Below are 144,179 nucleotides of genomic sequence, written 5' to 3'. Positions count from 1 at the left end.
ATTTTTCTGGAGAGCCTATATTCCACCATCCAGAGCGCTTTATCTTAAACTAGTGCCCGCGGGGCTTTGTGGGAAATGCCATGTTGCCGAGAGTACTCTACTTCATATGTTTTGGGGATGTACTCAGGTGTGGAACTTTTGGACACGTATAATTCACTATCTAGCAAGACTCTTGGGGGTGGCTCTTTCCTGCACCCTTGCTATGGTATTGTTTGGACAAATAGCGCATCCCCCCCCCCCCCCCCTGGTTTGGTTCGGGGGCAGGGCCCAAGGTTACTGCTGAGGAAAGCCTTTGCAGTGGGGGAAAAACGTATCCTCTTGGGCTGGCAATCCTCAGATTCACCATCATACTGGCAATGGAGGAACCACTTTCACCGACTGAGGATGGATAAGCAGTGGGCGCGTACATCTTTTCAGCGTGATTGCTGCTTTCTACGTATATGGGATTCACATATTCAATCTCTTTCTCATCGACTCCGCAGTCATATTTTGAATGCTTGAGGCGTACTGAAGCCATGTGGGACTTGTGGATGAATGGGACTTACCTGGACTGTTGGCAAAGTCCAGAGAGCTGAGGGGGTTGGGGTTCTTTAGGGGGGGGGGGGGGGGGAGGACTGATGCATTAGATGTTTATGAGGGGTTACACTGGCCAATTACTGGTATTATGTTTGCTGGCGTCTTTCTCAGTCTGTAACACCTTTATTGTTATATTACGTGTTGCTGTAATGATGTTTGCCTTTTTCTAAAATTAATAAAAACATTTTGAATTAAAAGACAGGAAACAGAGAGTAGGATTAAATGGTCAATTTTCTCAGTGGAAGGGAGTGGGCAGTGGAGTGCCTCAGGGATCTGTATTGGGACCCTTACTTTTCAATATATTTATAAATGATCTGGAAAGAAATACGACGAGTGAGATAATCAAATTTGCAGATGACACAAAATTGTGCAGAGTAGTTAAATCACAAGCAGATTGTGATAAATTGCAGGAAGACCTTGTGAGACTGGAAAATTGGGCATCCAAATGGCAGATGAAATTTAATGTGGATAAGTGCAAGGTGATGCATATAGGGAAAAATAACCCATGCTATAGTTACACAATGTTGGGTTCCATATTAGGTGCTACAACCCAAGAAAGAGATCTAGGTGTCATAGTGGATAACTCATTGAAATCGTCGGCTCAGTGTGCTGCAGCAGTCAAAAAAGCAAACAGAATGTTGGGAATTATTAGGAAGGAAATGGTGAATAAAACAGAAAATGTCATAATGCCTCTGTATCGCTCCATGGTGAGACCGCACCTTGAATACTGTGTACAACTCTGGTCACCACATCTCAAAAAGGATATAGTTGTGATGGAGAAGGTACAGAGAAGGGCAACCAAAATGATAAGGGGAATGGAACAGCTCCCCTATGAGGAAAGGCTGAAGAGGTTAGGGCTGTTGTTCGGAGACGAGACGACTGAGGAGGGATATGATAAAGTCTACAAAATCATGAAAGGACTTGAACAAGTTAATTGAAATTGGTTACTTACTCTCTCAGATAATAGAAGGACCAGGGGGCTCTCCATGAAGTTAGCAAGTAGCTCATTTAAAACAAATTGAAGAAAATTCTTTTACACTTAGCACATAATTAAACTCTGGAATTCATTGCCAGGGGATGTGGTTTCAGCAATTAGTGTTACTGGGGTTTAAAAGGTTTTGGATAAGTTTCTAGAGGTTAAATCCATAAACTGCTGTTACAGTAATTAATAAGCAATAGTAACTTGTGATCTATCTAATGTTTGGCTATTTGCCAGGTTCTTATGGCCTGGATTGGCCTCTGTTGGAAACAGGGTGCTGGGCTTCCTGGACCCTTGGTCTGACCCAGTATGGAATTTTCTTATGTTCTTATGACATGCTCTTACCCACTTAGCACAACAGGTTCACTACAAGTGGGCTATAAATGTTTTAAAATTTATTAATTAAAAAGTCATGGGATAGAAGGCAGTGTCCTATTATGGATTGCCAATTGGATAAGAGAGAGAAAACAGAGAAGGGCTACATGGTAAATTTTCCCAATGGAGAAAGTTGCATAGAGGAGTGTTCCAGGGATCTGTTCTGGGACCACTGCTTTTTAATATATTTATAAATGACCTGGAAATGGGAACGAGGGAGGCGATCAAATTTGCTGATGACACAAAACTAAGCTAAGTTGTTAAATCACATGAGGATTGTGAGAAATTGCAAGAAGGCCTTGCAAAACAGACTGTGATGCAAATGGCAAATTAAAAATTTTTTTAAATTTTATTTTTATTGAATTTTAAACATATATGAAGTACAATATATTCAGAAGAGAAATATACATTCTCGCAAATTGCAATAAAGAAAACATAGTTCTGTATAAAGATTATTCATTACATTCAAGGAAATTTGGGGAGACAAGATGTGAAGGAAGCAGACCAGAAATGTGTGCGAGTGCTGTGTAGTTCACTCCGCTTTACTTAGTCATTCCAATCCACAGTGGAGGTTTTTAGGAGTGAGAATCTAAATAAGAGCGCAGTTGATCAGGCTCGCTAAACATATTCTTGGAACCTTGATATACAATCATGCATCTACAAGGAAATCTTAGTACAAACTTAGCACCTCCCCCCTCATTGCTATAAACTTTCTCCTTCTTAGTTGGGTATTTCTTGCAATGTCCAGAAAAATTCTAATCTGGTGACCATAGAAATTCAATTTTTGATAGCGAAAAAATGATCTAAGGACAGAGTCTCTCTCCACTGCGAAGGTAAAGTGAACTAGCAAAGTAGCTCTTGTATTTATGGTCTTCTCATAAGACTTCTCCAAAAGTTCTGAAACATCCACATTCAAATCTAATTGATTCTCTTGCTGTCTATCTGTTGCTTCAGATGATTGAGGCAGATAGTAGATTTTTGATATTGCAGGCAATGCCTGTTCTTTGTACTTTACTATATTCAATAGGTAACTCTTAAATAGATCATTCGCTGTAATCAACTTCATTTTAGGAAAATTTAAAATCCTGAGGTTAGCCCTTCTCATTTGATTTTCAATTATTTCCAATTTGTCCATTTGGATTTTTTTCAGATTTTATAAGGTTGCTTTGAATTTTCTCCACCTCATCCATTCTCCCATCTATTACTTGTGGTGAAGTTTCCATATTCTGCATTTTAATTTCCAGATTTTGAGTTTTATTTATAGCCTCTTGTACCGTCCTAATTATTTATTGACTTTTGCATGGTTAACAGCAGAGTAATCTTTTGCGGTTATGAGCGGGGTATTGCACAAAACTCGTATTTTATAATTCTACAATCCTACCTCCTCTGGGCTCTCACCAAACTCATCTCGGCCTTGTTGTTCTGTTTCTTCCTCTTGGCTCCTGGAACCCTGCACTTCCGGGTTCCCCGAAGGAGCGGGTATTCCCTCCGCCCTTCTCTGGACGCCAATGTCTGTCGAGTTAGTTTTTTCCATCAAGTTTACAGGTAAAATTTCCATCTTTCTCAGGCCGGACGGTGGTTTGGGCATCGTTGGAGCCCCAGGGCTCAAAGATGTACCATAGGTCAAGGGGCTCGGCCACTGCTCCTTGCCGACTTCCCCAGTGACCTCTCTTCCTGGCTGTACTGGTGAGGTCCTCACGAATAGAGCTTCAATCTGTGGCTGGTTTGTATCAGAAACTGGTGTCGAAGTCAAATCACGAACTCTGGCTTTCCTCTTTGTATGAGGCATTTTCCAGAGTAAGTTTTTCAGGAAATAGAGAATTATCCAGAGAGATAAAGGCAATAGCCCGGAGCAGCTGCATTCGCATGCACACTACACAGCGGCCATCTTGTCCCTCACAAATTAAATTTTAATGTGGACAAGTGCAAAGTGATGGACTTAGGGAAGCATAACCCAAACTATATCTACATAAAGCAAGGTTCCAGTTAAGAGTCACCACTCAGGAAAAGGATCTAGGTGTCATTGATAATACATTGAAATCCTCTGCTCAGTGTGCAGCAGCAGCCAAGAAAGCAAATAGAATGCTGGGGATTATTAGGAAGGGAATGGAGAATAAAGCAGAGAATATCATAATGTCTCTGTATCACTCCATGGTGCATCCTCATCTTGTGTTCATATATCATACACAAACAGAATGCTGAGGATTATTAGGAAAGGAATGGAGAATAAAACAGAGAATATCCTAATGTCTCTGTATCACTCCATGGTGCATCCTCATCTTGTGTTCATATATCATACACAAACAGAATGCTGGGGATTATTAGGAAGGAATGGAGAATAAAGCAGAGAATATCCTAATGTCTCTGTATCACTCCATGGTACATCCTCATCTTGTGTTCATATATCATACACAAACAGAATGCTGGGGATTATTAGGAAAGGAATGGAGAATAAAACAGAGAATATCCTAATGTCTCTGTATCACTCCATGGTGCATCCTCATCTTGTGTTCATATATCATACACAAACAGAATGCTGGGGATTATTAGGAAGGGAATGGAGAATAAAGCAGAGAATATCATAATGTCTCTGTATCACTCCATGGTGCATCCTCATCTTGTGTTCATATATCATACACAAACAGAATGCTGGGGATTATTAGGAAAGGAATGGAGAATAAAACAGAGAATATCATAATGTCTCTGTATCACTCCATGGTGCATCCTCATCTTCTGTTCATATATCATACACAAACAGAATGCTGGGGATTATTAGGAAGGGAATGGAGAATAAAGCAGAGAATATCATAATGTCTCTGTATCACTCCATGGTGCATCCTCATCTTGTGTTCATACATCATACACAAACAGAATGCTGGGGATTATTAGGAAGGGAATGGAGAATAAAACAGAGAATATCATAATGTCTCTGTATCACTCCATGGTGCATCCTCATCTTGTGTTCATATATCATACACAAACAGAATGCTGGGGATTATTAGGAAAGGAATGGAGAATAAAACAGAGAATATCATAATGTCTCTGTATCACTCCATGGTGCATCCTCATCTTGTGTTCATACATCATACACAAACAGAATGCTGGGGATTATTAGGAAGGGAATGGAGAATAAAACAGAGAATATCATAATGCCTCTGTATCACTCCATGGTGCATCCTCATCTTGTGTTCATATATCATACACAAACAGAATGCTGGGGATTATTAGGAAAGGAATGGAGAATAAAACAGAGAATATCATAATGTCTCTGTATCACTCCATGGTGCATCCTCATCTTGTGTTCATATATCATACACAAACAGAATGCTGGGGATTATTAGGAAAGGAATGGAGAATAAAACAGAGAATATCATAATGTCTCTGTATCACTCCATGGTGCATCCTCATCTTGTGTTCATATATCATACACAAACAGAATGCTGGGGATTATTAGGAAAGGAATGGAGAATAAAACAGAGAATATCATAATGTCTCTGTATCACTCCATGGTGAATCCTCATCTTGTGTTCATATATCGTACACAAACAGAATGCTGGGGATTATTAGGAAAGGAATGGAGAATAAAACAGAGAACATCATAATGTCTCTGTATCACTCCATGGTGCATCCTCATCTTGTGTTCATATATCATACACAAACAGAATGCTGGGGATTATTAGGAAAGGAATGGAGAATAAAACAGAGAATATCATAATGTCTCTGTATCACTCCATGGTGCATCCTCATCTTGTGTTCATATATCGTACACAAACAGAATGCTGGGGATTATTAGGAAAGGAATGGAGAATAAAACAGAGAACATCATAATGTCTCTGTATCACTCCATGGTGCATCCTCATCTTGTGTTCATATATCATACACAAACAGAATGCTGGGGATTATTAGGAAAGGAATGGAGAATAAAACAGAGAATATCATAATGTCTCTGTATCACTCCATGGTGCATCCTCATCTTGTGTTCATACATCATACACAAACAGAATGCTGGGGATTATTAGGAAGGGAATGGAGAATAAAACAGAGAATATCATAATGCCTCTGTATCACTCCATGGTGCATCCTCATCTTGTGTTCATATATCATACACAAACAGAATGCTGGGGATTATTAGGAAAGGAATGGAGAATAAAACAGAGAATATCATAATGCCTCTGTATCACTCCATGGTGCATCCTCATCTTGTGTTCATATATCATACACAAACAGAATGCTGGGGATTATTAGGAAAGGAATGGAGAATAAAACAGAGAATATCATAATGTCTCTGTATCACTCCATGGTGCATCCTCATCTTGTGTTCATATATCATACACAAACAGAATGCTGGGGATTATTAGGAAAGGAATGGAGAATAAAACAGAGAATATCATAATGTCTCTGTATCACTCCATGGTGCATCCTCATCTTGTGTTCATATATCATACACAAACAGAATGCTGGGGATTATTAGGAAAGGAATGGAGAATAAAACAGAGAATATCATAATGTCTCTGTATCACTCCATGGTGCATCCTCATCTTGTGTTCATATATCATACACAAACAGAACGCTGGGGATTATTAGGAAAGGAATGGAGAATAAAACAGAGAATATCATAATGTCTCTGTATCACTCCATGGTGCATCCTCATCTTGTGTTCATATATCATACACAAACAGAATGCTGGGGATTATTAGGAAAGGAATGGAGAATAAAACAGAGAATATCCTAATGCCTCTGTATCACTCCATGGTGCATCCTCATCTTGTGTTCATATATCATACACAAACAGAATGCTGGGGATTATTAGGAAAGGAATGGAGAATAAAACAGAGAATATCATAATGTCTCTGTATCACTCCATGGTGCATCCTCATCTTGTGTTCATATATCATACACAAACAGAATGCTGGGGATTATTAGGAAAGGAAAGGAGAATAAAACAGAGAATATCCTAATGTCTCTGTATCACTCCATGGTGCATCCTCATCTTGTGTTCATATATCATACACAAACAGAATGCTGGGGATTATTAGGAAAGGAATGGAGAATAAAACAGAGAATATCCTAATGCCTCTGTATCACTCCATGGTGCATCCTCATCTTGTGTTCATATATCATACACAAACAGAATGCTGGGGATTATTAGGAAAGGACTGGAGAATAAAACAGAGAATATCCTAATGCCTCTGTATCACTCCATGGTGCATCCTCATCTTGTGTTCATATATCATACACAAACAGAATGCTGGGGATTATTAGGAAAGGAATGGAGAATAAAACAGAGAATATCATAATGTCTCTGTATCACTCCATGGTGCATCCTCATCTTGTGTTCATACATCATACACAAACAGAATGCTGGGGATTATTAGGAAAGGAATGGAGAATAAAACAGAGAATATCCTAATGCCTCTGTATCACTCCATGGTGCATCCTCATCTTGTGTTCATATATCATACACAAACAGAACGCTGGGGATTATTAGGAAAGGAATGGAGAATAAAACAGAGAATATCATAATGTCTCTGTATCACTCCATGGTGCATCCTCATCTTGTGTTCATATATCATACACAAACAGAACGCTGGGGATTATGAGGAAAGGAATGGAGAATAAAACAGAGAATATCATAATGTCTCTGTATCACTCCATGGTGCATCCTCATCTTGTGTTCATATATCATACACAAACAGAACGCTGGGGATTATTAGGAAAGGAATGGAGAATAAAACAGAGAATATCATAATGTCTCTGTATCACTCCATGGTGCATCCTCATCTTGTGTTCATATATCATACACAAACAGAATGCTGGGGATTATGAGGAAAGGAATGGAGAATAAAACAGAGAATATCATAATGTCTCTGTATCACTCCATGGTGCATCCTCATCTTGTGTTCATATATCATACACAAACAGAATGCTGGGGATTATTAGGAAAGGAATGGAGAATAAAACAGAGAATATCATAATGTCTCTGTATCACTCCATGGTGCGACCTCATCTTGTGTTCATATATCATACACAAACAGAATGCTGGGGATTATTAGGAAAGGAATGGAGAATAAAGCAGAGAATATCATAATGTCCTCTGTATCACTCCATGGTGCGATCCTCATCTTGTGTTCATATATCATACACAAACAGAATGCTGGTGATTATTAGGAAAGGAATGGAGAATAAAACAGAGAATATCATAATGTCTCTGTATCACTCCATGGTGCATCCTCATCTTGTGTTCATATATCATACACAAACAGAATGCTGGGGATTATTAGGAAAGGAATGGAGAATAAAACAGAGAATATCATAATGCCTCTGTATCACTCCATGGTGCAATCCTCATCTTGTGTTCATATATCATACACAAACAGAATGCTGGGGATTATTAGGAAAGGAATGGAGAATAAAACAGAGAATATCATAATGCCTCTGTATCACTCCATGGTGCATCCTCATCTTGTGTTCATATATCATACACAAACAGAATGCTGGGGATTATTAGGAAAGGAATGGAGAATAAAACAGAGAATATCATAATGTCTCTGTATCACTCCATGGTGCGACCTCATCTTGTGTTCATATATCATACACAAACAGAATGCTGGGGATTATTAGGAAAGGAATGGAGAATAAAACAGAGTATATCATAATGTCTCTGTATCACTCCATGGTGCATCCTCATCTTGTGTTCATATATCATACACAAACAGAATGCTGGGGATTATTAGGAAAGGAATGGAGAATAAAACAGAGAATATCATAATGCCTCTGTATCACTCCATGGTGCAACCTCATGTTGAGTATTCGGTACAATTCTGGTCACCACATCTCAAAAGAGAGGGTAATTTTAAAAAGCATTTACATGCTTACAATTGGGTTTTACGTGTAGAAATGCACTTTACCCATGTAAGTGGGCTTTTAAAAATTGCTACAATGTGCACCACAGAATTGTCCATAGGATATGCACATATAAGTGCAATTTACATGTGTAAATGGGTTAAGATTGCTACAAAAATGTTACATTTACACATGCAACTCCTATTAAAATTACCTCCATGTTGCAGAATAAGAAAAGGGTCAGAGAACAAACACCAAAATGATAAAGGGGATGGAACAATTTCCCTATGAGGAGAGGCTAAAGAGATTCAGGCTTTTCAGCTTGGAGAAAACACAGCTGAGGGGAGATATGATAGAGGTCTATAAAATAATGAGCAGAATAGAATGGGTGAACACAAATTGGTTTATTCTTTCAAACAGTACCAAGACTAGGAGACATGCAAATAGGAGAAAATATTTATTTTTACTCAGCACATAATTCTGGTATTCATTGTCAGAGGACGTGATGAAAGCTATTGTGTGGCTGGGTTTAAAAAGGTTTGGCCAAATTCCTAGAGGATTAGTCCATTAAAGATTATTAAGGTGGAGTTGTAGAAATCCATTGCTTATCCCTGGGATAAGCAGCTTGATGCTAAGCTTGATGGACCTTTGGTCTGACCCACAATGGCAAACCTTATCTTCTTGCCTGGCTCCTCTGCATTCTTATATATTGCTTGAACCCATTTTTTGATACACTATATCAACTGGCTCACCTTTATCCACATGCTTATTCATGCCTTCAAAAAAATGTAGCAAACTGATGAGGCAAGGCTCCCCTTGGCTAAATCCGTGCTGGCTTTATTCAGTTAAACTACATCTATCTACAGTGGCTTGCAAAAGTATTTGACCCCCTAAAAAAGTCAGCAGATTTATCTGGATTACAAACACACAGATTGTTCCAGACAGTATGTTTATTAAGAACATAAGAAATTGCCATGCTGGGTCAGACCAAGGGTCCATCAAGCCCAGCATCCTATTTCCAACAGAGGCCAAAACCAGGCCATAAGAACCTGGCAATTATCCAAACACTAAGAAGATCCCATGCTACTGATGCAATTAATAGCAGTGGCTATTCCCTAAGTAAAATTGATTAATAGCCATTAATGGACTTCTCCCTCCAAGAACTTATCCAAACCTTTTTTGAACCCAGCTACACTAACTGCACCAACCACATCCTCTGGCAACAAATTCCAGAGCTTTATTGTGCGTTGAGTGAAAAAGAACTTTCTCCGATTAGTCTTAAATGTGCTGCTTACTAACTTCATGGAATGCCCCCTAGTCCTTCTATTATTCAAAAGTGTAAATAACCGAGTCACATCTACTCGTTCAAGACCTCTCATGATCTTAAAGACCTCTATCATATCCCCCCCTCAGCCGTCTCTTCTCCAAGCTGAACAGCCCTAACCTCTTCAGCCTTTCCTCATAGGGGAGCTGTTCCATCCCCTTTATCATTTTGGTTGCCCTTCTCTGTACCTTCTGATATCAGTCCCTGGAAAAATGGTTGAAACAATTGTGAACCAGTGTGCTCTTAAAGTAAATTTCAAAGTCACAATTCATTATTTGTCTACATTTTTTGTAAATTAAAAACTGAAAAATGCTGCTTGCATAAGTATTCAAACCCGGTGCTATGGAAGCTCCAAATTTATACAGATAAAAAATATTGCCCTAACAACCCTATTGATCGGCCTTCCAAAATCTTCCTTGAGACCCTTGCAGCTCCTTCAGAATGCTGCAGCCAGAGTTCTAACAGGTACAAGAAAAGCTGATCACATTACACCTGTTCTCAACCAATTACAGTGGCTCCCTATTGAAAAAAGAGCAGAATTCAAAGTCCTCACCATACTCCACAAAGCAATATACAATGCCGACTATTCCGCCTTTGATGACATCATTCACATCCATTGCTCCCAACGTACTACACGAACCGCCAGCAAAATTAATCTAGTGATTCCCTCACTACCACAGGCTAAATTATCCTCCACCAGAAACAGAGCCTTTTCCATCATCGGCCCTAAGCTCTGGAACTCGCTTCCTCATTGCCTCACCAATCAAGATAACTTAAAATCCTTCAAAAAAGACTTAAAACCCTGGCTTCTCAGCCAATCCTTTAAAGATAGCACTCAATGACTCTAAAATTCTTTTATATATTCTGCCATTTTTTCATTCTCCCTGTTACAATGACACAGATGCCCTTCAATGCTTCATGAGATATATGTACATCTATTCAGGGTTCTATCCTATGTTATCTTGTTATACATTCTCCTGTTGTATTTATCATCGTTAATTTTAAATTGTAATCTTCATACATCGTTCTATGTAACATGTTGTTTCTGTATGTAAACCGGAGTGAAGGCAACTCTGCTATACCTCGGTATATAAAAAATGCTAAATAAAAATAAATAAATAAAAAATTTGCCTATGCCTGTGAATCATTAAAAAGGTCAGCTGTTCTGGATAAAAGACCCCCCTAATTCCAGTACCATTGGTCAGACTACAAATCTTAAGGAAAGCTGTGAAAATGAAGACCAAAGAGCATTCTAAGGAAATTAAATTTAAAGTTATAGACATGCACAAGATAGGAAAAGGCTACAAAATAATATCCAAGCACTTGGCTATCCCAGTGAGCACTGTTGGTTCAATTGTGAATGGAAGCTGAATTATACCATCCAGACACTGCCTAGACAAGGCTGTCCCTCAAACTTCAGCATCAGAGTAAGGAGGAAGCCACTGAGATGCCAACAATCACTTTGAAGGAGCTACAAAGTTCAGTGGATGAGGCTGGAGCGTTAGTAATCTGTAAACTATCATTAAAATCAGCTCTGGTACCTGAAGATTGAAGGGTGGCCAATGCTGGTTTTTAAAAAGGGTTCTGGGGCGGAACCGGGAAACTACAGATTGATGAGCCTGATGTCAGTCCCGGGAAAAATGGTTGAAACAATTGTAAAGAACAAAATTACATATACAGTAGCTTGCAAAAGTATTCAACCCTCTAAAAAGTCAGCAGATTTCTCTGGATTACAAATGTTGCTTATACAGATTGTTCAAGACAGTGTTTATTGCAAACCAGAATGTTCTTAAAGTACATTTTCAAAGTTACAATTAATTATTTCTCTGCATTTTTTTGTAAAATAAAAATTGAAAAATGCTGCTTGCATAAGCATTCAACCCCTTCAGATAGTACTTGGTAGAACCTCCTTTTGCAGCTATCACAGTGTCCCAGTGGTTATCCTCCTACCACCAGGTCTCTGAGATGCCAGTTATATCCACCTCTTCATTCAGTGCTCTCCCAGCTTATTTTGGGTTTTTTTTTTTAGACTTCTAGCGTTTGTATACAGACATTTCAAAGTAAGTATTTTGTTTGGACACCCTGCTTACCAGTTGATGGGGTAATTTGGAATCTTTCTGCTCTTTACCTAAAGGCACCTGGGCTACTTTAGCATTTATTGCAGCCTCTCTCTCAGGATGCCCCAACTTCCCTGCTTTGTTAGTTGGAGATACATGCATTTCTAAGTGACTGTCAGCTTTCCCCTTTGCTCTAGTTTAAAAGGTTAGTGCCAGCAGCCTGGTCCCACTCGGGTGAAGGAGGAGACCGTCCTGCCAGAATAAGCTTCCCTTCCCCATCCACACATCCAGACTTTGGACCTCAGCCTGCCTCCAGGATCCTGTGTGTGGCATTACAGGCAGCCCTGGCAACTGAGTCTTTTCTACCGAGGCTGGACGGTTTGTAGGCTGGCTAGCCATCTGAATTCAATCATGAGCTTGCCAACAGGATTAAGGCCAAGTTATCCCCTAAACACAGCCCAACAACGGCGTCCCCTCGGCCCTTCCATTGCTTGACTGATAAGACATTAAGACTCAATAAGGGCTGAAGGTGAAATAAGAGATTAAAAGTTCAGTTTTCTTCCAGGCCAGACCCCACAAAAATAATAGCAGTTAGAAATATAAGCAAATTATTTCCTTATAACTGTGAAATTTTCAACCCTCTGTGGTGCCCCCCTTTCCGCTCAATGGTTAATCCAGGGCTGGGCTGAGTAAGAATACAGTGGAGTCCCGGGGAACAGGTTCCTTAGTGAACCAGTGCCAGGAAGCACACGAGCGTCAATAGTCGCCCGCTTAACATTACAGCAAAAGCTGCGTTACAGAAGGCAAAAGAACGCTGAAGACAAAACTGGTGATCCAAGGAGCAGAGCTGACAAATGGAGCAAGCCTTGCTGTGCTGGAGAAACTGATCAGCAACTTGCTATTGAACTCATTATAAGAATGCAAAGAACAGTCCTAGCAGCGTGACAGTCCCAATAATTAGCAGGTTTTTACTGGTATTGCAATGCAATCTACGCAGAGAAGGGGCAGCCACCTTATGCTGGACAATCTCATCTTACCTGAACCCCTAATGAAGAGTTGAGGTGCCAGCCCTTCCACATTTTACTGTCTGCTATTTTATGTCCAGACTTTGAAGAAATTGGGTAAGATTACAAGATTCAGCCATGCGCAGGGACCCCCGCAGCTTCTGAATTTTCTCTTTCCTGTGACTTTCATTTCCCAAGAGTTGCTGCCTTATTTTTAGCCATCAGTTCTTGACGTGCAGTGTACAAAGAATCTGCCAGTGTCTGCCACATAAGGGGGTGACTCCAAACATCCCATAGGAGAGAGACAAATCCTTACTCCCAGCAGTTTATCCACATGTCATGCTCCATCGAAAACTCCCATGCAGATGGCATGGCCGGACTGCTTCAGTAAGACACCTGGGCAGCCGTCAGCTGGCTCCAGCTCCGTCATTCATAAAGCTTATGACCATTTTTACTCTGTCTGGGTTTCTCTTTTCTTTAGTTTATTTAGATAAAAACTGCCTGTTTTTCTGTTAAAATGCAAAAGTGTGGGTCTTGATGCCAGAGCTGGATGCAAAACACAAGGGAATGACCTGAACACCCTCCCAACAAGAGAAGTAAAGTAAGCATTAAGCACTCAAAGCACAATGTTTCGGCACTGAAAACATTTATTTTACAAGTGGTTCAGATAAGTTAACAATCTTTGAAGTTTTCACCTACAATGCATCAGTCTCCATGCTGAGACACAAAACTCTCCTGCTCTGTAGACAGGAGCTCCGCCATGTCTATGCACATACAGCTCAAAGCACTGTCCTTCAGTAACAGAACATCACAACAGACAGAAGGGATGGACAGCTTCTCACATGCATTTAGACCATTGTTCTCTGAATTCAGTGCAAACGTGAAATGCTGGCTTCCCAAAACTGGGGAGTCCTCAGCCCAGGGATCTCATTCCTTCAGATGGAGTGAAAGTGGTTATAAGGGGGTGCAGTCTGCCAAGCAGTGGGGGGAAGGCAGCCTTCTTTCATACTGCAAGAGAAGCAGGGGTCATTCCCTGTTAGCAGCTGAGCAAAAGGCTTAAAATGGCAGGACACCATTTCTCAGCTGCTTCATTATTACTAGAAATATTTACTCTCTCAAAACAAAGACAGCATTCAAACAAATAGGTCTAAGAAAGGCAAACTTTCTTCACCAACAGTATCCTTGCTATTCTTAGTGACAACATTTTTTTTGAAGAAACAGGAAGAGTTTTATTTTCATTTTGTGCGCATTCTGGTCCTCTTATCTATTTCTGCTCCGGTGCTGACAGAAATAAACAGATTCACCAGTTTAGGAACAGGTTCAATGATTAGCACAATATGACAAGGTTGCTCCCAGCTCCTAAGACCACACACCACAAACCCCTGACTCTTCCCAGCAGCTCCAGGGATGTCCAAAGACACAAGACCTAAGAAAGGCGGTGACGCAGGAGTTAGCAACACTTCCAGAAGTGGATCAAGTTCCTACAGGCAGACCAGTCCAGCCTTGATGTTATGAAAGGTGGAAAGCACTGCCTTTTAAGCTGCAATGCTGCAGGTAGGCTGGGGGAGTTAAGAAGAGCATATTAGGATCATCTGACCTGGCTGAGCTTGGACAGGGAGTCCGTCAATGCTCTTTGTGCTACAGGCCTTGTGCAAATCTGTACTTTCCTTCTACGAATATGCAGATGACTTTCTAACGTGTCTTGAAGGGGTAAAGAGACAGACTTAATAAAGAAATATCAAACATCTGCAGAGCTGGCAGCTCCAACATCCTCCCGCTCACCCCACTAGCACTAAGCAATGGCAGATTCTGTCTTCCCACGTTCCACCCCCAGCACTGGGCAATGGCAGCTCCTTCTCTCAGCTTAGTGGCAACTCCCATCTTCCCTTCTCAAGGAGTGTAGAATGCCAAGACCAGAACCCTTCCCTTCCTTCATCCAATAGCTTAGAGTGGCAGCTCCCATTTGCATGTTTAAGCTCTGGAATCAATAATAATGCATAATTAAACTAATTCATTGCCAGAGGATGTGTTGAAAGCTATTAGTGGAGTTGTGTTTAAAAAAGGTTTAGACAAGTTCCTGGAGGAAAAGTCCATTAACCATTAAGGTGGCCTTGGGGAAATCCATTGCTTATCCCTGGATAAGGAGCTTGGAATTTATCTACCCCTTGGAATCCTGCCAGGAACTTGTGACTTGGATTGGCCACTGTTGGAAACAGGATGCTGGGCTTGATGGATCCTTGGTCTGACCCAGTATGACAAGTCTTATGTTCTTATTTTTAAACCACTACTGGACATACACAGCACTGTACAATGGTGGTAAGTATTCAGGTCCAATAAGGTCTGTGCCATAAAGAGCTTATAATCTAAGTAGGAACCTAAAGCAATGAAAGATAAAGCCACTTGACCAAGGTCACAAGGAGTGTCAGTGGGAGAGCAGAGAATGACAGCTCCCACCTTCCCCACCCCCGCACTGTGCAGTGGCAGCACCAGTCTCCTTCCCCCTCCCCCAGAGCTGAGAATGACAGCTCTCACCTTCCCCACTCCCGCACTGTGCAGAGGCAGAGATGAGCAATAGCAACTCGTATTCTTCTTATGTAGGGGCTGAGTAGAATGGTATCTAAATTACGGGATTTTGGCTAATGGCAATATCTGGTCCAGCAATGTTTGTCTTTTTTTGAACTATTTAATTTATTTGTAAAGTTTTGTTCTTAGTTTGGCTTTTTGCAAATATAGGAAAATTGGTTCTTACCTACTAATTTTTGTTCCTGTAGTACCACGGATCAGTCCAGACCGTGGGTTGAGCCTCCTGTCCAGCAGATGGAGACAGAGAAAAACTGAAAGGGTATCCTATATATCAGGACAGTGCTCACCCTGCATCCCTTCAGTATAAACGTTACCAAAGCAGAAGAATGTAACATTGAACTAGAGAAAGATCAAGCAAGTAGCAAAAAAGCTGTAACTGCAAACTTAAAATTTGAAATGCAGAACAGTGTTAAGAAAACCGCTCTTACATAAATATCTATCTGGCAGATACTTCCGGTGCCTTATAGTTCTGATATGACAAATGTGCAGAAAGACAAATCTGTGAAAGAAAAACTTCCAGCGGACGTATCAAAAACAGATGCAGCCTGGATGGGAGTCTGGACTGATCCGTGGTACTTCAAGAACGAAAATTAGCAAGTAAGAACCAATTTTCCTTTCCCTGTACGTACCCGGATCAGTCCAGACAGTGGGATGTACCAAAGCTTCCCTAAGTAGGGTGAGACAGAGATAGACCCTCTCGAAGCACCTGCCTTCCGAAGGAGCCAAAGACTGGCGCCACCACATCGAGACGATAATGCCAAGCAAAGGTATGCAGAGATTTCCAAGTAGCTGCTCTGCATATCTCTTACAGAAACCAACTGGATCTCCACCCACGAGGTCGCCTAAAGGCAAAGAATGTGCTTTTAAACCCTCCGGGACCGTCCGACCCCAACAGATATATGCCGAAGCAATCGCCTCCTTCAACCATCGAGCGATAATAGCCTTAGAAGCTTTGTTCCCCTTACTTGGTCCGCTCCAAAGAACAAACAGATGATCAGAGACTCGAAACTCATTAGTAACCTGTAAATATTGCAGTTGGACTCTTGACATCAAGTCGCCACAGTTCTTTGCCAGGCGTACTGGCAATGTCTTCTGGAGAAAAAGCCGGAAGCTCTACCGACTGATTTAGGTAAAAAGGAAGACACCACCTTAGGTAAAAAGGAGGGAACCGTTTTAAGAGAAACCCCTGAAACAGAAATGCGAAGGAAGGGCTCCATACATGACAATGCTTGGAGCTCGGACACTCTCCTGGCACAGCAAATAGCGACAAGAAAGACCGTCTTCAGATTCAAATCCTTAAGTGTAGCCCACTGGAGAGGTTCGAAGGGCGCCTCCCAGAGAACTCTAAGAACCAAATTTAGAGTCCATGATGGACAAGTAGCCCAGATAGGGGGATTCAAATGCTTGGCACCTTTGAGGAACCGTACCACATCCGGATGAGCTGCAACCGCATAACCATCAACACGCCCTAAAAGGGAACCGAGAGCCAAAACCTATACCCATAAGGAATTGAAGGACAAACTTTTGGAGAGGCCATTCTGTAGGAAAGAGAGAACCTGGGACACCAGGGCCTTGCGCGCTGGTACTCCGGAGTTGGCACACATATTCTCAAACACTCTCCAAATATGAATGTAAGCAAGAGAGGTGGAAGTTTTGTGTGCCCGCAGTAGCGTGGATATCACTTCCTCCTTATAACCCCTCTTCCTCAGTCACCGCCGCTCAAAAGCCAGGCCGCTAGACAAAAGCGATCCGCTTGATCGAAAAATACGGGACCTTGACATAGTAGGTGAGAGAGATGACCAAGACAAAGAGAACCATCTGATGCGAGGTTCACCAGGTCCGCGAACCAAAGCCTCAGAGGCCATTTTGGTGCTAAAAGAATGACCAGCCCTCTGTAGAGTTCTATTCTTCAGAGTACCTTGCTGACCAGGGGCCAGGGCGTAAACACGTAAAGGAGGATGTTGTGAGGCCAAGGAAGAACCAGGGCATCCACCCCCTCCGAGCAGTGCTTCCTTCTGAGACTGAAGAATTTGGGAGCTTTCGTATTCCTCAGAGTGGCCATTAGGTCTAAGTGGGGAGGTCCCCACCTGCGCACGATCAGCTCCATTGCCACTTCGGACAACTCCCACTCCCCTGGGTCTAGGTGCTGGCAACTGAGAAAGTCGGCCTGAATATTCTCTTTCCCCGCAATGTGTGAGGCCGCTAGTTGATCCAGATGGCGCTCTGCCCAGGAGAGCAGCTTGCTGGCTTCCAAAGCCACCAGGCGACTCCTGGTACCTCCCTGGCGATTGATGTAAGCGACTGTGGTGGCATTGTCGGAGAGAACTCGCACAGCTCTGCGTTGAATCAAGGGCAGGAAGATCTTGAGTGCCAGATGGTCCAATCGGGTCTCCAGCCAATTGATGTGACTTCGAGATTGGACTGGAGACCATTGTCCCTGGGTAGACTGAGTCTGACACACCGCTCCACAGCCGGAGAGACAAGCGTCCATCGTAACAATGACCCACTGGGGTTTTTCCAGGCGCATCCCCTTCAACAGGTGAGCGAGAGAAAGCACCACTGCAAGCTGGCGATGGTAGAGTTGGAGAGCGGTAGGTGTCCGGAACTCCTCCGAAACCGGCTTCCAGCAGGAGAGCAAAGCTTTCTGAAAAGGACGCATATGCGCAAAAGCCCAAGGAATCAAGTCTATAGTGGAAGCCATAGAGCCCAGGACTTGAAGGTAGTTCCAGGCTGTGGGCACCGAGAGGGATAACAGATGTTGCACTTGATCCATAAGCTTAAGCGCCTGGGCCTCGGGCAGCAAAACTTTGCCCACGCGGGTGTTGAAGCGTGCCCCTAGAAATTCCAGCACTTGAGAGGGTTTGAGGTTGCTCTTGGAAAAATTGACTATCCACTCGAGGGAAGTGAGGAGGGACAAGACCTTGTTGACGGCTATCGCACAGAGTTTCTCTGTCTTCGCCCGAATGAGCCAGTCATCCAGGTAAGGATGGACTAGGATGACCTCTCAGCGGAGGCAGGCTGCTACAACCACCATGACCTTGGTGAAAGTTCGAGGAGCGGTGGTGAGACCGAATGGGAGTGCCAACCCAGGATGTTGAAATGAACACTTCTGGTGTTCTTGGCGGATCGGGATGTGTAAGTAGACTTCCATTAAGTCGAGAGAAGCAAGGAACTCCCCTGAGCAAACCGCTATTACCGCCCTCAGGGTCTCCATCCAGAAATGGGGGACCTTCAGGGCCTTGTTGACCCACTTGAGATCCAGGATAGGCCGTAAGGAGCTGTCCATTTTGGGGATGACAAAGTAGATGGAATACTGGCTGGACCCCTGTTCCTCCAGGGGAATAGGAACTATAGCCCCGAGCTCTTGTAGCCTATCTAGAGTCTTGCATAGCGCCAGGTGCTTTCGACTGCCGCAGGGAGATATGAAGTAGCGGTCCGGGAGATCCCGAGCAAATTCTAACTTGTAGCCTTTTTCGATGACTTCGAGGACCCACTGATCAGAGGTAATTTTGACCCATTCCTCGTAAAAGAGGGACAGACATCCACCTAAGCTGGGAACAGAGGAATGGGCCAGCCGCATCTCATTGTGATGACTTTGTGGTGGTACCTTGTGGTTACCATCTCGGAAGGGGCGTCGCCCACGAAAGGAATGAGACCACGATTGAGATCTTGAGGAAGTATTTCTTTGAAAAGTCCCACGCGGTTTGTTGTATCTGCGCTGACCCCTGAACCAAGAGCGCAAAGGAAAGAATGACTTGGACTGTTTAGGGCGGTTCTCAGGTAGCTTATGAATCTTGTTGTCGCCCAAAGATTTAATAAGCTGGTCCAGGTCCTCTCCAAAAAGCAACTTACTCTTGAAAGGTAGAGTGCCCAGCTGGGATTTAGAAGAGGAGTCCGCTGCCCAATTTCTCAGCCAGAAGAGTCACCTGGCCGAAACCATAGCTCTGGCCTGCACCCTGAGATCATAAAGAGCACCAGCGTCATAGGCCACCACAGCTTCGAACCGTCCCGCCTCTGCAGACGGGAGGTCCTGGGTGCTGAGTAATTGTTGAACCCACTTAAAACTTGCCCGCTGCATGAGACTGCTACAGACTGTCGTCCGGACCCCTAAAGCCAGGACTTCAAAAATCCTCTTAAGATAGAGTTCCAACTTACAGTCTTAAAGATCTTTTAACGCAGTCACCCCCACAACCGGTATGGTGGTCCGTTTAGTAACAGCGGACACCGATGCGTCAACTTTAGGGATCTTGAGGTATTGGTCTGGTAGAGGATAGAGCTTGTCCATCGCCCTACCCACCCGGAGACCGGATTCGGGGACTCCCGAAGCAGTAGTTGCATTAGCATGGGATGGAATGGAAAAATACTTGGAGGAGCCCTAAGCCCCGCCAGGACCAGGTCCACTGTCTGAGAAGTGGAGGCACCCGTGGATTCCTCAGGAGGGACCTCTATACCCAGCTCGTCCAGAACAAAGGGAATGAGCGGGTCAAGCTCTTCCCAGGGGAATAATCGCAAGACCCGCAGGTCGTCCCCCTCAATGAGCGGGTTTGGGAGCAGCAAGTCAGCATCCTGATCTGGGTCTGGCAGCAGAGAGGTTTCAGACGGGTCAGGGGGATCTGGTACACCCAGGTACAGTCCTGACCCTGACTCCCTGCGAATCCGGAGCTTGAGGGGCCTGCCTGGTGGACACCCGAGGGATCTTTGCCGGGGGTGGGGGGGGGGGCAGAGGGAGGATTGTCCTGCTCTTCTAGACTAGCTAGAAAATATTTGTGCAGCAAGAGAACAAACTCTGGGGAAAAACGGTGATGGGACTTCCGGGGGGGGGGGGGGGGGGGGGGGGGACGGGGACGGGGACGGACGGACTTGGTGGGAAGGGTCAGGGTTTGGCCGTGGGGAGTCCATGGGGCTTAGATCTGGTGGCGAATCATCAAAATCAGGCTCCCTTTCCCCCTCCGGCCCCAAATCTGCTGCAAGACCTGAAACTAAAATGGCCGCCATTCCCATGGTTTTTCGTGAGGGGGCCGGCCTGGGAGCACGTTTAGTGGTCCGGCCATGGACTGCTGACTTCTCTGCCACAGCTGAGTTACCTCTCCACACCGGGCAAACAGAGGGAACACAGCCCATCGCGGGAGAGCCGCGAAGCAGGCTCCCCGCAGGCTAGGCAGGCAGCTGAGCATGGCATGAGTAAAAAACTGCCATGGAGAAAAAAATGAAATCAGCTGAGCTGGTCTAAAAGTGCGAGCGAGAGGAGGTGAATCAGCCCTGCTACGCTCCTCTTTCCACTGCCCTTCAAATCAATCGCGGGTGCCCGCAAAAGTACTTTTTTTTTTTAATTTACTCCTTAATTCCAACAGAGCAGAGACATGGAGTCAGCTCTGCAGTGGGACCCAAGGCATGAGACTTCTCCGGGGTCACCCAAGCACAAAGGGGAGTGACTGGACCACCTGTATCATACCCCAGACAGGCAGAAGGCACCGGGAATAAGGGCTCCTAGGCTGAACAATCAAGGGGGAAAACCCCCCTAGGACCCTGTAAGTGCTATGAGACAGAACTGTCTCACTCAAGGATAAAACCTGGTTTTTTTTGTTTGGTTTTTTTTTAATTGTAATTTAAGGAACTAATACTTGCTTGATCCTGAAGAAAAAAGAACCCACAGGTAGGAAGAAATTCTCAAAGAAGCTGAAATTCTGGATAGCATAAATACTATGAAGGTGGGGAAGTCCCCAGGACCGGATGGCCTGATGGCCCAATTTTATAAGCAGTACGGCCCATATATTGTAGCCCATCTCCAAAAGGTATATAATTCCCTTAGACATGGTGCCACGCTGGGTCCCCAGGCGAATCTGGCGGGAATAACAGTGTTACCTAAGCCAGGGCGTGACCCCACAAGTTGTGGATCATATCGTCCCATTTCACTGATAAACCTGGATCTCAAGATTTTTGCGAAAATTTTAGCTGGCCGCCTGACCAACTATATCACCTCTCTTATCCATCAGGATCAGGCTGGCTTTATTCCAGGAAGAATGGCTGGGGACAATGTCCGCAAATTGGTCGATTTGTTATGGATTGCCCATGAACGCAAGGACGATGCGCTTTTTCTATCCATGGACGCAGAAAAAGCGTTCGATATGGTGCATTGGCCATTCTTGTTTGGGGTTTTGCGACAAATGGGATTTGGTCCGTACTTTTGTAAATGGTTGCATAAATTATATGATAAGCCACAAGCCTGCCTTAAAATCAACGGGGGGTATTCTGATAGTTTTGAAGTGGGCAGGGGTACGTGACAGGGGTGCCCTTTATCGCCCATTCTTTTTGCCATTTTTTTTTAGAGCCCCTTGCTATTAAAATTCGTAGTAATCCCTCCATTCGTGGCTTGCTGGCGGGCGGTGCTCCCCGCAAACTTTGTTTATTTGCTGATGACATCATATTCACAATTAGGGATCCCCATGTCTCGTTGTCAGCAATTGAACAAGAAATACGGCATTTTAGCGAGGCCTCGGGCTATAAAGTCAACTGGGAGAAATCCGAAATATTGAATGTCACCTGTGCCCCAGCTGTGGTGCACTTTTTAAAACCGCTCCACCCCTTTCGTTGGACCAATCACAAACTCAAGTATCTGGGTATATATCTTACTAGTCACCCGAAGGACCTTTTTAGTTGTAATTATCCTCCTTTAATTAAGAAAATATTCTTTGATCTAGACACCTGGCACAGGTTACCCATTTCGTGGCTGGGACGAATAGCTACAGTAAAAATGAACGTGCTTCCCAAATTGTTATATTTATTTCAGTCCTTACCTGTTGCTGTTTCTACTGCAGCATTGAAATTATGGCAGAGACGAATTTTTAGTTTTATTTGGAGACGGCGCCCGCCACGGGTTAGTCGACATGTGCTCCATCAATCCCAACTGGAAGGAGGACTCAGTGTCCCAAATTTTCAGTGGTACTATGTTGCTGGTCAAATTAGACCTATTATAGAGTGGCATGCAGAACGGGATCAGAAACACTGGGTAGTGATTGAACAACATAGGGCGCCGGGGATGAAGTTGGCAGCTATGCCCTGGCAGCCATGTCACACCTGGAAGGAGCATCAGGATTTATTGCCCACTACGAGACATACCTTGTCCTTGTGGTCTACCTGGAAAGCTAAACTAGTGGGCACTAAAACTTATTACCACTTGACCAGTTTATATCATAATATTGATTTTCAGCCGGGTGTTCCGACCTCAGCATTCCAGGCATGGAAAGACAGATCTATCACTAGATTGGTGCATTTATGGGGTGGAGATAAACTCATTTCTTATGCTTCATTTCAAGAGTCACTAGGCATGCCGGGTACGGAATTCTTGGCATATAAGCAATTGGTCCATTTTTGTACTACTAGCGGTATTCCGGCGGACCTGTTGAGAGGGAAGACCTTATTCGAAGGCTTTTGCTCTACTCCACTCAGGACGCGGGGCTTGTTATCTAGAATTTATAAACTAATGAATACTAGACTGTTGCCCAGTCCTAGCTATGCCAAGGCGTGGAGTGCTGATCTTAAACGGGACATCCCCATATCTGATTGGGATCGCATATATCTTCAGATTAGTAAAGCCTCAGTATCCGCATCCCTAGTAGAAAATGGTTATAAGCTTATGTACCGATGGTATGTAACGCCAGCTCGGTTGCGGAAAATGTCATCCAAGCATGATGGTTTTTGTTGGAGAGGGTGCGCTGTTGAGGGGACGTTTCTACATATGTGGTGGGAGGGGGGTTGTATTAAACCCCTCTGGCAGAAAGTGGAAGGTTGGATTTCTGATGTGCTTACTAATCCCATTTGCCTTTCAGTGGAAGGAGCGTTGTTGAATGACTTTGGTGAGGGGGAAGTTACGGCGCCGTTGGCTTTCAGTGTACAAGTGTGCATAGCTGCCAGGCTGGAAATTGCGCGCCTGTGGAAGAGTACAACAGGACCCAATCTGGCAGCAGTTCAGAGCAGAACCGATCATGTTTGTACATTGAATAAGCTCACGGCGGAAAAGCATAAAAGAGTAAAATCTTTTCAACGCATTTGGACTCCCTACTTACAGTGGAGGGCTTCACAGTCCTCTCATTCCTCGAACTAGTGGTTTTCTTACACTCTCATTGCACGTTATTTCTATGCACTGATATCGAAGGCTGTCACCTTTACCTGGACTGGCTAGTCTTCTCATCATGGGCCGAGCCGTGCTTTTATGTTCTTTTAGTCATCTTAGCTCGCAGTCTATCTAAATTTATCTGAGCTGATGATTCGGCATTCCATAGCTCTAGTTGGTGGTTGTATGGGGTCTTTCAATTCTGACTTATTGTAGAAATCTATGTATGATGTTTTTTTGGGGGGGAGGGGTTGTATACTTTGAAAACACAGGGATGCATTGTATTCTTTGCTATATGTTTTTTCTTGCCAACATTGTATTTTGTCTTTCTATGCATCAATAAAACTGTTCAATATAAAAAAAGAAATTCCCAAAGAGAGAGAAAGAAAATCATCTAGAGAGAGGGAACTGCAGGTTCAACTGCCTTCATCTGCTGGAGACAGAGAAATACTGAAGGGATGCAGGGTGAGCACTGTCCTGATATAGGATACCCTTTCAGTTTTTCTCTGTCTCCATCTGCTGGACAGGAGGCTCAACCCACTGTCTGGACTGATCCAGGTACATACAGGGAACGTGTATGTTTTGTATATCGCCTAGGTGTAGGCAATCCAATACATTTTTAATAAATACATCATCAATGGGATACAGGAGCTTGTGCCTAGTGCATGCAGGTCAAAATAGAGGAAAGTCAGGGACAGCAGCAGAGGATGGGAGCAAAGTCTTCCAGTACAAACAGGACAGGAAAGGAAAAAATGCTGCTGATGGGGCATTAAAGAAAACCTGACAGAGCATGTCACTTATTTGTTTAGGAATGCTGTCTTTGTGGAAGATGGAAGTGGTTAAAAGTTGCAAAGCCAGAGGCTGATCTCTGCAGTAAGATAGGAAGGGATACTATACAATGTCCATCAGATTATGCTTTTTAATTCACTAAGCAAAGCTGCTGGGAGGGGCCCAGCCAGAGCCCTGGCACCAACAGCAAGGCCTCAAGACAGTGCAGAAGACTTTGCCTGAAAGCGCAGGCCGTCACTGGCTATTTACATCCTTTTGCTTGCACTTTTGGAGACGTCACTGAACATCCTCCTTGTTTCGGGAGGACACAATTTGTCCACGAGCTACCATAGGAAATCTTTAAGGCACCCTCCAAGTTTCAGGATTCAGATTTTGGCAGCTGCTCCATCCATGACTCTGTGAGCCTGAAATGTCACCGATCTCTCACCATGGAAATCCCACAGTACACAGCTTCCTATCACACACTGTGCAATGACATTCACTAGACTCACTTTTATGCAATAAATATTTGCCAACACTGATATTAAAGCTTCATAATTCCTACATCACATCATGTATCTAAGTACTAACACAGGCAAATGGGTTTTCTCATTCTGTATTTATGGAGAAAATGCCTAGTATATATGGCACTAAATACCTGTTATTTTAACAGTGTCCTATGCTAGTTTCTCAATTTATTGTGGAATGAAATGGGACGAAGAGGCTTAAAGGAGTTAACGGGGAACCTTGCAAAGGACATATGGCAGGACAGCTGCGTTAAGGGCTGCCTAGGATGAGTCATGGTTGCTAACTGGAAGCACCTACACATTAGCAGCCCCTAGGGAGAACATGCACGCCGTGCCTCAGAATAAGCGGCTCTCCATGCGCTCTCCAGGATAACACAAGCAGCCTTGCTTCACCCGGCATCTCTCCTGAGCAGGACACACATTCTCCGTACAGTCAGCAACTTACCAGAGGAATCCCTCAGGCAGACAGCGAGTCAAGAGGGCACATTAAAGGCGAGAACAGAAAGGAAGGCAAGAAGCATAAGGACAGAAACATTTAATGCAGATCCACATTAAATACTTTACATTTAAATGTAAGGAAACATTTCCACAGGAAAAAAAGAATGGGAACTAGCCACGATAAAAGGAAAAGTTGTGTTCAAAGCTACGAGGAATTATCTTCATTCCCCAGTACCTTCTGCTTAAATTTCAAAAGGAATTTCCTTGACAGTGATTTCTATACTAAATTCAGGGCTTGTCTGCTGCCCAGCGTAAGTGCTCAGTGTGAGAAACGTGGCCAGGCTCCACCTTAAATAATCAAACCATCATTGTTACCAAGAAAGCCACAGCTACTGAACACTGCTTAAAAATGATTTGGTTTCAAAAGTTAGAGACGGGGAAACTTCCAGCTCTTGCCTCCCAGACAGAACGCATTCTGCACGGAGCTGGGATCATGTGCAAGGCTAAACACCTTCCAGGCTGCAGAGGCAGGAGAGGTCGGGCTCATGCTCTTCCCTGGTCATAGCTCACTCTCTGGCTGAAAATCTCCCTGTAGCTCTCAGGTCACCTGCCTACATCCTGTTTCTTTAGGAGATCATATGCCGAGCCCCGGAAGAAGCAGGAAAAGACAGCAGAACCAATACCAATCCTAGATCTGAGGCATTTCAGCTTTTGAAAAAAGATTTTCCAGCCCATGAGGACAGACGTACACCAGGGTGCTCTGCAGAGAGGGACTGCATTCTTATAAGATGTGGCAAAGACACTGAAACCTAAATTTAAAATACAAATAAGCAACATAAAAACATGATTGTGCAGGGGAGCGAGTGTAAGGAATGGACTCTTCCCAATGAGAGCGAGGGCTTGAATTTTCCAAGGTGGTCTGCATTTAATGTTCGAGGGTTTTTTTGCCCCTTTGGCAAACCTAAAAAGGCTAGGGTAGGTGCTGGAGGGACGGCGGTTCTGCACCCGTACACAGGAATGAAAGCTCACGGCACTGCAGGAGAGCCAGACCTTGCTGGAATCCACCCTGTTCTTTACATGCAAATCACTGAAACCTGATTAAAAAACGCTTCTCAAGCATTTCATATCAATGCGACCATCTAAAGAGGAGCACTTAACCACAGCAGCGGTTTACATTACTAAAACGTTTCTCATATTAGATTTTGAATTTGACTCTTCCCCATGCACTTTGCTGGCAACGCAATCAGAAGCAGAAAACTCTAAACAGGGAGTCGGAAGGCAAATTAAACTGTTCTCAGGCCTGAGAACGAGAATGGCTCAGTTCTGCCGGAGACTCATGGCAGGCATTTTGAGGTCTGGCGCTTCAGAGAAGTAATTTATTGTATTAATAGGAAAGAATTGCATGAGAAATACTCTCTGAATGGGTTTCTAATATTTGCAGTGCAATTAGGAGCTTTGGCTGAGATTGGGTGGTTCCAGCATCTGCCGTGTAGCTAAATGAATGGAAGCGTTTTAGGCTGCAGATGGGTAAAGATATGGCATCTGAAGTCTGGTGCCGCCGTATGTCGGATCAGAACCACTCAGCTGAGAAGCACCACAGCTTTTCTAGAGCCTGTGTGGGTTTCTTTTCGCACGGGGAAGGTTCTCCGTACAATGACTTGCGTCACAGGTCAGGCTGTGCCGGTCCTGATTTTAACCCCCTAACTTACAGAGGTTGGAAGTAGCAGGGTGAAGCCAGGACTGGCCCAACCTGTACCTTACGGCACGGAGCTCCCTGAAAAAGAAGAAGCAGGCCAGCGCACTGCCCTGCGCACTACCCTGGGCTGGGGACACTGTGCAAGAAGGAGACCAAGTCATGGTAACCACAGGAAGAATCCCTGGATTTAGGGACGGTGATGGCAGGGAAATGCCCTGGTATCTGTGGAAGAAGAGTCCTGGTGCCAGAGCCCAGAAGGAATTACAAGCAGTTTCTATCAGCTCATGCTGAGTGCGGGGCTGCTAGAGGCCCTCTTTAAATAGAGAAATCTCTCTCCTCATTACTACACACACAACACTAAGACAGGAAAGAGAAGGGCATACATGCTATACACAAACATCTGTTCCATTTCCCAAAATAAAAAAGGGACTGAAAAACCAAGACATGGGTTGAATACTGCATGCTACGGCACGCGGGAGAGACTGCAAACCGCTCTGAAATGGAAATGTACCTCCTCCACACAATTCTAATCTTAATGCTCATGATCCCAGGGTTGAGGTGGCTGTAACTATCTTATTCCTCCTAAGCGACAGTGTCTACCGGGGAGAATCAGTTGAAACCGTCAGTATGGTAGCTGGTGTGGTGGGAGTCGGTCGTCAGCTGCGTGGTCTCTGTGGCTGATGATGGCTGTACCACAATGGGCGTATCTGTGGATTCTGAAAATAGGAAAGGAAAGGAGGAGTCAGACAGCAAAGCTACAGGGCTTCCCAGAGCACATAGACAGGTAAAGCACCCCCCACTGCCTGCTTATAGATACACAGCTACACCACTCCCCCCTACCTGCTTATAGATACACAGCTACACCACTCCCCCCTACCTGCTTATAGATATACAGCTACACCACTCCCCCCTACCTGCTTATAGATACACAGCTACACCACTCCCCCCTACCTGCTTATAGATATACAGCTACAGCACTCCCCCCTGCCTGCTTATAGATATACAGCTACACCACTCCCCCCTACCTGCTTATAGATACACAGCTACACCGCTCCCCCCTGCCTGCTTATAGATACACAGCTACACCGCTCCCCACTGCCTGCTTATAGATACACAGCTACACCACTCCCCCCTACCTGCTTATAGATATACAGCTATAGCACTCCCCACTGCCTGCTTATAGATACACAGCTACACCGCTCCCCACTGCCTGCTTATAGATACACAGCTACACCGCTCCCCACTGCCTGCTTATAGATACACAGCTACACCGCTCCCCACTGCCTGCTTATAGATACACAGCTACACCACTCCCCCCTGCCTGCTTATAGATACACAGCTACACCGCTCCCCCTGCCCTGCTTATAGATACACAGCTACACCGCTCCCCCCTGCCTGCTTATAGATACACAGCTACCACCGCTTCCCCACTGCCTCTGCTTATAGATATACAGCTACACCGCTCCCCCCTGCCTGCTTATAGATATACAGCTACACCGCTCCCCCCTGCCTGCTTATAGATATACAGCTACACCGCTCCCCCCTGCCTGCTTATAGATATACAGCTACACCACTCCCCACTGCCTGCTTATAGATATACAGCTACACCACTCCCCCCCTGCCCTGCTTATAGATATACAGCTACACCACTCCCCACTGCCTGCTTATAGATATACAGCTACACCACTCCCCACTGCCTGCTTATAGATATACAGCTACACCACTCCCCCCTGCCTGCTTATAGATATACAGCTACACCACTCCCCACTGCCTGCTTATAGATATACAGCTACACCACTCCCCACTGCCTGCTTATAGATATACAGCTACACCACTCCCCCCTGCCTGCTTATAGATATACAGCTACACCGCTCCCCACTGCCTGCTTATATACAGCTACACCGCCTCCCCCCTGCCTGCTTATAGATACACAGCTACACCACTCCCCCCTGCCTGCTTATAGATATACAGCTACACCGCTCCCCACTGCCTGCTTATAGATATACAGCTACACCGCTCCCCACTGCCTGCTTATAGATACACAGCTACACCACTCCCCACTGCCTGCTTATAGATATACAGCTACACCGCTCCCCCCCTGCCTGCTTATAGATACACAGCTATAGCACTCCCCAGGATCCACGCTCACAGTGACAGGCACAGCGCTCCCCAGGATCCATTTTCACAGTGACAGGCACAGCGCTCCCCAGGATCCACGCTCACAGTGACAGGCACAGCGCTCCCCCAGGATCCACTTTCACAGTGACAGGCACAGCGCTCCCCAGGATCCACTTTCACAGTGACAGGCACAGCGCTCCCCCAGGATCCACTTTCACAGTGACAGGCACAGCGCTCCCCAGGATCCACGCTCACAGTGACAGGCACAGCGCTCCCCCAGGATCCACTTTCACAGTGACAGGCACAGCGCTCCCCAGGATCCACTTTCACAGTGACAGGCACAGCGCTCCCCAGGATCCACTTTCACAGTGACAGGCACAGCGCTCCCCAGGATCCACTTTCACAGTGACAGGCACAGCGCTCCCCAGGATCCACTTTCACAGTGACAGGCACAGCGCTCCCCAGGATCCATTTTCACAGTGACAGGCACAGCGCTCCCCAGGATCCACGCTCACAGTGACAGGCACAGCGCTCCCCAGGATCCACGCTCACAGTGACAGGCACAGCGCTCCCCAGGATCCACTTTCACAGTGACAGGCACAGCACTCCCCAGGATCCACTTTCACAGTGACAGGCACAGCGCTCCCCAGGATCCACTTTCACAGTGACAGGCACAGCGCCTCCTAGGATCCACGCTCATAGCGACAGACACGCTGCTCCCTGGACCTCATGCTTACACAAACAGTAACACTGCTTCCCAGTCCACACTTTTACAGAGACAGGAAAGCTGCTCCTTGGTGCACATATGACATACCCTTATACTGTCCTTATGCATTTACACATACAGACTGGGACAATTGTTTGGTATTTTCTAATATTTCTTCCAATTTACCAAGAGGTGTTAGATGCCTGGGATAGCCACCAACAGAGGTGGTAGTTGCTAAAAACCGTGACAGATTTTACACACGTGTGATAAAGACAGAGGACTGGGGTAGGATCAGGCTTGGGAAGTCTCAGAATTGCAAAAACTCACCCTCCACTCCATGAAGAGCAGAGGTAAAGGGGACAGATTTTAAGAAGAAAATAAGGAATGAAAAAGAAAGCACAAACTAGCATCGAGGTTGCCAGGTTGGTAGCAGTAGATTGCACCTTCCTATAAATCAAGCAAGCTGGAGCTCCAACAAGAGCCCAGGGATGCAGAGCTTGCCAAGTTCTGCTAGCTGTACTGCTTATTTCAAAACCAACACAATATCCTCCTGAATGCTCTAAGACCATACAAGTAACACTATTCTAACCAGAAGCTTGAATTTAAAACCAAGAGGTATCAGAAAGAAGGCATCTGAACATTCACGTTGCTTTTATGGACACCATCATGTTGTTTTCCCCTTCTTTTTTTGATCTGAGCTTTATTACAAGTTTGATAGTAAGACATAAGGTGAGCCTGGGTGGATTGAATATGGGACCTTGTATGATCATAAACCCAGGGTAGTGGAAAATCAGGAAAGCAAAATTGCTTACCTTGTAATAGGTGTAAATCCCAGGACAGCAGGATGTAGTCCTCACATATGGGTGACATCAGTAATGGAGCCCTATGTACGGAAAACTTCTTTAAAAGTTTCTATGAAACTTTTGAATGGCACCGGAGTGCCTACTGAGCATGCCCAGCATGCCATGATATTCCCTGCCACAGGGGTCTCCCTTCAGTCTTGTTTTGTAGCAATAAGCGTTAGCCAAAAATAAAATAATAAAACGTAACGGACCCAACTCCGCGGGGTGGTGGGTGGGTTTCGTGAGGACTACATCCTGCTGTCCTGGGATAACACCTATTACAAGGTAAGCAATTTTGCTTTATCCCAGGACAAGCAGGATGCTAGTCCTCACATATGGGTGATTAGCAAGCTAGAGGCTGAGTTATTTTGTGCTGAAGCAACAGTGAGGTATTGACGATGAAATGAATCAGCCGAAATCACAGCAGGTTGGATGTAGTAGGAGTTGGGATTAAACTGGAAACAAGTTCTTTAAGACGGATTGTCCATAGGCTGAATCTCGTCTTCCCTGCTTGTCCAAACAGTAATGAGCTGCAAAGGTGTGAAGAGAACTCCATGTTGCTGCTTTGCAAATGTCCAGAATAGGTACAGAGCGAAGGTGTGCTACTGAGGTCGACATCGCTCTGACTGAATGTGCTTTTACTCGCCCTTGAAGAGTAAGGCCTGCTTTGTCATAACAAAATTGTATGCAATCTGCTAGCCAGTTTGACAGAGTATGCTTACCCACTGCTTTACCCGGTTTGTTTGGATCATAAGATTCAAACAGCTGATTGGATTTCCTGTGGGCTGTAGTGCGGTTTAAATAGAAGGATAACGCACGCTTACAGTCCAAAGTGTGTAAGGCTCTTTCTCCCTGGTGAGAGTGAGGCCTAGGAAAGAATGTAGGTAAAACTATGGATTGGTTCAAGTGGAATTCCGTGACAACTTTTGGAAGGAATTTTGGGTGTGTTCAGAGGACTACTCTGTCATGTAGGAACTTTGTAAAGGGTTCATATGTGACTAGTGCTTGTAGTTCGCTGACCCGTCTAGCTGATGTAATGGCTATGAGAAATACCGTTTTCCAAGTTAGGTATTTAAGGTCGCAAGTATTTATGGGTTCAAAAGGAGACCGCATAAGTCTGGTTAATACTACGTTCAGGTCCCATAGTATGCTTGGGGAATGAACTGGAGGTTTAATGTGAGTTAGGCCTCTCATGAATTTACTGACGAGAGGCTGTGTGGAGATAGGAGCATCGTCCAGCTTATTATGGTAAGCTGAGATTGCACTCAAGTGTACCCTTACAGATGATGTCTTAAGACCAGAGTCTGAAAGATGGTAAAGGTAATCTAGTAGCGAGGTAGTGGGGCAAGTGAAAGGATCTAAATCCTGCTGAGTGCACCACAGAGTAAACAGTCTCCACTTATAGGAATAATTCTTTCTAGTGGAAGGTTTACGTGCAGCTATAAGAACTTGAGATATAGCGGATGGAAGGTTGAGAGGTTGTAAGATCAAGCTTTCAACATCCATGCGGTCAGGGACAGGGATTGGAGGTTGGGATGGCGCAACTGACCCTGTTCCTGAGTTATGAGATTGGGAGTCACTCCCAGGCGAATCGGATCCCTGACTGAGAGATCTAGCAGTGTGGGGAACCATACTTGTCGAGGCCAATATGGGGCTATGAGTATCATAGTCCCCTTGTCCTGTTGTAGCTTCACTAATGTTTTGGTTATGAGTGGTATCGGAGGATACGCGTATAACAGGCCTGAGGTCCAATGGCGAGCAAATGCGTCCTTTGGTAGGCTGTTCTGCTGACGGAGTAGAGAGCAGTAATTGTTCACTTTGTAGTTGAGCTGGGATGCAAAGAGATCTATCGTCGGTTGTCCCCAGCGTTGGAAGATCTTGGATGCTATTGCTGGATCCAAGGACCATTCGTGTGGTTGGAACTGACGACTGAGGCGATCCGCCACTGTGTTGTGGATACCCGCTAGGTAGGTGGCCCGTAAAAGAATGGAATGTGTCAGGGCCCAGTCCCAAATCTGTGCTGCTTCTTGACAAAGAAGGTAAGAACCTGTCCCCCCTTGTTTGTTGATGTACCACATGGCTACTGTGTTGTCCGTTTGGATTAAAACAGTCTTGTGTGATAGGCAGTCTTTGAATGCATGCAGCGCATAACGTATAGCTCGAAGCTCTAGGAAATTTATTTGAAAAGAGGCTTCGAGTCGTGTCCACTTGCCCTGTGTCTTTAGATGACCAATATGCGCTCCCCACCCTAAGGTGGATGCATCTGTAGTCAACGTCACCTGTGGAAGTGGTTGCTGAAAAGGTAGGCCTTTGAGCAGGTTGGGCATTGACGTCCACCAGAGAAGTGCAGCTTTGAGCTCTGGTGTGATGTAAATAGGAGTGGACATTGGTTGAGTGGCTTGTATCCACTGTGTTTTGAGAGTCCATTGTAGAAGTCGCATGGTCAATCTGGCCATGGGAGTTACATGAACCGTGGAAGCCATGTGCCCCAGAAGAATGAGGCACTGGTGAGCTGTCACCTTGAATCGGTTGCGAAGATTGTGAGTTAAGAGGACAAGTGTCTGAGCACGGTCTCTTGGTAGAAAAGCAGTTGCTAGTGTAGTGTTTAGCTCTGCACCTATGAACTGTAGTAGATGAGTTGGTGACAGATGGGATTTCTGGTAGTTGATGAGAAAACCCAAGGAATGAAGCACTTGGATGGTGAGCTTGAGAGAAGTGACAGCTCCTTCTTTTGATTGACTTTTGATGAGCCAATCGTCCAGGTAAGGGAACACGTGCACTTTTTGTTTGTGTAGGTGTGCCACTGCTGCAGCCAAGCATTTCGTGAATACTCTTGGTGCTGATGCTAGACCGAATGGTAGCACTCTGTATTGAAAGTGTTGATCCATTACCCGAAATCGCAGGTATTGTCGATGAGGAGGATAGATGGGGATGTGAGCGTAGGCATCTTGAAGATCCAGAGAGCAGAGCCAATCTCCCATTTGAAGAAGAGGTAGAATGGAGCCTAGGGATACCATTCTGAATTTTTCTTTTTTGAGAAATTTGTTGAGATTCCTGAGGTCTAGGATAGGACGAAGACCTCCTGTTTTCTTTGGAATGAGGAAATATCGAGAGTAGAATCCTCTGCCCTTTTGAGGTCCAGGAACTGGTTCTATGGCCCTGGCTCTCAGAAGGGTGGATAATTCTGTTTGAAGAATTATGGAGTGTTGATTTATTGAGGAAGAGTGAAGTGGTGGATTCTCTATAGGAGTAGTTAAGAAATCCAGCCTGTAACCGTGAGTTGTGATGGATAACACCCACTGGTCGGTGGTGATGGAGGTCCAATTGTTGTGGAAGTATTGAATGCGACCTCCTACAGGTGTTTCTGGGAACGGATTGATGTGGCTGCTGCTCTCTGGGGATGTTCAGAAACCAGAAGTGGCTGTCGTTTGTGGAGGTGGTTGAGCCCTCGGTTGCCTTTGTCTAGGCTGCTGGCGTTGTGCCGGGCGGCTAGGTCTTTGTCTACCTGCTGGGGGGTAGTATCTACGTTGGCGATAGTAAGGCCGTCGAGTGTCTCTTCTTGGAAACTTTCTAGAAGAGGCCTGAGATTCCTGAGGCTGAGAGGACAATTGTTTTAACGTCTCCGAGTGGTCCTTAAGGGTCGCTACAGCTTCTTTTATCTTTTCTCCGAAGAGATTATCCCCTAAGCACGGTAGATCGGACAATTGCTCTTGGACTTCTGGGCGAAGATCCGAGGCCTTCAGCCATGCCCATCGCTTTGCAGCTATAGCCGAAGCTGATAATCTTGCTGCTGTTTCAAAACAATCATAAGTTGCTCTGACTTCATGTTTGCCAGAGTCAAGGCCTTTATGTATAAGTGTTTGAAAAGACTCTTGATATTGTTCCGGCAGAGCAAGAGAAAGTTCCTGAACCTGTTTCCAAAGGTTCCTTTGGTACTGGTTCATGTACAGCTGGTAAGATGCAATTTTTGATACCAGCATGGAACCCTGGAAAACTTTTCTGCCTAGGTTGTCTAACAACCTACTTTCCTTCCCAGGTGGCACAGAAGCATGGGACTTTTGTCTCTTTACCTTCTTTTGGGCAGATTCAACCACCACTGATTGGTGGGGCAGTTGTGTTCTCTGGAATCCTGGAGTTGGTTGTACCAGATAAGTGGCTTCAGCCCTTTTGTTGACCGGTAAGACAGAACTTGGATGCTCCCAGATTCTGTGTTGAAGTTCTTGTAAGACTTCATGAACCGGGATTGCCAACATCTCCTTTGGAGGGTCTACAAACTGTAAGACTTCCAAAGTCTTTTGTCGCTCATCTACCTCTGTTTGTATAGGAAATGGAATGGTGTCAGCCATTTCCCTAACGAAATTAGTAAAGGAGAGGTCTTCAGGTGGAGACTTTCTGTGATCCTCAGTTGGAGAAGGCTCAGAGAATAAATCTTCATCCGAAGAATATTCAGAATGAGAGTCATCCGGTTTATCCTGTGGCATTGGATAAGGAACTGAAGTCTTTACAGGTGAATGGGGCCTAGGGGGCCTTGGCACCCCAGAAGGGCCTGGAAGTGGATCCTGTGGTAATTGTTTTGTTAGGATTCCCAGTAGTGTGTCCAATTTATTGAAAACTGGATGAAGAATGGGAACATCCTTCTGAGGAATCGGTGCTGGCATCGGCATTCTTGGTGAGGGCACCGGTATGGGCATCGGTGGCACCGAGGAAGGAATCGGTGGAGGCGTACACGGTATCGGTGAATGTGCCGGGGTTGGAATCTGTACCGGTTCCCGCGGCATCGTCGATGACCCCGGAATCGTTGGTGCGGGAATGGGCATCGATGGTTGCGGAATCGGCATCGATGGTGGAATCGCCTCTCGGAGAGCCTGTTGCACCGCTTGACGTATGAGGGAGTCAAGTTCCACTCTCATAGCTGGTGAAAACAGAGCAGCTGTGGAGGGAGGCGGTGTTGGCGATACCGATTCTTCCTCAGGGCCCTGAGGAGGTTCGGAACCCGGCACCGATATCGGTGGGGATCGCCCGTCAGTAGGCCTTGGAGCCTCTGTCTCCGTCCGGGTTTTCTTTGCCGGAGAGGCCGTACCTATGGTAGTGTCTCCGGTCACCGGTTCCCGCCGTCGTCGATGTCGATGGCGATGCTTCTCGGGCTGTTTGTCGCTTCCTGAAGTCGATGCCTTCGATGAAATCGACGGGGATGGAGTGGAAGAGTCTCCCGCACCTGGAAGTTTTTTCTTCAACAGCAGTTGCCGAACCGAGGCCGATGGAGAATACTGTGTTGAAGTGGACGGTCTTGGAAGCAGCTGAACTGAAAAAAGCTGTTCCATTTTCTCGGCCCTAAGTCGCCGACCCTTACTGGTCATTTCAGCACAAGATGGACATGTCTGAATGTTGTGATCTTTGCCTAAGCAAAGAACACATTCAAAATGAGGGTCGGTAATCGACATTGTTCTAGTGCAATTCGGGCACTTTTTAACCCGGAGGCCATGGCGCCGGATGGCCGTCGACGGCAAAAAACCCGAATTGTATCGTTCCCAGCCGGGAATCGAAAAAAGAAAAGTTACCGCCGGTAACAGATGGGAAAACCCCTGCGGTAAAGTTAATATTTTCTGAAATTTTCCGAATTTTTTTGGAGATGAAAATTCACCTCAGACTCCAATTAAGCCGCGAGGCTAACAGCTTCGCGGAAAAAAGAAGACTGAAGGGAGACCCCTGTGGCAGGGAATATCATGGCATGCTGGGCATGCTCAGTAGGCACTCTGGTGCCATTCAAAAGTTTCATAGAAACTTTTAAAGAAGTTTTCCGTACATAGGGCTCCATTACTGATGTCACCCATATGTGAGGACTAGCATCCTGCTTGTCCTGGGATAATGAAAAGAACAAACACTGGCTTGGATAAAGAGTGAAACGATGCTTATTACTGCTACTCTCACAAATTTCTGTATTGTGTACACGACTTAAGCTCCCTTGCTTGAATCTTTACCCACTTTACATGGCTGGTGATTTCAATTCACATTTAAACTAACCCTACAGCCTCACATTCACTAGAGGCCTTAGCAGGTCTAAGATGGTCTCAACTGATTAATGAGCCCACACACAGGCTCGGGCAAACTCTTGATTTGCTATTTTACCACCCGAAAAATGCAAATCTCACAACACAACCTGTGCCCTGATCTGACCACTTTGTAATCCAAGTTTCTGGAACAATTAAACTTTCTCATCTCATTTTGAAGCTAAAAAAAAAATTCTTAAAAGAAAAAAAAGCTGACCCAGAAACCTTTGCCAATACTCTCCTTGCTCATATTTCCTCTTTTTCCCGTCGATAGCAGGGCTGAATTAGCCATGCTGTCTGGGAGCGTCGACGCAACCTGAGCAGGCAGAGCTTCCCTCAGATAGTGTCAGAGTTTTCAACTCTGTGCGTCTGCGCAGTCGTCTTCCCGCGCGAATCCGTTTCTCTCCTCAGTCTTTTTTTCTGCGAGCTGATAGCACACGGAGTTCCCTCTCTCTCTCTCCTCGTCGGACTTTTTGCGATATTTCACCGTTTTTTCAAGAAAACTTTTCAGGCAGTATGGCGCCTAAACCCTCCGGGTGTAAGTACTGTCAATGTGGCAAAATTATGTTCATCAAAAATAGCAATAATTATGTCCATCTGTGTTTAGGGACTGCGGTCGGATATCTCCCAGGGCCAGAAGACAACGTGCGGACCGAATAGTCTTCTCCGGGACTGGAGAAAACTAAAAAGTATAGAGAAAAAAGGCCTGCGTTGTCGGAACCAGGGGATTCATCATCGGCAAGGTCAACCAAGCATCCAGCGCCATTTAAAGGGGTCGAGGTTTTTCCTCCTAAATCCCCTCAAAAAACTACCGGGAGTCAGGGCTCTGTTCCCGCTACCCCCCTTGCGTCTCAAAAACATTGACGCACTTTAGTTTGAAGCGAAGCACGACGCATCGAGGCATCATGAAGCGAAGCACCATGGCGCATGGCGAAACATCGGCGCATGACGACACAATACGGCGCATTGCCTACACAACACTAGGCACCGAAGCATCATGGCGCATCAAAGCAACATTGCGTAATGAACATTAAGGCACATCTGCTCACCATGAACGCATTAGCAAACATGGAACACCAACTACGCTTCAGCCTAGGAAAAGTACACAGAAAACAAAACGTTCTTCAGAAGTCGTTTCTTTCCATTGTGCCACAGCCAGATTCGGATGTGGAAGTGGAACACTCTTTCGACTCTGATTCATCTCGGGCTCCATCGTTCAGTGGTATTTCACTTTCTAGTGGGGCATCTACAAAGCATCTCACTCCAAAGACCACCCTGGAGCACCTGGTGTTTCACAAACACCACTTCCTTTCAGGTCACAAACTCATCTTGCCTCTACAGCAATGCTACAGATATCTCAAGCATTGAATACCTTTTTTGAAGATTTACAATCTACTTATCCAAGGCCAGTGACTCCATCCTCACTGCCTGCTTCTCCTGGGCCTTCACAACCTATTCCTCCAGTGTTGTTTCCAACTCAAGCAAGACCAGATAGCCCACTTTCTCACGCTTCCACGTCTTCACCCAGTTCATCCACGGCATGTCTTCGGACCCACTAGAAGGCCTTCCAGAGCCCTATTCCCCCACCAGAAGACTTAACCTACGCAAAATTCATTGAGAAGGTGGGAAATCTCTTAAAAATACAAACAGCAACAATTCCAGATCCTAGGTCAGAGGTTCTTGGTATTTTAAAATTTTTCAATACGCCACCAGAACCCACAGCTTTACCCCCACATGATGTTTTAAACTCTGTTTTATACAAGATGTGGGAAAAATCACACTCAACAGGACCTGTGTCCAGAAAGATTGATTTGAAGTATAGAATGCGGAATTCCACCATATATGACTCTGTACAATTACCTTATAACTCTATTGTAGTAGAGTCCGCTCTATCTAAATCTAAACGCTCTAAACTACATGCTGACTCCCCTCCAGGGAAGGAACATAAATCCATGGATGATTTTGGTCGTAAGGTCTACCATTTGTCCATGCTTTCTACAAGAATTCAGCACCATCAGTTCTATATGATCCAGTATTTGTTTGAAACTCTGCAAAACTTACGCCCCCTTTGCTTAGCTCCTGACGACTCTTTACCTCAACCATTTACTGATATGGAGAAGGGGCTATGACACTTACTGCGCTCAGTATATGAATCTTTTGAATGCTCCTCACGTTCATCTGCAACAGCCATCGCAGCCCGCAGAATGGCCTGGTTAAGAGCCAGCTCCATAAGGGAAGACCTGCATGATAGATTGACTGATATTCCCTGCATGGGGGACAACTTATTTGGTGAGAAGTTCACAGAAACTGTTGCACAACTTAAAGAGCAGAAAACTGCAGTGTTGGCACTCAACACCCACGGATTCTCAATCCTCCTACAGAAATTTTTCCCTACATTCTGAAGAAGGCCATTCCCGAGACCTGCCTTCAGGCCCTACCAGTCTTATCGCCCTCAAACTTATTCGCAACAGCGATATCAGGCTCCAGCTCAACAGTCACGTGGACATCCTCGTCAACAACGTCCACAAAAGCAACCAACTCTGGCACCCCAAAAGCAGACACCGGCTTTTTGAGCAACCCCGAGCCACCGCCACCACCTTTCATCGGAGGTCGCCTGCTGAACTTCTATACCAATTGGACAACCATCACCACAGATCGTTGGATGTTGGATATCATAAAAGAAGGTTATCGCCTAAATTTCATTATTCCTCCAAGCATTCCATATGTTCCTTCTCCTCGGGGAACATCATCCCAATCCACGTATCTTCAAGCAGAGCTACACACTCTCTGCAACCAGAACTTCATTCACAAACTTCTTCCATCCCAAAAGAATCAAGGGTTCTAGTCCCACTATTTTCTCATTCCAAAAAAATCAGGAGGACTTCATCCAATCCTAGATCTCCGAAACCTCAACAAATACCTTCAAAAGGAAAAATTCAAAATGACCTCCCTAAAAAACAAATTGCTCGACTCCACCATTGGTGGATGACTCCCATCCTTCCACCTACCTCCTCCTCAACTAACCCTTACGACAGATGCGTCCCGGAAAGGTTGGGGTGCTCATCTTCTACACTTAAAAACTCAAAGCCGCTGGTCAACTCAAGAAAGCACACTCCAAATCAACCTCCTGGAACGTCGAGCAATTTGGAAAGCTCTACAAACCTTCTCTCCGCACCTCACGGGAAAAAGTCTGATGATCTACACAGACAACCAGGTTCCAATGTTCTATATAAGGAGGAGGGTGTTCTATATAAGAAGGAGGGTCAGGTTCCTGGATACTTTGTCAGGAAGCACTTCGCATCCTACATTGGGCAACCGAGAAGGGAATTACACTTCAAGCGACTTACCTGCTGGGCTTAGACAATGTTACAGCGGATCGCTTAAGCAGAGTAATCCATCCACACGAATGGACCCTAAATTGGGAAGTAGCCCTGTCAATTTTCCAACAATGGGGTTTCCCTGACCATCGACCTCTTTGCCACGCAAACAAATAGTCAAACAGAAAGCTTTTGCTCAATCTACCCCAACAGTCTCCGATACGCTCCAGATGCCTTCCTAATTCCGTGGACAGGGAGCCTTCTGTACGCCCTCCCATTCCGCTCATCTCCAGGACAGTCCAGAAATGCATTCAAGATGTAGCGGACTTGATACTCATAGCCACGGCATGGCCAAGGCAACCTTGGTATGCATATCTCATGTGTCTCTCCATAAGCCCTCCGATTCCACTGGGGGATCACCCACGCCTCTTGACTCAGGAAGGGTACACCCTACTCCACCCGATGCACCACTCCCTCCATCTGACAGCATGGAGATTGAAAGGACTGTATTAAACCACTTCGGTCTCCCTTCGTATCTAGAAGATGTGTTAATTGCCTCTAGGAAACAGTCTACTAGATGAAATTATGCAGGAAAATGGCGCCGCTATGCAGATTGGTGTGCGCCTCGTCAACTAGATCCTTTCTCGTCCACAGCAGCCCAGCTGCTAGAATACCTCCATACGCTTTACCTTTCTGGTTTAGCATATACTTCAGTTCGAGTACACATCAGTGCCATTGCAGCGTTTCATCATTATCATAACGGTCTCCCAATTTCTAATCATCCCCTCATCTCCAGATTCATGTGGGGCTTACTATATTTAAAACCACCAACGACAAAACCCCCAGTACCATGGGATCTCAATGTGGTGCTAGAACAACTCATGGTTCCACCCTTTGAACCTTTAGATTCCTGTCACATCAAATACCTCACCTGGAAAACAGTTTTTCTTGTCGCCATTACATCTGCACGGCGAGTTAGCGAACTACAAGCTCTGGTTCATTATTCTCCTTATTTGGAATTTTACCAAGACAAGGTCACTCTGTGACCCCTCCCTTCATTCCTACGTAAGGTAGTTACTCCATTTCATCTCAATCAAACAATTACCTTACCTATTTTCAAACCAAAGCCTCATCTCAATGACCAGGACAAACTCCTTCACTCATTGGACTGCAAAAGAGCTTTGGCTTATTATAAGCGAAGAACTCACTCTCCATCCAGCCCATCTCAATTGTTCCTCTCTTTCAACCCGAACAACCCAGGTCAACTGGTTTCCAAACGAACCATAAAGAACTGGTTATGCTATTGCATTGAATTTTATTACAGCAAACGTTCGACCAAACTCATAAGCAAACCAAAAGCACACCAAATGCGTGCGACAGCAACCTCACTGCTCATCTTAAACGAGTACCATTCATGGACGTTTGCAAAGCAGCAACTTGGTCTTCATACCTTCACATCACAATATTGTATTGACAAACAGGCTGCTACAGATGCTGCACTTGTCAACCATTATCAATCCTTAGGACTGTCTACCTTATATTGGTTGTGGTCCTAAATCTTTAACTATAACCTGTACAGCCACAATCCTGGAGCTTGGGACTCCCAGACAGCATGGCTAATTCAGCCCTGCTATCGACGGGAAAAAGCAAGTTTGCTTACCGTAAAGGGTGTTTCCGTAGTTAGCAGGATGAATTAGCCATGCGATCCCTCCCACCTCCCTAGACTGTCCCTGTGTTCTACTCAACACTTTTTTGGTTATACACCTCGCTTGGTGACAAAGAGACTGAGGAGAGAAACGGATTCACGTGGGAAGATGACCGCGCAGATGCACAGAGTTGAAAACTCTGACACTATCTGAGGGAAGCTCCGCCTACTCCGGTCACGTCGACGCTCCCAGACAGCATGGCTAATTCATCCTGCTATCTACGGAAACACCGTTTACGGTAAGCAAACTTGCTTTTACGGATACCGATATTGACAATCTAGTCCATAACTGGAACCCCTCTATAAAAAGTGTCTTGATTCAATAGCCCCTAAAACACCCTGCACCGTTCCCAACAGACCGAATGCTTCTTGGTTTACTTCTTCCCTGCGAAACATGAAACAAAAACTAAGATATTTAGAACACTGGCACAAAAGCCCATTTATAGAACGAAAAAATACTTACTTCTCTGACTTACACAAATAGAAAAAAGAAATTGACCATTCTATTCTCATAAGATACAAACTGCTAATGGCAATCCTAACACGCTGTTTAACATTGTGAAATCTCTTACTACCACATACCTTGAACCATCTGATCATATTACTGATGATTTCTACAATAATGCTGCACAACACTAAGGACAAAATAATCAAAATTTCCTCTGAATTCACTCATCTACCAAATCCCCACATTAATCTTCCCCCAGCTACCTGCTCCTGGTCTGATTTCTCCACTACTGACTCTCCCACTATAACTCGTGACCTGTCAAAATCAAAAGCATCTAATAGTCCCTTCAATCCCTGCCATGGTCAACTGTTAAAAGACATAAGAACACACATCACCTCTGCTTTAGAACAATTAGTCAACAATTCTCTTAACACTGGAGTGTTTTCAACTGACCTAAAACCAACGTCCATCTTACCTTTTCCCAAAAAGAAAATAACGGATCTTCTTGACATTACTAACCATTGCCCAATAGCCTCTCTTCCCACCTTAGCAAAGACAATTGAATCTGCAGACTTCATCAATTAACTGAATACATAGAAGATAAAGCAAAATTGCTTACCTTGTAATAGGTGTGATCCCAGGACAGCAGGATGTAGTCCTCACATATGGGTGACGTCACTGACGTAGCCCTATCACAGAAAACTCTGTCAAAATTTCTAGAAAATTTTGACTGGCAGACTGAGCATGCCATGATCCCTCGAGCCACAGGGGTCTCCCCCTTCAGTCTCGTATGTAGCAATAAGCGTTAGCAAAAATAAAATAATAAAAAACATATCGGACCCAACTCCGCGGGGTGGCGGGTGGGTTTCATGAGAACTACATCCTGCTGTCCTGGGATAAACACCTAGTACAAGGTAAGCAATTTTGCTTTATCCCAGGACAAGCAGGATGCTAGTCCTCACATGTGGGTGATTAGCAAGCTAGAGGCCGAGTCATTTTGTAGTGGACCAACACTGAAGTACTGTTGGAAAAAATTGAGGCAGCCTAAATCACAGCAGGTTGGATGTAGAAGGAGTTGGGATTATGGTGAAAACAAGTTCTTTAAGACAGATTGTCCGTAGGCAGAATCCTGTCATCCTTCTTTGTCCAAACAGTAATGAGCTGCAAATGTGTGAAGAGAAGTCCATGTTGCTGCTTTACATATGTCAAGAATAGGCACTGAACGATAGTGTGCTACTGAGGTTGACATTGCTCTTACTGAGTGCGCCTTTACTCGCCCTTGGAGAAGAAGGCCTGCTTTTTCATGGCAGAACTCTATACAATCTGCAAGCCAGTTGGAGAGTTTGCTTGCCCACTGCTTTACCAAGTTTGTTTGGGTCAAAAGAAACAGAGTTGAGTGGATTTCCTATGGATTGTAGTACGGTCTAGGTAATAGGCAAGTGCACGTTTACAGTCCAAGGTGTGCAAAGCCCTCTCACCTTGGTGAGAGTGAGATCTTGGGATGAATGTGGGCAAGACTATGGACTGATTCAAGTGGAATTCCGTAACTACCTTGGGCAGGAACCTTGGGCGTGTATGGAGTACCACTCTGTCATGTAGGAATCTTGTATAGCGTGAGAATGTAACAAGTGCCTGTAACTCACTAACCCTTCTAGCAGATGTAATGGCTACTAGGAAGAGAGACTTCCATGTAAGGAATTTAATATCGCAGAAAACCATGGGTTCAAAAGAAGAATGCATGAGCCTCGTTAGTACTACATTAAGGTCCCATTCTGTGACTGCTGGCCGTAATGGGGGTTTCAGGTGAATTAAACCTTTCATAAATCTACTGACAAGGGATTGCACCGATATTTGTGCATCCCCTATTGTATGATGGTAAGCCGAGATAGCACTTAGATGTACCCGTATGGACGAGGTCTGGAGACCAGAGTCTGAAAGGTGCCCGAGATAGTCTAACTAAGATGTTATGGGCAAGAAAAGGGGTCAATACCTTTCTGTGCACACAACATGGTAAATCTTTTCTACTTCAAACTATTTTTTTTTCTTGTGGAAGGCTTCCGTGAAGCTTCAAGCACTTGAGAGACATTAGTTGAAAGATTGAGTGGTTGTAAGATTAAGCTTTCAACATCCAAGCTGATAGAGATAGGGATTGGAGGTTGGGATGACGCAACCTGCCCTGATCCTGAGTTATGAGAGTGGGAGCTGTACCCAGGCAAATCGGGTTCCTGATCAATATGGGGCTATGAGTATCATGGACCCCTTTGTCCTGTTGTAGCTTCACTAGAGTTTTGGTTATTAGCGGTATCGGGGGATACGCGTATAGAAGACCTGAATTCCAGGGGCGAGCAAAGGCGCCCCTGGCTAATTGATGGCTCTGCCTGAGCAGAGAACAAAAGTTGTCCACTTTGTGATTCAGCTCGGATGCAAAGAGGTCTATCACTGGTTGTCCCCAATGTTGGAATATCCTGGTCGCTACTAAAGGATCCAGGGACCACTTGTGAGGCTGGAACTGACTACTGAGGCGGTCTGCAACTACGTTGTGAATTCCTGAAGATAAGTGACCCGGTGAAACATGGAATGTTACAGGGCCCAGTCCCAAATCTGTGCAGCTTCTTGACAAAGGAGATACAAGCCCTTACCTCCCTGTTTGTTTAGGTACCACATGGCAACTGTGCTGTCTGTTTGTAACAGAACAGTCTTGTGTGAAAGGCAGTCCTTGAATGCATGTAGAGCAAAACGTATAGCTCGAAGCTCCAGGAAATTGATTTGAAAGGTTGCTGCGAGTTTTGTCCAAATACCTTGAGTTTGGAGATTGTCTATGTGAGCTCCCCAGCCCAAGGTGGATGCATCTGTAGTTAAAGTTACTTGCGGAACTGGTTGTTGGAAAGGTAGGCCTGTGCGCAAGTTGTTCTTGTTCACCCACCAAAGGAGAGAAGAACGTAGTTGGTGGGTTATTTGAACTGGTGACGACAGTGGTTGAATGGCTTGTATCCACTGTGATCTTAATGTCCATTGGGTTATTCTCATGGCTAATCTAGCCATAGGCGTGACAAACTGTGGAGGCCATGTGGCCGAGCAGAGTTAGAAACTGCTGTGCTGTCGCCTGTTTCTGTAAGCGGAAAGAGTTCGCTAATGAGGAGAGTGTCTCCGCCCGGTCCTCCGGGAGGAAGGCTCTTGGTATTATGGTGTTCAACTCTGCTCTGATGATCTGTAGTAGATGAGATGGGAGGAGATGGGACTTTTGGTAATTGATTAGAAATCCCAGCGAGTGGAGCAGATTGATTGTGCGCTTGAGAGAAGTGAGAGCTCCTTGCTGTGATTGGCTTCTGATGAGCCAGTCATCTAGGTAAGGAAAAACGTGTACGCTTTCCTTGTGCAAGTGAGCCGCTGCCACTGCTAGGCACTTTGTGAATCCTCGGGGTGCTGAGGCCAGTCCAAATGGCAGAACCCTGTATTGTTAATGTTGATGACCCACCATGAAACGCAGAAACTTGCGATGCGGAGAGAATATTGGAATGTGAGCGTAAGCGTCTTGCAGATCCAGAGAACAGAGCCAGTCTCCTGCTTGAAGAAGTGGAAGCATGGTGCCTAAGGAAACCATTCTGAACTTCTCTTTTCTTAGAAATTGTTGAGATTTCGGAGATCTAGAATGGGACGTAGGCCTCCTGTTTTCTTTGGAATGAGAAAATATTGGGAGTAGAATCCTCTGCCCTGCTGAGGTCAGGGAACTGGTTCCACGGCTCTGGCTCTCAGAAGAGTGGATAATTCTGCTTGCAGAAGAGTAATATGATCCTTGTGCATCCAAAGAGACTGATGGGGAGTCTTTTGGTACTGTGAGAAAATTTAATTGGTAACCTTGTGTTATAATTGAGAGGACCCATTGATCTGTTGTGATTTTTGACCAATGGTTGTGAAAGAGACAGACACGACCTCCCACTGGTATGGCTGGCTTGTGGTTGGTGGAGTGGCTGCTGTTCTCTGGCTGTTTTTCAAAAGCCTGATGCCGGGCCTGTTTGAGGGGGAGGTTGAGGCCTAGAAGCCCTCGGTTGTCTAGGCTGGGATCTTTGCAGTGGTCTTGATGCTCTGCCACAGGGAGCTGGCGGATAGTACCTACGTGGTCTATAGTAGGGTTTCCTGGAATCCTTTTGTGCCGTGCGGCGTGAGGTAGATGAAGTATCCTGTGGGATTGCAGATAATTGATGCAGAGTCTCAGAGTGCTCTTTAAGTTGGGCTACTGCGTCTTGAACTCGTGTTCCAAAAAGGTTATCGCCCACACAATGTAAATCTACCAGCTTTTCTTGAACTTCAGGCCTAAGGTCTGAAGCCTTGAGCCAGGCCCAACGACGTGCACTGATGCCATTTGCCACTACTCGTGAAGAGGTTTCAAAACTGTCGTTAAGCAGCACAGACCTCGTGTTTGCCTGCTTCCAAACCCTTATGTATAATGTCATTAGTAGAGTCCTGATATTGTTGAGGCAGAGTCTCAGCTAATTGTTGCATCTGTTTCCAGAGGTTACGCCTATATTGCGTCATATAAAGTTGATATAACGCTATTCTGGAAGTAAGCATCGATCCTTGAAAGACTTTTCTGCCCAGAGTGTCTAAGAACTTTTGTTCCTTTTCTGGTGGAGTGGATGAATGAGGCCGTACTCTCCGATTTTTTCTGAGCAGATTCCACCACTACAGATTGATGTGGAAGCTGGGCCCTTTGGTAGCCAGGGATGTGTTGCACCAGATAGGTTGTATCCATCCTTTTATTTACCGGTGGAACTGAGCATGGGTGTTCCCATAATCTGTGCTGTAGTTCTACAAGGACCTCATGTATTGGTATCGCCAATACCTCTTTAGGAGGGTCTACAAATTGAAGAACCTCTAAAGTTTGTTGTCTGGAATTTTCTTCAGACACTAATTTAAAGGGAATAGTGTCAGCCATTTCTTTCACAAAAGTGGTAGAAGACAGGTCCTCCAGGGGTGACTTTCCTGCCTTCAGGAGGGGAGGGTTCAGACATGAAGTCCTCTGAAGATGTATCGGTGTCTCTATCTTCCCAAAAGTCCAATGGAGTATGCTTTGGAGGAGAAACACAAGGAGGCCTCTACGGCTTTTGTGATGAAAAGAATGGTATCGATGGAGAAGTTGGAATTCTCGGTCGGGAAAGACCGGAGGGTCCCGGCTGAGGTTCAGACAGTAGAAAAGTACCAGAAGCATCATTGTCACCGACTGGAACTAGAGTGATGGGCTGCACTGGAAGAGCTCCGATGGGGTATCCAGCTTTGACATCAGTGGCTGGAATATTGACAAATCCGGCATCGGAGCGGGCATCGGCAGTGGAGGTACCGGCATCGGCGATGGCACCGGCTCAAGAAGTATCGATGGGCGAAGGTCTCAGAGCATCTCTCACTGCCTGGCAGATAAATCTGTCCAGTTCCTCCCTTATAGCTGGTGAAGTCAGAGCAGCTATAGGTGGTGGCAGAGAAGGCATCATAGGCTCTTCCACAGGGTCCTGTGGTGGCTCGATGCCTGGCACCTTCAGAGGTGGGGAACGCCTCTGAGTAGTAGGTCTCGAAATTCCCTGTAGACGAGACTGTTTTGGTGATGGTTCACTCAATGGTTCTCTCGACAATAGTAAGGTCTCTGGTGTCGAAGTACACTGATGTCGATGACGATGTTTTTGCTGATATTCGGTGGCTTTTTCAAATCCGGATGTCGATTTCAGCGATGCCACAGATGGAGTCGGGGATAGCCGGTCTCCTGAGCCATCTGTGTGACGTTTACGAATTACTAACCGTTTTGACGCTCCAGCCAGAGACGACTGGGTCGACGTCGAAGGCATAAGTTGTATGTGGACAAGATGTTCCATTTTTTCCTGTCAGGCCTTTCTGCCCTTGGCGGTCATCTCCGCACATTGTGGGCAGGAAAAAACATCATGCGATTGCCCGAGGCACAAAACACATTCGATGTGCGGGGCGGAAATCGACATTGTACGATTACAGTTTGGGCATTTTTTGAAGCCTGTGGCCATAGTGAAGGCCGGACAGCTGTCGATGGCCTTCTGAGAAAAATTAAGGTGCTCGAATCGAGCCGGAGAAAAAAATGTTTAACTCATCGGCCGGTGGTCTGAGGGAGACCCCTATGTAGGGGATGAAATTGAGAAAGATTTTAACTTATTTTTATCACAAGTTGTGTGAAGAGATTCACACAGGGCTCCTTCACCGCGATGCTAATTGCAGCGTGGAAAAACGAAGACTGAAGGGAGACCCCCGTGGCTCGAGGGATCATGGCATGCTGGGCATGCTCAGTGGGCTCAGTCTGCCAGTCAAAAGTTTCTAGAAACTTTGACCGAAAGTTTTCCGTGATAGGGCTCCATCAGTGACATCACCCATATGTGAGGACTAGCATCCTGCTTGTCCTGGGATAACTGCTTTCTTCATGCAAACCAGCAAGGCTTCCGTAAAGCACATAGCACAGAATCCTTGCTTTTCATTCTTAGACTTTACTATCCATGGTTTTGATTCTAACATACATTATGTTCTAGTTTTTCTAGACATTTCTACTGCTTTCTATTCCCTAAATCACAATATTCTTTTTTCCAACCTCGAACACACAGGTATCACAGATACTGTTCTACAATGCTTTAAGACTTTCCTGTCAAATTGTCCTCAATAAGTCAATGTTGGAGAACACTGTTCCAACTGGTACTGTACTAATTCGGGTGTCCCCCAGGTTCTTCTCTATCTGCTATTCTATTTAACATTTATCTACTTCCTCTTTGTCACTTGCTAGCTGGTTTGGGAATAAATTTCAAAATTTATACAGACGACATGCAGTTCACCATACCTTACACATCATGGTCAAACACTTTTTCATTAATAAACCTATACCTCAAAACCATAAAACACATGGCTCTTTCACAACCGCCTGAAATTAAATACCTCAAAAATTGAAATGGTCTACTCATCCACCATTCCTCACTCTTCCTGTTGCCCCCTGCTGAACTTACATTTGAAAACTGCACCATTCCCACTGCTAACTTCGCCCACAATCTAGGAGTCATCTTGGATTCCAATCTATGTCCAATAATATTTCTGCAGTAGAGAAAAAAGATCTTTCTATAAAATTCAATTATTAAAAAGATTAAAACCTCTCTTATATGCCTCTGACTTCCGTACAGTGCTACAAGCTCTGATCTTGACAGGACTAGATTATTGAAATTCACTTTATCTAGGTCTTCCCGATGTTGCACTTCCTCCTCTTCAAATGGTCCAAAACACTTCTACTCATCGCATTACTAATTCAAACTGTAGAGATCACATTACTCCAATACTTCAAACTCTTCACTGACTCCCAATTCGACAACACATTCAATTCAAAGTCTTGACAATAATTCACAACCTAATTTACAATCCATCTACAGTATGGCGCTGTTCCTCACTAAGACTATATCAACCGTCACGTCACTTACGTTCAATCGAAAAATGCCTTCTACAAGTTTTGACCGTTAAGATGGCTAGGCTGGATTTAACAAGAAAACGTGCCTTTTCAGTGGTGGGTCCTATTCTATGGGATTCACTTCCCGATTTCCTCAGACTATTATCAAATACAAAAGAGTTAAAAAATAAAAAAAACCCGCTCAAAACATACTTATGTTCTGCCACCTTTAACAAACTCAGAATATAAATCTTGCCTTTCCTCTTTTTTATTTTTTAAAATACCTTTCTTTTAATTCTTTTATTTTTTTTTTTTACCTTGTATGCCTTTGTAATTTGCTCCCTTCAAACTCCCTCCTCTGTTTCTTAATTTTTGCCTTTGAATTATGTATTTTCTTCTTACTGAAAACCACTTAGATCTTACAAAATATTTGTATAAGCAGTATACCAAAGATTTTAAATAAATATCCTACAAGCAGTCAAACTTCTGCAGATGGGAGATATCTTTGGCGGCATGGACAGGAATAATAGGGCAGACTGGATCCATATTAGGAGCTACCACCCAGGAAAAAGATCTAGGCCTCATGGTGGATAATACTTTAAAATCGTCGGCTCAGTGTGCTGCGGCAGTCAAAAAAGCAAACAGAATGTTGGGAATTATTAGGAAGGGAATGGTTAATAAAATGAAAATGTCATAATGCCTCTGCATCGCTCCATGGTGAGACCGCACCTTGAATACTGTGTACAATTCTGGTCGCCGCATCTCAAAAAAGATATAATTGCGATGGAGAAGGTACAGAGAAGGGCAACCAAAATGATAAAGGGGATGGAACAGCTCCCCTATGAGGAAAGACTAAAGAGGTTAGGACTTTTCAGCTTGGAGAAGAGACGACTGAGGGGGGATATGATAGAGGTCTTTAAGATCATGGGAGGTCTAGAACGGGTAGATGTGAATCGGTTATTTACTCTTTCGGATAGTAGAAAGACTCTGGGGCACTCCATGAAGTTAGCATGGGGCACATTTAAAACTAATCGGAGAAAGTTCTTTTTTACTCAACGCACAATTAAACTCTGGAATTTGTTGCCAAAGGATGTGGTTAGTGCAGTTAGTGTAGCTGGGTTCAAAAAAGGTTTGGAAAGTTCCTGGAAGAGAAATCCATTACCTGCTATTAATGAAGCTGATTTAGGGAACAGCCATGGGATCTACTTAATGTTTGGATACTTGCCAGGTACCTGTGACTTGGATTGGCTACTGTTGGAAACAGGATGCTGGGCTCGAGGGACCCTTCTTATGTTCTTGTCTTTTTCTGCTGTCATCTACCTTGTTTCTTTGTACATCGTACAGAATCACAGAATGTCAGGGGACTATTTTTCATTCTTGTTGCAGTGCCACAGATCCTGCTTTATCTCAAGTTTTACCTGCACTTCTACCCCCATTAAATCTTCTGTGCTTGCTCCATACAGATGTTTCTCTGACAAATACACACACAGGCATGGAAAGGCAGGGGGGTCATTTTCACCTTTTCCTTTCTCTCTTCCACACCCCAAAGTCTCATGGGAGAATCTGGAGTCAGCAGATAGCGGTTTCTGGAAATTTACTAAAAGCTCCACAGAAGCATCAGTGTGTGGCCTGGCACTTACCCCTCTCATCGGACTGTAGCTGCGCCTCCAGGTCCTCCGGGGAGACATAGTATTCCTGGCTGTCGCCCTCCGCAGGCTTGGGTTTACACTTCCCACAGCAGCAGTTACAGCAGCAGCACAGGCAGCAGCAGAAATAGCAGCCAGTGATCAGCCCACAGAAAACAAACAGAGCCTGAGGGGCAAGGGCAGGAGAGAAGAGTCATCATCCCCACAGACTCATACAAATCCATAGACAGAGGAACATCCTGAAGAGAGTAAAAGTTCACTTATAACAGGAACACAGCCCGGATGGTGCCGCCCCACAGAAAGAGAAGGACCTGTGGCGAGCAGAAACTCAACGCACAGCCACCACTTCTCTTTAATTCCCAATGCAAACGTGCACACAAACTGCATTTGCAAAGAACGGATTTTCTGTGGGCACAAATCCTATTTTATGTGCAGAAAACATGCTCTCTGTGCACAAAGCACGTGGTCCCAACCTGGAACTCTTGCTTCTACCCATACACCAGGGGCTGGCCCGCGGCACGGTGTGATCCTCCCCCGAGAACCAGCAGGGGGGATTGCTGCCTGCCTTCACATCTGCAGTCCCTGCTGCACTGGGAGTAAAGTGCACAGAGCCGCAGTTTAAACTGTGCTCTACTGAGCACCCTTATTACTCTGACAGGGTCGCAGCTTTTATTTGGGCAAACACCAAGGGGACCCGTGAAGAAAAGAGATAATTCTGCTGGTAATCCTCGTTATTAAGGGGCAGAGGGAGAAACCTCGATGCCTCTCCTGGCTTCTACCTTCCTCTCTGCAGGAAAGGAGGGAGTCCCAGTCCATGTGCAATGGTGTCCCCTGGTGGCTGGGTTTAGGGCCCACGATGACAGGGCTCTGAAAGGAGACCTGCTACTTGTCTCCTGGCCGAGCTCTGTCACTGCAACGATTTGGTAAATGAGCTGGAGGTCCAAGCAAACAGGAGGAAGCTGCCCTCCCTTTTTTAAATCTTAAAACAAACTTTTTAATTAAAATACAAGGAGATGTTAAATAAATAAAGAACCACCACCTGGTTTGACATTTAGACTGTGCAGGATTCAGAAAACCTGATGAGAGCGCTCTTGGCAAGCTAGTTTAAAAGGCTCTTAGATGTTCATTTATACAAAGAAAACCTGAAGCAGCCCTGGCCCACTGAGTGCAGTCTCAGCACAGAAGAGCTGCGCTGGGGCCCCTTACCTTCGCCCACCAGCTGGAGAGCACGAAGTACGTGTTCACGTTCTCCTCCCCAAACTGCTCAGCCACGTACAGGCCCAAGGAGCCGTACTTGTCATAGATGTTTCGCTTGGTGCCATCTGTCAGGATCCCATGTGCATTGTTGATCTCTTTAAACTTCTCTGCTGCTTCTGGGTTATCTGGATTCTTGTCAGGATGGTACTTCAGTGCCAGTTTCCTGCCGGAAAAGTAGAAACACAGAGAGCTCCTAAGCAAATGAGAAAAGCGAGAACGTATGTTCTGCCACTTCTGCTGCTCTCCAACCGTGGGTCGATACAGGGGAGCAGAAGCCCAAACCATTGTTGTGACAATGGAGGCTTTCTGCCCCTTCACTCCAGGCAAATGTCTGTCAGTGACACACACGCACAATCAAAACCACTTTCACATGCTCCGGCGTACAAAGAAATAATTCTGCATTCACACACACTTGCTCATTCTCGTGCTGACACTTTTACAGAAGCTGTCTACAGTCAGACACTTAAAGACAAATGCGCTCAAAGACACTAATTTCAAATATACATACATACTCTTGCACACACATATACCGACACGCACGCAGGCGCAACACACAGAAGGCCCCTGTGCAGAGTGACAGGCCACGCATGCAGACGCAACACACAGAAGGCCCCTGTGCAGAGTGACAGGCCACGCACGCAGGCGCAACACACAGAAGATCCCTGTGCAGAGTGACAGGCCACGCACGCAGACGCAACACACAGAAGGCCCCTGTGCAGAGTGACAGGCCACGCACGCAGGCGCAACACACAGAAGATCCCTGTGCAGAGTGACAGGCCACGCACGCAGGCGCAACACACAGAAGATCCCTGTGCAGAGTGACAGGCCACGCACGCAGACGCAACACACAGAAGGCCCCTGTGCAGAGTGACAGGCCACGCACGCAGACGCAACACACAGAAGGCCCCTGTGCAGAGTGACAGGCCACGCACGCAGGCGCAACACACAGAAGGCCCCTGTGCAGAGTGACAGGCCACGCACGCAGACGCAACACACAGAAGAGCCCTGTGCAGAGTGACAGGCCACGCACGCAGGCGCAACACACAGAAGGCCCCTGTGCAGAGTGACAGGCCTCGCACGCAGGCGCAACACACAGAAGATCCCTGTGCAGAGTGACAGGCCTCGCACGCAGGCGCAACACACAGAAGATCCCTGTGCAGAGTGACAGGCCTCGCACGCAGGCGCAACACACAGAAGAGCCCTGTGCAGAGTGACAGGCCATGCACGCAGGCGCAACACACAGAAGGCCCCTGTGCAGAGTGACAGGCCACGCACGCAGGTGCAACACACAGAAGGCCCCTGTGCAGAGTGACAGGCCACACACGCAGACGCAACACACAGAAGACGCCTGTGCAGAGTGACAGGCCACGCACGCAGACGCAACACACAGAAGACGCCTGTGCAGAGTGACAGGCCTCGCATGCAGGCGCAACACACAGGAGATCCCTGTGCAGAGTGACAGGCCTCGCACGCAGGCGCAACACACAGAAGATCCCTGTGCAGAGTGACAGGCCTCGCACGCAGGCGCAACATACAGAAGATCCCTGTGCAGAGCGACAGGCCACGCATGCAGACGCAACACACAGAAGAGCCCTGTGCAGAGTGACAGGCCTCGCACGCAGGCGCAACACACAGAAGATCCCTGTGCAGAGTGACAGGCCTCGCACGCAGGCGCAACACACAGAAGGCCCCTGTGCAGAGTGACAGGCCTCGCACGCAGGCGCAACACACAGAAGGCCCCTGTGCAGAGTGACAGGCCTCGCACGCAGGCGCAACACACAGAAGGCCCCTGTGCAGAGTGACAGGCCACGCACGCAGACGCAACACACAGAAGATCCCTGTGCAGAGAGACAGGCCACACACGCAGGCGCAACACACAGAAGATCCCTGTGCAGAGTGACAGGCCACGCACGCAGACGCAACACACAGAAGAGCCCTGTGCAGAGAGACAGGCCTCGCACGCAGGCGCAACACACAGAAGAGCCCTGTGCAGAGAGACAGGCCTCGCACGCAGGCGCAACACACAGAAGATCCCTGTGCAGAGTGACAGGCCACGCACGCAGGCGCAACACACAGAAGAGCCCTGTGCAGAGTGACAGGCCACGCACGCAGGCGCAACACACAGAAGATCCCTGTGCAGAGTGACAGGCCACGCACGCAGACGCAACACACAGAAGAGCCCTGTGCAGAGTGACAGGCCACGCACGCAGGCGCAACACACAGAAGGCCCCTGTGCAGAGAGACAGGCCACGCACGCAGGCGCAACACACAGAAGGCCCCTGTGCAGAGTGACAGGCCACGCACGCAGGCGCAACACACAGAAGGCCCCTGTGCAGAGACAGGCCTCGCACGCAGGCGCAACACACAGAAGGCCCCTGTGCAGAGTGACAGGCCACGCATGCAGACGCAACACACAGAAGAGCCCTGTGCAGAGTGACAGGCCACGCACGCAGGCGCAACACACAGAAGGCCCCTGTGCAGAGAGACAGGCCTTGCATGCAGGCGCAACACACAGAAGGCCCCTGTGCAGAGAGACAGGCCTCGCATGCAGGCGCAACACACAGAAGGCCCCTGTGCAGAGAGACAGGCCTCGCATGCAGGCGCAACACACAGAAGGCCCCTGTGCAGAGAGACAGGCCACGCATGCAGACACTCCTGCATGTGTATAGAGATGTGCAGAGTGACAGGCCTCACATGCAGACACTCCTGCATGTGTATAGAGATGTGCAGAGTGACAGGCCTCACATGCAGACACTCCTGCATGTGTATAGAGATGTGCAGAGTGACAGGCCTCACATGCAGACACTCCTGCATGTGTATAGAGATGTGCAGAGTGGCAGGCTACACATGCACTCACATATACTCATGCAGACACATGGGCAGGGACACCTCTCCATAATGCAAGTCATGTACTCATGGACTCAGCACACCTTTCCTTGCCCTTTGCTATGGAAGAAGGTAGTTCGCTTGACAGGGTTACTCTGAATAAAGTTAGTTTCTGGTAACTAGAGACACAGAAAGTGTTGTAACACTTACCCCTCTCACAGAGCTGAAGTCCTGTGTGTCCCCTCCATGCACAGGACTCCCAGTTCAACAGGATAAGCTTGACCTGACCAGCCATGAACTGCAGACTATAGCTAGGAGCTTTTAAATAAAACCCCGGCTCCGGCCCACATAAAAGCTTCAGAAAAATGTACTAGTGCCCTCTGCTGGACAGCCCAGCCACTAGCATCTCACACAGGCAGACTCACCAGAGCAGCTGTTCTCTCCCTGTGGCCCATCTCGTAATGCCCACAACATTAGGTACAATGCAGGGCTTAGCCGACAGGAAATAATGGGGAAACAAGCCAGGGGTGGGAGGATCATGCTTTAAACCCCTCACCTGTAAGACTTTTTGATATCATCTGAGGTGGCATTCTTGTCCAGTCCTAAAACATGGTATAGAGAGTCCCCAGAGGTGGATAGGGAGCGCTGCCGCTGCTCTGCCATTGTCAACTAATCAGAAAGAAAGCAGATAAGAATGTGTTTGCTCGGCTAGTGCTCTTTGCCCTCATGGCTACAAACAGAAGCTTGCACTTACCCACACAGCCTCTAGTCACAAAGGTGAAAGCAGTGCACTTTCACTGCCGTCAGACCACAGCCCCCACCACCAATTCACAGCATGCTCGGAAGAAAATGAGAATGGAGGTGTGCATCTCACCCCAGGACCTCCTCCACACTGCTACATGGAGGGCTCTGCACTTGCAACAGCATGCTAAACCACTCCCAGAAGATGCTAGCCTGCGCGCATACGTAAATGAAGGAATAGCAGATGCACATTAGGCTTTAGCATGCTAAACCACTCCCAGAAGATGCTAGCCTGCACACATATGTAAATGAAGGAATAGCAGATGCACATTAGGCTTAGCATGCTAAACCACTCCCAGAAGATGCTAGCCTGCGTGCATACGTAAATGAAGGAATAGCAGATGCACATTAGGCTTTAGCATGCTAAACCACTCCCAGAAGATGCTAGCCTGCGTGCATACGTAAATGAAGGAATAGCAGATGCACATTAGGCTTTAGCATGCTAAACCACTCCCAGAAGATGCTAGCCTGTGCGCAGACGTAAATGAAGGAATAGCAGATGCAGATTAGGCTTTAGCATGCTAAACCACTCCCAGAAGATGCTAGCCTGCGTGCATATGTAAATGAAGGAATAGCAGATGCACATTAGGCTTTAGCATGCTAAACCACTCCCAGAAGATGCTAGCCTGCGCGCATATGTAAATGAAGGAATAGCAGATGCACATTAGGCTTTAGCATGCTAAACCACTCCCAGAAGATGCTAGCCTGCGCGCATACGTAAATGAAGGAATAGCAGATGCACATTAGGCTTTAGCATGCTAAACCACTCCCAGAAGATGCTAGCCTGCGCGCATACGTAAATGAAGGAATAGCAGATGCACATTAGGCTTTAGCATGCTAAACCACTCCCAGAAGATGCTAGCCTGCGTGCATATGTAAATGAAGGAATAGCAGATGCAGATTAGGCTTCAGCATGCTAAACCACTCCCAAAAGATGCTACCCTGCACGCATATGTAAATGAAGGAATAGCAGATAAACATTAGGCTTTAGCATGCTAAACCACTCCCAGAAGATGCTAGCCTGCACACATATGTAAATGAAGGAATAGCAGATGCACATTAGGCTTTAGCATGCTAAACCACTCCCAGAAGATGCTACCCTGCGCGCATATGTAAATGAAGGAATAGCAGATGCACATTAGGCTTTAGCATGCTAAACCACTCCCAGAAGATGCTACCCTGCACGCATATGTAAATTTATTTATTTAAGTTCTTTTAATATACCGATGCTCAAGACTAGGTCTTATCGTACCGGTTTACAATAAACAAGGGAGAAACCAGTTAACATAGGAAGCGAAAAAGTTACATTAAAACAGGGAGATCGAACATGGCTGTTAGAAGAAAGGATAGATTAACAATTTCTATTCTAAACGTATAGAAGGTCTATCAGTAAGGAGCGGTTGCTTCGCTGTTAAACTTAAATACATATTTACATAATGGAGATTCTATTGCAATGTTAATATACAAGAGCGGTTCTAGAATAGCGGATACTTAATGCAGCTGTGAGAGGACATCTACCAGGGGGTGGAGGTCCTTGCGGGTACCATGGGTTTCTTCAGCGATAAGCTTGGGCGAAGAGCCAAGTTTTCAGTTTTTTTCTGAATGCGAGATGACAATGTTCCTGGCGTATGTCTGGTGGGAGAGAGTTCCAGTGATGTGGTCCCGCGGTGGAAAGTGCTCGTTTTTCGATGGAGTTATGTTTAGTGGAGCTGCTGGGAGGAACTTGTAGGGAGCTTCTGTATGCAGATCTGGTAGGTCTTGAAGAAGAGTGTAATTTGAGGGGTATGGTTAGTTGTAGAGAGGATTGTTGATATATGGCTTTGTGAATGATAGAATAAATGAAGGAATAGCAGATAAATGAAGGAATAGCAGATGCACATTAGGCTTAGCATGCTAAACCACTCCCAGAAGATGCTAGCCTGCACGCATACGTAAATGAAGGAATAGCAGATGCAAATTAGGCTTAGCATGCTAAACCACTCCCAGAAGATGCTAGCCTGCGCGCATATGTAAATGAAGGAATGGTAGATGCAGATTAGGCTTTAGCGGGCACCTGCATACTCTCCTCCACATGATGTCTAGCAGGTGCTCGCTAAGGTCTAAAATAGAACGCCCGATTTCAACCAGGCGTTCATTTTTAGCTTGCGCACTCTTTCAAGGACTTGGCTGCATTGTGTGATGTGGCTGGTAGGGCAAGAGAAGTGGAGAGCTGTGGACTAGAGGACAGGAGAGACATAAGTGACAGGAGGGCAGAGGAAAAAGCAACCAATATACACTTGCGAGTTTAAAAAAATTCCACGGGCAAAGAAAATCTATTTTCAAACCAAAAGCAGGTAACAGAGCTGTTTTTCAAACCCTGCTCTGCACAGCAACATATTAAATCAGTGGTTCCCAACCCTGTCCTGGGGCCCCCTAGCCAGTCAGGTTTTCAGGATATCCACAAGGAATATGCATGAGAGAAAATGTTAAGGAGGCAGTGCATGCAAATTCTCTCTCATGCATATTCATTGTGGATATCCTGAAAACCTGACTGGCTGGGGGGTCCCCAGGACAGGGCTGGGAACCACTGGTCTAAAAGTATGTTATTAATGCAAACAAAAGCCCATCTTACAAATGCAAATTCAACACCAAGATTGGGATGAACTGTTGCTTCTTTGCTGCCAGGGATTTCCTCATGGACCCTCTTCCAAAGAGCCTAGTGACCAGCTCCAGAACGTGGTTTTCTGCTACATCCATTGGTGTTGTGGTGCCCCAGCCTCTGGCTTCTCCTTGTGCTTTGGGGAGTCCATGCCGCCTCGATATCCTTTCCCTTCTCCCATCCCTGTGCTGTCCTGCACTCAGTTTCCGATGGGCCTGACTGCTCTGCCAAACCACTACCTGCACCGTGTAGGCCACCTTCCTCCTGATACTCCTACCCTTCTTCCTCTCCTCTCACGAGTGCCAGTCTTTCACTTCTCATGCATCCTCCAATCCCATGCAGTCAATTGCCAACCTTGTCCTCTCTCTTTGCTCTTAAAGATCCTTACGATCAAAGAAGACAAAACACACGCTTCACTTACTCACTCTTTCACCCACAGATCTGGAAGACTTTTAAAGTGTACTGTACTTAAAATTATTACAAATGAATTAAATTCATATTGCTGTAGTGTTGAAAATTGCCCCAAGCTATTATGGAAGGTATGAAACATAAATACAAATGAATGATAGACGGTGGAAGGTTATAACACACAAAAGGAGTGTAAGACAACGCAAGCCACACAGATGTCTCGTTTTTCCTCTCCCCATCATCTCTGCTCTTCCATTTAGTCTCCTCTAAAACCTGAAAACCAGCCCACAATCCAGGCTTCCTTTTTAGATAATTTTCAGGGAAGGAGGCGCAGCCATGAGGGGAAAAAAAGAGCACTGAGGATAGTAGACAGAAAGAAGCTGCACTTTTACAGTTAGCAAGTACATTAAATAAAATGCCTCTTAGTGTGAGCTGCATGCTAACACGCATGCTAAACTGTTTAAGCTGTACCTGTTAAAACATTCTTACTTAGCATATGAGCCTTCGTGCACAGCATCTTTAATCCCCAAGCTATCTGCACGCTGTGCATCTTTTCTTCCAATACCTCTGAATACGGAAGAGGTTTCTACCTGCTTTCACATGCCAGACTGCTGTAGTAGCAAACCTCACTGTCTGCTTGCTCTATGAATGAAGCAGTCTGACTGCTCTGTTAGTCTACTTGAATGCACAGAATTAAAAGGTTAACAAATAAAAATAATGTAATGTACCACGCTGCAACCTATGCCAGCTCGTATCACCCACACTGGAAAAAACATTGAAGGGAAGGGGCACCTACTCCTGCCGGGTACATCATTCAATGCAGAATACGAGAAGCTGCAAGCTACACTGGTAGAACAGGCCAGGCAAGAGTCAGTTCACACAGGCACAAGATCAAGCCCCACAGGGAAGACCAGGCCACTGCATCAATGACCTCATGATCAGGATCCTCAAAGGAATGCAAAATTACCAGCGCTCTAGGTTTCCTATCACATTATGTATCATAAAATGATCCTGCTTGTCACCTCTGATCACTCAACAATCAAACTGAAGTGCAGAGTCATGCAGATATCCAAAGGGGCTGTACCTAAAGGAGGGACCAGGAGTGAGACCTTGGGGCGATAGAGTCTGACGATCTGAAGGCGGCAAAGCAACGTGACAAGGCGGAAGCTAAGGCTAGAGGGATGCTGGGCTGCCCAGCGTGAGGCGTGACTGAGGAGGGGCTGCCTCTGTACAGCTCATTGGTGAGGCATCACCTGGAGGACTGGAGACCATATCTTACAAAGGTTAGGGACAGGATGGAGGCGATCCAGAGAGGAGACTGAAGACCCTTCAATATATGTATATATATATATATAATACACACTGGTGTAGAGCAGGGACGGGCGATAGGGTACAGACTTTTAAATACCTGAAAGGAATTAATAATGCACAGGACTCAACCCTTTATTGACGGAAAGAAAACTGTAGAACAAGGGGTGACATTATGAAGCTGCAAAGGCACTGAGTCAGGACCAACGCCAGGAAGTATTTGTTCATGGAAAGGCTGCTGGATGCAGGGAGTGAGGACAAGGAGAAACACGGAGGATTCCTCGTGGCTAAATGATGGAGAGGAAGAGGAGGCCAACCTGTGTCCCCGGGGACAATCTGTCCCTTGGGTCCTTGACCACGTTACTGTGGTGGTGAAAGACCAGCAGGGTGTTTTATGTGGAAGGAGGCCCGGGGCCTGCCTGCGCCCCTGGATGCAGGGAGTGAGGACCAGGACAGTATGGGAGAAACACGGAGGATTCCTCGTGGCTAAATGATGGAGGGAAGAGGCGGCCAACCTGTGTCCCCGGGGATAATCTGCACCTTGCAACAGGTGCCCTAAGAATATTAAAAAAAAAAAAAAAAAAGGTTTGCTAGGCAGAGTGGATGGACAGCTTGCGTTTTTTTCCTACTGACATATAGTACATGTTAAACCCCCTTACACGTTAATGTATCTCCCTTACAAGTTAATGTATCTCCACAGCTCAACCAACATCCCGTCCACCAGCTCAACCAACTTCCCTTCCATCCAGCACTCCTCCTCCAAAAAGGAACTATAACCTTACATCTTTCGAGACACCCTCTTCTATTGAGATCGAAAGCATTCTAAAAAAGCTAAAACCCTCTTCTCACCCACTGGACGCAATACCCTCCAATCTTCTTCTATCCATTCCAAACACCATCTCGAAATCGTTAGCAGACATCATCAACTGCTCATTATCACAAGGCAAGGTTCCAGACCAACTAAAACTAGCCATCTTAAAACCTTTACTAAAAAAAAACCTAACCTTCCAACCTCTGACCCTGCCAACTTTAGACCAATAGCCAACCTTCCCCTGATCTCCAGAGTAATGGAAAGAATCGTAAATAAACAACTGACCGATTACCTTGAGGAGAAAACATTCTCTCCCCTTTCCAGTTCGGATTCAGGAAATCACAAAACACTGAAGCTTTACTTTCATCCCTATCTGACACTATCCTTCTCAATCTGGAACGAAAACAACCCTACCTTCTCGCTCTTCTCGACCTTTCCGCCGCCTTTGATACGGTCAATCATTCTATTCTACTGGAACGCCTATCAGATATTGGCGTTCAAGGAGAGGCTCATGGATGGTTTCAATCGTTTCTTGAAAATAGATTCTATAAAGTTCTTATGACATTATAGTTCACTTGTTGTTTGTTCCTATGCTTCTCTGCTCTCCTTATGGTTTTTTGTACCCTTTACCCTTCCCCTGTTACTTGTAATTTCCGTTGCTTTTGTTCCATGTTCACCGAGATGATGTTTCAACTAACATCGGTATAGAAGACTTTTAAATAAATAAATAAATATAAAGTCAGAATCAACACTAAAGAATCACTCCCAATCAAAACAAACCAGGGAGTCCCACAAGGATCATCCCTCTCTCCTACACTGTTTAACATTTATTTGCTGCCCCTCTGCCATCTTCTCGCCGACCTTAAACTAAAATACTATATATTCGCCGATGACGTTCAAATCCTTCTACCAATCTCCGAATCCCTGCAAAAAACTTGGGCACATTGGAACCGCTGTCTACAATCCATCAATAACCTGCTCACCAGCTTGAACCTTATCCTTAACTCGAACAAGACCGAATTCCTCATCATCTCTCCAGATGAAAACCATAACCTCCTCAACTCTCAAAGCGCATCTCAATTTGCTAAAACAGCCATTAACCACTCCTCCTCGGTCAGAGACCTTGGGGTTCGGCTTGATAACCTATTCAATTTAAAATCGTTTGTCCTCAATACAACCAAAGAATGCTTCTTTAAACTTCAAGTTCTCAAAAACCTGAAACCTTTCCTTCATTTCAGCGACTTCCGACTAGTAGTCCAGTTTCTCATCCTTACAAAATTAGACTATTGCAACTCTCTTCTCTTAGGACTCCCTGCAACAACTATTAAACCTTTACAGATGGTCCAGAATGCCGCGGCTAGACTACTCACTAACTCAAACAATAGAACCCACATTACACCCATTCTTCAAGGCCTTCACTGGCTCCCTTTAAAATCCAGGATCACCTTCAAAATACTGATGATGATTCACAAAGACATCCACGGTATTGCTCACCTCAAGTTAAGCTCACAACTACGATTCCACACATCTACCAGACCAATCAGAAACGCCTATAAAGGATCTCTTTACGCACCCCCGATCAAAACCACTAAGAAAACGCGCCATATCTACAGCCGGGCCCACCCTGTGGAATTCGCTTCCTTCGGAGCTGAGACAAGAACCATGTCTTCAAACATTCAAGAAACATCTCAAAACTTGGTTCTTCAGACAAGCCTTCCCGGAGGCTCGAGAGCATTCAGACACTGGCCAATAGATATAACAGGACATTAGGGTAGTTACTGGTTAAATCGTCAACTGACCTAACCGAAACGCAATGGTCTTAACTGAAACACAGACAGACTTAACCTCTCTAGCATACCACGACCTTGATTCAATGCCTCTCATCCCTCCCTCTTCGCTCCTCCTATTCCTCACATGCCAACCGGTTCTTCTCAACCCACTTTACAGCCCGAGATTCATAAACCTCCCCCTCCTCATGACTTCCCGATTCCCCTGGGCCCACCACACCACGCCCTTTCTTCCCCGCCGTCTCATAACATATATTAGACGTCTTAATTTATGTATCGCTGTTCATCACTGCCTATACTGCTCCATCATACTTGTCAATTGTTATTTGTTTCTAGACGACATCATTCTTGTCAATTGTTAATTGTTTCTAGATGACATGTTTATTTTATTTTATTATTTTTAATTAACTGTTACAGTGATGTATTTTGAATTACTTACTTATAATTACTTACTGATAATTTATCTACTTCCACCTGTTATCTAATGTTTTTTAAATGTTTCTAAGGTTTTTAATGTTTTTGACGGCTTGTTCTATGTAACGCCACAACTGCGATTGTTCTGTTCATTGGAAACCGATATGATTTGATATTTTTTATCAAGAATGCCGGTATATAAAAATTCTAAATAAATAATGCTTTTATGATTCATTTATGGCACCACATACTGCTTTATTATTTCCTGGTAATACCTTTTGCTCTTTTGAATTCTGACTTGAGGAAGGGAACACTGGCTCTTGAAAGCTCATCAAGAAACATTAAGTTAGTCCAATTAAAAGGCATCATTTTTTCTGTTTTTACTGGTTAACCGTTCATTTCTTTGCCTGCTCTATGGCTGTAACTTCCATTGGACATGTGTGATTTCGACAAAGATATAAAGGTGTTTATTTATTGATTTCAAAATGTATTAGTTGCCAATTGCACAGGTCTGAGGCAAGAAAACAGTCATGAAAATGAAAACAAATATCATAAAAATGGAAATCATAATCCATGTCTACAAAGAAAAGAAATTAAAAAAAAACAGGAGCAGCTACACCCAATGCAAATACAGCTTAACCATTACTAGGACATGAGTCACAGAAACGCCTGCTGAAACACAAACGTCTTAAGTAAATATTGAGCAGGTGGAGAGCTGTGCAGAGACTCCTGTTTGAGAGCAGTGCGCTGAGAGGGTAGGGTTGTAGGACTGCATTTGCCCAAGCTAGAGAAGACAGACTAAATAGCTTAGGTATAAGAATTGCGGTTATACATGTAATCCGCTACCGACCAGGTAGGCAGTGAAGTTCTCGCAGCACTGGCATGACGTGATCCCTCGCACTGCAGCCGGACAGGAGCCGCACTGCTGCGTTCTGGAGACTCTGCAAAGGATCTAAAGCCAGAGCTTCAAACCCTGCAAAAGGCGGACTTTTAAAAACAACATTCCTAATCAAAGGCCCTGACGTGGGGTCGAAAGGCCAAGTTATTGATGAAAACTCCTCTGCTTCTGACCTGTGACAGGATAGGAAGCTTACCAGCCCCCACCGTAAGAAAAGGGAGAAGCAAACCTAGAACCGACCGCTGGAGGAGTACCACCAGTTTGGCTTTAGAAAGATTCAAGGAGAGTTTATTATGATTCAGCCAGACAAATGGCAAACATCTTCAGGAGTCTCAGGCCAAGAGGAAAGCACTGGGACAAGACTCGGTATCTCAGGAAGAGCCTGGCCAGCAGTTTACAAGTGCACAACTGCAGAGCCAGTGGTCCCCAAGACATCCCAGAGGGTCCTCCAGAAAGTTCAGCTGGGGAGAAAATGAGCGGGCTGCTGCCGCCACAGGTCAGGAGCATGAGAATGACCCCGAAACGTTTGTTTGCAGCCATTAAAGCCTCAAACCTCACTAGGGCATCTTTACTGAGAGCAGCCCTGGAGAATCAGGAACCCCAGTGCTACAGGTTGGTGAGGTCTGGGGAGGAGCAGGAGATAGGAAGGTGAAGCCTTTCCCACTACTGCCACTGGCCCGGCAGAGAGAGAGAGAGAAGGAAGAAACGGAGGATAAAGAGGGAGAGAGGAAGAGGGGACCCAGCAATCATGTAAGGGAAAGATGAGCGCCAGGGACAGACCGGCATGCAGATCTCTGAGGTGCAGGCTATTGTTTTGCTTTTTCTTAATTCTAGGTTATGCTGTGACCATCATTTCCTGCGCTTGTAAGAAACAAAAGAAAAGAAAATCTAAAAGAACGGCAGGCTAAAAGGAAGTCAACTTTCAGGGAGGGGAAGTTTCCAAACCTTTTAGAAAACTTCCTGTTCCCCGCCTCTGAGAGTAGAAGTGCCTGCGCTGGGGGCTGGGGCAGGGACTTCACTTTCATGCTTGTCCTTTGCAATTGCTTGGAAGCAGATGAAACGTACACAGGAACACGTGCTGCCTTTCCCTGGAGTATCTGACACCCGGGGGGGGATACTTCCTGTGCACCCCCCCTCCCAGTGATCTCTGGGTCCCCTCTCCTTCACACAGGCTCTCTCTCTCTAAAACAGTGGTCCCCAACCCTGCCCTGGGGCCCCACCAGCCAGTCAGGCTTTCAGGATCTCCACAATGAATATGCATGAGAGAGAATGTGCATGTGCCCCCAGGGCAGGGTTGGGGACCACTGCTCTAAAGCACAGACACACAGACTCTCCTAGACACACACACACAGAGACACACAGACACACAGACTCTCCTAGACACACACACACAGAGACACACAGACACACAGACTCTCCTAGACACACAGACACACACAGAGACACAGACTCTCCTAGACACACACACACAGACACACAGACACTCCTAGACACACAGACACACACACACACAGACACACTCTCTCTCTCACTTCCTATCCCGCTCCCCATCAGAAGCACAGCAGCAGTTTCCTCCTTCAGCCCCAGTGACAGACAGGGGCGGCACGGGGGCTGTTGGGGCTTTACTTCCCGCATCTGCAGTGGGGAGGGGCAGCGCTGTTGCTCTTCCTCCTGCTTCGGGCTGTGACTGCATGACCTTTCCTTCTTCCCGCCCACGCGGACCCAGCACTTCCTCTTCCAGGCTGTGCAGGGGGGCGAGAATAAGAAAAGGCTCCAGTCCCGCCCCGTGCTCCCACCACTCACAGCCCGGGGGCCTCCCTCTTCTTCTATTGTGAGCGGGGTGGGCTCCGCTCGCGGCTGGCACCCCCCCACCCCCCTTAGTACGCCACTGCCTGCAGGCAGTTTCCCTTTGGAAATCAGATCGCAGGTCTGCGGGTACCAGGGGCCGATTTTCTGCCGGGTCACAGCAAGTTGCCAACCTGGAGCTTGTTTCCGCTTTCTTCCTTTTCCCCACTGCAGCTGGACGGGAAGGTGGCACGGCCTCCAACTTCAATGGTGAGGGCGATTTGTAAACGGCTTTGGATCTTGCCTGCCTACGTGTTCAGTTTAGAGACAGTAGGAACGATGCTAGAGAGCATCGCATTATCTTTTGTGATCGCAGGCAAACGTTAGAGAGAAATGTGTGCCGGTCCATGAGACTTTCTGTTCTCTCTGAAGGGCTGGGAGCCTCTGTACTAGAGAAAAGCAGATTCTTTGCATTTTGGGATAATTCTGCAGGCAATAATGCAGCCACCTTTTTGAGGCTGCTTTTAAATCTTGAGCCTAATTGTCCACCTGCAGCCTCATTAACTCATTTTATTTATTTATTTATTTTTAGATTTTTATATACCGGTGTTCCTGTATTAAAATACAGATCACATCGGTTTACATTGAAACATAAAAATTACGCCAAGAGGCGGTACATATAACAAGGTTATAGAACTTGGAAAACATGGAAAACAGGTTCGAAAAATAACATTGAGAAAATTGTATAGTCTCTTTGAGAAACCAAATCATAAAATAAGGCGTAATTGTCTAAGATAAATGTGATCTGCAGAAGGGATTGCGATGGTGAGAAAAACTTGATAGCTGGAGGTAAAAAATAATCAAAGTTCTGGAAAAGCTTGGCTAAAGAGCCAGGTTTTAATTTTCTTTTTGAAGGAAGCGAAGCAGATCTCAAGACGGATGTCTGGCGGGAGCATGTTCCATTGGACGGGTCCTGCTAAAGAGGGTCCTGCTAAAGAGGGTCCTGCTAAAGAATTTTAACCACTGCCTTACTACATGAACCTGCCCAAGTCTCTGGACCTCTGTGTGTCTTGATTAGACTAAGCTCTACTGAGTAGGGACTGCCTCTCGGGTGTTTATACAGTGCTGCATGTGTCGAGTAGCACTATAGAAATGTTAAATAGCAGTAGTAGCAGCTTCCTAGTCACCACAGGCAGTGTTTATACATTACTACCTTGGGAAACGTCTGATGAATCACAGCCTGTAGGGAATTTGGATTTCTACAGTTGTAGGAAAAGACCAAATAAAATTTATAAGAACAACAAAAGTATTGCCATACTGGGCTCACACTAAATGTCCATCAAGCCCATGATCCTGTTTCCAATAGTGGTCAATCCAGGTCACAAGTACCCGGCAGGATCCCAAACAGCAGATAGATCCCATGCTGCTAACAACCCCCCAGGGATAAGTAGTGACTATTCCCTAAGTCTGACTAACAACAGTTTACAGACTTTTGCTCTAAGAATCTGTCCAAACCTTTCTTAAATCTAGCTAGGCTAACTGCCATGACCACATTCTCCATCAATGAATTCCAGCGTTAACTGTGCATTGAGTGAAAAAAATATTTTCTACGATTCGTTTTAAATGTGCTACTTACTAACTTCATGGTGTCCCCCCTAGTTTTTGTATTATTTGAAAGACTAAATATCCAATTTACATTTACCTGTTCTATTCCACTAATGATTTTATAGACCTCTATCATATTCCCACCCTTAGCCATCTCTTTTCCAAACTGAACAGCCCTAACCTCTTTAGTCTTTCCTCATAGGGGAGCTGTTCCATCCCCTTTATTATTTTGGTCACCCTTCTCTCTACCTTTTCTTTTTTCAAAATAATTTTCTAGTTCCACTATATATTTTTGAGATGTGGCAACCAGAATTGCAACCAATAATCTAGATTTGGTCTCACTATGGGGCAATACAGAGGTATTATGACATTCTGCATTTTATTCTGCATTCTTTACCTAATTCTGTTTTCTTTTTGGATTACTGCTGCACACTGAGCCAAGGATTTTAAAATCTTGTCCATGAGGGTGCCCAGATCCTTTGCCTGGGTGGAAACTCCAAATATGGAACCTAACATCATGTAATGACAGTTCTGGAACTTTCCCCTATGTGCATCACTTTGCACTTATCCACATTAAATATCATCTGCCATTTAGACTCCCGGTCTCCCATCCCCAGAAGGTCCTCTTGAAATTTCTTAGAATCCACTTGAGATGTAACAACTCTGAATAAATCTGTGTCATCTACAAGTCTGATCACCTCACTTGTTCTTCCCTTTATAACTATTTTTATGAGTGTTGACCCCAGTACAGATCCCTGGGGTACTCTGCTGCTTACCTTCCATTTAGTGCTAACATGTTTTCTCTCTTGTAACCAGTTTGCAATCCACAACAGGACACTGCCTCTATGACTTGTTAATTTTCTCAGGACTCTCATGATTTGCACACACAATACATCCACCAGCTCACCGTTTTCCACATTTTCAACTTCATCAGAAAATGCAGCAGATTAGAGAGGCACGTCTTCCTTTGCCTGGCCAATTTGCTACATGTTCAGTAACAAATGCGCAAATTAAAATTATGTTGAAATTTTGAATTTTGAAAAGTTCCAGGGTTCAGACAGTAAGGGATCAATTTTCCAAAGTATGCAGGCACTTGAACAAGAGAAGCTACCTGGGTAATGAATCTACCACATGCACACAAAAAGCAGCCGGCAGGCAGTCGAGGGCTGTACTTGTGACAGCGTCACGTACAAGCGCTGTTCTCCCTCACTGACCTGAACAGGTCTCCTCGCAGTCATGCTATAGAAGAGAGCGGATACTGCTGGCCAGATGGAGGGGAAGATTTCCTAAAGGGCACTCTAGGCATGCTAATCCACTTTAACACAACTCAAGTCGACTTCCTCCTGCCCCAGACCTCCATCCATTACAGGACACATGGGAAGGATGGGCAGGCAGAAGACACAGAGCCTGTGATTAAAAGGGCCTTAAACAAAGCACAGCCTCCCTTTCTCCTCTGTGCTTCCCGCTCAGAATAGCAGCTATGCATGAACCCTGACGCAGAAGCCTGTTTTCTATCAGGGCCCAATTCCTTTTATTTATTTTTATCTTCTTTTTACAAAATGTTATTGCATGCTTTGATTTTATTTCTATTCAAATGTATTATCAACTTATTCGAGTGTTTTTACCTTAGTTTTACTGTTTGCTTGGATTTTATTTTTAAACGTATTACTAATTTATGTAACTTTATGTTTTTACTTTATTTTTTATACTATTGTAACTATGTGAACATTTGTGATGGCTCCCTCTAAACAATGGTATGCAAAAGCAATAAATAAATACATTTTGTGCAAGAGTATGACTCCCGTTACCTTTCCCTTCTCTTCAGGGGCTGTGAAAACTGCATCCAGGGTATCCCCGGACCCAGGAATCAAACCCACATCCCTCCACATTGCAGTGTAAACCATTTCCAGGGCCTTCTATATGGTTATACCAAGCTACAATTTATTCAGGAAGAACAGGAAAGGAAGGAAGAAAGGCAGGAGGTGTGGCATTATAGATAAGAACTTGCCATGCTGGGTCAGACCAAGGGTCCATCAAGCCCAGCATCCTGTTTCCAACAGAGGCCAAACCAGGCCACAAGAACCTGATAATTACCCAAACACTAAGAAGATCCCACAGAGAAGAACAGAGTTACATATTCCTTACTTTTAGGCAATGTGGTAGTTCTCAGTTCAAGGTTAGAATTATCCTCCTGGGCCAATGCTAAGATCTATGGCATGTGTGAAAGCACCCATGATACAGAACTTTCTTTAGGGAAAACTGATTCTTAGTGACCAGGATGTTAGAGACAGGGATTGTTGTTATTTTCTAAATGCTATATCCTGCCAAATCTGATAAGTAAAGTCTGATTCTGAGGAGAATACGCATTGTCTTTTCCTGACTTAGGATTGTGAAGCAAGATGAGAGGGCAACTGGAAGTGTCCTGAAGCAGACAGGTCCCTGCACCCCTAAACTTGCTTACAGAGAGAGATGCAGTGTTAAAACTGCATTTTAAACAGCAAAAACAAGACTTTTATGGGGGACCCATAAGAATATTCCCAGATGTTGTACGTACAACACAGTTGAGACGTAGAAACTTATTGCACTTCGAAAAGAAGTGCAAGAAAGAGGTGCACAATTTTCTTTAAGAACATAAGAAATTGCCATGCTGGGTCAGACCAAGGGTCCATCAAGCCCAGCATCCTGTTTCCAACAGAGGCCAAACCAGGCCACAAGAACCTGGCAATTACCCAAACACCTAGAAGATCCCATGCTACTGATGCAATTAATAGCAGTGGCTATTCCCTAAGTAAACTTGATTAATAGCAGTTAATGGACTTCTCCTCCAAGAACTTATCCAAACCTTTTTTAAACACAGCTACACTAACTGCACTAACCACATCCTCTGGCAACAAATTCCAGCTTAATTGCACACTGAGTGAAAAAGAATTTTCTCCGATTTGTTTTAAATGTGCTACTTGCTAACTTCATGGAGTGCCCCCTAGTCCTTCTATTATCCAAAAGAGTAAATAACCAATTCACTATTATATTCCAGCCTCAGCCATCTCTTCTCCAAGCTGAAAAGTCCTAACCTCTTTAGTCTTTCCTCATAGGGGAGCTGTTCCATCCCCTTTATCATTTTGGTTGCCCTTCTCTGTACCTTCTCCATCGCAATTATATCTTTTTTGAGATGCGGTGACCAGAATTGTACACAGTATTCGAGGTGCGGTCTCACCATGAAGCGATACAGAGACATTATGACATTTTCTGTTTTATTCACCATTCCATTCCTTATAATTCCTAACATTGTTTGCTTTTTTAACTGCCACAGCACACTGAGCTGACGATTTCAATGTGTTATCCACTATGACACCTAGATCTCTTTTCTGGGTGGAACCTAACACCGTGTAACCACAGCAAGGAGTTATTTTTCTCTACATGCATCACCTTGCACTTATCCACATTAAATTTCATCTGCCATGTGGACGCCCAATCTTCCAGTCTCACAAGGTCCTCCTGCAATTTATCACAATCTACTTGAGATTTAACTACTCTGCATAATTTTGTGTCATCCGCAAATTTAATTGTATCTGATTATTTAAAGTAGCCAAACAGTGGATAAAGTGATAGTAAAAGCCAGAAAGCTGCTTGACCACATAGGGAGAGGAATGGTCAGCAGAGAAAGGGAGGTGATATTGTCCCTGTGTAGGTCCCTGGTGAGACCTCACTTGGATACTGAGTACAGTTCTGGAGACCCCACCTTCAATAGGATAGAAACAGGATGGAGTCGCTCCAGAGGGAGGCTACTAAAATGGTCTTTGTTCTGAAGCACATGGGGATAGACTGAAAGATCTGAATGTGTGCACCTAGAGGAAAGGTGAGAAAGGGGAGATAGGATAGAGACATTCAAATATCTCAGAGGTTTCCATGCACAGGAGGGGAGCTGTTTCCAATGGAAAGGAGGCTCTAGAACAAGGGGGTCATGAGATGAGTAATCTTGGGAAATATTTCTTTACAAAGAGGGTGGTGGATGAGTGGAATGGCCTCCCAGTGGAGGTGGGGGAGACAAAGAGTATCTGAATTCAAGAATGCATGGAATACATACAGCAGATCAAAGGAAGTGATGGGAATTATAAAGCTAAATTAATTGCACGGATGGGCAGACTGGATGGGCCATGTGGTCTTTTCCTGCCGTCATGTTTCTATGTTTCTATTCTAAGGAAGTGATGGGAATTATAAAGCTAAATTAATTGGGGGGATGGGCAGACTGGATGGGCCGTGCGGTCTTTTCCTGCCGTCATGTTTCTATCTTTCTAGTCTAAGGAAGTGATGGGAATTATAAAGCTAAATTAATTGGGGGGATGGGCAGACTGGATGGGCCATGTGGTCTTTTCCTGCCGTCATGTTTCTATGTTTCTATTCTAAGGAAGTGATGGGAATTATAAAGCTAAATTAATTGGGGGGATGGGCAGACTGGATGGGCCATGTGGTCTTTTCCTGCCGTCATGTTTCTATTCTAAGGAAGTGATGGGAATTATAAAGCTAAATTAATTGGGGGGATGGGCAGACTGGATGGGCCATGTGGTCTTTTCCTGCCGTCATGTTTCTATGTTTCTATTCTAAGGAAGTGATGGGAATTATAAAGCTAAATTAATTGGACGGATGGGCAGACTGGATGGGCCATGTGGTCTTTTCCTGCCGTCATGTTTCTATGTTTCTATTCTAAGGAAGTGATGGGAATTATAAAGCTAAATTAATTGCACGGATGGGCAGACTGGATGGGCCATGTGGTCTTTTCCTGCCGTCATGTTTCTATGTTTCTATTCTAAGGAAGTGATGGGAATTATAAAGCTAAATTAATTGGGGGGATGGGCAGACTGGATGGGCCGTGCGGTCTTTTCCTGCCGTCATGTTTCTATCTTTCTAGTCTAAGGAAGTGATGGGAATTATAAAGCTAAATTAATTGGGGGGATGGGCAGACTGGATGGGCCGTGTGGTCTTTTCCTGCCGTCATGTTTCTATGTTTCTATTCTAAGGAAGTGATGGGAATTATAAAGCTAAATTAATTGGATGGATGGGCAGACTGGATGGGTCATGTGGTCTTTTCCTGCCGTCATGTTTCTATGTTTCTATTCTAAGGAAGTGATGGGAATTATAAAGCTAAATTAATTGGGGGGATGGGCAGACTGGATGGGCCATGTGGTCTTTTCCTGCCGTCATGTTTCTATGTTTCTATTCTAAGGAAGTGATGGGAATTATAAAGCTAAATTAATTGGACGGATGGGCAGACTGGATGGGCCATGTGGTCTTTTCCTGCCGTCATGTTTCTATGTTTCTATTCTAAGGAAGTGATGGGAATTATAAAGCTAAATTAATTGGGGGGATGGGCAGACTGGATGGGCCATGTGGTCTTTTCCTGCCGTCATGTTTCTATGTTTCTATTCTAAGGAAGTGATGGGAATTATAAAGCTAAATTAATTGGGTGGATGGGCAGACTGGATGGGCCATGTGGTCTTTTCCTGCCGTCATGTTTCTATGTTTCTATTCTAAGGAAGTGATGGGAATTATAAAGCTAAATTAATTGGATGAATGGGCCATGTGGTCTTTTTCTGCCGTCATGTTTCTATGTTTCTATTCTAAGGAAGTGATGGGAATTATAAAGCTAAATTAATTGGATGGATGGGCAGACTGGATGGGCCATGTGGTCTTTTCCTGCCGTCATGTTTCTATTCTAAGGAAGTGATGGGAATTATAAAGCTAAATTAATTGGATGGATGGGCAGACTGGATGGGCCATGTGGTCTTTTCCTGCCGTCATGTTTCTATTCTAAGGAAGTGATGGGAATTATAAAGCTAAATTAATTGGATGGATGGGCAGACTGGATGGGCCATGTGGTCTTTTCCTGCCGTCATGTTTCTATTCTAAGGAAGTGATGGGAATTATAAAGCTAAATTAATTGGATGGATGGGCAGACTGGATGGGCCATGTGGTCTTTTCCTGCCGTCATGTTTCTATTCTAAGGAAGTGATGGGAATTATAAAGCTAAATTAATTGGATGGATGGGCAGACTGGATGGGCCATGTGGTCTTTTCCTGCCGTCATGTTTCTATTCTAAGGAAGTGATGGGAATTATAAAGCTAAATTAATTGGACGGATGGGCAGACTGGATGGGCCATGCGGTCTTTTCCTGCCGTCATGTTTCTATGTTTCCATTCTAAGGAAGTGATGGGAATTATAAAGCTAAATTAATTGGATGGATGGGCAGACTGGATGGGCCATGCGGTCTTTTCCTGCCGTCATGTTTCTATGTTTCTATTCTAAGGAAGTGATGGGAATTATAAAGCTAAATTAATTGGATGGATGGGCAGACTGGATGGGCCATGCGGTCTTTTCCTGCCGTCATGTTTCTATGTTTCTATTCTAAGGAAGTGATGGGAATTATAAAGCTAAATTAATTGGGGGATGGGCAGACTGGATGGGCCATGCGGTCTTTTCCTGCCGTCATGTTTCTATGTTTCTATTCTAAGGAAGTGATGGGAATTATAAAGCTAAATTAATTGGACGGATGGGCAGACTGGATGGGCCATGCGGTCTTTTCCTGCCGTCATGTTTCTATGTTTCTGTCACCTAGGCAGGTTAAGACATAGAACAGAGCTGCTGTTAGAAAATAAACAAGACCAATAATCCTAAAACTGGATGTGCAGTCTCTTTTACATGAAGGGGGAACACAGACAAACGTCGTAAACCTGGGAGAAAATGAGCGAACAAGTTCACACAAGTTATAGACACACAGAAGATGCAAGATGTACAGTCACACAAATCTGAACATATCCAAGTGGGAAGAGTATCAGAAAGCAAATACTGGCTGCACTGCTGTCAGTCCTTCACATTAATCCTGCTCTGCTTGCACTGCTGGCTGCATTCTTCTCTACCGCCACAATCTGAAACAAGACGGTAACAGGACAAACCAGAAAAACCTACCAATACAAGCAGTTCCAATATCAGACTCTAAACTATTTTAAACTCATCTAACCAGTTACAAAATGGTTTTTTATATGGATAAATCAAGAGAATAAATACATTTTTTCATGGTAATGGACCTATCCACATAAACCAAGCAGCCAGGTAAAGCAGACACACAGAGATAAAGACAATGTTGTATCAGCACATGAAATCCCCCGCTGTCTGACAAATGAGGACATTCTAAGTGACGTTCCTTCCATTTTACTGTCTCAGAAAAGTCTGGGGCCCAGCCCAGCCCATCCAATAATCCACTTTATCATTTTTTTTGCTTAAACATATTCAGGCCGATACAGAAAAGTCGCGGAAGAGCAGGCGAGCGCCCACGCTCCTGTGCACGCGATTTAGTATTCAAATGAGGGCCCGCGGTAAAAAGAGGCGCTGGGGACACTAGCGCGTCCCTAGCGCCTCTTTTTTGACAGGGGTCGCGGCTGTCAGTGAGTTTGACAGCTGATGCTCAGTTTTGCCGGCGTCGGTTCTCGAGCCCGCTGACAGCCTCAGGCTCGGAAACCGGACGCAGGCAAAATTGAGCGTCCAGTTTTCAAGCTGCGGGCCGATTTAAAATTTTTTTTTAATTTCTGATTATTTTTAACTTTTGGGACCTCCGAATTAATATCGCCATGATATTAAGTCAGAGGGTGCACAGAAAAGCAGTTTTTACTGCTTTTCTGTGCACTTTCCTGGTGCTGGTAGAAATTAACGCCGACCTTTGGGTCGGCGCTAATTTCTGAAAGCAAAATGTACGGCTTGGCTGCACATTTTACTTTCTGAATCGCGCGGGAATAACTAATAGGGCCATCAACGTGCGTTTGCATGTTGCGGGCGCTATTAGTTTCCGGGGGGGGGGGGGGGGGGGGGGGGGGGGGGGGGGGGGGGGGGGGGGGGGGGGGTGGGGATGGACGCATGTTTTCGATGCGCTATTACCCCTTACTGAATAAGAGGTAAAGCTAGCGCATTGAAAACGCGGAGCGCACTGTACCGTACTGGCCTGATTGTTAGAATTTGGGGCCTGAGCTGCTTATGCACCTCAAGCTTCTCTTGTTCTTGCAGTGGATACAAGTTGAGAGCTGGCATGTGACTGTGTCTCATTTATAACAGGATATTTATAAATGGGAAAACGTACTGGAATACAGAGTGCGCTAGCTGTGCCTGCCTCGTGGGCAGAGCTTCGGATGAAGGCCACAGCTGAAATCTGGTTTTCATACAAACTGGACCCCCCTTCTGCTGCTGACGTTGCACGTGTGTGCATTATCTCGTAGCTAACTCTGAAAGGGAAACCACTTGAGAAGTGTCTCTGAAAATTAGCTGCAAATGTGTGCAGACAAGGGGCACATGCACTGCACCTAGCACTTCGGGCAAAGCAGCACGTGGAATGCCTGTTCAGCAGGAGAGGCAGCTGAGAGGCTTAGCCTCTGGACCATCATTTCCAGCCAGGTAACTCCTTCATTACCCAGAGAAAGAGTTCTCATTGTGTTCCTGCCCTGCTTTCTGGATATGGCAGATTCTGCTGCTTCCCTCAGGATTAGAGGTTTCCCAGCTCCTTCTTTTGTAGGAAGTCTTATTTTCTCTCTCAGCTTTAGGGAATGCAAGTAGTCAGGACGACAAAGGCACAAACAAAGGAAAAACAACAAGCAGTAAAGGAAGGGGATGAGATTATTTTAGTACATTAATAGGAGGAAGTGCAGAGAAGCAAGAAGGAGGCAACTTAGAGAAAGCAGGAAAATCGAATCCTTTTGTTCAGTGTTTGCAGAAGAAGCACAAAGATTTATTTGAAAATATTTTTATACCACTTTCTGCATGCGCTGTTCGAATCGGTTTGCAAGTAAAAGAAACATACATAATTGATATAAAATAAACATTAAATAAAAGCAGAGTAAAGCAAACAAGACTGCAGCTGAATTTAACATTTGATGGATATGGGTTACACACTAAGTAGTTCCGAATAAAAAAGAGACAGGACAACAGGACTCAGTTAACTTAAGCAATACTTAGACCTCACTTAGACCTTTCAAATCCCAACTCAGCTCTCCTTTCTTGGAGTAATATCACAGAAACTGTAGCAAATACACTATGTCCCACTATCAACCAAAAAAATCAACCCTTCCACGCACAGAAAACCACCATGGTTTAAAATGAACTACGACACCTCAAACAAAATCTCAGACAGAAAGAAAACAAATGGCGTAAGGCCCCTTCCTCCAGCACACTATCTGCTTACAAATCTGCCCTCCACTTCTACAGGAATTCAACCTTGCGTTCTAAAAGATTTCTACACACAAAGGATCCACAACCTCGCCTACGATGCTAAAGCATTATTCTCCTACGTATCCAATCTAACTCAAACCAACGTCCCTTCTATCCCCAACGACCAAGCACAATCCAAAGCGGACGAATTGGCACTCTTCTTCCAAAGCAAAATCTCAAACCTCCTAACTCTTCTACCTCCATGTCCACCCTCCTCTTCTAGCTCATATCATCTCCCAAATAGCGAGATTTCGCTTGAATCGTTTGAACCCACCACTGCTCTGGAGATTCAAACTATGCTGAAGAAAATGAAACCCTCCACAGACCCCAATGACCAAATTCCAACTAAAATAATCTTGCTGATACCAGACACCATCTCCAAACCTCTGGCAGATATCATAAACTGCTCATTATCTCAAGGATTCTTCCCAGACGCCCTTAAACTCGCCTCTCTTAAACCTCTTCTAAAAAAACCTAACAGATTCCAATGAACCTAACAACTTCCACCCTTTTTCTAATTTGCCTTTTATAGCCAAAATAATGGATAAATTAGTCAACTCACAGCTATCGGACTATCTCGAAGAACACAAAATACTCCAATCTACCCAATACAGGTTCCGTAAGGCACGAAGCACCGAAACCTTACTCATCTCTTTAACCGACCACCTCATCATGGGATTGGACAAAGGACAATCCTTCTTACTAATCCTTCTTTACCTCTCCGCAGCATTCAACACTGTAAACCACTCCATCCTCCTCGACCGCCTAGCAGACATCGGAATAACAGGAACGGCCTTTAGTTGGTTCAAATCTTTCCTTAGTAACAGAGGCTTCAAAGTCCGAATCCATAACAAAGAGTCCCCGTGCATCAACTCCTCCCAAGGAGTTCCTCAGGGGTCATCCTTGTCCCCCACTTTTTTCAATATATACCTTCTACCTCTGTGCCAACTGCTAACCAAACTAAAACTAAATCACTTCTTATACACTGACGACGTACAAATCATGATCCCAATAACAGAATCCATTACAAAAACAAATACTGAGAAAATTGCCTCCAAGAGATCAACCTCCTCCTCTTGAGCCTAAACCTTATACTCAATCCAGCCAAAACTGAAATCCTCCTCATCTCACCTGAAGACAGCAATACTCCTCAAAAGTCACTCAAAAATAACTTTGTCACTCAAGCTAGAGACTTGGGAGTTTTAATCGATAACCATCTGAATCTAAAAACATTCATTAACAACACAACCAAGAACGGCTTCCATAAACTGCAAGTACTAACAAGAGTAGTTAAATCACAAGCAGATTGTGATAAATTGTAGGAAGACCTTGTGAGGCTGGAAAATTGGGCATCTAAATGGCAGATGGACAAGTGCAAGGTGATGCATATAGGGAAAAATAACCCATGCTATAATTACACAATGTTGGGTTCCATATTAGGTACTACAACCCAAGAAAGAGATCTAGGCATCATAGTGGATAACACATTGAAATCATCGGTTCAGCGTTCTGCGGCAGTCAAAAAAGCAAACAGAATGTTGGGAATTATTAGAAAGGGAATGGTGAATAAAACGGAGAATGTCATAATGCCTCTGTATCGCTCCATGGTGAGACCGCACCTTGAATATTGTGTACAATTCTGGTCGCCGCATCTCAAAAAAGATATAATTGCGATGGAGAAGGTACAGAGAAGGGCTACCAAAATGATAAAGGGAATGGAACAGCTCCCCTATGAGGAAAGACTAAAGATGTTAGGACTTTTCAGCTTGGAGAAGAGACGGCTGAAGGGGGATATGACAGAGGTGTTTAAAATCATGAGAGGTCTAGAACGAGTAGATGTGAATCCTTTTTTTTACTCTTTTGGATAATAGAAAGACTAGGGGGCACTCCATGAAGTTAGCATGTGGCACATTTAAAACTAATCGGAGAAAGTTCTTTTTCACTCAACGTACAATTAAACTCTGGAATTTGTTGCCAGAGGATGTGGTTAGTGCAGTTAGTATAGCTGTGTTTAAAAAAGGATTGGATAAGTTCTTGGAGGAGAAGTCCATTACCTGCTATTAAGTTCACTTAGATAATAACCACTATTACTAGCAACGGTAACATGGAATAGACTTAGTTTTTGAGTTCTTGCCAGGTTCTTATGGCCTGGGGATTGGCCACTGTTGGAAACAGGATGCTGGGCTTGATGAACCCTTGGTCTGACCCAGTATGGCATGTTCTTATGTTCTTAATTAAACCTCTTCTCCACTTTCAAGGCTTCAGAATGGTCCTCCAAGCTGTCGTATTCTCCAAGATAGACTACTGCAATTCCATTCTGCTAGGTCTACCCACCTCATCAACCAAACCTCTTCAGATGCTTCAAAACGCAGTGGCCAGAATACTGACAAACTCGGGCAGAAGAGACCACATCACCCCAATCCTAAAAAACCTTCACTGGCTACCTATTCGTTTCCGAATTCTACACAAGTCCCTCACAATTATCCACAAAACCATCCACAACCAAGCACCTCTTAACCTTCAACTCCCCCTCAGACTACACACCTCATTAAGACCGATCAGAGAGGCCTACAGAGGATCCCTACACGCCCCTCCAACCAAAGTGACTCACCACATAACCACAAGAGAACGGGCCTTCTCTACAGCAGGTCCAACCATTTGGAATACCATTCCCACTGAACTTAGACAAGAACCCTGCCTAATGACTTTTAGAAAAAGGCTTAAGAATTGGTTATTTCAACAAGCCTTTACATAAACTTACTGATTACCAGAACTAAGGCCCTGATGCACCACAATGAATATTTCTAGAACTCGTAGAAATCTCCAAATAACTGGCGTTATATTTCAAGTTACCTATGCTCTGTCTTCTTCTACCAGTTTGCTCACCCCCATTTTATTGTAACTTTTTTACTTCTTTACTATGTTAACGTATTTAAGGTTATCGTTCCCCAGTTTTCTGTAAGCCGACATGATGTGACTCGGTCATGAATGCCGGTATAAAAAAGCATCAAATAAATAAATAAAATAAAATACGCCAATGCAAGTGCGAATCATTCCAAACACCTTCTTAATGAAGAGGAGGTAATCCCACCTGTCTAAACAGAAAGGAGTCCTGACCATAGGGAGGATTCAAAGGTTCTCATGTGCCTGTGGGAAAAGAGAAGTCTTCAAATTAGTAACTTCTCTCTGGGCTCAGGGATTCCAGGCACGATTTCTGCTGATATTTTAAGAGCTGGAAGTTCTAGTAGATTTTTATTTGCAGAACGAAGATGTCTGCTGGGTTTATAAATGCAGAGAGATGTGTTTAACCATTGTGTATTACGCTGAAGATTAATGTGATGAAACCGGTAGCCAATGTAAAGAGTACAAAGCAGGTATAATATGATCTCTCACTCGTCCTGCTGCAGTATCTTGGATTAGTTGTAGAGGACAGATGGATTGTGCAGGGAAACCCAAATGTAATGGGCTGCAGTGGTCCAGGTTGTTTAATATCAAGGCTTGCAGAACAGTACAAAAATCTTGTGTTTCAAGTAGTGGCGTTAAGCGTTTTAACAAATGTAACTTATAAAAAGAGGATTTGGCCACTGCAGAAATTTGATTATCCATTGAGAGATCACCCCTAGATTGCGAGCTTTGAGTAATTGGATAGTCTCTCCCCGAAAGGTTAAAGAGGTTGGAAGGTCAGACCAGATAAGAGTATTCCTTCAGTCTTTGATACATTAAGTTTCAGTTTATTATGAGAAAGCCAACCCTTAACTGAATTAATTCATAAGAAAACAAAGGCTAGAGTGTCAGACCAAGAAGAGCTATAAGGGACAAAAAATTGAATGTCATCAGCATAAATATTTAAGTTTACCCCGAGACATTTGAGGAGTTGACAGAGGGGAGTGAGATAACCATTGAACAAAGTGGCTGACAATGGACCGTCACAAGACAGTGGACAAGTCTGAACAGGATGAACCAATTCTTACTTGTTGGGTTCTGTTTGACAGATATGAGAGAAACCATTCGAGAATGACTCCAACAATACCAGCAGACTGTAGGTGCATGAGTACTTCGGATGATCGATAGTATCAAAAACAGCAGTTATGGCAAGTAGAACCAAAATATAATCTGTGTTAGAGAAAAAAACCATGGATAATCAAAGTCAAATGATAATAAAAGTTTTGGTGCTATAGCCTTTTTGGAAACTGTCTTGTCGTGAATGCAAAAGTGAGTTGTCAGTAAGTTGACGTAGCACTACTGATTCGATGATTTTTACAAGTGATGGTAATGATATAGGTCTAAAATTTGAAAGGGCGGCAGGATCACCTTTTAATTTTTTAGGGATGGGGTTGACAGATGCACATTTAAGTAACGCTGGTAACTTTCCTGAAGAGAGAGCTAAGTTGACAATGTGCAATATTTTGAGAAATTTCATTTTTTATTTCAACATGGTTCAGAAGACATATTTGGTCAATGTTTTTTGTACTAACAGTATCAAAGGAATCCCAAGAACCGCCAATATCACGGTCACTTTCTTTTGGTAATGGAAGGTGAGAAAATTAATTTGAGATAGTTATTGTTTTTTTGGCAGGGTACATATGACAGAGCTGTAGATACCACTTCATTTACAGAGAACTAAAACTCTTCAGTGGCTCTCATGTACAAACACCAAACAAGGTGGAAAATACAGATCTGATTCAGATTATTTTAAGCACAGCATAAAAGCGACTGAGGATAAACTTTCTTTGTAGAGTGTAAGAGCATTTATTGGATGAGAATAACCCAGAGACCTGGAGTAAGAGAACCATTGTTCTTGGCTTGGTATCTGTGCGGGCAAGGGCACCATCCCAGAATGAATCCCACACTTCACTTCAATTTGATTTCTTACCCTAATATTACAGCACAAAGTGAATTACAAAAACAGAGATTGTGTGGCTAAAAACAGTAATGCTCCCTCTGTGCTGACAGCAGAGCACAACCAAGCAAACTGCTTCCTGCATTACATTTTACAAAACTCAGCTCTAACAGAGCTACTGTGCTGCAGAGTTCATTAAATCTCAAGGCTGCAAGAGACAGAAGATGTTAGGGCAGATTTCAACACTTTCAGCAGATTCGCTCTAAGAATATGTGGGCATGTTAATTGGCTTCTTGCATATGAGAAACTGTGAAAGTGTTCATCCTGATTTATTCTGCTAAGGAAACAGGTTTGGAATTCAGTGCATTCCCAATTCGCTGCAAAGTGTTTTTGCTGGAATATCTATGGCAGCGCTTTTGTAAAGCATTCCAATTAAAATTGATGAACCTACAGCAAAAAGTCATTATAATGATTAAGCTATTTTAAAAGGCAAAATGTTGTGTGCTTCCGGTAGCGTCTCTTTCGGACACAGAAAAGCAAGCCCTGGCTTCTGAGATGGGTATGCTCGGCTCTGCTCTGTGTTGTGCAGCAGCTGACAGCACAGCCATACTGGCTTCCCAGAATATTCATAGCCACTGGGGAGTGACAGGTGCAGGGCTCCAGGAGCCACCTTAGTGCATGACCCACAGGTGAGGTCTGGGAAGGGAAATAAAAACAGGAGACAATGAAGGCTCCCGGCATCAGATCCCAGCCCTGGCTCCAAATGAGCTGGAAGCCCAAAAGACCAGGAGGAAACTGTTGGGTCAAAAAAGAAAAAAAGAAAAAAAAAGTCACGCAAAGCAAACAGTGTGGAAAGCTGCGAGCATCCTTCTGCAGGAAGCAGGACTGCTGCCATGATCAGATCAGGAGGCTCTTCCTCCTGACTTCTTACCATTCCTGCTACACAGCAGCACTATATATGCACTATACTATCTACAATATAAATGGGCTCTGACCGATGGCCCGCAAATGCGCAGTAGAGCGCGGCTCAGCCCAACATGCCGCACATGCGCGGGTGCGAGAGCACGTCGGTCAGAGCGGAGCAGCGCCGGGAGGAAATGGAGCCGTGTGAGGGCTGTGGGGAGGCGCGTGTGCACGAGAGAGTATCTGCGCCATCTAGTAAGAGCGGGGCCGCGCTTAACGGGATGCACGGTGCTGGGGGGGGGGGGGGAACGAAGTGTTGTCATCAGTCTCAAACACCCAACAGACGTGAGAACTTTGCAAGGTCTGGGCAAGAGCACAGCGACAAAGAGGGAGTGGAGGAGGGCTGAGGGAGAGGGAAGGGGCTGTGGATGAGGTGAGAGGGGAAGGAAAGGGAAGATGAGAGGGGATGGGTGGAAAAGGGAAGAGGATATGAATGAGTAAGTGGGAAGGGTAAGAAGTTGTGGAGGAGGGCTGAGGGAGAGGGAAGGGGCTGTGGATGAGGTGAGAGGGGAAGGAAAGGGAAGATGAGAGGGGATGAGTGGAAAAGGGAAGAGGATATGAATGAGTAAGTGGGAAGGGTAAGAAGTTGTGGAGGAGGGCTGGGAGAGAGGGAAGGGGCTGTGGATGAGGTGAGAGGGGAAGGAAGGGAAGATGAGAGGGGATGAGTGGAAAAGGGAAGAGGATATGAATGAGTAAGTGGGAAGGGTAAGAAGTTGTGGAGGAGGGCTGGGGGAGAGGGAAGGGGCTGTGGATGAGGTGAGAGGGGAAGGACAGGGAAGATGAGAGGGGATGGGTGGAAAAGGGAAGAGGATATGAATAAGTGGGAAGGGTAAGAAGTTGTGGAGGAGGGCTGGGAGAGAGGGAAGGGGCTGTGGATGAGGTGAGAGGGGAAGGAAAGGGAAGATGAGAGGGGATGGGTGGAAAAGGGAAGAGGATATGAATGAGTAAGTGGGAAGGGTAAGAAGTTGTGGAGGAGGGCTGGGAGAGAGGGAAGGGGCTGTGGATGAGGTGAGAGGGAAGGAAAGGGAAGATGAGAGGGGATGGGTGGAAAAGGGAAGAGGATATGAATGAGTAAGTGGGAAGGGTAAGAAGTTGTGGAGGAGGGCTGGGAGAGAGGGAAGGGGCTGTGGATGAGGTGAGAGGGGAAGGAAAGGGAAGATGAGAGGGGGGATGGGTGGAAAAGGGAAGAGGATATGAATGAGTAGTGGGAAGGGTAAGAAGTTGTGGAGGAGGGCTGAGGGAGAGGGAAGGGGCTGTGGATGAGGTGAGAGGGGAAGGAAAGGGAAGATGAGAGGGGATGGGTGGAAAAGGGAAGAGGATATGAATGAGTAAGTGGAAGGTAAGAAGTTGTGGAGGAGGGCTGGGGGAGAGGGAAGGGGCTGTGGATGAGGTGAGAGGGGAAGGACAGGGAAGATGAGAGGGGATGGGTGGAAAAGGGAAGAGGATATGAATAAGTGGGAAGGGTAAGACGTTGAGGAGAAGAGAGTGGCTCTTACCGATGGAATCTCGTCCGTTTTAACGGGCTTAACGGCTTGTTAATTAATAATGGACTGGGGGGAGGATGTCATAAGAATTGCTTTAGCGAGCATTCCCTAAGGAAATTCCAGGAGTGTCTGGGACCATAGGTGACACAAGGGATCCAAAAAAAGAGAAAAGGATCTTGGGACCCCACTGATCTCCCTGCCTGCTGTGTTCTCATCTTCCCAAGCCACTAAGCTCCCACTGTTTGAGCTCCTCTAACTACAGCAGCTACTGCCTTGGGAAGCTTGCTGGGCAGACTAGTTGGACCCTTTTGGTCTTTTTCTGCCGTCACTACTGTGTTACTATGTTACCTGTGCTGGAAGTCTCCCTGGTAAAGCGGTTTCCTGCCATTCCTGTCCAGCTCCCCCCCCCCCCTGAACAAAACACTTCCTTCTGCCACCCACCTTACTGCGCCCCAGGACCTGCTCATAGCACTGCACGGATTGCTGGGTTCCAGACCACTCCTCTGCCGCTTACCTGCTCGCTATGGGCCACCTTTGCTGAAGGGATTTTTCTGGTTTGCATCTACCGTCTCTGCTGTCCTCTGCCATAACTTACACTTCCCTCCCTTACAGCACATCTGCTTGGATGTTTCTACTGAAAGCAGTGCCTACCATCACTTCTGAAGGCACAAAATCTTCTACACCCACCAGGCTCCAAACTAAAGGGTTTCCTCCTGGCCAGAGGATGTGTTTGGAAAATAATGGCCAATGAAAAGAGGCCAACAGGCAGAGATCAAACAGCAGAAAGGGGACCTATCTACTCGCTGCCATGCCCCTCTAAGCTCAGGATACTGATGGCCTGAGGAAGGACCTTACCTTCTGCACGTGCCACAGGCAGAGATCAAACAGCAGAAAGGGGACCTATCTACTCGCTGCCATGCCCTTCCAAGCTCAGGATACTGATGGCCTGAGGAAGGACCTTACCTTCTGCACGTGCCACAGGCAGAGATCAAACAGCAGAAAGGGGACCTATCTACTCGCTGCCATGCCCTTCCAAGCTCAGGATACTGATGGCCTGAGGAAGGACCTTACCTTCTGCACGTGCCACAGAAAACTAGATATATGCATGCATGCACCTTTGAATCTTCCAGACAGCGTAACAGAATCAAAAACAAGATCAGCCACTCTCCCCAATAACCATGGGCCATATGCGGTCACAGCAGAATGAAAAGGAGAACAAACAGGGCCTGGGCCTTCTTGTTCCCTCAGGGCTCATCCTAGCCCTGGATGTGAGAGTCTCAGCTTCTCACTACCACCATTTTACCTGCCAATCTGGCTCACTGTCCCTCATTCTGTGCTGTTTTATTTGCTACTGTGCCTTGTCTGGAGACAGTCACTTCACTACAAATAGGCTTGCATTTTTATTTCCTAAAAAATTAATTTCTAAGTTCTTGTAAATTGTGAAACAATGACGATAAATATTAAAGGAATTTCTGTTCTTCAGCATTGAAAAGATCCATTTCTTAATGGCTCACATTTTGGTCTCTCCCTTTTCCCAGCTGCTGCTCTCAGTATCTCCCCTCCCTTGGATCATACATGGATGGCAAGAGAAGGAACGGATGATCCTATAGTGCCAAGCAAGGTTCTAATTCCCCAGAGGGGCCTTATCATACCACAGCTTGAAATGCATAAGCAAACCTAGCACGGGATGCATTAAACACATCTGAAGACTGCTTGACAAGAGAATCCTTCTGTTACCCATAACAGTTCTCTGAAGGCAGCAGTTCACCAGGCATGTATATGGTGACATCCTACAGCGTGGACTGGATTCAGTCAGAAACCTGTCCCTGGTTTTGACTGGGTAGCACTTCTGTTTTTGGCTGGTGAGGCCTAAACCTCAGTTGTTGCTTAGACCAAACCAAACTCTGGAAAAGCCTTCTCAAGCAAAAAGGTTTCCTAGGTTGCTGACTCCATGCGGAGACTGGCTGAAGCCTGGACTGGCAGTCTTTGAAGATTTCCGCAGCCTCCCTGACATTCTCCTCCAATCGTCCTATTAGAACCGCACTCAGGAACCCTCCCTTAAAAGTGCTCCCCACCCCTCCCCACCAGAGAAAGAGCCCTATCCACTGCAGGCCCCTCCCTCTCAAACACTATGCGTCACTTGAGCTCCGACTACAGCCATGCATTCGGAAATTCAAAACAGGGGTTAAAACAGGGCTCTTTAAAATGGCCTACCCTGACTCGCATCCTACATAGTCCCCCTGCTCCCTCTACTCCTTCAGAGAAAGAGCCCTGTCATCACCATACTTATAGCCTTCTCCTTTATTCCTTTAATTGCACTCTGATTTGTCTCCCATATCTCTGCACCCCCTTATATACCCCCTTTTATACCCCTTCCCCTGTCCTTAAACCCTACCTTCCCTTTAGCAACCCTTTTATACCCCTTTATATACCCCTTCCCCTGTCCTTAAACCCTACCTTCCCTTTAGCAACCCTTTTATACCCCTTTATATACCCCTTCCCCTGTCCTTAAACCCTACCTTCCCTTTAGCAACCCTTTTATACCCCTTTATATACCCCTTCCCCTGGCCTTAAACCCTACCTTCCCTTTAGCAACCCTTTTATACCCCTTTATATACCCCTTCCCCTCGCCTTAACCCTACCTTCCCTTTAGCAACCCTTTTATACCCCTTTATATACCCCTTCCCCTGTCCTTAACCCTACCTTCCCTTTAGCAACCCTTTTATACCCCTTTATATACCCCTTCCCCTGTCCTTAAACCCTACCTTCCCTTTAGCAACCCTTTTATACCCCTTTATATACCCCTTCCCCTGTCCTTAAACCCTACCTTCCCTTTAGCAACCCTTTTATACCCCTTTATATACCCCTTCCCCTGTCCTTAAACCCTACCTTCCCTTTAGCAACCCTTTTATACCCCTTTATATACCCCTTCCCCTGGCCTTAAACCCTACCTTCCCTTTAGCAACCCTTTTATACCCCTTTATATACCCCTTCCCCTGGCCTTAAACCCTACCTTTCCCTATAGCAACCCTTTTATACCCCTTTATATACCCCTTCCCCTGTCCTTAAACCCTACCTTCCCTTTAGCAACCCTTTTATACCCCTTTATATACCCCTTCCCCTGTCCTTAAACCCTACCTTCCCTTTAGCAACCCTTTTATACCCCTTTATATACCCCTTTCCCCTGTCCTTAAAACCCTACCTTCCCTTTAGCAACCCTTTTATACCCCTTTATATACCCCTTCCCCTGGCCTTAAACCCTACCTTCCCTTAGCAACCCTTTTATACCCCTTTATATACCCCTTCCCCTGGCCTTAAACCCTACCTTCCCTTTAGCAACCCTTTATACCCCTTTATATACCCCTTCCCCTGTCCTTAAACCCTACCTTTCCCTATAGCAACCCTTTTATACCCCTTTATATACCCCTTCCCTTGGCCTTAAACCCTACCTTTCCCTATAGCAACCTTTTATACCCCTTTATACACCCCTTCCCTTGGCCTTAAACCCTACCTTTCCCTATAGCAACCTTTTATACCCCTTTATATACCCCTTCCCTTGGCCTTAAACCCTACCTTTCCCTATAGCAACCTTTTATACCCCTTTATATACCCCTTCCCTTGGCCTTAAACCCTACCTTTCCCTATAGCAACCTTTTATACCCCTTTATATACCCCCTTCCCCTGGCCTTAAACCCTACCTTTCCCTATAGCAACCTTTTATACCCCTTTATATACCCCTTCCCCTGGCCTTAAACCCTACCTTTCCCTATAGCAACCCTGCTAGTCTATATATAGTTGCCTTTCTGAACATATAATTTGTAATGTCATATATAGTGTCTCCTGTAGGTACTAGTTAAAGATAATGTACATAGTGCTTTTTGGAGTGTATAATTTATAGATAGCGTATAAGGTTATCCACAGTGTATAAGGTTATCCAGGCATAATTTGCAATGTTCTTCTGTTTTCCATCAGGTACTGTTCCTTTTCTCCTCTTCCTGTTTTTCCCTCTCTTCTCTCACCCCTTCTCTCTTCCTATCTGCTCCCCTCCCCCACCCTGGTTTTTTGTATTTTCCTCCTTCAGTTATATTGTAAACCGGCATGATGTACCCATGAATGTCGATATATAAAAGCTAATAAATAAAATAATTCTCTCCAAAGAGATTCCCTCCAGTATATGGCACATCTGGAAACTTCTTCATAAGTATCTGTCATCTATCGCTGCAAAAGCTCTCGATGGCATTTCAAAAGAAACATATGCCATGTGGATAAGATGCTTCTTGTATTCCTCACCTTGAACGCAAAGCAAAGGCAATTCACCTTGTGCCGCATGAGGGAGGCAACGTGTGAATCTCTGATCCCTTTCCTGAATGGTATGCAGTAGGATGTTATTCCGATAAGGCCTCACATTCATACCCCGGGACAGCGGGGCACATGCTGATGTAGCAGGTGAGAGCTGTGGACAGATCTTTCTGCCTCCTTCTTACAGACTGGGAGGATGGAATGTGCCTTCCCCATATTCCCCTCACAAGCGGGGATGGGCACTGCCACCAACTCCTTTAGCTACTTCAATAGGCCAAGCAATGGTGCCTTGAGCAACTGAATGGGAATAGACTTATTTATTTATCAGATTTTCTATACCATCCTTCAGACGAGCCATCAAAACGGTTTACAGCTTTATAAACTACATAGGATAAATACATTCAAATCTAATAGTCAGTTAAAACCTAAACTATCAATAATAACGGGGATAAAAGAACAATTTCTGTAAAATAGTTACAAGAACTAAGATAAAAGACTTGGCCATAGTCTGAACACAATCTGAAAAGACGAGGTTTCGTGCAGCTAATTCCCCACCCACGTCAGCTTAGGGAGGAGACTCATTCGTCGCGGGTTAGAAAAGGTGGAGTAAATGAAAGGTACTGAATATGGGCTAAGGCATTTTTTGTTTATTGGTTATGATTGTTATATTTTATGTTGTACATTGCTTTGGGCGATTTTTATCTGGAAAGTGATTGATAAAGTCTAATAAATGAAATGAAAGAGGATTTTTGTGAAGACACACTCCTTGCCTACAGAGATGAGTAGTCCAAATGGAGCCCAGGAGAGAATTTGAATTGAAACAAATCTCCTCTGACTCATAAGGGGACTCCCATGAATGCTCAGAGCCACTATTTAATTTACAAAAAGGCAAGACATGCACGAGGTCACTTTTGAAGTTGCATGGATCCTAGAGTCCATTGCCTTTCGGGGTTGTCCATAGATGAACATTGGTACAGCTTGATGCCAGCACTCATAGAAACATAGAAACATAGAAATGACGGCAGAAGAAGACCGAATGGCCCATCCAGTCTGCCCAGCAAGCTTCACACATTTTTTCTCTCATACTTATCTGTTTCTCTTAGCTCTTTGGTTCTATTTCTCTTCCACCCCCACCATGAATGTAGAGAGCAGTGATGGAGCTGCATCCAAGTGAAATATCAAGCTTGATTAGTTAGGGGTAGTAGGGGTAGTAACCGCCGCAATAAGCAAGCTACACCCATGCTTATTTGTTTTACCTAGACTATGTTGTACAGCCCTTGTTGGTTGTTTTTTCTTCTCCCCTGCCGTTGAAGCAGGGAGCTACACTCAACTGTGTGTCCAAGATGCAGATAATAGGCAGGTCATTCGACACTTTGAGTGGAGCTGAACCAGACAACAAATGCTGCTAGAACTCTTCAGTGCTGAGTAAGCACCTCTGCTACAGGTCTCCAAATGTCGCCCTTAACGATTGCAATCTGAAGAGTCAATGGAGCTCAGCAGGAGAGCCTGAAGCTGAACCTCTGGATGCCATCGTAGTGAATGCACTGAATGAGAGGTAGAGGGCTCTCTTCCACACAGAATTGCTTAGGGGTGGAACAGCATCTCCCTGCTGTCTGAGCCACGTAAGGTAGATTGGATTTGATGTACTTTCTTCTTTGGCCATCAGGGCTGTTTCTCTCTGGCTCTGTACTCAAGCTAGGAGAATGAGACCAGCCTCATTATTTGGGTCTATCCCAAATGCTTCAGTGCCAACAGAGCAGATGCCGCTGCTCCACATTCCTTGTGCTTCTTTGGTGCTGGTTCAGTGAAGCTGGACTTCAAGATGAGACAAGTCTCCTCTTTCAGATCTTAATGACCCTCAGTGATATCCTGGCATAGAAGTTGCAGTCAGCATCATGGTTATCCTGGCTCTAACACTTACAGCAGGTCTTGTGATGTGGACACCCTCTGCCTGCCAGCTGGACAAAACCTAAAACCACCAACCTTTCTCTCTGCCAAGCACCAGAAAAACTGATGCCAAATTAAAGAGACGACATTTTGAAAAGATTACCTTGCAGGCTCAGTGGCTGTGCTGTGCATTTCCAGTTTATTTCCCAGACTGGGACTTCCACTCCCTAGGTCGGCAGTGTTCAAAGCCACCAGCGGGGGGGGGGGGGGGGGGAATGGAGTTATCATCATTAAGGACAACTCCTGGTAGCTGAATTTAGAGCCCATGATAGAGGGCTGTGGAAGGAGCGCCAATACCTGGCTCCTAATCTCAGGACTATTGCTGCAATGACCAGACCAGAACAGTGGGAGGGAGGGAGGGACTATTAAAGAGTAGAGTGAATGACGGCTCATGGCACCAGAATCCCAGTACAGGTTCTGAGTGAGTGGAAAACTTAAAACAGGAGAAAGGAAGAACCAGGCCAAAAAAAAAAAAGTAAATATAACCCAAGAAAAAAAACAAAACAGGAGGTGTGCAGAGTCAACCTTGACCGAGGGGGCTGCCAGAGACCATGGAAAAATGGACCCAGCTCACAGGAAGACCGAAAAGGAACATAAACTTAAAACATGTCAGACACACGAACCTGGATAACCGCTGCTAAAGAGGGGAAGACGGAGGTGCAAAAACACCAAAAAGAAACACCGCAAACAGCAGTAAATACAGTGGAGCTGGCTTCCAAGAGGAAGAGATGACCGGAGGCACCGCACTAGCTGGGGAAACCGTGTCAGATGGAGTCAGCCTGCTGTGCGAGTTCCTCTCTCTGAAGGCCAGCAGTTGACTAAAAATTTAGCTTCAGACTAATTAGCCTACAAAGTGCCCCTCTGGGAGGATCCTCGCTGGCACCGCAGCTGGAATCAATCCCAGTGGCCTTGCACTGGATAACACTTGGTTCCTGTCATGCTCCCGTGTCTGCGTGCGCAAACAAAATCTAGATTAGTTCAAGACTTACCTGCTATTCTGTCTGAAAATGCTGAAGTGGGTCCTTTTCTAATGACAGTGCCACAGACGTGAAGCTGGTCCTCCTAAAACGAGGGGAAGAGAAGCAAACAGAACTAGCACACAGCTTCTGTGATGGTTTCCTGCTCAGCCTTCCACCCCACAGATTGCCCAACTAGTGATCCCTTTTCTCTAGACACTGTCTGCCTCCTGCACGCTTTCATTTTATGTAGCTTGCATGTCAGAAGTACCAAAAAACTCCATCAAAAAGTATTTGAATGAATTCAGGTCCTCCCCCTTGAGACTGCCACATCTGGAAAGGAGACATCAGCTACGTCAGTCATTCTAAATCCCAGCCAAGGTTATCCACTTTGCAGCTGGCTGGTAATCTCGGAGCACAATGCTGACATTTAAAAACACGGATGCAGGAGGTGCTAATGTAGGAAGGGAGTGGACCACACGACCCAGGTACATAGCTGTGTGGGATTAAGGAGGCCTGGAGACGCTGGCTTACTGTTTGCTAAAAAAAAAACAGATTTTCATTTATTTAAAAATAGCAGCAAATCTGGCATCTGCCTAGTTTACCAAGTGCAGTATTACTACCTTTGACAAACAGGATCTTCCACGCAAAGCAACACTGCAGGTAAGAAATCAGAATTACTGGGCTTCCTGCTACAGAAGCTTCACTAGACACGAAAAAAAAGGCGCCTGCATCTTTCAGCGTTAACCCATACCAAACTCGCAGGCTGGTACTGTAAACCCACGCAGAAAACGGGCACTGCTGAGCGCCCACTTTCTAATGCACAGCCAGCCACCTCTCCGGGGCATGCGACACCTTATTCACACGAGGGGGGCGCACTAAAAAGGAGGCGCCGGGGACAATAGTGCACGCCCCTAGTGCCTCCTTAGCAGCAGAAGCCCGGGAGATTTGTTTTAGGAGCATCCGTTTCCCTAACCTGACCCCCCGGCACTTTTTTTTAACCTTTCGGTTCCTCTGACAATATCGCCACGATATTAAGTCGGAGGATGCACAGAAAAGCAGAATTTTTTGCCCTTCTGAACACTTTATTTGGGCTGCTCTGGGCAGGTAATAATTTCTGAGCATAAAATATGCAGATTATTGAGTGCCCTTCTTTTTCTGTATCCTGGACGAATAGCTAATAGCACTCATCACATGCATTTGCATGTGATGAGTGCTATTAGTTTCGTGGGGGGGGGGGGAGGGGGTGGACGCACTAAACCTTTATTGTATAAGGAATGGTGGACGTGCGTCCAGCAGCAGGAAAACAGTGCGCACTCAGCTGAGCGCACTATACTGTATCGGCCTGTAGGAGAATAATGCGAAGCGACAGAGGAAAACTCCCCCAACTTCAGGCATGCAGACAGCAAAGTCCCAGCAGCTGCTGGCGCAGAGGATTAAAATTATACTTTTCCAGCACAGAAGAAATGCTAGCGGGACACAAGCAGTTAATACAGTAATTGCTGATCAGTTCCACCTGCCCTCTCTCTCTCTGCTGGAAATGCCAAGAGGGAGTCGGATAAACGCAAGCAGAAAGCCTGGCCAGAGCGCGGATGCAAGATGGCACCGTAGCTGCCAACAGCGGGAGGTGGCTCCCCTGCTTTCTAGTAAACGTTTGTTGTTTGGAAACGCGTCCTGCTGTTTGGAAGAGGAGAGCCGAGGACAGGGCTTACTCTGCGGCCACGACAGATGCCCGTGGTGTGGGGGGGATGCAACGGCGGGTGAGCGGGAAGGTGTCAGCCCGGGGACCGGACTGGACGCTAGCTGATAACGCGGAAACGACAGAGGTGCAGGCAGAGAGCACCGGGCCAGTACGAGTGCTGTGGAAGAAATATCACTCTGTGGCAGGAGCTTCCATGTCCTCGCTAAGGCCTGCTCATTTCACATTTCAATCTATTCGGGAAGCTACAGCAGGCCTCGGACCCTATCCCTGCACAACTCAACCCCATGCTTTCAAATTTTGCTTTTTTTTGTAATGTCTACATTCTAGTTTTCTTTTTCAAGTATTTCTTGGAATTTGTATTATGAAATGCATAAAAAAGAACGCCCTGCTGTCACTCAGTCTTCATTCAGTAACAGTGCAAATCATTGCAGCTCTTCCTAGGAGCATAACTAGGGACACCTACACTGTGTGCCTGTCCGAGTAGGAGCGGGTAAACTGAACTCTAATTTAAACAGCAATGCAATCTGAGATCGGCACTGTCGTTCAGCGTTCTGCACCGGCGCATTATGTTCCTTACAAACAGCTGCATGGCCCATACTTAACATCTGCAGTACCAGCATTCCCTCGGACATTCACTAAAGGCAGGTATCCGTGGTCTTTTTCCCTGATGCTTGGGCAGACGGGGGACGCTAAATGCCTCTGCTGGAATTTTCAATAAATGCAAAGAGCTCCCCGCAAGAAAGACGAGATTTGGAGTGGGATAGCCTTCTTGTAACGTATCTCCCTCTCATCAGGCGATAAACCTGCCCTCATAACTTCAGCACATCACGAGATCACTGTACAGACAATGATTCAGGAACATGTATGAGTATCTAAAGAGGGCGAGTGTCAGGGCTTGCTTCTTCTGTCTGTGCAAGCACCAAGAGCGTAATTGAGGCTCAAGACGCCCTGCTGCTCCCTCTCGGAGCCTGCCTGACAGTCTGCTCAAGATAGCACCACTACTGGGAGCCCTGCCAGAGCTGCACTGCTGCTGGGCCCTCTCAGCCTGAGACTCCAGGCAGCACCGCTGCTGGACCTCAAAGTATGCTGCAGTGTAGAATCAGCACGCCGCAAGAGCTGCACTGCTGCTGGGCCCTCTCAGCCTGACACTCCAGGCAGCACCGCAGCTGGACCTCAAAGTATGCTGCCGCGTAGAATCAGCACGCCGCAAGAGCGGCACTGCTGCTGGGCCCTCTCAGCCTGAGACTCCAGGCAGCACCGCTGCTGGACCTCAAAGTATGCTGCCGCGTAGAATCAGCACGCCGCAAGAGCTGCACTGCTGCTGGGCCCTCTCAGCCTGAGACTCCAGGCAGCACCGCTGCTGGACCTCAAAGTATGCTGCAGTGTAGAATCAGCACGCCGCAAGAGCTGCACTGCTGCTGGGCCCTCTCAGCCTGACACTCCAGGCAGCACCGCTGCTGGACCTCAAAGTATGCTGCAGTGTAGAATCAGCACGCCGCAAGAGCTGCACTGCTGCTGGGCCCTCTCAGCCTGAGACTCCAGGCAGCACCGCTGCTGGACCTCAAAGTATGCTGCCGCGTAGAATCAGCACGCCGCAAGAGCTGCACTGCTGCTGGGCCCTCTCAGCCTGAGACTCCAGGCAGCACCGCTGCTGGACCTCAAAGTATGCTGCAGTGTAGAATCAGCACGCCGCAAGAGCTGCACTGCTGCTGGGCCCTCTCAGCCTGAGACTCCAGGCAGCACCGCTGCTGGACCTCAAAGTATGCTGCCGCGTAGAATCAGCACGCCGCAAGAGCTGCACTGCTGCTGGGCCCTCTCAGCCTGAGACTCCAGGCAGCACCGCTGCTGGACCTCAAAGTATGCTGCCGCGTAGAATCAGCACGCCGGAAGAGCTGCACTGCTGCTGGGCCCTCTCAGCCTGAGACTCCAGGCAGCACCGCTGCTGGACCTCAAAGTATGCTGCAGTGTAGAATCAGCACGCCGCAAGAGCTGCACTGCTGCTGGGCCCCTCTCAGCCTGAGACTCCAGGCAGCACCGCTGCTGGACCTCAAAGTATGCTGCAGTGTAGAATCAGCGCGCCGCAAGAACTGCACTGCTGCTGGGCCCTCTCAGCCTGAGACTCCAGGCAGCACCGCTGCTGGACCTCAAAGTATGCTGCCGCGTAGAATCAGCACGCCGCAAGAGCTGCACTGCTGCTGGGCCCTCTCAGCCTGAGACTCCAGGCAGCACCGCTGCTGGACCGCAAAGTATGCTGCAGTGTAGAATCAGCACGCCGCAAGAGCTGCACTGCTGCTGGGCCCTCTCAGCCTGAGACTCCAGGCAGCACCGCTGCTGGACCTCAAAGTATGCTGCCGCGTAGAATCAGCACGCCGTAAGAGCGGCACTGCTGCTGGGCCCTCTCAGCCTGAGACTCCAGGCAGCACCGCTGCTGGACCTCAAAGTATGCTGCCGCGTAGAATCAGCACGCCGCAAGAGCTGCACTGCTGCTGGGCCCTCTCAGCCTGAGACTCCAGGCAGCACCGCCGCTGGACCTCAAAGTATGCTGCAGCGTAGAATCAGCACGCCGCAAGAGCTGCACTGCTGCTGGGCCCTCTCAGCCTGAGACTCCAGGCAGCACCGCTGCTGGACCTCAAAGTATGCTGCCGCGTAGAATCAGCACGCCGCAAGAGCTGCACTGCTGCTGGGCCCTCTCAGCCTGACACTCCAGGCAGCACCGCTGCTGGACCTCAAAGTATGCTGCAGTGTAGAATCAGCACGCCGTAAGAGCGGCACTGCTGCTGGGCCCTCTCAGCCTGAGACTCCAGGCAGCACCGCTGCTGGACCTCAAAGCATGCTGCCGCGTAGAATCAGCACGCCGTAAGAGCGGCACTGCTGCTGGGCCCTCTCAGCCTGACACTCCAGGCAGCACCGCTGCTGGACCTCAAAGTATGCTGCAGTGTAGAATCAGCACGCCGCAAGAGCTGCACTGCTGCTGGGCCCTCTCAGCCTGAGACTCCAGGCAGCACTGCTGCTGGACCTCAAAGTATGCTGCCGCGTAGAATCAGCACGCCGTAAGAGCGGCACTGCTGCTGGGCCCTCTCAGCCTGACACTCCAGGCAGCACCGCTGCTGGACCTCAAAGTATGCTGCAGTGTAGAATCAGCACGCCGCAAGAGCTGCACTGCTGCTGGGCCCTCTCAGCCTGAGACTCCAGGCAGCACCGCTGCTGGACCTCAAAGTATGCTGCCGCGTAGAATCAGCACGCCGCAAGAGCTGCACTGCTGCTGGGCCCTCTCAGCCTGACACTCCAGGCAGCACTGCTGCTGGACCTCAAAGTATGCTGCCGCGTAGAATCAGCACGCCGCAAGAGCTGCACTGCTGCTGGGCCCTCTCAGCCTGAGACTCCAGGCAGCACCGCTGCTGGACCTCAAAGTATGCTGCCGCGTAGAATCAGCACGCCGCAAGAGCTGCACTGCTGCTGGGCCCTCTCAGCCTGAGACTCCAGGCAGCACCGCTGCTGGACCTCAAAGTATGCTGCCGCGTAGAATCAGCACGCCGCAAGAGCTGCACTGCTGCTGGGCCCTCTCAGCCTGAGACTCCAGGCAGCACCGCTGCTGGACCTCAAAGTATGCTGCCGCGTAGAATCAGCACGCCGCAAGAGCTGCACTGCTGCTGGGCCCTCTCAGCCTGAGACTCCAGGCAGCACCGCTGCTGGACCTCAAAGTATGCTGCAGTGTAGAATCAGCACGCCGCAAGAGCTGCACTGCTGCTGGGCCCTCTCAGCCTGAGACTCCAGGCAGCACCGCTGCTGGACCTCAAAGTATGCTGCAGTGTAGAATCAGCACGCCGCAAGAGCTGCACTGCTGCTGGGCCCTCTCAGCCTGAGACTCCAGGTAGCACCGCTGCTGGACCTCAAAGTATGCTGCCGCGTAGAATCAGCACGCCGCAAGAGCTGCACTGCTGCTGGGCCCTCTCAGCCTGAGACTCCAGGCAGCACCGCTGCTGGACCGCAAAGTATGCTGCCGCGTAGAATCAGCACGCCGCAAGAGCTGCACTGCTGCTGGGCCCTCTCAGCCTGAGACTCCAGGCAGCACCGCTGCTGGACCTCAAAGTATGCTGCCGCGTAGAATCAGCACGCCGCAAGAGCTGCACTGCTGCTGGGCCCTCTCAGCCTGAGACTCCAGGCAGCACCGCTGCTGGACCTCAAAGTATGCTGCAGTGTAGAATCAGCACGCCGCAAGAGCGGCACTGCTGCTGGGCCCTCTCAGCCTGAGACTCCAGGCAGCACCGCTGCTGGACCTCAAAGTATGCTGCAGTGTAGAATCAGCACGCCGCAAGAGCGGCACTGCTGCTGGGCCCTCTCAGCCTGAGACTCCAGGCAGCACCGCTGCTGGACCTCAAAGTATGCTGCAGTGTAGAATCAGCACGCCGTAAGAGCTGCACTGCTGCTGGGCCCTCTCAGCCTGAGACTCCAGGCAGCACCGCTGCTGGACCTCAAAGTATGCTGCAGTGTAGAATCAGCACGCCGCAAGAGCTGCACTGCTGCTGGGCCCTCTCAGCCTGAGACTCCAGGCAGCACCGCTGCTGGACCGCAAAGTATGCTGCCGCGTAGAATCAGCACGCCGCAAGAGCTGCACTGCTGCTGGGCCCTCTCAGCCTGAGACTCCAGGCAGCACCGCTGCTGGACCTCAAAGTATGCTGCCGCGTAGAATCAGCACGCCGCAAGAGCTGCACTGCTGCTGGGCCCTCTCAGCCTGAGACTCCAGGCAGCACCGCTGCTGGACCTCAAAGTATGCTGCAGTGTAGAATCAGCACGCCGCAAGAGCTGCACTGCTGCTGGGCCCTCTCAGCCTGACACTCCAGGCAGCACTGCTGCTGGACCTCAAAGTATGCTGCAGTGTAGAATCAGCACACCGCAAGAGCTGCACTGCTGCTGGGCCCTCTCAGCCTGAGACTCCAGGCAGCACTGCTGCTGGACCTCAAAGTATGCTGCCGCGTAGAATCAGCACGCCGCAAGAGCTGCACTGCTGCTGGGCCCTCTCAGCCTGAGACTCCAGGTAGCACCGCTGCTGGACCTCAAAGTATGCTGCCTCGTAGAATCAGCACGCCGCAAGAGCTGCACTGCTGCTGGGCCCTCTCAGCCTGAGACTCCAGGCAGCACCGCTGCTGGACCTCAAAGTATGCTGCCGCGTAGAATCAGCACGCCGCAAGAGCTGCACTGCTGCTGGGCCCTCTCAGCCTGAGACTCCAGGCGGCACCGCTGCTGGACCTCAAAGTATGCTGCCGCGTAGAATCAGCACGCCGCAAGAGCTGCACTGCTGCTGGGCCCTCTCAGCCTGAGACTCCAGGCAGCACCGCTGCTGGACCTCAAAGTATGCTGCCGCGTAGAATCAGCACGCCGCAAGAGCGGCACTGCTGCTGGGCCCTCTCAGCCTGAGACTCCAGGCAGCACCGCTGCTGGACCTCAAAGTATGCTGCAGTGTAGAATCAGCACGCCGTAAGAGCTGCACTGCTGCTGGGCCCTCTCAGCCTGAGACTCCAGGCAGCACCGCTGCTGGACCTCAAAGTATGCTGCGCGTAGAATCAGCACGCCGCAAGAGCTGCACTGCTGCTGGGCCCTCTCAGCCTGACACTCCAGGCAGCACTGCTGCTGGACCTCAAAGTATGCTGCCGCGTAGAATCAGCACGCCGTAAGAGCTGCACTGCTGCTGGGCCCTCTCAGCCTGAGACTCCAGGCAGCACTGCTGCTGGACCTCAAAGTATGCTGCAGTGTAGAATCAGCACGCCGTAAGAGCTGCACTGCTGCTGGGCCCTCTCAGCCTGAGACTCCAGGCAGCACCGCTGCTGGACCTCAAAGTATGCTGCAGTGTAGAATCAGCACGCCGCAAGAGCGGCACTGCTGCTGGGCCCTCTCAGCCTGAGACTCCAGGCAGCACCGCTGCTGGACCTCAAAGTATGCTGCAGTGTAGAATCAGCACGCCGTAAGAGCTGCACTGCTGCTGGGCCCTCTCAGCCTGAGACTCCAGGCAGCACCGCTGCTGGACCTCAAAGTATGCTGCCGCGTAGAATCAGCACGCCGCAAGAGCTGCACTGCTGCTGGGCCCTCTCAGCCTGACACTCCAGGCAGCACTGCTGCTGGACCTCAAAGTATGCTGCCGCGTAGAATCAGCACGCCGTAAGAGCTGCACTGCTGCTGGGCCCTCTCAGCCTGAGACTCCAGGCAGCACTGCTGCTGGACCTCAAAGTATGCTGCAGTGTAGAATCAGCACGCCGCAAGAGCTGCACTGCTGCTGGGCCCTCTCAGCCTGAGACTCCAGGCAGCACCGCTGCTGGACCTCAAAGTATGCTGCAGCGTAGAATCAGCACGCCGCAAGAGCTGCACTGCTGCTGGGCCCTCTCAGCCTGACACTCCAGGCAGCACCGCTGCTGGACCTCAAAGTATGCTGCCGCGTAGAATCAGCACGCCGCAAGAGCTGCACTGCTGCTGGGCCCTCTCAGCCTGAGACTCCAGGCAGCACCGCTGCTGGACCTCAAAGTATGCTGCAGTGTAGAATCAGCACGCCGCAAGAGCTGCACTGCTCTTCCCCAAATGAGTTCAGCAGAAGACTGGTGGGGGGGGGGGGCGGGAAGGAGAAGGTGTACTAGGACAACTTCCAATCTGAATCTCTGCAACAGTAAGACCCACACATCATAATTGCTGGTGAGCATAAAAACAGTTTCACACTACCACCAGAGACAGGAAAGGTTAGCTTGTGATAACTCACTGATAACAGCCCCTCCACATGCTAATAATTCCCGTCTCCATGCTGCCATCACCGGTGACTCAGAAAGTGATGCAGGGCTCTGCAGCAATGAGAGAGAGAGATTGATCCCATTCATTTACTTTTCACTCGTCTTTCTCCCACATTAGAGCAATCCAAGGTGGTCATATGCATCACAAATGCAGAGAGAGGAAGGGGAAAGCATTGCTACAGCAGCACCGGTGGCTGTGATGATCAGCAGCTGGCAAAGCCAGGTCTGAGAAAAGTAAAGCCTTCGCAGGGCATACAAGAACTGCCCTTACAGACAGAAAGAAGCAATAGTATGCAGCACATCAGTCTAATCCGGGCCACTGAGACAGAGGCTCTGCTTGCTGGACAGCTCCAGGTTTCTTGTATTCATTCCCCCCCCAATCTACAGTAAAACCCTGGACAGCATAGCTTCCAACAAGGACAGACATGAGCATTTGCAGGGTGATAGATGTGAAGAAGATTACTGCAACTCAACTGCAACTGCAACTGCAACTGTGATTACTGCAACTCAATCTTACTTGGCCTCCCCTCTAACAGCATCAAACCCCTACAGATGGTACAAAATGCCGCAGCCAGAATCCTAACTAACACTAATAGAAGAGACCATATTACCCCCATCTTGAGCTACCTCCACTGGCTACCTATCAAACAGAGAATCCTATATAAAACCTTAACCATCATTCACAAAGCAATCCATAACGCCGCACCTATATCTCTACAAATTCAACTTCAGCCACACTTATCTTCCAGACCCATCAGAAGCGCCTACAAAGGCACATTAGTCACAGCTCCTGCCAAATCAACACTAAGAAAAAGAGCACTCTCCACTGCAGGACCACACCAATGGAATGCGCTCCCACCAGACCTACGACTCGAACCCAATCTACCAGAATTCAAAAAAAGGTTAAAAACCTGGCTCTTCAGGCAAGCGTTCCAATTCCCAGAGTGTAACTAAGCACCTCCTCCTGTCTTTCAGATCCAACCATTGTAGTGTGTCACGAATAGCTTGACACTTAACTTCTTACACGTACTTGCTTATTCGCAATGCCTATTTAACATTTAACTATTTAAAATTGCCTACTTAACAGTCATTTAACAGAGGACATATTATATAACCGTTGCAGTCGATATACGCTACTAAAGTCCATTGTAAAAAGGGGAACACACACATACTATTCAAAACACGAACAAGGTTATTTATTATTTGTTAAATATTATTGATATTTCACTGTTCCTTGTAATAATGTTCATTGGTTGATTGTTATTGTTCAATGTTCTATGTAAAAAACCCTGGTCTAACCTCCCAGACCAGGGCAACCTTTTTGTTACTTGTAAACCGGATTGATTTGTATTGCATACAGGAATTCCGGTATATAAAAATTAAAAAAATAAAATAAATAAATAAAACACTGGCAAGTCCTTCTCGCTGAAGAGGAGAGACTGAATCTTATCACTGGATCAGCAGGACTGCAGACAGGCTTCTGCAGTCACAGCACGGGCTAGCCACCCATGACCTCTGCAAAATGTCACAAGACAAGGAAAACAGAATGGCCTTTCCAAGAACTCTGAACACATTGGTACAGCAGAAAATTACAGGCAACACTGGGCATGAAATTTGTTAGAAAAGAAACATGCATAAAAGCTTCAAATTTTGCACCACCACTGATGTGGAGCCTCCAGAAGGAATAATAACCCAAAACACAACTACAAAGCCCCAGCAGCAGCAGCAGCAGCACCACCACCATCCTCACTCAGAGCATCACCACCATTGCATTAAAATATTTTTACAGCGATCCCATTGGCATTACCACCCAAAACATCCATACAGAGCTCCTGGGAGGTCTAGCACCTCATTACACACCTTGTCCCATGTGTCTTTCTTTACTAGATTGTAAGCTCTACAGAGAAGGAACTGTACAATGCTGCACATGTCTAGTAGTGCTACAGAAATAAGCAGTAGCACTATAAACTCTCCCCCCAGCAGTTAAGACGCCATCTAAGGTGCCCTCAGACACCTGCATCTGAACCAAGTGGCTGAAAAGAATATGAAGGATAAACTGTCCACAACTCCACCATCACCTAGAAGTAGGTGAAATTCTTCTTGCCAAAGAACAGCTTACAGTGTATGGTTTGGAGGAGCCAATAATACCCAGGTACATGAACCATCATCAACACCTATGGAAGCTCCAAGGACTTCCAGGGTCTGAAAAGCCTTTCAGCGGCAGTAGCCAGCACCTTTCACTGCAAACCCTGGCCTGCAGTGTAACCTCCAGGTAACACCATGGGTCTATCCGGAGGAAACCTACCTTCACCAGATCCTCACAGTGCACCAGCAGCAGCCTGCGCGATTTTATTTACAGCAGGATAGGCCTCACAAACCATGCTTTGTTATTTAGAAGCAGCAACTATTTTGGCTTCCTAAAAATATATAAAGAAAACATTGATTTTACTTCTTACTTTAAAGCGTAAGGATGAGCTGCTGGCAAGCAGAATCTGAAACATACGCAGCAGGTACTAACCTAGAGCCTGCTCGATAATCTTTGGAAGGAGCTTCTCGCTCAGCCTCTCTCCTTTCCGGAGGAGGAAAGTCTAACAGTCCTTTACAGCAAAGCACCACATATCATCTAATTTATTTATCGCTTCACTGATTAAAGATCACACTGCATGGTACCCAAGAATAAAAAACTGGAAACTTTGATTTTTTACAGGACAGCAAAACGTGGCACCCTTCCACCCAAACCAGAACAGGTTTGGAAGTGAATACATCCATAAAGGTTCTGTTTTCCAATTACACTGAGACAGGAAAACTAAATGAGACAAAAAAAGGTAACATTTAAAAAAAGAAAGCAATTAACTAGAGCACTCTCTTCCAGCTGAGGCACCTACAGAAAGAGCACGCCCAGCACTGGGCTGCTGCAGAAAGCTTTGTAGTACTGCTGCTCCTGGACGCTAAGAAGCTGACTAGGCGGCTTAATAGCTTAGTGCAGTGGTTCTCAACCTGACAGATGGTCTCACATGCGTGACACACTGACCCATGATCGTCACGGGGCTAGATGTAAAAGGACAGTTTGCATCCACGGGAACCCCCCTGACCCACAATAATGGATGTAAAGCAGAATTAGCAACGGTAACATGGAACAGACTTAGTGTTTGGGTACTTGCCAGGTTCTTATGGCCTGGATTTGCCACTGTTGGAAACAGGATGCTGGGCTTGATGGACCCTTGGTCTGACCCAGTATGGCATTTTCTTATGTTCTTAATTACGACATTCCCCATACAACTCAGTAACAGCAACTCAAACTCCTTCTACTTCCAGGCTCAATAGCCCTACTTATGAAAAGACAGCAGTTTACCAACAATGCATGTCCTCTTGAGAAAACACAACAAATAAGACCGATACAAACGCTTACATGCTAGTAAAATATCTCATCTCGGTAACAGACACAGAACCGACCTAACATACTCCCAGGATCTGTAGTAATGCACATAAACTAATCCGCACACAGTTACACCTGTATTATGGAATACACTCAAACAGGAGCAACCCTAACTATGAAAAGGCAACACTACAAATATTAAATCAGGTCCTAAAAACCAATACACCTCTTATTAGGAAAACAGAATAGCAAGCAGCTATAGATCCCCACACAGAAATAATTGTAAAACTATACTAATAAGCAGAATAAATGTTTCAAAACAGCTATGAACAGAATAACATCCAACAATTAAAAACTCATAAAAACTAGTAAACATTCTCCAAACACCAATAAAATATTTCAAAAAAGCAGACACATCACATAATATTAAATAATTAAAGTGGCAGTCAATCAAGAAAAATAAACTTAAAAAGCCACCTTTACTTACCCCCTCCAGCAGCTCTCCTACTCCTCTTCCATGCAGGCCGTGGCACACACCAGAAGCAGCAGTAGAGGCTAAGCTCTATACTCATGGTCCTCTTCCTTAGTGCCCATGTCTCTCTCACACACACACACCATACCAGTCATGCCCCCATGACCAGTTTCTGTCTCTCACACACCAATCATCTCCCAGTCTTTGACACACACACCAGTCACCTTCCTGAACAGTTTCTCTCATGCCATACACACACAGGCTTCCCACTCCCGTGTTCTACTTACATATATAGGCTTCTCACTCTCATAATCACTTTCTCTGTCACACACACACACACTCACCAGTCTCTCACTCCCATGTTTGTTATCTCCATATGCACAGGCTTTTCATTCCCATAATCACTTTCTTTCTCTCTCACACACACACACACCAGTCACCTGATCTCTCTCATGCACACACACAGGCTTCCCACTCCCATGTTCTCTTTCAGATATACAGGCTTCTCCCTCCCATGCTCACGCTTCTCCCTCCCATAATCACTTTCTTTCTCTCACACACACACACACATACACACACCAGTCATCTGATCTCTCTCAGGCATACACACACAGGCTTCCCACTCCCATGTTCTCTTTCAGATATACAGGCTTCTCACTCCCATGCTCATGCTTCTCATTCCCATAATCACTTTCTTTTTCTCTCTCATACACACACACCTACACACAAACACACACCAGTCACCTGGATCTCTTCTCTCTCTCACACACACACACACCAGTCACCTGATCTCTCATGCATCCACACACACACAGGCTTCCCACTCCCACGTTCTCTTTCAGATATACAGGCTTCTCCCTCCCATGCTGTGTCACACACACCCAGGTTTCTCACTCCCATGCTCACTCTCCACATGCACAGGCTTCTCATTCCCTGAATCACATTCTCTCTCTCACACTCACACACACCAGTCTCTCACACACACCATCACCTTACCAACCAGTCTGTCTCTCTCATGCATGCACACACACACAGGCTTCCCACTCCCATGCTGTGTGTCTCACACACACACACACAACACCAGGCTTCTTACGCCCATGCTTTCTCACATACCCAGATTTCTCACTTCCATGCTTTTTCTCTCTCTCACACACACACAGTCACCTCCCTGACTAATGTCTCACACTCTCACATACACATCAGTTATCTCCCTGAGCAGTCACTTTCATTGTTTCTCACATATACACACACATCAGCTCTCTGACCAGTTTCTCTCAATCACACACAGGCTGGCTGGCTGCTTCTCTCTCTCACTCACTTCCTCTCCCCCCCCCCAGCACAAATGGTAGCTGCAGCAGCCTCCTCCTCCAGCCCCCGCAGGCCAAGAAAGAAGAATCCCATCGGCCGCGGGAGGCTCATGCTGCTGTCTCCTTTCCCGATTACCGGCTGCTTAGATTGCTCGGGGGCCGATGCTGCCGCCGCCGCTATTTTTCCACGCGGCACGGCTCTTTCTCCTTCCCGCGCACCGCGTATCACTTCCTGTTCCAGGTCACGGGGGGGGCGCGGGAAGAAGAAAAGGCCAGCCGCAGATACCACTGCTTCTTCTACCACCGCTGCTGTTCCCACGGGGCTTGAACGTACTGATAGCCCGGTGGCAATGGCAGCAGGGAAGAAAGAGCAGCAGGAGAGACCGGGAGCACGCGACACCTGCCGGTGCTTGGCGACACACTGGTGTGTCGCAACACACCGGTTGAGAAGTGCTGGTTTAGTGGATTGGCATGCGGCTATAGACTTCTTTTGCACTGTTGAAATCTAGCCCTAACCTGTAAGAAGCAGAAGTCCTTACCAGGTGAGTTTAGTTTATTCATTCGACTGTCCCTTCTTATCCGACTTCAAAGTGGAAGTTCAACTCCCATGTCAAATGAGCTAATGGCTAAGCTTGCCAACTGGTTCCAGATTTTCAGGACAGGCTGATCTGGACTGGGCCTGGTTTTACCCCACTGCATGCAAGAATTCGTAAACTTGCTTTTCCAACAGACTGCAATGAGGAAGTCAGAACTACAAGACCCAGCATGCAATGGGATACATCCAAGACTGCATGAACCCGTCCTGAAGCTGTCCATGTCCTTAAAACCATAAACCAACACCATGGTTATCTGCCTCAGCAGAGAAGCCAAGTACTGAAGGGACAAGAAAACTAAAACATCTCGCCTATCCCTAGAGGTGATAAATCCAGAAAAAGGTGAAGGCATACTGCCAAGGCAATGTGAGATGAAAGCTTTACAGCGTTATCTATGCTATCTATTCTGGGAATGCCTGGGGGACATTAGCTTCCAAAGATGTCAAACTGATACCTTTCAAAGTGCTAAAATTCACTACAAAACTGAAACAGACTAAGAAAGCGTGCCTTCTTGCAGAGCATGCCTTATGGAGCGTTCAGCATTTGATGCCAGCAGATTAATATTTGAAGGGTAGAGTGAAACGTGGTAAAATGATGAAAGACCTAAGCAGCAGAGGTAATGAGCGGTTTTGCTAAAACCTGCCAGGCCCCATTCTTATGTCATCAACGCCAAGGTCTGTGCTTGTGTCTCACTGCCATCACAGACATGGGCAAGAAATAACCAGAAAGTTGAAAAGCACATCATCAGCTTTATAAAAAATCAGGGATGCTGCAATTTTACATTCATCAGATTATAAAAATAAACATTCATCTAACAGCCTGGGTAAACAACAAGATGCAAACCTGGGACACGAGTCAATCATGTGTTAGCGTGAGGATGTTTCCAGAGCTATCCTATTGCTTGGACAAAATTAGGATCTGCAGTTTGTCAAGGTGACAAGGAGGGAGATCTGCCCCCCCCCACCCTCATGGCTTTCACAGAGGTTTTACAGAAACTGCGCCTTGATGAAGGCTCCTTTCTTTCAAAGACGCTCTTTAGGAATCCTTTACCTGACAGTATTTTAGGCCTTCTATGTATTTTTATAGAACGCTATCCTGGAGCATGGACGTTAAGACCATATAACCACTGCTTACTTCAAAAGACGGGTTACGATTATGCTGGTTAGACCAAAACTGCCCTAAGGAATGTGAGAGCAGCCTGCATTTCTTATTTTCTTTGGATTCATATAATATGTTTTGTTGACCCTTTTTGCCTATTCTCTCCTTTTTCATTTCTGCATCAGGCAGATGTGCTTATTAGTCTGAATGTCTAATTAATGCTGAGATCTCGCTACAAGATTGATAGTGCATGGTCCCAATCAGCTACAGCAAATTTCTCCATCAGACCAGAACATCTGCTACTCAAGACCCATTGTGTTCATAAGTTTCTTCTTATCTTCTATTCCTATTACTGCTTTAACCTGTTATAGCAAAATGCAAGATATTTGCCTAGAAAGTTCCAACTCTTTCCCTTTCTTCTCCTTTTCCCTTTTGTGATAGGACCCCAGGCTAATCAAGAAGCCCCTAATTGTGGCTTTTAGACCGTCCCATACAGATATAGGGGATATCTCTGCCCCCGCATTGGTAGTAATATATTCCTCTATTTGTTTTTGAATCTTCAACGTATATTCCTTAATTTTAAGTAGCATGGGGTGGAGTTTCAAGATGGCCGCCCACTAACAGCGTGTCTCAGAGCTCCCGCTGATTTCTCCTCCGAAAAACTTTGCTGAGAGTGGAATATGCCCCCAAAACGAAAAGGGAAAGTGAGGGTCTTTCCCTCAACACCCTCATTCCCAGCAGGACAGCGTTCGATCATTGAGAGCGCACAACTTTACCTGAAAGAGGAGAAGCTGATCCCCACTGACGAGACTGGAGAGGAGGCCACCGTCTCGTCTGGGGAATTTTCACTCAGCCCTCCAATACTAAGGAATCCTCAGGCCTGGTCATCGTCCATACCACCGGAAACTGAATTGGAAGCCTCGGAAACGCAGAGCCCAGAGGGGACCATGGAGGGAGCAGTGGCAAGTTTGGAAATGGAAGTTGGAACAACGAGGCAAGGAGGCGATCTATTTCAGAGTGCGGCTGGAAGTTGGGAGACCGAACAACGCAAAGGCGGTAAGACAGTTCCAGTTAATACTGAATTAATAATGTCAGTGCAAGAGAGTAGACTAGAAATTGTGATGCCGTCCAAACCGCCTGTGGTTACATCGGACTCAATTTGGGAATTAATGGCCCAGCAGAATGTGGCCCTCCAGACTTGTATGGCACAAATTGCCCAAATTTCTACTAGATTGGACATTGTGACACAAGACCACAACAGTAAATCGAATGAACAAGGAAATAAGATACAGCTAATTGAGAATCAGCTTAAAGACATTCATAAAATACAGTCTGTTGTGACTCAAGATTGCACCATTCTTAACAGAAAAACTGAGCTGTTGGAAAATCACCTCAGGAGACTTAATTTAAGACTGTTAAATTTCCCTAAGATTATCGGAGAGTTACCGAAGGTCACTCAAGAAATATATGAGTGAGATATTACATATTTCTTCTGAAGTTATATCGGCCTTTAATAAGGTGTACTTTTTACCTTATGCTCGCTCAAGAGATAATAGAAATAATCACCTACGGGCTGATACAGTAAAAGTCACAGGAAAGCGGGCGAGTGCCCGCTCTCCCAGCGCGCACATAGGCCACTCTCCTGTGCATGCGATTTAGTATCTGCCCACATGCAAATGAGGGCCTGCGGTAAAAAGAGGCGCTAGGGACACTAGCGCGTCCCTAGCACCTCTTTTTTGACAGGAGCGGCGGCTGTCAGCGAGTTTGACAGCATACGCTCAATTTTGCCGGCGTAGGTTCTCAAACCCGCTGACAGCCACGGGTTCGGAAACCGGACGCCGGCAAAATCGAGCGTCCGGTTTTCAACCCGCGAGCCGTGGGCCGATTTTACATTTTTTTTAAATTTTAAATTTTTTACTTTTGGGACCTCTGACTTAATATCGCCATGATATTAAGTCGTAGGGTTACAGAAAAGCAGTTTTTACTGTTATTCTGTGCACTTTCTCTGTGTCGGCAGAAATTAACGCCTACCTTTGGGTAGGCGCTAATTTCTGAAAGTAAAATGTGCGGCTTGGCTGCACATTTTACTTACTGAATCACGTGGGAATAACTAATAGGGCCATCAACATGCATTTGCATGTTGCAGGCGCTATTAGTTTCGGGGGGGGGGGGGGGGGGGTTGGACGCGCGTTTTCATAAGAACATAAGAACATGCCATATTGGGTCAGACCAAGGGTCCATCAAGCCCAGCATCCTGTTTCCAACATTGGCCAATCCAGGCCATAAGAACCTGGCAAGTACCCAAAAACTAAGTCTATTACCCCTTACTGAATAAGGGGTAAAGCTAGCTCGTCAAAAACGCGTGTCCAAACGCGGGTTAACAGTGCGCTCCGCTGGAGCACACTGTACCGTATCTGCCTGCTAGATATTGGGAATTTGACAGATTATTTAGAATCTTCAACCACTGAGATTGTGGAAAGAGCCACATTGTTAATTTCCTTTATTTATGAGAATGATGTGGGGTTAATAATGAGGAAATATTTTCAAAATATGGGGGCCCATTTTAGGGGCCAATCCGTCCAGATCTTCCCTGATCTGGCAAAGCCCACGCAGGAGCGCAGGAAAGGTTTCTTGTCATTAAGACAGGAAACAAGAGCATTGGGTGCTAGTTTCCAACTCAGGTACCCATGTAGATGCATTATTAAGCTTAACAACAATACTTATATTTTCCTGATCCCGGAATAGCTTAAGTCGTGGCTTAATTCCCAGAGAAGGGTGGTAAATGTTTCATCACCCTTAGTTAGTCCTATAACTTAGCAATGTAATAATGGGTAAAGCTTTAGTAGGCTATTGGTGTTTTCTTGTTATTTCTAATGTTAAAAGGGGCTTCCTATATTTCTTGCTCCACCCCAGTTTTATTTGTGGACTAATTAAAAAGTAAATTTTCTTCTGGGATAATTGATGCTATGATGTTGATATATCATGGAAAATTACTAATAATTTCTGTACAAAGATTATAAATGCTTTGGAATTATTTGAAAACTTAATAAAAATAAAATTAAAAAAAATTTTTAAGTAGCATATCGTTAAATTTCCAATATTTTTTCCCTTCTTTCGATTCTATCTGCTCTATTTCCCACCAGACAGGAGCATGATTGGACCAAGTTATGCTCTCTATATTCACCTTTCTAGTTTTAGGGACCAGTTCTCTATCCACAAGGAAATAATCCAGACGTGAATATGAATTATGTGTTCTGGAGTAAAAGGTATCATTTCTACTAGCTAGGTATTTTATTCTCCATATATCCACTAAGTGCCATGTTTCTATCAGATGCTTCAATGACAATCTGTCTCTTTTTGAAACACCTGTCATCCCTGATGGTGTCTAGATTAGACATCCCTACCATATTAAAATCTTCCCTCACCACCACATGTCCATCATTAAGCAACAGCAGCTGTTTCCCAATTTCATCCAATACCTGTCTTTGATCCACATTTGGGCAGTATACATTTACCAATATAAATCTTGTATGATTATCTGCCTGCACCATCAAATAGCAGCCTGAGGGGTCGGAACGGACCTCTCTAACCTGTACTCTTAGGGAGGATGCAAAAAATATGCTCACCCCACTGTATTTACTCAAAGATGTACTGGAGGCGAAAAATTGTTGTGGGAATGCCTTGGATATTAGCAAACATTCATCCCTTCGTCTAAGATGCATCTCTTGAATAAAGCTAACTGACGGTTGCAATCTTGAAAGCTCTTTAAACAGCATCTGCTGCTTAAACAGCGAGTTAAGACCCTTCACATTCAATGACACAAACTTTACCTTAGCCATTAACTTCTCTCGTGAATCCCTTTGCCTTAATATCCCAGTATCCCCAACCTGTACATGACCTGTTTAAAAAATTCTTGCCTCTTCCTCCAGTCCTTATCCCTCCCTCCTCCCCTTGTTTCCCCTGAAACCCCTGTACACCCCCCTCCATTTCTCCATCCTATTTTTTTTTATTTGCCATAACCCTGGCGAATCCTACCCTGAGAAAGTGACTCATCCCTCTTCTCTCCCTCCATTACAAGATTTTTCTTTTTTTTATAATTACCATCCATCTTTTCCCATATCATTAACAGATAAGAATGAGAAAACGATAGCATATCTTGTTTCGTCCCCCACCCATCCTTTTTAACTTGGCACTGAATTTAAATGATCAACTATCAAGCATCTAGACTCAGTATGATATCTACCACAATCCTAATCAGTCTTTTATCAACATAGTCTTTCAGCTATACATATTTACTCCCCAGTTTCCTCACTGGGCCTCTGAAATCCTGCAAAATTAAGCATGTTAACTGCAAAGTTCTGCCTCACAAGTTCCTGGGGAGATAGCTTAGGTGGGGAGTTGTTCTTGATGTCCCGGTGTCTCCGATGGCAACTGTACTATCCTTTCAACTAATTTCCTTCTGAGACGGCGACCTCATTTGCCTGCTCGCTGCTGTTCTGTCACTCGTTTCTTTTCGCCTGTTAACAGCTCGAGTCCTGCTGCCTCCAAAATGGACACCGCCTCTTCCAGTGATTTCACCTTTGACGTGACTCCGCTGATGGTGAAAGATAGGCCTCACGGGTAAAGCCATTGTTACTTGTGTCTCTCCTTCCATAATAGTGCCGTTAGTGGTAGCATATCTCATCTTTTTAGAGTAGTTGGTGAGAGATCATGATAAAAGCAAAACTCACGTCCCTCCCATTCAACTCTGTCCAACTTGCATGCGGCCCTCAATCATCTCCTTAGTTAGAAAGCTGTACATGCAGATGACAATGTCTCTCAGAGTGTTCCTGGATGCGGCCCCCAGCACCCTGTAGGCTCTTTCAATTACTATCTGGGAGAGGCGTTCTTCCTCTGTTGAAGTCACCTTTAACACCGCCTCGTATACGTGTTGTGCAATTTGTGGCACATTTGTGAATGCTGCTTCCTCGGGTAGGCCTCTTATGTGCAGATTATTCTGGCGCATTCTATTTTCTATATCCTCCATTTTTTATTATTTTTTTAAACCATATTTTATTGGGAACAGTCACCATTTCTAAAACAATTTAAACACAAAATACAGCAACTGTAGCATGACATTCCCGGTTTTATATTTCCAACAAACTCAAACTCAAACTCCCCCCCCTCTCCACCCTCCCGCCCCCCTACCCTGTAGAGAACCAAATGATGAGTTTAGGGTCGTGTGCATGCACATAGCAAGCACATACCGGCCGATAATTCAGTAGCAACAGGTAACAACCGAGTGTATTAATACTCAGCCTGAACCATATCTAGCAGATGCAGACAAAAAAATTTCAGTCATTAATTCAAATTTGATCATATTACGATCACTATTGCCAAGCGGCCCCACCACCATTACCTCTCTCACCAAGTCCTGTGCTCCACTGAGAATTAGATCTAAAATTGCTCCCTCTCTCGTCGGTTCCTGAACCAATTGCTCCATAAAACTGTCATTTATTCCATCCAGGAACTTTCTCTCTCTAGCTTGCCCTGATGTTTCACTTACCCAGTCAGTATTAGGGTAATTGAAATCTCCCATTATTACTGCACTACCAGTTTGATTAGCTTCCCTAATTTCTCTTAGCATTTCACTGTCCGTCTCACCATCTTGGCCACGTGGACGGTGTATACTCCTATCACTGTAGTCTTCCCAGACACACAAGGGATTTCTACCCATAAAGATTCATTTGTGCATTTAGTCTCATGCAGGATGTTTATCCTGTTGGACTCTATGCCATCCCTGACATAAAGCGCCACACCTCCTCCCGACTGCTCCTCTCTGTCATTGCGATATAATTTGTACCCCGGTATAGCACTGTCCCATTGGTTGTCCTCCTTCCACCATGTCTCTGAGATGCCAATTAAGTCTATGTCATCATTCACTGCTATACCTTCTAATTCTCCCATCTTACTTCTTAGACTTCTGGCATTAGCATACAAACATTTCAAAGTGTGCTTTTTGTTTGTATTTTCATTCTGCTTTTTAATTGATAGGGATAAATTGGAATTTTTTAGCCCAGGTCAGTTTTTAATTACAGGCACTTGGACTACTTTTCTTATTATTGGAACCTCAGTGTTGAGACGCCCTAATTCTAATGCATCATTAGTATCCTTTGAAGGTACTTCCCTTCTGAACCATGCGCTGCTGAGCGACTGTCGGCTTTCCCCTTTGTTCTAGTTTAAAAGCTGCTCTATCTCCTTTCTAAAGGTTAGCGCCAGCAGTCTGGTTCCACCCTGGTTAAGGTGGAGCCCATCCCTTCGGAAGAGACTCCCCCTTCCCCAAAAGGTTCCCCAGTTCCTAACAAAACTGAATCCCTCTTCCTTGCACCATCGTCTCATCCACGCATTGAGACTCCGGAGCTCTGCCTGCCTCTGGTGACCTGCGCGTGGAACAGGGAGCATTTCAGAGAATGCTACCCTGGAGGTTCTGGGTTTAAGCTTTCTACCTAAGATTTCTACCAAAATTGGCTTCCAGAACCTCCCTCCCACATTTTTGTATGTCGTTGGTGCACACATGAACCACGACAGCCGGCTCCTCCCCAGCACGGTCTAAAATCCTATCTAGGTGACGCGTGAGGTCTGCCACCTTCGCACCAGGTAGGCAAGTTACCAGGCGATCCTCACGCCCACCAGCCACCCAGCTATCTACATTCCTAATAATCGAATCACCAACTATGACGGCCGACCTAACCCTTCCCTCCTGGGCACATACCCTGGGAGACATATCCTTGGTGAAAAAGCACAATGCACCACCTGGAGAGCAGGTCCTTGCTACAGGATCCTTTCCTGCTGCACCAGGTTGATGCTCTCCGATCATGAGACCTTCTTCCTCCAAGGCAGCACCAGGGCTGCCAGTCTGAAGTTGGGACTTGGCTATTATGTCCCTGAAGATCTCATCTATATACCTCTCTGTCTGCCTCAGCTACTCCAGGTCTGCCTCGCTAGCCTCCAGAGATCGGACTTGTTCTCTGAGAGACGGGAGCTCTTCTTCTTTTTTTTTTTTTTTATATTTTTTTATTAAGAAACTGGCAAACAGAACAACAACATTCAACAAGCGGAAATAATATAAATCAGACAATCAATGCATGATTTCTTGATTTTTCCCCCATATATATACCATCCCTGCCCATCCCCAACACCCCCCCCCCCTACAGTACTATTGCAGCACTTTCACGTAGCACGGTGACATACATGGGATTCACTTGAGGCGAACATACCATTACACAGTTTGAGAAAAACAAATCAAAATAGATATATCGAATGCGTCTAAAGAATGAGCAACAGCCCAATAAAAACATGATATGTGTTTAGATCTTTAAATATCGTCCGGAGACAAAAGCGCCAATTTCTTCACCTCTACAGAAAACTGCTGATAGAAATCCTTCCATACGGACATAAAACACTTCTTCGGTGAAAACAGTTTATACATAGAACCGTATTCCAATTGATACAGTTCCGTCAGCATGTTATTCCACATTTGTCTGGTCGGAGGATCTCGTTCAATCCATTTTACCATTATACATTTTTTTTGCTATTAAGCAAGCTTTCACAAAAAATGTCACATTGTCATGATTTAAACTTTCCTCTCCCACATCAACATGCAATAAACAAAATGAAGCAGACCAAGATATATTCATGCCTACTATGGCTGATAATCAAATCCTGATGTCCTCCCAGTAACTTTGTATATGAATACACTCCCATAGACAATGTATAAAAGTAGCGTGAACAGCCCCACAGTTTAAACAAATATCAGAGGTAATAATTTGCATCTGAAATGCCCGGACAGGTGATACGATGGTCCTGTGGAATATCTTTTGTTGAAGTTCCCTATATCCAACATTATTTGTCATCGTGGGGATAGTAACATAACATTCCCTGAGCATACGAGTCATAAGTGATTCGTTGCAGTCCCTAGACCATTTCTCCACAAGGTTCCCCAATACTGTGTGGGGAAGAATATTCATCAAAAATTTATATAAAACAGACAGGGAGCCTTTACCAGACTCCACTACTGCATAGAGAGCTCTGCTAGTAGAATTCTCAAGGGGTCCTTGAGTTTTGCAGAGAGGAGCATCACAAGTATGTTTCAAATACCCATATAGAAGAAATTGCGTAGGAGGAAACCCCAGTAGAGTTTGGCATTGGGTAAATGAGTACAAACTATTAGTTTGCGGGTCAATTATATCCTTCAATTTCCAATTAGGTGATACCCGGGGATCATGTATCTTAGGTAATATTTTCAGAGATAACTCCGTAGCCCCCCGCATGGGAAATTGCATAGATAGTTGTACAGGGAGATTCAATACCTTCCTAGAAATTTCCCAGATCTTCCTCATAGTCTTTATTAAAGTAAAATGTAGATGTCGTCCTAACACCTCTCTGCGAGGAAGGTGCAAAAGGAGATTGGGGTCAACCGGGTCACAAATACTTTGAAGCAAGCCACCATCAGTATATATAGATGTTCCATTACACCAATCACCCAAAAATCTACGATTGGCCGCCCAGGCATAAGTGTGAAAATCAGGAAAGCCATACCCTCCATGAGTCTTAGGAGCAGTCAGAGTCAAGAAAGCTACTCGGGCTCTCCTGCCTTGCCATAGAAATTCCCTACACAATTTTTGCAATAAGAGACGATCTTTCGGCTTCCAAAGATGTGGGACCATTAGGAAATAATAAATGATCTTTGGAGCAATAATCATCTTTATCACCGCTATCCAGCCTTGTAAGGACAATGGTAGGGATCGCCAACTAATCAACTTTTTTTTCACTTTATCCAAAAGAGGGGCAATATTCAAATCATACCACTGTGCGGGTAAGTGGTGAATTAAAATCCCTAGATATTTTATAGAATCTGTAGCTCATTTAACTGGAAATTCTGGCCAGTCAGACTGGAGATTCCCCATAAGGTCTAAAGCCTCAGTCTTATCCAAGTTGAGCTTAAATCCAGAAACCATATTATACCTGTGAAATATATTTATAGTTGCCGGAAGGGACTTTCGAGCGGCAGTGAGAAGGAGAAGAATATCATCGGCAAATAATAGAGTCTTACAGTGTCGGGAACCTACATGTATTCCTGTAACCTTCAGGTCATTCCATAGTTTATGAACTAGGGGTTCTACTGTAAGAATAAATAATAAGGGTGACAAAGGGCACCGTTGTCTTGTGCCCCGAGCTAGATGGAACTCATCCGATAGGATCCCATTCACCATGATTCGAGCTGTGGGGTTGGAGTATAAAAGATTTATGTAGTCATATATCTTTCCTTCAAAGCCCATCCTATGTAAGACTGCTCTGAGAAAGGGCCAGGCGATCCTATCAAAGGCCTTTTCAGCATCACAGGTTACTAATAAAGGTTGCGGGAGATTGTCCACCTGACAAGTCTCTATTGCAGTTAGAACTTTATGTATATTGGCAGAGGATCTACGCCCATGTACAAACCCAACTTGCCCCAGTTGAACTAACAGAGGGAGCACAGTTTTTAATCTATTGGCCAATATTTTAGCATATATTTTTATGTCTAGATTGAAGAGCGAGATCGGCCTATAAGAGGCAGTCAGTAGGGGATCACGCCCTGGCTTTGGTAGAACCACTATCGTGGCAGCCCTCATTGTAAGAGGCATGGTTCCAGCCAAGGAAGCATCCTCAAAAAGGTGGGCTAAGTGGGAACTAATATCTTCCCGAAGTGTTTTATAAAATAATGCAGTTAGCCCATCTGGACCAGGAGCCTTGCTATCCTGCAAAGCCATGGATCGCTTCCTGGACTTCCTGTTCCGTTATTTTATTAAGAGCACTTTTTTGTGCAGGGAATATAGTAAGTAATACAAGATCACCCAAAAAAGTATCTATGTCTATATCAGCAACTGGATCCGCAGAATAAAGAGTCTGATAATATTCCAAAAATACCTGAGCAATATCTGTTGAAGCCGTTTGTATCTTTCCCCCCTCTGATCTTATTTGTGAGATATATTTAGAGGGCTCTTGTGCCTTCAGTAGAGAAGCCAAAAGTTTCCCCGCCTTATTCCCCTGTTGAAAAAATATAACTTTTCGATTCTGAATGGTTCGAGAAGCCCAATCTTGTAGGAGAACATTTAAAGCAGCCTGAGCGGCATGGAAATTTGTTTTAGACTCTTCATCTCCATATTGGATCAGCTTACGTTTCAGTTCCACCATTCGACATTCAAGAAAAAGAATATCAGAATCCAATCTTTTGCGTTTAGCGGAGACATAGCTAATGATCTCCCGCCTAAGAACAGCTTTCGCCGTTTCCCAAAATAAAATAGTTTGGGCCTGATGGGCAGCATTTGATACTGTAAATTCGAGCCATTTTTTACGTGAATAAGAGGAGAGCTCTGGGTCTTTTATCAGATGTCCCGGTAGCCGCCATTGAGTGGGAGCGGTAGGTCCGCCATATTGAAATTCCCCTGAAACAGGACTATGATCTGATATGACCAGTTCATGAATGTCCGCCCTATTCAATTTAGAAAAGATGGATTCTGATACCAACAAGTAATCGATTCTTGTACGCGTAGGGTGCGCTTTTGCTACATGAGTGAAGTCAGCCACTCCCGGATGAAGAGTTCGCCACAAGTCCAATAATTTCAAATGACGACATAAAAAATTAGGGCCCTTTCTGAGACTAATGTTTTGCCCCATCCTGGGTGGCTGCCTATCTAACAGAGGGTCCACGACAAAATTCATATCACCCCCCAAAATTACAGGATAATCCCCTAAAAGCGTAATTTGGGTGATCAGTTGCATAAAAAAAGAGTGGTCAGGGGAGATCACGTGATGTGGTGAGCTGGGCGGAAGCGTTACCCTCCAGCTCCAGGGCCTACTCCAAACACCGCGGCACATCGGTGCTTAAAAAGCATCCTTTTCGGGTTTCAACAACAACGGGAGCGAACAACATATGTCCATCATCAAATATATGAACATATTAAACCCGCCGATGACATCCAGAGGAAGCAAACGGGAAAAGGAAAAACCGAAGACCACACCAACCAAGATGGCCGGCGCCAGAGAACCCAAGCATTCAACACCTTCCACGGGGCTCACGATCCTCGAGATAAAAGAAGCGATTCGTGAGGCGCTCGACGACAAACTAACCACTCTCACCATGCAAATAGGAGAGATTAAGGAGAATTTGACAGACTTACTCCCCCGTCTTGAACAGATGGAAAACCGCATCTGTAATGTAGAAGACGACGAGCTCCAAACAGAGCGCAAGATGGCCGCCACAGAAAAACAGCTGAACACACTTCAAAATAAAATTGAAGACTTGGAAAACAGGGCACGGAGGGATAATCTCCGTTTCCTCGGCTTCCCAGAAAGCATCGAAGAACAATCGCTAGGTAGTATGCTGGAAGAATGGCTGCCAGAAACGCTCTCCTTATTACACCTCCAAGGCAAATTAGTCGTGGAACGGGCCCATCGTCTGGGAGCCAGAAAAGAGGGGCAAGCGCGCCCGCGAATGGTGATCGTGAAAATTCTACATTCGGCCCATAAGGCGGAAATATGGAGGGCCTCGCGAGGCAACAAAGAAATGAAATATCACGAGCATCAGATCCGCATTTTCCAGGATTTTTCGGCAGCGGTTTCAGAACGAAGAAGAGGTTTTGCGCCGATCTGTACAAAGCTACACCATAGCGGAAAGAGGTTTTCTTTATTATTCCCCGCTCGTTTACGCATTTGGCAAGGGGATCAGGCCCATGTTTTTGATACGCCGGCTTCAGCACAGACCTTCATCAACAAAATGAATGGTCCTGGATCAAAGTGAAGGGGAGCGTACCAAGAAGGTGAACAACCGTGAACTTGCATGTAAGCCTGAAGGGACAAATAATAGGGAGTGGCACGGAAAAAAAAAAACCAAACCAGAAACGAACAAACAACAAAAACCCGATAAAAAAGGACCTTCATATCACTAGATGCTTCCCGCGATCTAGAACACGATACAAAACAGAAAAAAAAAAAAAAATTCCTGACTCATGTCAGCGACGTCTGCCCGCGATCCTGGGTGAGAGAACGACAAACGAACACATTTGAGCCCCTGAGCGTTTGGTGGGGAGCCTTACTTGAAGCACAAAGATGGAGGAATGGGGGATACCGGAGAGGATAACTTCTCCACTGGCTAGTGGAGGGGTCTTTTTTCTGGCGCGGAGCCTGGCCTCCATGATTTCCCTCACCTCCCATTCACCAGTGTTATATGCTGCGACCCCTCATACGTCTACACTGGGCAGGAGGACCGGTGCCGTGAACGGACTGCGGTCCATCCCTGTAGCAGTAGAACTAAAGTAAAGGTGAGAACGGACGACGGTTTCCCACCGGAGAACTGCAGTTAAATATGGTTCAAGTTGGTTTGACTTGGGGTTCTTTTTGTTACAACCCACTTTTATCACAGAACGCCCGGACCTGGCGAGGGTTATGTAGGGTTTTTGTGACTGACACTCTTTAGATATCATGGTACACCCTGACTATGGAGAGGTGGCCCTGGACACATCCAAACGGATCTCAAAGCCTCCTTCTGAGAAGAGAGGCAATATGTTGTTGTGGGGGTTTGAGGGAGGGGAGGAGGGGAGGAGGGGAGGGGAGGAGGGGGAAGGGTATGGGGGGGGGAGGGAAGAAACAGCTACGATTGACGCACAATGGTTACGGAGTCCCACATGGAAAATGCAGACTAACATGCAGAGTCCTTGGTGTTCTTATGTTGTGAAAAGTTAGGTCTTTCTGGGTGGCATGGCAGCGGAAGGGGTTGGAGGGAAGCCAGGCTGGGGGCTTGCCCTTCGGAACGTGTTTATGGTATCTGCAATGACCCCTTTGTTTTTCAAAGGAAGCTTATGTCTAATGTAATATCTTGGAATGTCAACGGGTTGGGAACCCCAGTGAAACGAAAAAAAGTTTTAGCACATTTAAAACGTTTACACCCTGCTATGGCTTGTATTCAAGAAACACATCTAAATGACATAGAGAGCAAAAAACTACAAAGGGATTGGGTAGGCCAATGCATATATGCAGAAGCCATGCATAGAAAGGGAGGGGTGGCTATACTGATTAACAAAAACACAAACTTCCAAATTTCTAAATCCATTCCGGACCCACAAGGTAGATATCTTATAGTTGTGGGGAAATGGAATAACAACTTAGTTACTCTGTGTAATATTTATGCACCCAATGAATATAGCCATACATTCTTTGAGAATCTTAGCAATCTACTACACATACATGAGCAAGGCACATTATTGGTCATGGGAGACTTCAATTGTGTTCATGATGCCTCACTAGACAAAAATACTCCCCATTGCATCCCAGAGGGAAAACGGAAAAAGGGAGTGGCATATTTGTGTCATTATTTAGATCTGCTAGATGTTTGGAGAACGCTACATCCCACTGAAAGGGATTATACACACATATCGAGAGCCCATAACACGTTTTCACGCATAGATTATATTCTTATCTCCCAACCAGCTTTTTTCACTGTGGCAATGGCAAAGATAGAAACGCTGGTCATTTCGGATCATGCGCCAGTATCAATACAGCTAAAAGATCCTCAAACCACCCCTAGCTCCTGTATATGGCGCTTCCCAGCGTACCTCAGGGAAGACCTTTGCTTTCAGGCGTTTCTCAAAGAAAAATGGAAAGATTACGCAGGGAATAATAAGCAACATGTAGAGCACCCTCATCTATTCTGGGAAACCGCAAAAGCAGTAATACGGGGAGATATCATTTCCTACGTTCATGCCCGCAACAAACAGATAAATAAATCAATATTGGAATTAGAAAATTTGGTAACCCAGGCAAAAAAAGCAATGATCCGAAACAATACTCAGAATCATAAAGTGAAATTTTACAGCTTATTAGGTCGGCTAAACACTCTGTTAGACACCAGAGCACAATCCTACATCTGGAAGGGGCAGCAATCCTTTTTTAAATTTGGAAATAAACCCAGTAGATTATTAGCAAATCTGACAAAACCACAAAGGAGAAAATCGTTCATTGCAAATATACGTACCCCACTAGGAGGGAACACCTCCAAGGAACCAGAGATCTGTGAAATTTTCAGACAATATTATAATACCTTGTATACAGCAGAAACTCCGGAAACTGGGGAACTAGAGGACACCTTTTTCCGGGATATTGCCTTGCCTAACCTTTCGGCATCGCAATTATCTTTTCTAAACCGACCTTTACAAACTTTCGAAATTACACAGATTATCTCTGCAGCACATGCCGGCAAATCTCCAGGCCCCGATGGGTTTTCTTACGATTTCTACAAAATATTGTCCTCATATGTAAGTGAACCCCTGACAAATTTTTTTAAAGAAGGACTCAAACAGGATGGGTTCCCATCCCTTTTAACAACGCCCATATCACAGTCCTCCCGAAAGCTGGGAAAGACCTGTCTAGTCCCTTGTCGTATAGGCCAATATCCCTTCTAAATTGTGATTTAAAGATCCTAGCTAAAGTTCTCGCAGAACGATTGAATACTCTCCTACCAAATTTGATTTCGCACCATCAAACTGGATTTGTCAGAGGCCGCAAACCCAATTCTACTATTATCAAACTGCTAACCGCTATGACCATTTGCCAGAGCCAAGACATCCAGGCTCTTGTCATTGGCTTTGACTCAGAAAAAGCTTTCGACCGGGTAGAATGGTCGTACTTATTCAAGGTCTTACATCGATATGGCATTCGGGGAGAGTTTTTACAATATATTTCTTTACTTTACAAGGACCCCACGTCACGGATACTAGTGAATGGATGTTTATCACAGGACGTCAGTATTCACAGGGGAGTGCGACAGGGATGCCCTTTATCCCCTTTATTATACATACTAACTTTGGACCCCCTCCTGCGGAAAATAGATGGATGCCATGGAGTGAAGGGTTTTGGGGGCCCACACCATATCTTTAAAATAGCGGCCTTTGCGGATGATCTTCTAGTATACCTTACCCAACCCAGGGTTTCCCTTCTGCGGGTCCTGCACATTCTAGATCACTTCAGTGCAGTGGCGGGTCTTAAGATAAATTTTGACAAATCAGAAGCTCTAGATGTCACGGGAACCCTACGCACCCGTTGGCAAACCGATTTCCCTCTTCGGTGGGTTACAGATGCCCTGAAGTATCTAGGCCTCCGGATCCCCTTTCAGGTAAAGAAATTTTATAGAGCCAACATACAACCCCTGATGTCTACAACACTGAACACATTACACAGATGGACCACTCTTCCTTTATCACTGATGGGACGTATTCAGCTCTATAAAATGGTCCTGATACCTAAATGGCTTTATGTCCTTCAATTGGCCCCCCTGTGGGTATCCGCACAAGACATCTACAGACTTCAAAAAGCCTTGCGATCCTTTCTTTGGAGGGAAACGAGCTCGTATAACGCTGACTACGTTTATGACCCCCAGGGATAGGGGGGGACTAGGCTGCCCAAATTTGCAACAATATAATTTAGCATGCTCCCTTCGCCATATCAGAGACTGGCTTTATGCAACCTCTACTGTTACACCTTTTGCATATCTCGTGGAATGGTATGGAGTCTCCTCCCTGAACCCACTCCTACAAGTCCCTTATTCAAAGATTCCACCGCACATTAAAATGCAGGAGCTCCTGCGCACTTGCCGACAAGCATGGCGAATGCTCTGTCGAGTGGGACGATTGCCAAGCCCCCTTACTCCGATGCTTACCATCATGGGGCATGACTTGTTTCCCCCTGGGAACCCTGGAGGTAGGTTCCAAAGGTGGAACACAGCGGGGCTCACATTTATTTTGGATATGTATGAAAAAAAACACAGGGGAATTGCTGCCTTTTCCAACACTCAAAAATAGATATGCTTTGTCGGCAGAGGATTATTATGCATATATACAAATCACTCATTTCATTAAATCGGACACAATAAACTTGTTTGACTCAAAAGCAGCCCAAGACCTCAGAGCTTTGGTCCAAACGGGGAAAAGAAATAGACCTTCTGTATCCTCCTATTACAAGGAGTTAATGAGATATCGAGTTATACAACCTCTTCAGCAACTATATACTAAATGGTTACAATGGCCTTTGTTTTCTGTAACTTATCGGGAATTTGAAAAATGTTTCACGGAACTGGTATTGTTATCTGAAAATGCCCTTTTACAGGAAACGCAGTACAGATTTCTTTGGCAAAGCTATATTACACCTACCCGAGCTTTCCAAATGAAAATGACGCAATCCTCACAATGTCTGAAATGTGCTGGAGGAGATAGCTCCTTCTTTCATTGTTTTTGGGATTGCACAGTTCTCTCACTATTCTGGAGAAAAGTGATTCGTATCTGTTCAGTCATATTAAAAAGGAAGCTCCTACCGGATCCAAACCTTTGGTTATTTGGAGTACCAGATGCGTTGGTTAATCCGATTTCTGCCCCAGAACTATTCTTTGTATTGAAGGCCGGCCTGATCAGTAAGCAGGTTATTCTGTCAAATTGGCTAGATACCGGTGCTCCTAGCTACGATCATTGGTTTAATAAAATGGTTAGGCTATGTTCTATGAAACACTCAATTATAACACCAGCCACACCAAAGAAATCTGTACAAGTCACACAAATCTGGGCGGCTTTCACGGCATACCTTGCACCCAAACCGGGAGCCTATGCAGACCCCTGGGATCGACAGCAAGCGCCTGGCTGCGTAGCCATAACGATGGACCATAACTCCTAGAAACCCGGACATTCGCAGTGGAAAGAACACCCAGAGACATCTACACTCCACATAAGGAAAAATGATACTAACAGGACGATATGCCACGGTCATGGGGACTCATGGACATGTAAGGACAGAGGGGGGGAAATGAGGGAGGGGGGGAGGGGGTGACTTAGTTTCTTACCTGTTATTCTATGGTTGAAGTTGTTACGTTAAAATGCAAATAAAAGTATTTTCAAAAAAAAAAAAAAAAGAGTGGTCATATGCATTGGGTACATAAACAGAAGCTAAAATAACCATTTGGCCCATTAAAGACCCCAGTACCAAAACATATCGACCACTAGAGTCAGCAATTGTGTGCTGCATCTGAAAAGATACTGCGTTGTGGAGAAGAATTGCCACTCCTCTACTTTTAGAAGTGCCTGCTGCTTGAAAAACTTGAGATATCCCCCTTTTTTAAATTTTTGCACCTCAGGGGCAGTTAAATGGGTTTCTTGTAAGAAAATAATCTTTGCCTTAAGCCTCTGTAATCTAGTGAGCACATGTTCTTGTTTAATTGGCGCTCCCAGCCCTGCTATATTCCAAGTTACAACGGTTAGCCCAAACATGATGTATAAAAAAAGAAAAATGTGACCAGAAACCAAAAAAACATAATAAAAAAAACCCAGTTGAGAGTCAAAGGCTGTTCAGACCCATATCCAAAGAGTAAGGGGACACCAGAACATAAACTAATATTGCCATATTTCTCACCTCATAACACAAATACAACGCCCCACCCCCCTCCCTGGCCCAGGTTGGTAAATTACCCCATGCAGAATAAGTGAAACAACTTTCAAAAGTTCAACCCAACACAGAGCCAGCCCCATAACCTTGGTAATACTGCACCATCCCCTCATTGGGGACAAGGATCACAGCGGTAAAAATGTGTTCGTCCCTCTCGCTCCTCTGTGCAAACAGATTAGCAAAAAATAGAAAAAGTCACTCCAAAAATTAGTAGATCACGTCAACTATGTAAGAAAAAAAAAACGAAAACACCATGACAGCGAGAAAAACGGAAAGTGCATAACCACCACAAGGTAGTTCATGGCTGGGTATAAAGTAAAATTGAGGTTAAAGATAGGAATGGAATATTCTCTGCCGATCCCACACATAAGGTTCCTCAGAAAAATAAGGAAACACCGTATTTGATCGTGAACCAAGCTCTCAGCCTCTACAATGTTAAGGCAGTTATTAAAAAAAAAAAAAAAAAAAGCATCAAAAAAGAGAAATCAGAAAGCCAAAACTAGAACTGAAAAAAAAAAAAGCTCATACGGCTGACGTAGTTAGTTTTGCCACATACTTCCTCAAACACTTGGGTGTTGCCTTGATGAATAATTCTCAACTTCTCTGGGTACATCAGGGCAAATTTAATACCCTTGGAAACCAGATCTGAGCAGACTCCTGAAAACGCTTTTCGTTGAAGAGAAACCTTAGCGGAAAAATCTTGAAATATGAGTACTGCTTTATTCTTGAATTTAATGCCCTTGTTTTTGCAATAAGACTGTAAAATTAGCATCTTATCAGCATAGTTCAGTAGTCGTGCGATTACCACTCGAGGCCGTGGTGTAGAGGATGCTTCCATCCTCCTGCCCAGCCGATGTGCTTTTTCAATCAGACCCCCGTGCGCATATTCGAGGTCTGGGATATTCGCTCTCAACCAATTTTCCAGACATCGTGGTAAGTCATGCTCAGCAATCACTTCTGAAAAGCTGACAAATCTCAAGTTGTTCCGTCGACTGCGATTCTCTAGGTCTTCCAGCTTGTCATCACGGGCTGCCACTTCTTTAACAAGGACTTCCAACTTGCGTTCCATAGCGCCAATGTCATCCTCCAAAAGGCCAACGCGACCTTCGGCTCGCTCAATACGAGTATCCATATCTCCCAACGCAGAGCGAACCTCCGCAATCTGCTCAGAGACCTGATGTAATCTCACATCCAGGGCACCAACTACTGCCTGCGAGATCTTTTCTTCCAGAGAGTCTTCCTGCGTCGGGGGCGAAGCTCCCAGAGAAGCGGCTATCTTAGATTCAGGGCCCCGAAGCTTCTCTCGGTCTTTTCGGATAATTCTGGATGCCATAGGGCAGAGATACACAAATCCCAGTTAGCTATCGCACTAGGAGGTAAGAGATGATATTTTCCCGGGTTGCAAAACAATCTTATCGGGGCAGCAGATGGTCTGCGAGGAGCGAGAGGGACGGAGCTCGATAAGAACGCAACCTATCGAACCCACCGCATCACGTGATCTCTACGGGAGCTCTTTGCATCGCATGCACATGTACAATTTCTCACCGATGGGTAAAAAAATCATACATGTGACACAATGCAAAAGACTGGGAGGCCCCCCTCTTGCTGCTGGACTGCTGCCTTCATCTCAGATTTGTTCAGTTCCTACTTAAGTTTTAGGTTGCTATGTGAGTAGGAATGTGTCTAATTAGCGTCCTTTAAATGTATTAGTGAATTCACTATATATCTGGTAGTGGCCTACAAGGGACTGATCAAACTCTCAATAAGGTGTGGGGAATTCCTGACGTGAAGTTAAAAGGCTGATTTTTTTTTTTTTTTTTAGTGTGAAAATGGCACCTGCCTATAAATTAAAGGATGAGCTAGGGGTGGGTGGGAGGGTTGGGAAATACAAACACTAACTTCTGCTTATTAGCTGCCTTGCTGACTATTAAAAGCACAAACACACTAATTAATATACCCCCCAATAGTTTACTTTTCCCCAATACTTTTAAAAAAATTTCCCAAGCAAAACTTATTGATTCCTCTCAGCCACCAGCAAGGTGATCCTCTCCTCTCAGTGCTCCCTCTGGATTGTAGCTAGTACTCCCCTCATCTCACTGTGTCCTCACTTTTCTCATTAAGGACCAGTGGAATGACTTCAAACATAGAAACCGAAAAAGCCATTACTGACAGTTCACTTCAAAAACAGAAATTATGAGGTCATAGACTTTTCAACAAGCAGACTATCTGGCATAAACAACCAAGGCTGCAGAAGTGGTTTACAAAAGTTCACACACAAAAATACATACATTAGCAATAAATCCAGCTTGTGACCTGTTCATTCACACAGCTGGCAAATTCAGAATTTTACTAGAGTTTCCAAACACATCTGAAAAGCTTTTATGTGGTGTTTCTATCTACCCAGAAACAATGCAACTTTTGTTAAAATGGACCAAACAGGGCTGCTCTTAGGAGAATGCAGGGCCCTAGAACCTTGATATGCATGGTTCAATCCCCAAGAATACAGGAAGTTATAGTGTTAGGGTGGGCTTCCATGGGGGAGCAGCAACCTTATTTGCACCCCCTAAATAAAAGCCTGAGACCAACCATGGCAGTGGAATTTGTGTTACTGAAATTCACCAGAACTCAATCAGTGGCTGTTGCAAAATATGCAAAGCTTCATCAAAAAACACATCAACTCCCGTCCTTCCCTATGCTGTGTTAAAATCAAAAGTGAAAAGTTAAAATTATTCAGATGCATGCATTCTGTAAAATTTTCAATTATTTTGTTAGGATTAACATCTCTTTAAACAAAACAAAGTTGGCATTTCTACTTGATGGCTTATTAGCAGGTCTGTTACATCCTCCCAGGACCCAACAGGCTAGAATTAGCAGGTAAAATTTGGATACATTTTTCATTGATCAGCCTTCCCTGCTCCCAGAAGATTACCAAACACCTTCAAAGTCCTTCACATTGAGAGAATGAAGTTCAGTCCCACATTTCTGCAATCACAGGCTTCACCGTCTTTAGGGAAGAGTTAAAAACCGGTTTAACATTTAACGGTCTCCTCATTACTTATTATTGTGTGCAATGATGGACGAAATGTTCTCCTCTTTTGTTTATGAGCTATTCTAGGCAGACTACGTTAATTAATAAATCAGGAAAAAAGCACAGAAGTAACCACCTGAAATGACTGACAACTTTCAGATAAATGTAATAAGGAACAGGCCAAACCAGTCCTTGTTTTACTCTATTGATGCTGGGACAGCAGGTTTGCTTACAGTAAACAGGATTCTCAGTAGAGAACAGGATGAATTAGTCACATCACCCTCTGTATGTCTAACACTGAAACGTTCCCTTCTTTTTTTGCACTATTTTGGATATCCGGGGACGCTCAGTATCTCTTCAGATAGAGCAGCTTTTCCACCATCAACTCAACAGCCCTTTTCTTCAACCGTGACCTGCATGGAATGGCAGCGGCCAGGTCAAGGGCACAGCCCTGCTGAATGATTTCTAGGACCTATTTGTCCTTTGTAATCTGGGTACACTCCTCGTAAAAATGTGCTAAGTGACGGTTTACTGGAGGAAGCATTGGACACCTCCAAGCCCTCTCTTGTTTTGGTGGGCCCTGCCTCAGCTTCCCTTAAAGGGCAGTTTCTCCTGGGGCTTCCCTCCTTGTGAGTTTGTCGTCCCAGTGGGTCTATATTACCTAAGCTTCCTGGGACGCAGTTAAAGGTTCTTACAGCTCCTCTGCCTCGGTTTTCTTGCAGTTTTTCCAGTTCCTCTCTAAACAGTCCATCCCTACTCAGGCAGGTCTTGGACGCCAAATCTGCAGACTAGTGCCTCAATCACAGTAACCTTTTTGCTGCTACCTAATTGACTGAGGTCCTAATCAAGTCATTCAGGGTATCTGCCAAAAAGGCAGCCCCTGATTCGACCTTGCTGGCCTCTGAATGTGCCTTATTTATTTATTTACGATTTTTATATACCGATGTTCATTTCAAAAAGAGATATCACGTCGGTTTACAATAAGGTACAATAGGTAATTCACTATCCCCTAAAAGGGCTTACAATCTAAAATTTTTGTACCTGAGGCTAAGAGATTACAAAAATAAAATCATCAAAATCAAAGTTCTTAACAATTAAGCAAAAGGTATAACAAGGAGCATATTAAACAAATAACACCTTAGCATCTACACCTTCCAATGTCTCTCACCACTGCTGTAGCCATCTTACCAATGACCCCCGACATAACCCCTGGAGAAGCTTGCTATTTCAAAAGACCTTTTTAAGAGCGATTCTCTCTTTTGGTCCTGCATAACCCTGAAGGACCAGCCACCTTCCAATGGAATGGTGGGGTCATCTTCGCTACTGCTATTACCAGAGCATCAATTTTTGGGACTTTGAATAAATTGCTGAACTTTCCCTTGCTGAGGTGAACATAGCTTATCAATTGTGTACCTAGCCCTCGAGGCCATATTTCCATTCTAGCTGAATGGAAAGGAAAAGCACTGACCGGCGTCTTTACATCCAAGAGGATCAGCTCTCACCTTCCTTTATCCTTTCTTTTGGTCTTCCATTTAAAATAAGGGCTCCTAACACTTTTTCCTGAATAAGCTCACTGCAACATCCTTGCCCTCTTCTGAGTCCTCCCTGAGGACCTCCCTGACCTTCAATGCTCAGGCTCTGGTGACTATGTTGAGGAATTCTCTCAGTGAACCTTCTGGGGACAGCGCATCATGCTTTCCTAGCCAGAGCCTTTTTGCTCCCACCTCCCATTTCTCAGGAATGCCTGGAGGTAATCTGGGGCCTTTATATTCACTTCCTGCCTTAGCTTTCATTTCTCGGTAAGCTTTATGCATCAGAAGGATAATTCCATCTCACCACAAGCGCCTGCTTTTCCCAATTCCTTGGGGCCTAATACTGCCTGACTCGGGCCTGCCTCTTGCTCGGCCCCTCGGTTGTCCTACTGTACAGGTGTCAACTCCTTCCTTCTCTAGCACTTGGCTCTGAAAACCTGTTCTCCCTCGAATGCCCCCTGCTATACCTGTTTCTCCATCGGAGGGTCCAGTGTATCACATTTCACACAGAAAGAGCCCTCTAAGGCACTCTGCTTTCTATTTTCTGCCTCTGTCCATCACGGATTTAGTAGTGGAAGGACTGGATCTGCTGTCGCTGCTCTACCTCAACATTTCCTTCATCCCTCTAATGAATCCTTAACCCAAAACCATGCAGTGCTTACTGAAGAGGATGCTGGGGACATACTTACACCTGAAACAGTCTTTAATGATAATGATTTTGAGCAACTAAAGGAAACCATGTGAACCTAGAAACTGACAAACTGAAGAGTAATAAATCACCGGGACCAGAGTTCTGAAACAACTCAAATATGAAATTGCAAACCTGTTACTAGTAATCTGCAAAACAGCTTCAATACCTGAAGACAGGAAGGTGATCAATGTAATGCTGATTTTCAAAAGGGCTGTGGGGTGATCTGGAAAGGTACAGATCAGTGAGCCTATCGCTGCCAGACAAAAGGTAGAAGCTATTTTTAAAAGCAAAATTTACTGTCCATATAGATAGACATGGCTTAGTGGAACAGAGTCAACATGGTATTAGCAAACAGAAGTACTGCCTTACAAATCTATTAGATTTTTTGAAGGTGTAAATAAATACATAGATAAAGATGATCTGCTTGATATAGTATATTTGGATTCTCAGAAGGCATTTGACAAAGTCCTCCATTAGAAACACCTCAGGAAATTAAAAAGTCATGGTGTAGAAGGCAGAGTCCTATTGTGAACTGGTAACTGGTTAAAAAAACAGGAAACACAGAGAAGGACTAAATGGTCAGTTTTCCAAATGGAGAAAGGCCATATCGAGTAAGAAAAGGGAAGTGATTATTCCCTTGTACAGGTCCTTGGTGAGGCCTCACCTGGAGTACTGTGTTCAGTTCTGGAGACTGTACCTCCGAAGGGACAGAGACAAGGTGGAGGCAGTCCAGAGAAGGGCGACCAAAAAGGTGGAAGGTCTTCATCAAATGACTTATGAGGAGAGATTGAAGAATCTAAATATGTACACCCTGGAGGAAAGGAGGAGCAGAGGTGATATGATTCAGACCTTCAGATACTTGAAAGGTTTTAATGATCCAAAGACAACGACAAACCTTTTCCGTACGAAAAAAAATCAACAGAACCAGGGGTCACAATTTGAAGCTCCAGGGAAGAAGACTCAGAACTAATGTCAGGAAGTATTTCTTCACAGAGAGGGTGGTAGATGCCTGGAACGCCCTTCCGGAGGAAGTAGTGAAGACCAGAACTGTGAAGGACTTCAAAGGGGCATGGGATAAACACTGTGGATCCATAAAGTCTAGAAGATGTGAATGAAGAGTGGGTGGCTCGCGGGAATGACGGCTACTACCTGGAGAAAATACCCTTACTCAATAAACATACACATGGTTAATGCGACTCCAACATTGCTCTAAGCTTCAACGGCAAGAGGAAATGTGGAAAAAAGGATTTGCATTCACAAAATAAGTGGAGAGTAGCTTGCTTGTTACAGCAGTTACTACCCCAAACCAAATAAGCCTGATACTTCACTTTCAATGCATATCCAGCATAGCTCTCTGCTTCAACGGCAGGGGGAATGAAGAAAAGTTGATCTATATACAGACAACAACCAACAAGGACTGAATTACATAGTCTGGGTAAACAAATAAGCATGGGTGTAGCTTGCTTATTGCGGTGGTTACTATTCCTAACTAATTAAGCTAGATATTTCACTTAGATGCAGTTCCAACACTACTCTCTACATTAATGGTGGGGGTGGAAGGGAAATAGAACCAAAAGGTTACTAAGAGCCAAGAGAAACATAAGTATGAGAAAAATAAAAAGTGCGAAGCTTGCTGGGCAGAAGAAGACCAAACTGTATGGGCCGTTTGGTCTTCTTCTGCCATCATTTCTATGTTTCTATGTAAGTAGAGTAGCACAGGGATCTGTATCGAGACCTGGGCTGTTTAACATATTCATTAATGATTTCTTATATGCCACCTATGCCAATGGCTCTAGGTAGCTTACAGAATTACAGACAATAAAATAAATGCAAAACATAAGAGACAATTGAAACAGAGTGACTATCACTCAAACTCTAATATAAATAAAATTAATACTGGGACCTTCTCAAAATAGCAATCGTAAACCAATTGGAAAAGATGGGTTTCAGTGCAAGTTTGAAAGTTCTGGTACAATATTTTAGGCACAATTCCCATGGCAGAAGGTTCTACATAGTGCTGCCACCGAAAATGCACTTTCACAAGCTTCACATAAACGTGCAAGCCGAACCAAAGGAACATCAAGCAGGTTGCGGTGAGAAGATCTCAGGGCCCGCGATGGAATATAGATCTTCAAACAATTTGCCCAAGGAAATGAGTCAAGCACCAAAGGTTCATGCACAAGCATAGAGATTTTATCAGATACATGTGGCTCTACGGGCAACCAGTGAAGATTTGCCAACAAGGGAGAGCTATGATCCCTCATGTGTGTACCAGAGATCACACATGAGGGCAGCCGCATGCTGAAGGAGTTGCAGTGCGTGCAAAGAATAAGCTGCAAAGCCAAAATATAGCATGTTGCATTAATCCAATAACGACATTATAGCACGCAGAACTGAATGAAAGTGGGAGCTGGAAAAGGGAACACATGAGTGAGGTGATCAAAATTATTCAAAGCTGTTAAAACAGTGGATTGTAAGGAACAGCAGAAAGGCCTTGTGAGACGAGGAGACTGGGCTTCTGAATTGCAGATGAAATTTAATGAGGAAAAGTGCAAAGCGATGTACATTGGGTAAAATAATCCCAAGTACAGGTTCACAATGCTGGATTCCATATTAGGACTCAACACACTGGAAAAGGAACTTGCTGTCCTTGTGGACCAGTGGTTCCCAACCTTTTTGTGTAATGGCACATCATCATCACCATCTTTTCTCTTACCTCTTCCTCCACCCACCCAGCACCCCTCACCTTCATCACCACCTTTTCCATCACCCACCCTGGCATCACCACCTTTCCCTTGCCTCTCCCCCCTCACCCTATGGCACATTCGTCTGTCCCTCCCCCCACACCTTTTGACATATTAGATGTTTCTTGTCCCCCCCAGTCTCTTAGAGCTGGTAGAAGTCTGAAGAGCTGCTGCTTCCTCCTCTGCCAGTTTGTCTCTGCAATTGGAACTGCACAAGGCCAGCAGGACTTGCAAGACTACAGGGCCCATGCAGTTTCAACGGCAGAGAAGAGCCATCCACACCCCCTGCAGGCCAGGAGAGAAAGAAAATGAAGACTGCCAGTGCCTCAAATGTTCTTATCAGGCTCTTCTCATGGCACACAGTTGGGAAACACTGTTGTAGACAATGCATTGAAATTCCAGCACAGCCTGTGGCAGCAGTCAAAAAAGCAAACAATGTTAGGAATGATCCAAAAAGAAAAGGACAATATAATAGAAAATATCCTATTGTCTCTGTACTGATCTATGGTGCATCCACATCTTGAGTATTATGTGCGCAGTTCTGGTGAAACTAGAAAAGATAGAGGGGATGGAACGGCTGGCTCTCCACACAGGTTAGGGGTCTTCAGCTTGGAAAAGAGGTGGCTAAGGGAACATGAGAGAAGTTGATAAAATCAGCAATGGGGTGGAACAGGAAAATAAGAGAGAGTTCACCAGTCTCTAGCCTTTTGGGGAATTTTGTGAGCGCGTCACTGGTCTGAATAGGAACACTTCAGACTGCTAAATCTTCTTGATTTAATGTCCCCCACCCATGCAGGATTTCTGAAACATTAGCTAATACTGGGGTTATTTTTTCCTTTATATGCATAAGAAAATAAACGTAAAAATTGGACAAAGAATTGTGCTGACAGTGGGTGAATGACTGAGTAGTCTGGTATGAGTCTTTAGATGTTTATACACTAGCTTGCTGACACCCCATCAATTATAATATTTCAGGTTCCATTTAAACTGCGATTTGCAAATAAGTGCTAGGAGGACGTTTTTGTCTGCTCTTTTTTTTGAGGTTATGGACCTTTCCTCCAGGAATTTGTCCAAACCTTTTAAAACCTCGCTATGCTAATCACCTTGACCATATTTCCACTGGCAATAGATTGCACAGATTAACTGTGAGGTGAAGGAACAAGCATTTGCTGGGATTTGTTTTAAGCTGCTGGTGCTTAGTTTCATGTAGCGTGCCCTTGTTTTAGTATTATTTGAAAGGGGTAAATAATTGGTCACTAATAGACACACACACCAACATGCTGTAACCCTTGCATGGGATTAACAGAAACATTAAATGCTGTGGGCCCCATTATTTTGAAAAAGGCAGATTCGTTAAACGTGTTACCCTCACTGATGTTAATGTAGTTTATCATGCTTTAGTGAATATACCTCTCAGTATTTTCCTAGGAAGTCCACACACGGAGCAGCAGTTACAATGACTTTTTTAACAGTCTGGGGTACTGATGCTTCTACAGCCAAGTCCATAAGCAAAGCATCTCAAGCAGCACTGTCTGAATATTCAAGAAGGCTCCTCATCACCCAGTAAAAGAGAAACATGGCATAAGCTTCAAGGTGTGGCAGATACTACCACAAGAAGCTTGCTGGGCAAATCACCTGAACGATTTTGGTCTTTATCCGCTATCAATAACTATGTTACTATTTATTTATTTAAAATATGTATATGCCACCACATAACTACAGCTCTGAACAGCTCACAAATAAAAACATTCACAAAAATTTCATTCAGTACAACCAAATATCAGTACAGAAAAAAAAATGACACAGAATTAGTTCTCAGTGCTTCAATACCCTTCTCAGACATTCAAAGAAGCTCAGAGAAGGTCAACTGAAAGACTTAACATTTCGTGAACAGCTTCAAGCCCAATGTTTGCCATAAAGCCTCCAGCAATGAATTCCACAGTTAAGGGCAGCCACCAATAACGACCTCTCTCGAGTACCAGAGAGACGAGCATGACGCACAGATGGTATAGCCAGGAGTCCTCTCAGAGACGAGCTCAGATACAAAGTATAGAATTCATCCATGGCAAAAACCTCAGAATTTACCATCTTATGGACCACACAAGCAATTTTATATTGCACCATTGCAGCGGCTGGCAGCCAGTGCAGCTCTTAGTGTTGGTGAAATATATTCTCTTTTGTTGAGACCAATTATCGCTCAAGCCGAGCGTGGAAGGCATAGGCTGGTAAACCAACATACAGTACGTAACACCATAGCTTGGACTACTGAATGAAAATCAAGGGCATTAAGTGGATGTTTCAAGGGTCTTAGTAAACAGTTTAAAGTAACCAGTTTTGATCACAGCCAAGGTTTGGAAAGCCAGACTCCCAAGTTTTTAATCTTTGTGATAACAAACATGAAAAAAGAAGGGATTTTTTTTCACTAGTGGTAGTTCTGGTCCTACTAGCTCTCTGCATAAACAATGTTTAAGTTTTATTTACATTTAAGGCTAAACCATTATGCCCTAGCCATTGTTTAAGAACTGAAAGACTTAAGGAAAGAAACCCCATGGTGATGGACTGAATGTCATCAGTGTACAGATAGTAACCCCCAGAGAGTCCGGCCAGAAGCTTACGACATGGGGCCAGTGAGCCCTGGGGGACCCTGTTTATTATTATTAAACCCTATTAGGACAGGATCTGTTAAATAGGAACGAGACCATATTATGCCCCATTTATGATCAGTCTTCAGTGATGACTGTGTGGCTAAATCCACAGGTGAGGGCCAAATAAAGGCATGGAAAAATCACACACGAGCTTCAGAAACTTGATGATTTCTCATAGCAGAGCATGCGCAGAGGATGCTGGCCCTCCATTATGGCGAGGCCCATTTATTTGCTACTAAAGTATGAAAAATCAATACAGATAGGCAAACTGATGTCCTAGCTATGTAACAGTAACACAGCATCAGATGACCACACAAGGTCCCATATTTAATCCAACAAGCAGTCTCATCTCATACCTTACCCCCTACACAGCTATCAAAATTAGTGAGGCTGTTGCCTAAACATCCAGCCACCTACATCCCCACTGCCATGCTGGATGATACACAGCTACAACCAACCTGCCAGCATTGACCAAGCTTGTTTCTGGGCATTGTAGCATTACATTTTTATATAAAATATACATTGCTTTCACAGCTTTAAGTCTTCATAGCAGACAGGCTGTTAAGACACTGGCACTCCACAGTTTACGCTGTTTGTATTTTGGTACCTATGATTTTAGACCTGGGTGCATTGCTTCAAAGCAGTAATACTGAACAAAACCTCTTTTAGGTTAAGTTGGAGTTAGCATTAAGGTTCAGTGGCTGTACAGGTATTTGGATTTGATTCCCAAGCTCTACTTCTGTTTCCTGGCCCAGCTGTAAAGCAGAAGGTGGAATATAAATCAAAACATCAGCAGCAGCTCTAAAGGATAAAACCGACCATGTTCTCAAGAGTAAGGAAGAAGGGGAAGCCATTTGTTCCATCAGGCCTGCAGTCTCCTATGAATCAATTCAGGGCAATAGCACACGGTATAGTTAGTAAGGACACCATTCTGTGTGCAAACGTTTTCAAGAAAGAACAGAGAAAAACAACCAAGATGATCAGAGACATGAAATAACTTCCATATGAGAAGAGACTCAAGTTGAAAAAGGCTACCCTGGTCATGTAGCATGAATTAGACACATTTACATGGTACATGCCTGACATGGTAATGGTAAAGCATGCACCTGCTTCATTATGAAATGCAACTAAAACCTTGGAAAAGTAATTGAGTGAATATATGACACACAATATAAAATGAGGAAAGGAGTGGAGTTAGTAAACAGGAAACTTATTCACAGTGTCTCCTAATACAAGACCTAGGGGGGCACCTGATAGAAGGATACAGCAGCAGCTTTACTGTTTCCCCCCAGTGAAAAGTTATCAAGTAGCACTCGTCACAGGATGCTGGGGGGGGGGGGGGGGGGGAAAATAGTATAACTGGTTTCAGAAGGGACTACACACACACATATGGAAGATCAAGCAATCACAGACTAATCAATATGGCAGTGAGGGGTGTCGCCCCAAGTTCACCACATCGCTTCATTATGATTACTCTGACAGTGGATGGAGAACTCCACGTCTGGTTTCTTATACACTATCTCTAAGCTGCTGTTGGAGATACGACAAGAGGGGCAAGCTAGGTAAAAGGATCTGCGGTTTGACCCAGTTGGGAAATTCTACAGAGAAAAGGAAACCTGGAATATGAAAAAGGCCAAATAGGAGCATTGTGCTTGTTTATTCTCTAAACGCCGCAAGGTACATGATAAAAAGATGACGTACAAAGTGCCAAAGCAATGCTCATGTGATCTGCCCAATAATCACATTACACCCATGTTTAATCTCAGGGCGAGTTCTACGCATTATCAGAATGAAAGATCCATTTCTGCTGGGCCAAAAAAAAACAGACTTTCAGAAAAATTAGACACCCCCCGTTATGCAGTAATTGTTTGTAACTTCAAGTGTCAGGCATAACTGTGGCAGAACCATTAGTATAATTAAATGGTGTCAAGAATAATGTTTCCAGATAAATTAATAGAATTTAAATAAAAGGTGTTAGTCCATTACCAAACTATTTTGCTCTAGCTGTGCTGGTTTACAGGCCACAGTTACACTTTCTACTTCTCAGCTGGGAGTTCCTAGTCCAGTTTTCATACAAGCCAAACTCTCACAAACACAGACACAAGTATCACAATGGAAACCTAACACCACCGTCCAAAAGCCTCCCATAAAGCCCAGGTCATCAGGACCCTAATTAGAACAGGCTCCAATGGGGCTACCAGATCTTTCAAAGAGAAAAATCATAAGAATTTATTTATTTATAATTTTTATATACCGGTGTTCCTGTATAGAATACATATCGCACCGGTTTACAGAGAACTGAACTGTCACCTCATTGAAACAGTATTTATTTGCTTAGATTTGCTAAGGATTTATTAAATTTGCTTAGATTTGCTAAGGCAGCAGGACAGGACGGAGAACTTAATGCCACTGTTGAGCTGGTGATGAGGAATCCCTAGTGCTGGAAAGAAGATCCACGGTATTGCTGCAGGAAGGGAATATTGGCAGGCTAGATGAACAGAGAAGTCTTTTTCTGCCAAACCAAAGTGGTGGACTGTTCAGCTTATCAAAACTCAATCTGATCTTTACTACTTTATAATCTATTGTTTAGTGGAAAGAGCTTCCACTTGAAGGCACGGCCTCCTTTAGAAAAGCAATACCAATATAGTAAAATAAACATTAACCCTTCCAAGTCTAGGCATGCCAAGCAGCTATCACTTTCAGGATCCAAGGTCACAGTGGGATGGGACCTCATAGTAAAATAAACCACATCTTTTATTTAGAGCTGAATATTTGTAAAACCACACTGAAAGCAATAAAAAGCATAAGCTACACTTCCTGGACAGTTTTGTGCATTGTAATCCACCCTAAACACAAGCCTTCATGTGTGCTATGTTTTGGTGAGACATTGTTTCAAATTTTAGTCTTTGAACAAGAAGTGTTAAGCTGCTACTGTTCTCTGTTTGTCTGTTGCCATTCTAATAGGGAATTTCTTATTCGAAAAGGCAGGTAATGCCTGGACCTTATCATCAATGCTGACCCGCCAGCACACTAAGGACACAATTTTCCAGTGTCCCTGCTTATGAGTCAAAGATGGATCTCTTTCACTTTGCTTCCAGGGAAAGGACCAGGCCCCTTCGGGCTCCCGGAAAATGCAAGCTTACTGGGCGCCTCACTAGAATATATTGAGAAAAAGACATAAAAGTTCCGAGGATCTACGCGGTTACCTCTCAGCAACCGGGTGCCACCAAAAATACCTCCTCAGACGCGCAAAGCTGCAGGATGAGGGCGATTCTCAGCGCTGCCCTCAGGCTCCGCGCGCGTGCAGCGCGGGATTTGCTGACTCTCATCCCGGGGGATGCGGCTCCCGCACCGTCGCTCACCGCCCCACCTGCCACGCATTCCCAAGGCAGACATCGGCCCTGCCCGCGGCAACTTTCTCCCTAATACCCGAAGAGGAAGCGGGGGGGGGGGGCAGGAAAGAATCGGGCGCTCGGTGGGGAAAGGCGGGAGGGGGAGATCCTGCAGCCCCTCCCACCCCGGGGGATAATGCGGAGGAAGCGCAAACAGCGCCAAGGCCGCAGCCCACGCGCACCGGCGGGGGGAGGGGGGGGGACAGGGCAGACCCGCTCACTCACCGCCGCTGGCCGGGCTCCGCGGCCGTCCCCGTGCTTCCTGCGCCGCCCGCCTCACACCCGGTAAAAGTCGGCGTCTCGCGGCCCCTCAGCTGTCGGCCGGAAAGGGAGAAGCGCATGCGTGGCGAAGCCGGCCAGGACAGCCAAAGGCGCCTGCGCCGACAAGGCCGGTGCGTCCTCTCTTCCCTCGCGCTGATGACGTGAGAAGGGGGGAGAGCGCTGACTTCCTGAGGGGGAATGGGTGTGACTCAGCTGCCTGCTAAGAAACAGCTACAGAGAAAGCTTTACCAGTTCCCTGGTGGTCTAGTGGTTAGGATTCGGCGCTCTCACCGCCGCGGCCCGGGTTCGATTCCCGGTCAGGGAAATATACCTTTTTTTTTTTTTTTTTTTTAAACGAAAATGGAAATTTCTTGATTTTGTCTTTTAACGCTAAATTAAAAAATGAGTCATCCACTAAACAATTTTGAAAGTCGATTATGCTGTTGGAGAATGTTTTTTCGCTTTGTAATTGGCTAATTGAAATGGGAAGGATTTGAGACAGGAGGTATCCGGTGCGCCAAGTATGGGCCCTAAAATATTCAATTATGAAGTGCCTAAATAAAAATCCGAACAAATTCATTAAAGAAAAGAAATCTAAAAAAGATGTCTTTCCCTGACCGGGAATCGAACCCGGGCCGCGGCGGTGAGAGCGCCGAATCCTAACCACTAGACCACCAGGGAACTCTGCAACCACCGCTCTCTTTTGCCCTCTTCACAGAAATAACATGTATACAGTTGGCTGTTTTATATAATAATAATATAATGACCACTTTCAAATTAATGAAAGCCACATAGCTCTCAGTAAGAGCATGATTGACTGTACTGGAGGATGTTTAGCTCAGCTGGCTTGATTTTGTTTCGTCCAATTGCATTTTCACCCTCTACATTGCAGGACAATAGTCCTTGCCTGTCTTTACAAACCTCTTCACAGCAATGGGCATTTACTCAATTCTCCTCCTCCATCCACTGCTTTTGTTTAAATTCTTTTTTATTAATACTTGAAAGTTAACAAAGGTAATTAACCAGTACACAATGTTTTGTATTACATACTCATGCAGTGCTATCACACAGATAACCAAGCGAACAATGATGCTAGTGCCATCTTGTATAGTTCCACAGAAGTCTATAGGTGTCCACCAGCAGTAGTTCTGTATTTGGTAGGTCACATTATTAAGAGAGTAACACACTTGTAAAAAAGAAATGGAGTCCTCTCCTGCACTTCCCCTCCCCCACCCAGCCCCTAAATTATGGGATCCTGAAAGAAAAACCAAGGAAGACCCTTACAAGTGCCACAGTTTCGCATTATTAAGCTTGTCACAGAAAACACAAAGGTAAAGCCAGAACTAATCAGTGGGAAAGTCGTTGAGAATCAAACTTCGAGCCACTGGGGACAGAGATTGAAGATATACTTCCTACCGCTTCGTAAGATTCAATTTTTTCTATATATTTATCTATAATACAAGTGTGATGAAGCAAATTACGAAATTGCATAATCGTTGGTACGTCTGGAGAAATCCATTTTTGCAACACCCTTTTTTGGCAAGTAAAATCTCTAGTCTATACTGCCACTGGACATATTTATTAGGAAAAGAAATACCCCTAGTAGCATCCCAAAGAAACACCTTAATACTGCAAGCGAAAGGATCCCACACATTTTAAGCAAATACTTGTCCACATATTTCCAAAACAAGCGGATACATGGGCAGGACCAAAATTGGTGCCCAAGTGTCCTGCGAAGGTCACCACATTTTAGGCATTGCCCACTCCCTTGGTTTCGCATCTTGCTAGCTTGAGCAGAAGCTACATAGGATTTGTGCAAAACTTATTTAAACTGAATCTCCTGAAGAGGAATAGGTATGGATAGAGACAATGCTCGTGCAAAACATCCCTTATAATAAGCAGGAGCTAAATTGGTTCCCAAATATGTATTCCAACTATCCACAATAATATCCCAACAAAGAGGTTGATATTTATTCAGTAATTTATACCAAAAGGCAAATCTATGACGAGTGGAATCATCCATGTCCAAAAAATCTGATAGGATTTCCCAAGTATGATTGTGGGGTCCAGGAAGGTTAGGGACATAGTGACGTATTTGCAAATGGGCATAGAAATGCTGAGGTGGGAGACCATAAGTTTCTTGTAGAGTCTGAAAAGAGTGCACAACATTAAAGTCATCCACCACAAGAACTATACAGGGTAAGAAATCTTTGTTCCCCAAAATGGGTAAGAAATGAGTAACCTGTCTGGGAACTGCAGCCTCCAACATGCCCAGCACCAGGCCGCTAGAGTAGGCTGTATCAATATACGATGACGAAGATGAAAGGGGAGTATGTGAGGTGTTTTATACAAGATATATGGGAGCCACAAGGGATTAACGTGAAGATGTTCGACCACCAGGGGAGTATAATAGTGGGTATCCATAAGCCAGTTGGCTCCATGCCGTAGCTGACAGGCCACATTGTATATTTTAAAGTTTAGCTAAGCCCCAGCCCCCATATTTCTTAGGGTAGCGGAGTTTGGACAAGGCTATTCTTGGTTTTTTGCCTTTCCACAAGAACTGTCTCATCACCTGAGCATCCATTACCCGGCGCTCTCAATCTGTCCAATAGACTGGGAGTAACTGCCTCGCATATAAACCATCTTTTGGTAAAGTGCTATCCTCCCCACCACATTAAGGGGTAAGTCTTGCCAGAGCTGTACCTGGCTCTGTGGTTTAGAGACTGCGTCAAGGCCGGGACATGAGGGATTAGAACTCCCAGGTATCTTATGAAGTGTGTGGCCTGGGGAATCAGAAAATCTGCTGAAATCAATGTATGTGATTCGGGCATGGTCAACAATACCTCAGATTTCCCCAGATTTAATTTCAAGCCCTCTGCTTGCTCATAACGAGAGAATTCCTGCATTAGAGCTTCCCAGGGAACTTAGATGGACAAGGAGAGCATCGGCAAAGGCCACTAACTTGTACGGTGCTGGCACACCTGGCCACAGGGAGATTCCCTGAATGCGGCTCTTACTCCGAATATAGTTTAACAAGGGCTCCAATGTGAGAATAAAAATCAGTGGGGATAATGGGCAACCCTGACAGGTCTCCCGATAAAGTCAGCACTGAGACTTTAGGGCTATGATATAGTTGCATGTAGTGCTTGGCGATAATAACCAGTGATGCCCAAGGAATCGATCATTGCAAACATGAAAGAGCAGAGCGGCGTTCTGATGGAGGACGCTGCCGACGTTACGAAAATGTTGAAACAAAGGATGGAAAGCAGTTGGCTGCAGTAAGAACAATAACTGTTCCGGGAATTGAACATCATGAAAATGTTGTAATAAAGGACGGAAAAGTAGTTGGTAGCTGCAACAAGGAGAATAAGAATTGGTCCTGGAATTGAAGATAGAATTTGTTATGCTCCGTGATCTATGGAAGTGAGAAGTGTTACAATTGATTTCTCAGATATTAAAGAAAGGTGAAATTCTCAAGCAGAATTTAATATGGATAGCTCCCAGTTAAATAAGTGGTGATCTGTTTAGATGATAAGTTTTGAATCCCCTGATGAAACCGTGGGGGAAACAGGAGTCTCTTGTCGGGAAGAGAAGAACGATAAGAGGAATCATTTGGAAGAAGAAAGAATAATATAAGGATTCTACCACTAGGAATGTGGGAGAATTGTGTGTAGAGAATAATTTGGTATTTATGGGAGTGTTTTTTCACATTTTTGATAAATGTTTAAAATAAATTATGGTTGAGACAAATTGTAGAAAAATGCATATTGTATTGTACTGTATGTATTGTATAAGTGTGAAGTGTGAGTGAATTTATATCAAATATGTATATGATTTACATTGTATTGTGGTGAATATACAAGAAAGCTTTTAAACAAATTGTTTGATATAAAGTTTGATACAAATAAATCTTATTAATATTCATATGTAGAGGTATGTGATATATGTTATTCATGAATGAGTATACCTTGTTACGACTGTCGCTGCCCGACGTCTCCACTCCGCCCTCCTTACCTCTTTGGCAACTCCTCCTGCGGTTGACGGACATTTGGCTGCCGCGGCGTCTACCTGCCGTCCTCTCCGGCGTCCCCGGACCGGCTTGGGCGCTGCCTCCCGCCATGCTGTTCAGCTGCCTTAGGGCGCGCGCGCGCTGCGCAGCCCTGCTTCAAATACCTTCAGTGGCGTGAACCTCAGGGGCGTCCCCCTGTGATGACGTCAAGCATCCAGGATACAAAAGGCCTACGCGATTGCTAGCTTATGAGTTAGCAAAGGTTTCCTAACAGATGGGATTCTCTCTCCATACTCGCAACTCTGCCTCCTTCGGACCTACTCTATTTGGGGTACCTGCTCCTCGGGGGCCTCTCTCTCTTTCTTATCTTTCAGGTCGCAGTCTGGAACCGGTACTCGCTCCTCGAGGGCCCATGTTCCTGGACTCGCTACTTGGACTCCACTTCTGCCAGGAAGACACCGCTGCCTATAACATCTGTGAGTTACCATCTCTATCTCTCAGAGCTATTCCCTGGAACCAGGTACTTGCTCCTCGAGGGCCTGCCTTTACTCCAGCTCCTGTGCTCCTCACTGAGAGACCGCTGTGTGAGTACATTACTAACGAGGCTCTATTCCTGAACTCTGCATATCCTGCTACTACTACTACTACTACCGGGAGAGATGGAGAGCACCCACCTGTGAGTTATGACCACAAGGGCACACATCAGAGATGGCAGAGAGTGCAATCTGGAGGAAAACGGCTAAGAAGGAACTCTGGAGGCTCCGCCTCTTGGAGGGACACCATCAGTTGAGCTCAGCCATGGCTAGACCCAGCCACACTGGAGTCTTGGAAATTTCTGGCAGTTCGCTGACAGTCAGGGTACTCCTTTGTTTGGCAGCTGACAGGGCTGATTGCAAGTTTCTACAAAGGAGAGATTTAATGAGTGTGGTATTTTCTACATGTTTATAGGTTGATATGTAAAATGGGATGGGTTAAGAGTGCCTAGGGGCGATTGGAGTGGTCATTCCTGGAGAAAGAGATGAGTGTCTAGGGGGAGGGGAAGACTGAAAAACGGGAAAGCTGTGTGGGATTCATATTAGATCGAGATAGGCAACCTCAGCGAGGCCAAGAGATTTTGGATTTTATTGTCTGGGTCTTGAGGGGGAGAAGATTGATAGAGGATTACATATTATGAACGATGGGGAACTTAAAAATACTTTTGTGGAACGTCAAAGGCTTAAACACACACATAAAGAGGAAAAAGTTGTATAAGGATGCC

At 45.5% G+C, this 144,179-nt stretch overlaps 1 protein-coding gene and 2 non-coding genes across 4 annotated transcripts; 1 reads left to right on the top strand and 2 right to left on the bottom strand.

Annotated features, from left to right (window-relative positions):
* Positions 1-25,666: 25,666 nt before the first annotated feature.
* On the bottom strand, positions 25,667-139,058 carry DNAJC5 (DnaJ heat shock protein family (Hsp40) member C5). Of its 2 annotated transcripts, XM_029611070.1 has the most exons (6): positions 138,877-139,058; positions 91,839-91,911; positions 56,175-56,287; positions 52,742-52,955; positions 51,530-51,701; positions 25,667-27,996 (listed from the first exon to the last, which is right to left on the bottom strand). In XM_029611070.1, the coding sequence occupies exons 3-6, from the start codon at positions 56,279-56,281 to the stop codon at positions 27,890-27,892; spliced, it is 600 nt and encodes a 199-aa protein (XP_029466930.1). In that variant the 5' UTR covers positions 56,282-56,287; positions 91,839-91,911; positions 138,877-139,058; the 3' UTR covers positions 25,667-27,889. The 2 variants fall into 2 exon arrangements, with proteins under 2 accessions (XP_029466930.1, XP_029466931.1); XM_029611071.1 differs by lacking the exon at positions 91,839-91,911.
* Positions 139,059-139,165: 107 nt separating this feature from the next.
* On the top strand, positions 139,166-139,237 carry TRNAE-CUC. The gene has a single exon. It is a non-coding gene; the product is annotated as a tRNA-Glu (tRNA).
* Positions 139,238-139,521: 284 nt separating this feature from the next.
* Positions 139,522-139,593, bottom strand: TRNAE-CUC. Its single transcript has one exon. It is a non-coding gene; the product is annotated as a tRNA-Glu (tRNA).
* Positions 139,594-144,179: the final 4,586 nt, after the last annotated feature.

The sequence above is a fragment of the Rhinatrema bivittatum genome, chromosome 8 (genome assembly GCF_901001135.1).
Source record: "Rhinatrema bivittatum chromosome 8, aRhiBiv1.1, whole genome shotgun sequence".
Lineage (NCBI taxonomy): Eukaryota > Metazoa > Chordata > Amphibia > Gymnophiona > Rhinatrematidae > Rhinatrema > Rhinatrema bivittatum.
This window is presented reverse-complemented; position numbering and strand designations above follow the sequence as displayed.

Bases quoted from the DNA above. Each gene is read 5' to 3' on its own strand.
- DNAJC5 (XM_029611070.1), bottom strand. From the start codon at position 56,281: ATGGCAGAGCAGCGGCAGCGCTCCCTATCCACCTCTGGGGACTCTCTA. The intron at 51,702-52,741 runs GTAAGGGGCCCC...CTTGCCCCTCAG, and splicing joins TCTCCAGCTGGTGGGCGAAG to GCTCTGTTTGTTTTCTGTGG. The intron at 27,997-51,529 runs GTAAGTGCCAGG...TCCTATTTTCAG, and splicing joins GCTACAGTCCGATGAGAGGG to AATCCACAGATACGCCCATT.